This window comes from Megalobrama amblycephala, linkage group LG19, assembly GCF_018812025.1.
Source record: "Megalobrama amblycephala isolate DHTTF-2021 linkage group LG19, ASM1881202v1, whole genome shotgun sequence".
Lineage (NCBI taxonomy): Eukaryota > Metazoa > Chordata > Actinopteri > Cypriniformes > Xenocyprididae > Megalobrama > Megalobrama amblycephala.
The window spans coordinates 11428243-11572421 of NC_063062.1; the positions used below are offsets into that span (position 1 = coordinate 11428243).

The window sequence follows — 144179 nt, forward strand, 5'->3', positions numbered from 1 at the left end:
AAAAATCAGTGTGTAGTTAATGATGCCCCAAAATAGGCAGTTAAAAAAATTAATTAAAAAAAATCTATGGGGTATTTTGAGCTGAAACTTAACAGACACATTCAGAAGACACCTTAGACTTATATTACATCTTGTGAAAAAGCATTCTTGGGCACCTTTAAATTTGTGTTCCGAAGATGAACAAAGGTCTTATGGGTGTAATGTAATAATGTAAATTACATTATTTTCATTTTTGGGTGAACTAACCCTTTAATTAAATTAAATTAGTGTATTTCACTCAAAAAAATAATGAAAGTTCATTGTACTTAATAGAAAAAAGTTGTGTGAACTCAAAATTTCATTGTAGTAAGCTGAACTTGATTGAGTTGAGTCACAGCAGATTTCTAATTCCCAGCATGCTTTGCGTCAGACTGTATCAATAAATGTTGAAATTAAGTGCTATTTTGTGTGTTTTTGCACAAGATTAACATAGGGCAACATAACTTAGTGTTTAATGTTGTGTTATTTTGGGATTTACAGGGGGTTCTGTTATAGGGTTACCATTGTAATGAAGAGTAGATCCTGTGGTTAGGTTGAGGGAGGGCTGCAAAACTTTTAAGACCGTGTATATATACTGCATGTTGTTTGATTATACATGCTAGTATATTATGACATTCTCTTTGATAGTTATAATAACTTGTGATATTTGCTATCTAACATCTAACATTAACCAAGATCTGAATGTGATGTTTATGTAAATGAACTGTATTTAATTAATTAACAGTAAGATGAGTGGGGTGAGGCTTAGTGGGAGCGAAGGGATGCCGGTGACGTGATTGTTAATGAGAGACACCTGTGCACCACACTGGCCTTGCTCCGCTTCCATGCTCTTGGCCTCGCCCCACTTGTCACAAAAAATGTAAGTTCTACTAACTTACTTAAAGTTAGTTTACTTAAATGTTTTGAGGTAATAAGTGTCCTATTTCTCAACTTATTGAGTTTTACACTTAATCTCTCTGTACAACAAACATTCAGACTTTGTCTTGACAATTTTCGCTTTTCTGTTTATATAAATTCATTGTAATTGTACTTCCTTGCGTTGAAAATCAAATTGCAATTCTGCATCCTGTTTGCTACCTCAGTTCAAAATCAAATTGGAATTTAAAATACATACCTTTCCTCTGCTGACACAAAATAAATAGTTTAAAGTGTGACACCGATGTTCACCTTGTCCTTGTGTGTCCCTGCTGGAGTGGACTCAAGCCAAACTATTTTAAAATCATATTATTTAATCGCCTAAAGGACAGAAACTGTATTTCTGATGAGCCACCAACAGGCCGCCAATAACAGACTAATGTGATTTGTCAAATTGCATTTACAACGCTTTACATTCTTGATTGGATTACCACCAGCAAAAAATTGGTTTCAGTCCTCTCCTAATCAAGTTAATCATCACTTGCACCTCAAAATGTGTAAAATGAAAAGGGAACAAGGTTCATTAAATATACAGTGCACCAACCTCAAGTTTTAATATGATTAGTATCAATCTTTCATTTTGGAAAAGGAAACACGCTTGCAGCAATATCAGTTATGCTTCTCAATCCTGTTTGGAATCGAAAACAGTTTAGCTCGGAGGATTATTTGCAGTCAATTGAGTCTGCATTTAGATACCAAACTGCAGAGGCGAGGTACAGAAAAGCTGGCTTTTTTAGTTCTCCATAAACAAACAATAACTAAGGAATGCTTAGAGTTATGGAGTCTCCCAGGGAAAACATGTCATTTGCAAGGTGATAAATATTTTAGTGTGCTAATTACTTTGGTTGTTAACTTCTCCTTTTGAGATCTGAAGTGTTTGCATGCTAATTGTTCTTTAATGACTGTGTTCTGGGTAGTCTTACTCTGCTGGGAGGGATCTATACTTACCTTGATTGTATTTTTTTCATCTTTTGGACAGACAAGAGTTTTGTTATTATGTACTAGAGGTGTTTTCCTGCACTAGCAGCCAGGCATTGAGAGCCAGCTGGCACCAGCACACACACCGTCACGCCTAGCATGTCACTGACACACCTCTCTTTCTCTCTCTCTTTATTTCTTTATTTACACCATTCTCGCTTCATGATGCCGGAAGATGGAAGCACCTTAGGCAACAGAATGATGCAACAAGACCTGCGGGATGTGGAGTGTGACAGGACATTCCTCACAGGGAAGCTGTCACAAGACAACATCTGTCCTGACGCTCCACTAACCTGGCTTTCATTGTTCATCTACAGCATCAGGCAACTGTCATATCTATCTGTCTATCTATCTATCTATCTATCTATCTATCTATCTATCTATCTATCTATCTATCTATCTATCTCCACGGTGTATATTGTATGATCTTTTAATGACATGGGTCAGGAGTTTTCAGAGTTTCTGAATCATTAATTAAATTCAAAGTGTTCAGAAGTGTGCAATGAATGTAAAATTGCATATTTGAACTTTCAACAGTACATTTAAGGCGTTTAAGCCAGCAAATAAACTTCATTTTTCAATTTTAGTGGTTTTTTCTTGTTTTCTTTTTCTTTTTTTAAACAGCGAACCACTGCAGTCTTGTGGGTGGCTGAACTTACTAAAGCTGTGCCTACAGCTCATCATCTCTTCTTTTGAACATTTCTTTTGATAAAGTGAATAGGTGACTTGCTGACTCCAGGCCAGCATGCTGTCTGCTCCTGTTGAGATATAGCGGTGAAATACAGGTGGTGAGATATACTGTTTATTCTCTTTGCTTTCACCATAACAGCAGGTGCCCATTTGTGTCCACACAAAATACCTGCGACTCAGTTATAATGTTTTTTTTTATTATTACTCATCACTTTACCAGTTTCAGGTCTGATGTTACTAACCAAAATAAAACCCCTTCCCCTTCATAGGATAGCATCCAATTTAATGAACTCTTCGGCTCAACTCACGTATTCTCCTACATGCTTTGTTGTCGCTGTTTCTTTCAAATGTCAAGCTCGTCCTCTGTTCTTGTTTAGCTCGCCATGTCTCTTTTCCTGCTAAAACCTGCTCAGTGATCTCATTTATTAAATGTCATGTAGGAACTGCGCTGGCGCAGAATGAGTCCTGTCAGAAAAATGAGAGTCGCGCGGGCCTCAGACGCCACATCCCATCAACATGTTCAAACTCTGAGGTATGTTTTGAGCAACAGCATGCTCCCTAAGTTTCGTGGCGTCAATATCCTAAGCAGAATTCCCCGTGTATTCACGATGCAACATAGGTTTCCTAAAGAAAAAAGGGTAAAGATATTATTATTATAATAATTATTATGAAGAGTTATTACAGATCATGTCAGTATATTACAGTCAGCTGGAACGGTAATATACAAGCCAATTGATTTTGACATCGATTTAAATAACTAGACCAGTTCTATTAGTGTGTTATATTTGTCATCCCGTTAAATTTACGTCAAAAATCAGCGGTTGCCAGAACCTCGTCCTAAAAATAAACTTTTCTATCGCTATGGGAGGCACTATGGTGCCTGTATATTTTAAATTTCATTACTGCAAGCTATATTTGTCATTAACTGATGTTAATATACTAGGCTACTTGGACTATTAAGATCTGATTCGTTGCATCTTAAATATAGTCTAATATTAACTGCCATAATTATAGGCATACAGGTGGATAAACAGAAGGCCAAATCATGACTTGCGTTAATCAAATCTGGCCTTTTCATGAACCACAGCTAAAAATACATGCAGACAGTACACGAAACACCAGGCTTGCAGACATGACACTGAAATAATTCAGTAAACAACCTAAAATGTTACACTTTTATGTAATTAATTACAAAAACATAAAATTATAAATAAAATATAATAGGCCTATTCTTTTTCTTTTTACTATTTTGTTCCAGCAACGCATTTTTACTGTTTTTAAATGGTAAAAAAAACAACAACAACTCAGGCCTACTAGATTTTTTTCCTTACAAACAAGCAAAAATAGTTTCAGACTGTAAACGTAGGCCTACATGTAATTTCTTGTAGAATGTAAATAAAATGTTGATGTAAGTAAATGATTTGGTAATTCATACTTGTAGGTTCAAAACCCATTTTTTTCACAGTGAAATTACATTTATTGTCCATTAAATCTAATACTACATTTTCCCGCTATATTTCATGAGGTAACTGACAGTTAACCAATTAACACGGAGCCATTTACTGTCGCATGTTAAAATGTTTTTCTGTTCAAATTTCTTTTTAACACAGTAGTCCTCCTTGTTTAAAGTTGGCTTGTCCATTTAGAAGAAAGTGTAGCTAAAGCATCATTGCTCTCGTGAAGTGTCCTTTTCTCAGCAATAGGTGTCCGTTAGTGAGCCAAAACAACTATGTGAACTTCTTCCACCCGGCTTTCTTGAAGACAACCTCAGCTGTGTTTCCGCGCGCTCACAATCCATTCATCTTGAGTAACATTTTAACACGGAAGAATAAATCGCGTCCTTGTGTCCGGTAAAACGATGACAATATAACGCGCCCCCATTTTCCGAGGATCGGGGTGTCATCCCCTTCTGTCTGCTGACTAGGGTCCACCTGTAAGATACTTCTTTTGAGGGGTGGGACCCCATCGGCGCTGTCACGAGAGGAGGCGGTCTCGTGCACTGGCTTGGAAAAGGATTGGAAAAGTAAAGACCGTCTCCTTCGCTGATTGGGGGCCCGGAGGGGAGAGTGAGGAGGGCGGGAGGATTGCGCTCACGAGCCTTTGTGTTTCACTTCTAATATCTCACATATCAATAATTGAGCGCGCGAGCAGACGGACCCCACGCGCTATGTATTCTACTGCGCGCGAGCTCGGTAAGGGCCTTGATCCGCTTTCTGTCGGTTCTTCCACTACGGACTGAGAGGGGAACGAGGGGAAAAACTGTTGTAGTCTTGACTTGAACTGTTTGGAAGGACTTCATTTTGCAGTGAGGACAGGTTTTGGAGTGATTTTGGTTTGGGATTTGAGCGAGAAGACTGCTGTTAGGTGCGGAGTGAAGTTGGCATGATGTTGACGTTGGTGCTAGGCGCAGTGTGGTTAGTGTGCCATGCATACGCACAGAACGAGACGGAACCCATCGTACTGGAGGGGAAATGCTTGGTCGTGTGCGACTCAAATCCCACCTCGGACCCCACTGGGACGGCTCTTGGGATATCGGTGCGTTCTGGAAGCGCCAAAGTGGCTTTTTCCGTGGTGAGGAACACGAACCACGAGCCGTCGGAGATGAGCAATCGAACAATGGTGATCTATTTCGATCAGGTAAATTTTCACTATGGAAATAGCCACTTCTATTGTTTAATGTTACTTTTTACGCGTTAGCCGGTTGTGAATTTCGGGAGGAATTTTGTGTCACAGTTACAAATACAAACTAGGTCACAAAATCAAAGAAATATCACAACAATGAAACCTTTAACTGATAGGCTATGTGTAATCTGGGGAGATGTCATATTTCCTTCCACTTCGTTAAAGGGCAATTACAGGCTAATGGCTTTTCAATTATATCTAATAGCTGTGAACTTCTTTTTCGTGTCATAAAACTATCCCCCATCTGCTCTTGTATATATAATGAATGACAAACTGATTTAAACGCTTTGCTACTCTACACCAGCCAGTGTCCATCCTAAAACTTAAAGAGACAGAACTTAGACTAAAAAGCGATATTAGCCTACTTATTATTGCGTGTTTGACTTCCATTTTGATCTCTGCATCATCCCTCAGGTACTTGTGAACGTTGGTAGAAGTTTCGACGAGGAAAGGAGCAATTTCTTCGCCCCGCGCAAAGGGATATACAGTTTTAATTTCCACGTAGTGAAAGTGTATAATCGTCAAACGATCCAGGTAAGTGTTCATAGCTTAATTCTCACCATTCTCTGAAGTGTTCTGTGGTGCGCGTGGGACAGTAAAATGTGTGTGAGAGAAAATGTGAAAATTTCAGTTGTCTAGAGAGGAACGCTTTCTTTTATTCCCTCAATTAGCACGAGACTAACAATCAGCCTGAAATTTGGCGCGTAGACAAAACTGGCGCGTGTTCAGGACCATGGACAGAGAACGCGCGTGACAGATTCGCCTCCTGTCTGCACAGCACAAATATATATATATATATATATATATATATATATATATATATATATATATATATATATATATATATATACATGCTGTTTTTGGCTAATTAGAGCGCAGAATTATTACACTGTCGTCTTGTCTCTCAGAGGATTCACAATTACATCCCGTTATTCCGCTCTGATCGGCGACTAAATTAGAAGCAAGTCAAATCACACATTTCCCTATTCATCTCTGAAATGCACTGAAACATTGACTAAATGAAGACAATAAGTTGGAGCTGTGTATATGACACACAAACAAATATTGAAACCAAAGCTCTCTAATCCAACTATTTAATTAGGACAAATAATACAAGAGAAAACACGTGCATATAGCCTTGCGTTGGAGGGCCTATTTCAATTTGTCTATTTTTTTTTAAGTGCTCGCAGGAATTACAAGAATTATATTTGTACCTTATACATTTATTTTTCCTTTTTTCCCAATCAGATGCAGTGATTTTGCGCAAAATCACGTGAGAAGATTGGAAGAGCTTATTGGCTATATGTTGTGCTGTGCATTAAGTGTGAAAGGCCAGACATTTGAGGGCTGAACAGTGTTTTCAACAGATTGCTTTACAATAAAGATGTCCTAATAAAGCGTAGTTAATTCCTAGTTAATGTGTCTAGAGCAGACAGAAAGCGTATTTGTAATTTTTAAAACATATTAACTTATTAATTTCTATAATTGATTTAATACTGGTTTGAGTAGACCATAATTTCAATCAGTTTGAGTGCCACATTTTAAATGAGCGAAGTTGTGCTCAGATTCTTACATATGTTTGGCTAGAGTAACACAACAGATTATGTGTGAAATCCTTTTTTTTTTCAGCTGATAGAATAAATATTTCCTTTGTTCTTTTATATACACTTCACACTTCAAAGAAAATATGAATTCCACTCTGTTGATCTGAGAGGGAGAAGCAGGCCTCTCTATTACCATGCAGAACATATGATAAACACACACACTCACAAACACACAATGATCTGAAAGGCTCCATAAATAATGCAGCAAAACACAAAGTGTCTGTATGGATCTCAATGAATTGTTTGGATGGAGAACTGCATGCATTGGGTGTAAATGTAACTCTTATCAAATGTTATTGCAGTTTCTTTCAGCTTATTTCATAGCTCATATTCCCACAGTCAATTTTATATTGTGTCACAGAGTACTGTACTTCAATACTCAAAGGACAAGTTCATCTGAGAACATTTGGGATCTGATGGGGAAAACCTTTCCCTCCCTTTTTTAAATTCTGGCCTGGTTTAGGTGTCAATCTAGTAGTCACATTCTGTATTTAAAATTCTAATCAGTTATTTTCATTGTAAGTTAATTTTATCATAAAAATCAGAAACATGATTTAGTTAACACTCGCATTATGTTAGCATTGGGGATATTAACATACACACTGAGTAGTCTAGCACAATGCAATGTCATAGAAAGTTGTCACACAATATTTTTCATAAGACAAAGCAGCAGACAGCCAGGCATTTGAATATTGATTGCAGATATACTGCCCATATTTTGTGAAGCACAATTCTCTTTGAACCCGCAGATGTGACAGACATTAATTAAGAAAATTACTCTCTGACCTAAAATAATGACGCTATGAATGGATATGACAAAGAGGGGAGAAGAACATTTTGTCGTCGCTCGTGTCCAACCATTATGCATGACTGAGACAGGCAAAGGGACTGAGAGAAAGAGGGGGCTGTCCTCCATCACTCCACAGCGTCATTTGGACAGGAAGCTGTCGGTTCCGCTAAATGCAGCATTAAATTGTTGAGAGATCCGTTCACATTATCTCACATCTCATTTTTGGGTTCTTTCATACAATGGTCCATTTGTATGTTCTACATGTATTTGAAGGGCCTCAAAGCTGGAAGTTTGTTTTTTGGAAGGTGAAAAAGGATATAGAGTGCATGATGACATTCTCACTTGTCATCCTGTGAACAAATGCATTTTGAGGGTATGTTAGTTGTGAGTCTTTTTATTTGTGAGAGTGCGTTCTCATTGTGTAACAGTGTTTTTGCATATTGATAGCCTCTGATGTTGTGTATCTGATGGTCACGCACAACATTCAAAGGTGCCTTTCCAATAACCACAAGCTCATTCCTCATTGCAGTATCAAATGTCATTTTTGCTCTTCTTTTGGCTCGGTCTGAGAATGGTTTTGGCATAGAAAAATAGACACAAATAAAGCAATGTGCCATTTTCATTTCTTCTGGCAAAGGCCCATAAATGCTTTGATCAAGTTTATGATTTCACAGGCAGCTGCCTACTGAATTATCAAGGGGCTTGTCAGTCTGCAAAAGAAAGGGTATAGATTACATGTATTATTGTTGGTGAGAAGATTAAAACGGGCTCTGATTGATACCAATAACGTTATAGTTTCCCGTTGTCTCATTGGGATTTTTAATTCAAATTTTATTCAGCTTAGTTTCTACTTTTCAGTTCCTTTAAGCAAAATTTGAAAAGTAACAGAAACAGCAATAGGGCGCTTCTCGCTAATCAAAATGCTTCCATGTTACAGGTGAGCCTGATGCACAATGGCTGGCCAGTGATCTCCGCCTTCGCCGGGGATCAGGACGTCACACGTGAAGCGGCCAGTAATGGTGTCCTGATTCAAATGGAGAAAGGTGACCGCGCATACCTCAAGCTGGAGCGAGGCAACCTGATGGGCGGCTGGAAGTACTCCACCTTCTCCGGCTTCCTGGTCTTCCCTCTGTAGAGGAGGGGCACGCCACGGAAGGACTATTGCTCTTTAGCTCGCCGGCTTGTGGGAGATAGAAGGGGCGGATGAGAGATAGAATGATAGCGAGAATGTAAAGAAAACATATAGGAAGAGAAAATTTAGTGTGGCAGGCTCTCCGTCGCACTCACTTTGCTCTGCTGCTTGACTACAGCTCTGGACAGCCAAAACTTTTTTTTTTATTATCCTTATGATAATTGAAATAAGATGGAAAGAAAGCATACAGAGGATCGTAGCCCTTCCCACCCCCCCTCTTACTCATCCCATCACCAATCCACCCTCAAAAGTCTTCAGCTGCTTTTTAAGGATTGTCCTTCAACCGCCCAGACCCCCATTTCACACAGGTCACATCTTTGTATATTCTCTCCATACGTATACATACTGTGAGTTTCAAAATGCCATTGTCATTCCTCTCAGTCCAGTCGCCCCTTTCTCTGGCTTCCTCCAGCTCCCCCTTTCTTGTCTCTGAGAGGGCGTCTTTGACTGAAGGATCTCTGAATCCCCACAAGAAGACTGCATACTGGATATATAAATACATAAAAAAGTTTCTATATGATTATGATATACTCAATGCCTAAATGAATCTGGTCGACTCTCTGTATTTCTGTATTTCAGTGTTAATACTTAGTGATTGTGTGTGGATTTTCAGGCTGCTGTCCAACTACCAATGCTTCTTGTTTTTGTTTCGGTCAAAAATGTGGCTAAGATGAAACTATATCAGAAATACTATAAAGTACAAAGTTTTATTATCATTGATTGTAAAATATATGTGAATATTTAGCAGACAAAAACCTCCCTTTTAATCAATTAACCATTGTTTTTTTCTTTTTCTTTGATTCAATAAAAATTAAATGGTACTTTTTATTTTTCTTAATCTGATTCTGTGCTTTGAAATTTTAAGATTGTCGCCTACAGGTTTTAGAGAGGAACAAACACTAATCATTTCACTAAAATGAAATCTGACAAAGCTGTGTGTGTGTGTGTGTGTGTGTGTGTGCCATAGAGACACAATGACTCTCGGTGTGTCTCATTGTGCTTTCTCATGATGTAGATATGCTTGGCTGGTCTCTCTCTCCCTATCTCTGTCTCTTTCTCTCTCTGCCGGGTGATTGGGGCCTCTCTCTGCTGCACTCAAGGCTCTAATGAGCTCCTGGGGGGAAATTAGTGCTTGCATAATAAGCAAACCCCACTGTTTACACAAAAATCATGTTGCGTACATCTTTCCTGCTCTTTTTTTTTCTTTCATTTTTACTTTTTTTTGTATTGTCCTTGAGGTATTTCATACCATGAAAGTGATTTAGTCCATGTGATTCTTGGCTACACTTGATGACAGTCTTCATCATGCCATATTTATTTTAGTTGTAAATTGCTCAAGAGCTACAACCAAACTAAAAATATTCATAATTGGACAGAAACGTTGAAATGCAGAATAACAAACACAAAAATGGAACCAAAGATGAACCCTCACTCTACCCTTCCAACAGGAGCTCAGCATTCTGACAGGCGACGCTCACCTCAGCACATTATCTTTTCACAATAGGAAATAATGCTACGTTTGAGGGCCCTCTCAAGAAAACTTGCTGCTTCGGTGCTCACTGTTCTGGATATGAAAAGGGTGAATAGACAAGTGTTGAGCTGTGAAATGTTAACATAGCACCATAAGAGCCGTAGTGTCCCTGCTGGCCTGTGCCCAGACAGTACAGGCCCGTTTAAATCCACTCATTAGTGTCTGCACACTTATCATTTGTCTGAGCAGAACTATGGAATGAGAGCTAAGGGGCATGTGGGAAGTGAAGGGGAAAAGAGAGCGAGAAAAGGAAACATTTAACTTCGTTTGAGTGGAAATTATGGCATGTTGATGTTTAAGTGCAATTTTAATTTGTGAAGTTAGGATTCAAGATCAGTCTTTAGCATTTGTTTGAATATCTCATTAGGCTATATAAACAATTTCTTAACCCTGACAAAGCCTGACATATAAAATAATTGTCAGAAAACAGTGCAATACAATGACGACAGAGACGTACAAATAAATATTCCTCAAAAGCCTGTGGTATCATATTTAATACATTTTTAATTTTTTCTAAAAATAATGTATGGATAATAATAGTAAAGCTAAGTTGCTTCGGTCCTGTAAATGTTCATCTTGAAATATTAAATACAAGTTATTTTTACGTTTACTTATTACTCGTTCAATCATTAAAGATTTCACAGCAAAAAGACACCAAGACACCACATTTTTAGAATTATAGCTACTATAAAAACATTTTACTTTCTAAAATAGTATGATGATAAATTGGAGGGCAGGGGCAAGAAGATTGTGTATACATTTTTCAGCAAGGTTTTGATCATTTAGAGGCCTTAGAAATTAAGATATCAAATATGATACAGTATAAGATGTATATTGGTAAGACAGTTACTTAGTTTGTCAGTGCAAAAACATGTTCTTTATCTGGGTAAGATGCGCTATGCTGAACTTATATTACTGACCAACATTTATTAGACTGTTAAATCAGCCATAAAAGTCATCAGACGGGATGTGAAGTCAATCATCTTGATTTATGTTGGCTTGGTGTTAAAGTGTGGAGTAGCTTAAAGGCCGCGCGAAATGCACACAGAATATGGCACGTGCCAGCCAGGTGGCTCTCTGGGCGCGAGCTTGGTTGACTGGAGTAAGGCGCGTCATCCATCTCTCCTGCTCTGACTAGATTACCGGAGTCTTCGGCCTTCGCTCACTACGGCGATGTGGGAGCGGCCCATAACGACGAAAAACAGCCATATGGTGTCTCTCCTGCAAGTGAGTTTCTGTTTAAGATTGATTTCGGGGAAGATTGAGGTGGTTACACTTACATGAAGAGAGAAAAAAGATGGTGGAGTTTTGTTAAAGTGCAAGGGTGCAAGAATGCACTCAAATACACCGTGCGGCACAACGATGGCATTGGTAACGTTACATATAGCCTAAACAATCAGTTCTATTATTACTAATTGACAAGAAATTAGGTTTGATAAAATGTTTATGTGTTAAACCTTCCCAAACCTGCTTAAAAGCCGTTTGCCACTACTTAAATTATTCGAAAAGAAATGTGATTGTGATTGGCGGCCATTTTGTTTGACTTGTGTTGCAACGTATGACACAATTTTAATTCAAGCCTTGTTTTTTTCTGCTGAAACCCGTACACACACACACACACACACACACACACACACACACACACTGTAAAACCAAACACTGAAATTAATTAAATTAAATGAGTCTGTTTCACTCAAATAATAATGAAAGTTCATTGTACTTAATAGGAAAAAGTTGCATGAACTCAAAATTTCATTGTAGTAAGCCGAACTTAATATGATTCAGTTGAGCTGCAGCAGATTTCTAATTCCCAGTCAGACCATATAAATAACTGTTGAAATTAAGTGTTATTTTGTGTGTTTTACACACAAGATTAACATATGGAGATATAAGTTAATGTTTAATGTTGCGTTATGTTGGGATTCAGGGGGGTTCTGTTACGTTAGTTTTGTAGGGTTACCACTGTGGTGAAGAGCCTGTGGTTAGGTTGAGGATGTGCTGCAAAACATTTAAGACCAAATTTGTTGTTTGATTACATATATGCAAGTATGTAATGACAGTCTCTCTGATAGTTATAATAGCATGTGTTATTTGCAATGTAACATTTATCCAAGATCTGAATGTAATGTTTATGTAAATTAACTGTATGTAATTAACATTATGATGAGTTGGGAAAGGGATGCGGTGATGGGATTGTTAGTGAGAGACACCTGTGCACCACACTGGCCTTGATCCGCTTCCATGGCTCTCAGCCCCACCCCACTTGTCACAAAAATTTTAAGTTCTACCAACTTTAAAAAAATGAGTTAGTTTACTTATAAATAATAAGGTAATTGAGGTAATAAATTTCCTCAAATGTTTTGAGTATTCTGAACTTATTGGGTTTTACAGTGCACACACACAGTGTTTGTGAATTGTGGGCATATTCTATAGGCGTAATAGTTTTTATTCTGTAAAACCTTATTTTCTATTGCCCTACACCAACCCTACACCTAAACCTACCCATCACAGCAAATTGTGCACATTTTTACTTTCTCAAAAAAATTCATATGAGATTCTGTATGATTTATAAGCCTTTTGAAAAATGGGGACATGGGGTAATGTCCTCATAAGTCACCCTCACCTTGTCATACCCATGTCATTATACAAATTTGTGTCCTGATATGTCACAAACACACACACACACACACACACACACACACAAATTAAAAACACAATTTTAGTCAAAGTGGGAAAAGTTATTTTAAAAAGTGTAGCCTATGCATTCCTAAATAATGCTATTAAAACAGTATCCCAGATATTTTACTGTGCTTATGCTTAATGAACACGCATTCTGTTTAAATTTATTGCAGTACTGCCTTAATCGCTTGTAAACATAGTCAAGTTTAAAGTTTCCTTGCACTGTGGTGGCCCATATCATAATTTTTGAAAACAAATTCATATAGCTCACAAGCTAAGTGAAGGCCATGACAATTGAATAAAGGAGCAGAGCGTAATCTGTATCCTTCTCTGTCAGACACAAAATTATTCTTTATCTGCTCTTGGCAAAGAACAACGTCTTCAGGCCCAATGTTTGTAAACCTTGCCAATTTCAGAATATAGCTCCCAATACCATGCCCAGTGACAAGCAATTAGAGGACAACTCAGTGGTAGTTATTTCTTTAAATGCTATGGCAAAAAGAGAGGTGAGAGAGAGCAGCAATTAAAAGGGAAAGCGATGAGACACTGCAGATTGAATTTTAATTGCCATATGAGGAACCATATTAGGAATGTTTACTTTAACTGATGTTTGCTTTAACTGTGATGCTCGAACAGGAGTGGAGTAATTATAACGGCCTCTGAAATTAAATGAACCGCCTGCTGAATTTGATTTGTGTTTTAGGAGCGAGTGACAGAGATATTGACATCATTTTATCTGCTTTATCGGGGTTATGCGCTCACGTCACACCAACGCTCATAATTATGCAGCATCATCAACATCTGCTGCAGGTGGCTCGCTTTATGAGTGCTTGATGCTGTGCAGGGTATTTTGCTTCTAATTTGATGCTACGGTGTTATTTATCCAGACAAGTGGTGTTTGAATATTTCAGACCAATAATCGAGCTTGGTTAAAAAAAGGAGACCCAGTAGGCTTACATCCCATAACAGATAGAGACTGTAGAAATGTACCTTCCTTGTGGGGTGGTAAATCATCCTCAAATCATGAATATATCTCAACGAGTGACAAAAAACTATTTAAAAGAGACATTTTTGCCTTAGAAGTGTTCTCTTGTGAGCTAAATCACCTTTTAGTTTAATCTCAAATCTACATCTCATCTTGACATTTGTCAAGCTATGTATTCCAGGATTTTCTGTTTCTCCCTGCTTTATTTCACTTGTGTGAAAGATTGAAAGTGTGTAGTTGTTGTTGAGTCTATCAGTGTTAATGTTTCTGAACAAAAGTTATTCATGCCTCATGAAGAGAAACACACAAACTGCAAATATATCACTAATCAAACAAAAACAGGTCGGGTCGCTTTCTCACTGATAATTTTGGAGTTAATTACTTAATGCAAATTTACTGTTGTGCAAAAAGCAGAAAACACAAGCTTTTGTGTCAGGTTATGATGTTGTAACGCTAACTATATTGTATTATGTGTCTTACGATCCAGCGAAACCCATTGTGAGATCCACCAATCAACTGAGGTTCCCAAATCTCAGTATTTTTTTTTAATTTTTTTTTTTGGATTCAATTAGCTTTTTTTGTGGTTGATTAAATTAGCTTTGAGACTATAGTGTACACCTAAATATTGATTAAATTCACTTTGGCAGATAAACACATTTAAAATTTGAAAATTTAGTGATGGCTTTTCCTGAACAACACAGTTTTTTGTCCAATTAAATGCTCAGAATAAAAATGTACCACGCCTTAATACCCCCTGTCAACTAGCAAATTGCAAATCATGGTTCATAACTGTGACTAAAAATGGTTCATAATTATATAACATTCGATATTTTTTACTTAAAGCTGCAGTCCGTAAGTTTTGCCTCTTTGTCGCCATCTCTTTTTAAAACCTGAAATTGCAGTTATTTTCAGAACTATTATTTATGTGGGTTGTGCATTGGCACGGCTCCTCGGATGAATTCTCCTTTTGAGGAGAATGTGTGGCTGTCAGTGACCACATCGGTGTGGATATTGTACTTAGAATCACAGATTGTAGTCTTGGAAGTATGACCAAAATAAGAATTTTCACCGGAAAATGTCATCTGAACATGTAAGTAACATGTCTGCCACTTTTGTTCTGACCAACTGAGAAAAAAACAGCATTACAATAAATTGCGCTACCAATGGTGATTAAATCGAATGATTTCTTAGCTCATATCACATCAAACCATGCAAATTATTATTATTGTTATACTTGGTTGTCAAATTGTTAATGTTAACAGCATCAGCATTGCGTGTATTTAGTGTGTTTTAGCATACAAAGTCTTTTGCTTTTGACTACGGGTGAATCTCCATAACTGATAATTGTCAATTGGACCTTTCTGGATTACAATCCGCCATCAAAATGATAAATTCTTTATGTATATAGACATGACGTAATGACGCAAAGGCAAACTCATATTTCCCACGCAAACCTACCAGTACCACTCAAATTAGAAAACATTATTTACAAGCTTACCGTTGTGAATCGGGCTAAGGTAAGGAGATATGTACATTATGTAGTTGCTCGAAATTTATTATGTTGTTATATGTATTGTGAAAAGCGCTATACAAATAAATGTATGTGTTCAGGTGAATTCATGGGGGCTTTTAAAGGTTACATTTAAAAAAAAAAAATGCTAGTGAATAACATTGTGAAATAAATGGATAGCAATATAACTGAGGTTATCTGAAATTTATCTGAAATATTCATTGTCAACAAGCTCTAGCTTATTTCTGCATAGGCTACTGAGATTTTGCTCTTTCGTTTATTGGGCATGAATGATCAAAGGCAATTGAGTCATAAAATATAGACACATTTTCTGGGTTGGATGCATTTGAAATGTTTCATGACAAATTATGTGGTTAATGGCTTGAAGTGAATTTGGAGATTAATTCTTTTCCCACATTTTTCCATGGGGAAATAAGATTGTGAACTGCAGGGATATTGATGATATTGCCAAATGACCAAACACCAAAACACTTTAAATATTTAAAATGTGGGGAACTGATGTTTCAGCAGATTGTCACCTTTTAAAGCCAGACAATATGTCACCACACGTGTTAACTGCTCTCCAATGTCAGTCAGATGATCAGTTGGAGACCTGTGGTAGAAAATGTGCTTGGGTGTTCGCTTATGTCTTTAATTATTTAGAAAATACGTCCTTTTTTGTCTTGCCGCTGCATACTTTTGAACAGACAGCAATTTTAAATGTTATGTCATGTTATGTTATCTCAGGAGGGATTCGGATTTTCATTTTTTCACTAGTCTGAGTGATGTTTAGTTGTTCAGTGTTTCTCAGTGTTTTATTTTTGCCTTCTGCAACTTGTGGGCGAGAAGGCCTATTACGTTAATGGGGAACAATTGAATGTTAGTGTCACAAATTATCTCTGCGAATGATATCATTGTGCAAATTAATCCCCTTCCCATTAACAACGCAGGCGTGCTTAAACTGAGAGAGAGAGAAAGAAAGAGAGAGGTTTTAATCATGCTCATAATTAGTTTATGTGTGCTTCATTTAGCTACAACATGTTTATACAAGTCCTGTTGTACTCACTTCAGCAGGTTAATGTGTTTTCTGTTTACAAACAAAAAATGCAATTATCTCTTTAATCAAATTAAGCGCATTTTGAGTGCCTACACCTAGTCTGTCGTCTACCACATTTAAGAAACAAAAGTGTGTTATCATACATCAGCATTTCAGAAAATACATTGTTATTTGCTCTGTGCTGCATTGTAGGTTTTTTTTTTCTTTTCGAATTGTCTGTCTATAGATGTCAGAATTAGTTTATGAGAATAAGAAAGGGAGTGTGGTTTCAGAGAGCACGATCTGGCTGAGTGGTGCCATAATTGGGAGGAATGACTTGGTTTTGACTGGAGCGAAAACACAATGCATGGAATATTACATTTATTTCCCAACGCTTTTCTAAGAGCTCTTTAGCAGCCCTTAAACTGTCACCAGGCTCAAGTTTGTCATTACTATAAAGGGCTGCAAATCTACAAGTCATCAAATATGGATGCAGGACCATGGAGGGAGGGAAATTTATGTGGAGAGAGGAGAATAATTGTATGACTGCCTAAGTATTTTAGATAAGTCCTAATTATGCCACAGAAAGCAGCGCAGAGGGGCGGATAAGAGGAAAGTGGGGCTCAAACGTAATGTTTCTCGTTGTTTCAAGAGGGTTACGATCTGATGCAGTCATTTGAAGTGAATTTAATTCTCTATTGCTTTAATTGCAGATGAACTGCATTCAAGCAAATTATGCTATTCTGAAAGCTCAATCGTGATGATTAGGGATGCATGGCTATCGACCAATGTGTAGGGATTTGTTTTTTAATTATATTTTGTATTGGAAAATATTTGATTTATTTAAGATATTTAATTTTACACTTTTTTTTCTGATTAAAAAAACAAAGACTGATTTGTTTTTTTAATTTGTAATGTGTTTTATTTTTTTATTAAAGGATTAGTTCACTTTAAAATGAAAATTACCCCAGGCTTTACTCGCCCTCAAGCCATCCTAGGTGTATATGACTTTCTTCTTTCTGATTAACAAAAGATTCGTAAAGCTTTGAAGCAGTGTTTTGAAATCGGCCATCACTAGATATTGTTGAAAAGTTGTTATTCTGTTTTTTTGGTGCACAAAAAGTATTCTTGTCGCTTTATAATATTAAGGTAGAACCACTGTACTCACATAAACTGTTTTAAATATGTTTTTAGTACCTTTTTGGGCACTGAAAGTGGAAATTAACTTGCTGTCTATGGAGGCCTCATTGAGCCATCGGATTTCATCAAAAATATCTCAATTTGTGTTCCGAAGTTGAACAAAGGTCTTGCGGGTGTAGAATGACATGAGGTGGAGTAATAAATGACATTATTTTCATTTTTGAGTGAACTAACCCTTTAACAAGTATTCAACGCCTCTCGCAGTTACACTTTCTTCCTAAGTTGAATACGGAAGACAGTCTGGCGGAAGCTAGATATTTTACTTTATAACTAAATATGGATATTTTTCTTACACAAACTCTAACTTTATTAACCCCCCGGAGCCTGTGTGGAGTATGTTTATAATGGATGGAGGTACTTTCTTGAGCTTTATACTTATTCCCGTTCACCACCATTATGAATCTTGGATGCGTCAGGATATTTATTAATATAACTTCGATTGTGTTAATCAGAAAGAAGAAAGTCATATACACCTAGGATGGCTTGAGGGCGAGTAAAGCTTGGGCTAATTTTCATTTTAAAGTGAACTAATCCTTTAATACAATATTATGGAATTTTATTTTTGGTAATTTATTGGGTATATAATGAAATTTGAACAGCTTAGTAGTTGTAATATTTGTGCATCTGCAATCATAATGGATGTTGTTTGTTTTAGTGTCCCTATACAAAGCTTGTGTGTGGAGGGACCATGTTCCATTATGAGATCCCAGAGCCCTGGATGTGCTCTTCTTCAGCTGTGCACAGTCTGACCCTCAGATAACTGATTTCTTTCCCCCCCTTGTGCCTTTGAACAGAGGGTCCTGGGCATTAGCTGTCTAGTTGCAGTGACACTGACTTCTCCATTCTCACACGTGCCAGTACAATCCGTTCCATCTCTCACATACTTTGGTCCCCGCAGCCATTGAAGATGATGAAAACTTCCTTAGTGACATTTAGTAACCTTTTCCACCAAGAGACAGGGGGATGGAGATCTGAAAGACTGAGAGGGGGAGCGAGGGAGGGGCTGACATCTATACGTGGCATTCTTCTTTGTGTCACCTCGCCACATGTTCTCTCTTCCTTACCTTTTTTTTCAGGCCACCTCAGTCCTTGGCACTGGCCATTATGAGCTGTATTGTGCGGAAGCTCCATCCACAGTAATAGCTTGTGTTTGTGAAGCCAGTGTGACCATGGAAGACGTTTCGGGAGGGGTCTCTTAATATGTCACAGTGCATCAGGAACAACAGGAACATCTTTCATAATAGTCTGTTGACTATTATCAAGTAAGAATTGCTAATAGTTTTGTCAAATAAGGGAGACAACATTGTCCTGGGTCCTGTGATGAGAGAGGTCCCCTATGGTAGAAGTGTTATACCTATTCAAACTTGAAAACTGAAATTAAACTAATTCTTGTCATCATTGACTCATTTAAAACACCCGGTACTGTGTGTTTTTATGGAAATGCGTGTACTCGCTGGACCTCTGCTTCTTGTAAATACTACAGTGCATCGTGCATGTTATTTTTTTGACAGATATCGATGTTGTGATATTCAAATTATGTGGATTTGAAAACCGATGGATCATAAGATAATAATACTTTATTTCTTAGCCGGCAGTATTTAGTGAAGGGATTGATGCCCATGAGTGTGTTATGTCGATGTTTTTAGTTCTAATATTCCAACCGACCGCCAGCCTAAGTTTTTGACGGACATGATAACGTGCACGTTATTAAAAAGGAGTGAACAAAGTTTGATTTTTTTGGTAATTATAGAACATGCTGGAGACGTATGCTTTTTGCATAGTTCATTATACTTATTTTACAGAATGCAGTTTATTTCGTGGCTTAAATAAATTACATGTTACTCAGAGACGGACTTAAGGCATTCAGTTGACCCTTCGCTAAGCCATGCCCGAAAACCACCACAGGCCAATCGTGGTTTAGCAACCGTTACTAGGCGCGGGAGGTCTGTCAAGCTTTCTAGTGAGGGAACATGCCGAAGCGTTGTGCTTATGGATTGTCTTAACCTGATACCCGGTATCCTAAAAGTTTGGACGGGGTGGTGGAATTTTTTTCCCTTCCCGAAACCTAAAACTCAAGGGTAGAAATGCCGGTCTTCTGACAATTTGTGCTACCCTGTCAGATTTTGCTACCTCCCATTGAAACAGTAGGTAACGTTAGCAAAATTAAAAAAAATGCTAACGTTACCTTTCAGATTGTGCTTCCAGTGTGATATTAACGTGGTCTGTGGCTTTATTAACATCTACACCTACCCCAACACTAAACCTACCCTTATAATAATGCATATACAGTAATTTTGTGTTATTTATCATGACAACAATGATGTAATATTGATGTATGCATATGCAGTAAGCCCAGGTAGGACAATCTGATGGGTAGGTTAGCTAGCTAGCTAACTCAGCACATCATTGCTTGGAAATAATGACGGTTCTTTGTTCATAATGCATATATTTGAACGTGAAATAAAATGATTAAAGGCAAGACGGAGTTACGTTAGCCTGGCGTGCTAAAAATATAAGTGGGAGAATGTTATCATTGCAAAGTGGTCTGCAAAGCTTCAATTTTGATCAAATTATTTTCTAATCGGTTGCATATTATGTCGTGAATATATCCCTTGAATGCATACTGCAGTCCCTTTTGTCTTGCTCTCTCAGATATTTCACCTGTTCGCCAAAAATGACTAATTATCTTCTTGAAAATGTCTGACACCGGTGCATACATACTGTAAATGACTTGCCAGACGCGAAAGCTTGACAGGGGTAGCAACAGTACCTAAGGAGGGCGGGGCTTAGCAAAGGGTCCATTGCAGTACTATACAAGTCTTTGTTTCAAAGTCACTTTTTTGCTTCCATTGTGTTATACAGGATTAGAATATTTGAGCAATTGGTCACTTGAAAGTGCAGTTTATTTTGTGGCTTAAATAAATTACATGTTACTCAGAGATGGACATGTTTGGCTTGTCAAAAATATTACATTCAGCTGTCATTGACTTATGAAAATCAACTTAATTTTTTACCAGGAAGGGGTGGTTTTGATGCACAAAGTTTAAAAAAAAAAAAAAAAAAATGCAGATCCTGTTGTAAATAACAGTGCAAAAATCACTTTTACATTATTACCCCTTAGCGTATTTTTACTTTTGGTGACTTTTGACCTTTGGTGGAATTAATACAAAGTGCAAATTGTGGGGCAGTTTGCAGTGTCAAATATTTTGGCACTTAACACTGGTTAAAAGATCTCCAAAATTATTTTTGGCCCTATTCCTACCAGTAAACTCAGAAATGTTGATTTGGAAGGGAATTAAATTACCAATCAGCCACATTTTTTTTTTTTTTATCCAAAAAAAAGAAGAAGAAAGAATCCAATCTGATGACCACAAAATCACTGATTAGCACCCGTAAATGTTGATGATTTTAAATGTTTGTGCAATATCCCCATGTAAAACAATAACCATCCAAATAGACTTGCAGTCTTTTACCCTAACTCAGGAAACGTCACAAATGAGAGTATTACCCATTTTCAACCATTTTTGTCTTTTCTCCTGGGATTTTCTCTCCTCAGGCTGGTGTGAGAGTGAGTGTCCTGTGTTTTCCTTTGTAATATATGGAAAAAGATTCTGTGCTCCTGGGACAGAAAGTGAGTAATGGCACGAAGGGCATTGGATTAAATACACAGAACCACAAACTCAAAGAGATGCTCCTCTGTGCCCTCTTGCTGTCTCTTCCTCTCAAACACACACACACTCACACACACATGATGACTATTAGCAGATTAGTCATCTGTTAGATCTGATAAAGGAACCCTACTGTGGCATGTCAAAGAGAGGAGGAGAGTTGAGCCATGGAGGGAGCCGATTTCTGCCTTTTTCCTCATTCTACTCTAGATCCTTTCTACCTCCTTCCATGGTGGTTTCAGAGCAATGTGATAAGATTTTCCCACTATTCTCCTACCATGTTGCCCTTTTCAGCAATTTTATACAGGTAGTTTGTATAAAGGTTCAAAGTCCCTTTATGGTAGCTCCTGCAGACCTTTCAGCTTTAGCTCAGTGATTTGATTTTTATGTCATAAATTGTATGGACATGTAAATTCGGTGTCCGTTGGTACGCAGCAAGGGATGAAGTGCTGCAACCTAATAAGAGCGCAAAGGACGAACGGGAGATTTTAATGTTAAGACTTAAAGCATTCAAATGCAGTGCTATGTAAGTCTTTGTTTCAAAATGCGTGAAAAAAGTGACAGCATTAGAATATTTGAGCAATTGATCACTTGAAATGCCCTCAATGGCCTAAGATAATGAAATGAGTAAATCAGTGAAAAGTCTTTACAAAATTCCTCTTTAAATTCCAAATATTGTAGCATTGAACAGCCTGGTCTCACTGTTAATACGTAGGTATCAATACATTTTTAGGTGCAAAACGTACATTTTTCTACATTTGGATAGATGCTGAAACGTACAATATGGACATATTGACAACATTTAAATGGAAACATTATTACATATTTAAAGCTAAAAAAACCAAAATATTTACGAAACTTTTATATCGTTAAGATATTTGTATTATTGCTCTTTTACCATTTTATAGATTAACTATAGATCCCTTAACCATATCCCCAAACATAACCATTTTATAGAGGATGTAAAAAGAAAATATAAAACCTAATAGACAGAAATGTGTAGGAAAATTACACTTTTAGTAACAATATAGCATTAAAAAGATATTTTGAGCCGCTAAGCCCACTCCTATCTCTAAACCTACCCATAACCATTTCTTAAAAATATGTTGAGTTACACTGTAAAACTTTTCGCTGTAAATTTACAGTAAAATACTGGCAGCTGGGTTGCCAGCCACTTACTGTATTTTTACAGTACTACTTCTGTAAACAACATTTACAGTATAGTGCTGTAATTATCAAATACAGTATCCTGCTGTAATATTATGTACTTTTACAGCATTATACTGTTTATCTACAGCTATTAACTGCATTTATACAGCTTTTCATACTACACTTATATTTGTCATTAAATAATTAAAAAATATACTTTTGTTATGTTATGGCAAAGGAAATGGAAAGCAAAATACTCTTGAGTTTTAAAACTTTTATTATTTTTTTTATGGAAAAAAGCAGAAAATTGCAATGTTGAAAGGTCAACATTTTAAATGCACTCAGCAGTTATCAATGAACAATACAGCAATCTTATTTACATTTAACATTTTTTCAAATGTGGAGTAAAAACAAATAGTAGGCCTACAAGTTTTTCAGTACTGCTCCTTTTTTGCACAGTGTTGCCAGTCTTGGAAGTCACTTTCCCTTCTTGTTTCTTGAGCCGTGTTCATGGTTGATGTCAAAGTACCTAAAAAAGCAGAAAAGAAAGAGAAAAAAAGGAGAGAGAGAAAACAGTAATGAATATTGTGAATATATGCACCATAGCATTTTTGTGAACATAAGGACTAACAGCCTAAGCATTTGATTGCAGTGAGTTAAAATGTCCAATTAACACTTCAGAAAAGATGCAACTAAAAAAATAGTGCTTATAATTGTATTCAATGAAATTGTTTATTCATTGAATGGACTATATGCACAACTGCTTCCGCGTTGTACGTCGTACTACATCTCGGGAGTTTCTGGTAAAAGCATTCAGCTCCCCTCCATACAGCACTAACCTGCTGCAGTCCAGTGCTCGTCTTCTCATTAACTGTTTTTCTCTTACTGTTTTTCTCATATTTTATACCTGTTGAATTTAGCTTGTGTGTGTTGGTGCTCTTATCCCAGTCTTTTAAAATAGTATAATAAATAAGTGGTACCTGCCTCGAGACATTTAGCAATGTTAAATATTTAAATTCATCTTTAAGGGTTAGTTCACCCAAAAATTAAACTGTTGTTAATTTCTTGTCCTCGTGTTGTTCCACACCCGTAAGACCTTTGTTAATCTTTGGAATACAAATGGAGATATTTTTTGATGAAATCTGAGAGCTTTCTGTTCTTCCATAGGCAGCAGCACAACTTACACATTCAAGGTGAAGAATGGTAGGAAACAGATTGTTAAAGTAATCCATGTGTCTCTGCGACATGTGACAGAAATCTCTCACATCAAAAATATCTTAATTTGTGTTCTGAAGATGAGCGAAGGTCTTACAGGTGTGGAACGACATGAGAGTGAGTAATTAATGACAGAAATTTCATTTTTTGGTCAACTAACCCTTTAAACAGTAACGCACTGATAGCGGACTGACAAATATACTTTGAATATTAAGAATTTGAATACTAAGAATTACACACAGTGAAATGATTGTCAATGAAAAATAGGGATTAAAATATTTAATAAAAATAAATGAAGGTTTGTCCTGAACTTATTCATCAGGTCTCACACACACTGCAGCATCGATCACTAAGCATAAATAGGCAAGTTGTATTATTTAAAAACGTGTGTTACAATCCTCAGTGCAAGTAGTCCATTATTTGCCATAAACCTGATTACATCACGTGAAATTAGGTGCAATACTTACATTAACATAACCATATTTCACAGAAGGTCATTTCCCCCCCATCCTGGTTCTTGAGCCATGTTTAGGGGATATGTCAAAGAGCCTAAAAGCAGAAAAGCAAAGAGAGAGAGAAAGAGAGAGAAGTGAATATTGTGCATTCATTCACCATAGCATTTTTGTGAACACAAGGACTCACAGCTAAGCATATGATCTCAGTAATGTCTCCTGTTACACTTCAGAAAAGATGCATCTTAAAATATTGCTTAAAATAATTGACAAAATAAAATCGTTTATTCACTGAATTCTTTGTCATAAACATGATACACTTGAAAGTAAGCACAACACTTACGTAAACAATGGAGCACATCAGATGATTGAGCCTGAAACGAGAGAAAAATAAATAAATAAATAAACAAAACAGTTTAAAAATCAGGTTGTAAGAATAACATATGCTAAGGTTGTCTATAAGATGAAACATCAGTGTTACTGCATGAAGCGCTGAGAACAGAGTAACGTTAACCGTTTGCTCGTGAGAAGTTTAACATTTCAAGATCAAACCATTCATGACAAAATAGAAACGCGAAGGAAAAGCTCCAGAAAAGACTGACTTACCGTATTCTCAGCCGAAAATTGTTTATCCGTCTTCTCGACACAGGCAAACGTTTTGATTAATCAGGCGGAAAACAACATCTCCGTCTTCTCAGCAGCTGTCCAGTCATCCCGCGTCTCAGGCAAACTGACGCTTCAAAAGCTTAAAAATCCACACTATATTCACTCAAATATCGTTTAATGATAACATTAAACCCTGAAGAGTCGACGTGAAACACTAAAAGCGTTGGGAAAGAAGCTAAAATGTATGCCTGGCCTAGAAATTTGAAATGAGCGCAGTAAAAAAAAAAAAATCAATCCCATAATGCAATGCTTCTACAGTATTATACTGTATTACGAGTGAAACGGGCTGAAAACAGAAAACTACTGTATATTTACAGACATTCTGTAAAATATACAGCATGTTACTGTTTTATGAAAATACAGTATAATACTGTTAGAAATTTCCTGTAAATTTACAGTAAAGTTTTACAGTGAAAGAAAAACATAACAGACAGACAAGTGGAATCACAATAATTTATTTATTGCAAAAATATCAAAAGTGGTACCAAAACTAGTTGTGTTGCAGCCCTCTCTGGCGGTATATAATAGTTTTGTGTGAGGTACAGCACAGAATTTACATTATTAATGGCTGAGAATCTTTTCCCGATCCACTCTGTGAAGGCACACATTTCTCATTCAAGCGTACATCACCCAAAACACGGCATGTCGCAATCTGTGACAAAGCAGGTGAGAGCCAACAAAGTCGCTTTCCAGGAGTTTACTCAGCGGCCATATTTGTAAACGTCCTCTGGGCAGCTATTTTGGGCATCCAAGGCCAAGTCCTACCTGTTTGAATGAGGGAAACCTGAAATCTCAAAAACTGCTTGACGAAATCACCAACAAAATCTTATGAACTGTCCCATAAATTTTATTTCTTATGCTCAAATAGTGTAAAACTTTTCAGGTTAAACAAGCCAATGCAGATTGCTATGACTTTACCAGTTGGCGATGACTCTTCTATTTAGAAGGCGGGATGTATATTTTGTGTTGCAGTTTCTTCCCATTCATAAGAAGTAGGAGTGCACCGTCTTTGTATATTTTTAGACCTGATGAGCATTTGATATCACTGCCATAAAACATGTTGTAAAGCTTCCTGTGGCCACAATTTTTGAATTAGTAAAGAGTGCTGTGTTTGCTGTTTGTGGTTGCTGCTGAGAATGGAGATGAAGATTGCAGAATAAAGATTCTTGAATTTGAATTTAAGTCTGTGGTAACCTAAGCCCATCTGTCCGAAGATGGGTGCCCACACTTCATACCCTCCACGTGATGAGAAAAACACGTATACATCTTTCATGTTTTATCATACATTATCATACCACATACAGGCCCGGTTCCAGAATCAAATAACTGCTTCTTAAATTAGTGAGGGTGCTCTAGAGAAGTGCAGATGTAATGTGTAAGCAATGGCTCCACCTTAACAAGAATAGCAGTGTAGAGTAAGTTATTACTTTTACAAATAATTGGAATAGAATTTCAAAAGTCTGCATTGACATTGCTTACTGTGTATCTGTTTTGACGAGCCATACAGTATCAACTGAGTTGTGCTCTTTCTTTCATTTGAGAACCCCCGTAGAACCGGACCTGAGACGCACAAACTGCAAATAGTACTACATTAAACCAACCAACCAAACAAACACACATATTCTTTCCATTAGTGTTGTCGTGAGTCGCTCTCTCGCTGATATACCTGATGATCTTTTTTCTCCATCTGTGCTTTTTAATTGTTGGACTATTTACACGTGCACAGTAGCTGAACATTTTTGACTGTTTTGTTGCATCTGAACCAGGTTAACTGCATTGAGTTTATTTTATTTCCTTTACAGTTGATCACATTAAATTTAAAGTGTTAAATTGACTGCCCTATATTTAATACATAATTTTATTTGCTACATTTCGTAAATAAAAAATTAAAATGGAAAATAACAAAACAAAATCTGAGCTAACCCTAGCTTAAAAAAAGTGAAGGAAATAAAAATATGGAAAAAGTCCAGAAAAAAAGAAAGATACTTATTCTCTAATTTTGTTTTCTAAAGTATACTTTGTTTGGTTGCTCACGACTAGGGTTCAGTTTACTGTAAAAGTGCAAGCACACATACTTTGAAGGCTCACTTCTAGATAAGCAGTGGAAAATATTAACATTCTTGCCAGTTGAACTGAGAAACATGGCAAAAGCTTAACTACAGCAATACAACTAGACATAGCAACAAGTGTCTTTTATTAGCTGGAATATTAAATGTTAACTGAATTTCACTTGAACAGTGAGAAGTTCTCCATTAGTTGCACCATCTGAAAATGAAAATACTTTGAAGCTTTGGCTTCTCTGTATATTTTAGCTTAATTACAGTTAAGAATCATTTCTGTCACAGAAGGTTTGCCTAATATACACACTATTTCACAGTTAATTTGACTTGCTGTTTATGTGCGTGTCTTTGGACTACCCTGTTCAGTATGTGACTTTTTGCTCCGTATTTAGTGTAAGTTATGTCCTTGTGGTAGAACGGCACAAGCTGTTTCCCCTCTGTCTGAGTGTTTTGGCCATGCTTGAGCACTGCTGCTCTGCTTGTTTCTTTAATAATCATTTTAATGAGCTCTTCCTTATGCTATTCCCCTCTGCAGGCAGCTCAATTAATGCCTCGTTCCATATCTCCACATCTCGAGTGCAGAGAGCCCCCCCAGAGTACACCCCTCCCCACACACACACACACACACACACACACTGATCCACAGCACAGACTTCATGCTTTCCTCTCCCGGGGTCAGATAATATGGTGTTTTCTGAAATTATGCCCAATCTAATGTGAGCTCTCCAGGTGAAAGCAGTGTGGTTTGTTTTTCAAAGGTGTCAGGAACATGCTGTTTAAGTGCAGGGAAAATGGGAGTGAAAATGCCACCAGGTGGGTCACAGTGTTTGCAGTAAACAGTTCAAAAAGAGGATTTGAAATGCACTCTGTGCTGTCAGAGCAGATTTCAAATTCTCTTTAGGACTATATTAACTTTTCCACCCATGACACAAAAAAAAAGGATCTTAGTTCACCTAAAGATGAAAAAATTGAAAAATCATTTACTCACCCCCATGTTGTTCCAAACCATAAGACATATTTTCTGAAGAGACTTGATTGCTTTCTATGATGAACAAATTGAATTTATGCTTTTATTCACATATAAACATTGATCAGTGAACATAAACAGAAGCTTAACCATACTTGTTTGACGCGTGAGAACAAACCTCGCTGGTTCATGCGGAAGCTCAAACGTGCTGCGTAACTCACGAGAATGATCCTCATTGGTTCTCACATGTCAAGCAAGCATGCTTGAGCTTCCATTTACAGTATCTGATGAATTAAAATCTAAATTCAAGCTGTTCATCATATAAAGTTCATCGAGTCTCTTCTGAAAATTTGGACTAAACCGCTCAAGTCATATGGATTAGTTTTACGATCTCTTTATGAACTTTTTGAAGCGTCAAAGTGGAAGTTGCATTGTCTGTTAATGGAGGGACAGAAATGTCTCAGATTTCATTAAAATATCTTAATGTTTTTTCGAATATGAATGAAAGTGTTATGGGTTTGGAACGACATGAGGTTGAGTAAATGATGACAGAATTTTCATTTTTGGGGTGAACTATCCCTTTAAAATCTTAAAAGCCTTTTGTAAAAACTTATTTTACTTTGAAATGCCATTTAATTTGAAAGTGTGTACTTGTTTTGAGATTTTGCAGTCAGAATCTCGATCCAATATCCAGCCTTTTCTGGGTTTTTTAGATTTATGGTAAACTGACAATGTTAAATCATTGACATTGAAATAAAAGTTACATTTTAAGACAGTTCTGTCTTCATTTACTCACCCTCAAGTTGTTCCAAACCTGTATAAATTTCTTTGTTCTGCTGTATACAATGGAAGATATTTGGAAGAATGTTTGTAACCAAGCAGATCTCGCCCTAAATGATGACAGAATCTTCACTTTTGGGTAAACTATCCTTTGAAGTACTAAGTGCAAGACGTTTATTGAAGTGGATTATTTTTTGTTTGTGTGGATTAAATGCATACAAATAAAAGTGTTAGACGTCTAATGAAGTCATTTTGATGGAACTGTCCTTCGAGTTAGAGACTCGGTAATGCTTGTTGCCATGGCATCCTTTACCTTCAATCTGTTTGCTTGCATTTCAATGTCAGTTCTATTGATTGGCGCTCTATTGTCTGTGGCCCTGAAAATGGAGGCTGTGCCGTTCTGAGAAAATCATAGACGGATTAAGAGTTTGTGGGCCCTGGGCACAAAAACTGTTTTGACTTTTCTTTTTTCTTTTTTTTTCACTTTCCTTTTGATTGTCCCACACAGCATGTGTTTATGCCATTTTCAGTTTCTCTGTAGATAATATTAACTAAATCAACAAGCTTCTTTGACATGCTAAAGTTCTCCTTCATTCCCAACTTATTGCACAGGAATATCATTTAGTTTTAATAATAATGTAATGTAATGATGTATTTACTGTATGGTTTGATTTAGTTTTATATATTTATTTATTTTTATTTAATTTATATATATTATTTAGTATTTTATTATTCAGCTACATTTTTTTTAAATATAGTTCTCTTCAGTTTGGGGATACTTTCCCCAGATAGTTAAAGTGTATATATATATATATATATATATATATATATATATATATATATATATATATATATATATATATAAGTGCATTTTTACCTTAAGAAGCAATTTTACTGCTTAAGAAGCAATTCTGACTGTTAAAACTACTTTTTGATTAGATTACTATTAACCTACTTGTTTATCACATTGATTTAAATAGGATAATATTGTACCATATTAATTATAAAATAACATGAAGTGCATTAAATATTACATTCCATCAGGGTTTCCCAAACTGGGGTCCATGAAGGAACTAAGGAACTGCAGGGGGTTTGTGAGCTAATAATTAAATAAATAATAAAAAATTAAAATTAAAATAACAAATAATTTTAAAATAAAAAATAAATAAATAATGAAATGTGTTTGAAAGACAGATGCCTTCCAAAGACATGGGAATGGTTAAATGAACTACTGAGTAATTTAAATAATAATTAATGTGTTCATCATTATTTGAATTGATATGCAATGTTGCAATGTTGAGAAATCACTTCTTAAAAGTGAATTTTCTGTAAATCCAGCGGTCAAATGCTTTGGCCTCTCAATTTTCCATGTAATCACCTGACTAGTGACTAGAAGCCTTTCTGAGTATATAAGCAATATGCTTTTTTTTTTATACAAAGGAAATTTTTAAACATTAAAGAACAATTTTGGTAGAATCAATAAATTATGAATGATTTATGGCCATTGTGTGAATAATGTGTAATCATGTAATAAATAAAGTAACTGTAGTCTAATTATGAGTATTTTCAATGTACTGTAATACAATCTATTTACAAGTACTTATAATATTTGGAATCTGATTACGTAATCCAGATTACATTTACAGTAAACAGCATTGTTAATACACATGTACTTCATATACCCGCGTATACTGTTCTATTCAATGTCAGATTATCGCAGTTGGATAATGTCACAATACTGATAGTAAGTTGTCTCTCTCCAAGGCTGTGGTATTTCTGTGGCCATGAGTCAATGCACTAACCGTTTTAGTGCACTGTCCTTTTCCCTGCAAAACCCTGATCACAATATCTCTCCACAGGCTTGAGATAAGAAACTCAGCAATGGTTTGCTATAGTTTTTCCCTATGAAAGTTTTGCCAATCAATTTCTGAGTATATGCAGCCCTGACAGATCCCACATCATTTCTCTGTTTGACTGACAGCCCTTCTCATTTTCTCACGACGCTTGCAACCTGATCATGGACGGTATGTGTGTGAGAATGCTGGGATGCGTTTGTGTGTGTGTGTTTGAGTATTCATGTTCCTTTGTAGATATAAAAAAAAGAAAATTCAATCTTTGAACAGCATATTCCTGTCTGTCTTTGCTAGGCGCTTTCCTTTAAAGTCTATATATTGGGGGTTGAGCTGTGATATCTTGTCCTCTGTAAATCAGTTCTTATGTCAAGGGGCTGTCAATTTAATTCAATCTAAATATGTTTTCTTTTGTGGGCTGTCACATAGGCGATGCTGCACAGAGCACAACTCTCCTCCCCTTTTTAAGACGGTAATGTAATGAGAGACACAAGGCAGATCTGAGGGTTTGCGTGTATCATCAATGTTTTGGTTCACGTGAGCCAAGACTATTGAAGGCTATTGAAAATTGACTGCTTAAAGCAGTCTCTCTCCCTCTTATTGTCACTTCACCCCATTCTCATCTCAACACACACTCACAAAACTAAATTGGTCCACACACACAAGCGCTGAGCAATGATTATTCCTAATGGAGGGCGATTTACCGTTGCAGGGGTGCTAACATTTTTATAATTGACTTCTGATCAGCCGGATGCCGAGCAGCAGAGACAGATGTTGTGGCTCATTTTGGCTTGTTGCGGGGCTTGCCAACCATAATTTGGAACATTCCCTGCACCTGTGCCCTGTCCTCTCCAGGTTACAGATGGGTAACGTGTAACCCAACCCATTCCCAATCACCAATGTCACCAAACTGTAAGCCAACTGTAAAAGTCTTGTTGGTCGGAGTTTTGTGCCATTCACGAGAGAATGCCTTTTAAATTCCAATTCAGAAATCCATGTAACTGTAATTTTTAACTAGAAAAGCAAGGATTTCTCCAGGCAACCATTGAATAGTGGTTTGACAAATCCTTGTATTTTTATTATTTTTTAAAAGTGTATTTAAAAAAAAATCTTGCAGATGATATAATATTAATGAAATAAAAATGCCAGTAAGTGTACTTAAAGTACACTTTCATTAAAATGTGTACTTTTTTGTAATAATGTCAAATTACAAGTCTTACTTTAAAGTACATTTTAAATCATTGTTTTAAAGACCTTGAAAATCAAGTTTTTAATGTTGTTTGTATGTCTGTGTGGCATGGTGTTTTTAATATGCTTTAAGACAAACTACATGCAAATTCATAAGTCAACACCATTGCTTGAGTATTTTCTCCTTAAAACTGCAGTAAACCAAAGACAGTCTCAAACCCGCAGTTTAAAATCGGTGGTGTTTCTGGCGTTCACAAACATCCTTGTAATTAATCATGCCAACGTGCCGACGGGCTTTAGCATATCATTAACTGACCGTGCAAGGGAGTCTCAAAAGAAGGCTATTCCGTAGGGGTGTCACTATTCTCCAAATCCTCGATTCAATTACATTTTCGATTCTAAGGTCACGGTTCAATTCGATTCTCGATTTGTACATTTATTTTTTTTAAAGCACAGGTTGCTATGCCATTTTTCAGACTAGACTTTTATGCAATATAATATCTGATATCTAATATCCAGCAATCTGTAGTCAAGCCAACTAAATGTGCTTGACTACTTGACTACTTGACTAAATGTGCGGCTCAGACCTTCAATAACTTTCTCTTTTACATTATTGTACATGAAGGGAATCACCGTAGCTGTGAGATGCGTTCTACTTGGGATTTCGTAGCTTGGTTCTAATTAAATGCCTAAAAATGAGTTTTCCACCACCGAATAAGGTCACATGTCCGCGGCTTTGAACACTCCTAATGCACGCGTAATTGCATTTGCACGAGTTGAGTTGCTTGGAAGTTCAAAATTCCAAATGAAGACGCAAGAGTAGTTTGTGTAGTTGTTGGTTTAACAGATAAATCTATGTTTTTGTGGCGCCTGCGGAGATGCCCTGCCATGTTAGTCGTGCTGCCAGTGAGAGAATATGGTACACGCATATAGCATAGCTTGCAACCTGTTGTTTTTTTGTCGACAACGTGAACGTTGTCAACATAACTCACTGGAAATCCAAAATACTTTCACACTAGCGACTTCAGTGAAAGAGGAGGGGGTTCGAGTTACTTGGGTAAAGTTGGTTTTATATTCGCACATTCGGCCATCCGTATTCAATAGCCTTGTTAATCACACTACATTGGACATTCAGTGGACATTCACAAGTAAATATGCCATTAAAACAATACTTGCCTATTTTGATCGACTGTGAAAAATGTTGTAAGTTGACAATATCATGTTGCTGCTTAAAATTCGCAAAAATTAATTTATTGCACATTTATTGGAAAGTCTGAATTTATCAGAAGTCCGAATGTGCGAATATAAAACCAACTTTACCCAAGTGTTCGAGTTCTGTCGATGGGTCTCCTGCATCTGCAGTTGCCATGCTATCTTTTGAGTGGCTGTTAGAGGAGGTTGACTCACAGCACTTCAACACATGTTTTTTTCCGCTTGGCAAGCAACCGGACGCGACATGGGGGCTTGGCAGCATCGACGATTCCATTTTTTAATTAGAAGTTTGAGATTGTGACTTAATTTCGGCCGATTTCGATTTAAAATCGAAATCGTGACACCCTTACTATTCCGGTATATTTTTCTGTTGATATGAAAAATCTGGAAGATTTAGCAATATGGTGGGTGTATGATGCATATTACAATGTTATGATGAACTATATGCCTTTCTCTACTGACGTTCTGAGTTGTTCAAAGCATTTCTAAGGATATTGATTGTCAGAAGGCAGCTGTCTGACTCGTGAATGTGAACATGGTTTGTGTAACATTAGCAACACATTATTAGCTGTTTGATAATGTAGTCAAACAAAACGCTAATCATATTAATGACCGTTTTGTGTCCGACATTGTAAAAAGCGATACCATTGTGCAGTGTTTACCTCAGTAAGTTGAGCTTGTGGATCTCATTTGAGTTAGGGTGAGTGAGTAGAGGTGGGGCTAATTATCATATTCATAGATCTATCATCCATGTATATTAAATGAGGCAAGGGTGTACAGTTACATTCAAGCTATTTTAAGGCTTTTTTTGTAATGCGTTGAAATAAACATTGTGATGTGTTGACTAATATACTAAAGTTAAGTACTTGTTTTTTTTATTATAACTGCTGTGTTTTATGTAATGTTACATTTAAAGTAAATATATTTTAAATGTATTGAATTGCAGCTTCATCATAACAAATAATTACAAATACATTTAAATATGACATACAAATTTCTATAGAAATGACATTAAATTTTAGTTTACCATAAATGCTTGTCAGTACACTAACCATATTTCAAAGGCAGAATTATGATATTAAATATAAAGATTATAAGATAAATATAAATACTTATGTCCTAAAAGCACTTATAACTAATTGCAAGTAATATAAATTTAAACTATAATACATTTTCATTTAATAGCAGTTAGGTGTTCGAAATCATTACATTCAGTTTGCACTTCGGTATATTCTTTTAAAATAAAATAAAAAAATACATGTTACTGAAATAATATAAAGTATGCTAAAATATACATCTTTAAGGGCAGTAAAATAATAAAATTATACATCACAGCTGCTAATATATAAAGCTTCTAAAGATAGACTTTAGTTGTAAAGATTTAAACTTTCAGGCTCTTGCTTCATCTGTTCATTCTGTTCATATTAAAAAATGACAATTCTGCATCAGTTACTCACCCTCATATCATCCCAAACCTGTATGATTGGCTTTCTTCTATGAATAAAAGAAGAAAATATATTTTCTTATATCTTCTTTTCCGCAGAAGAAAGTCATAACAACATAAGGGTCAGTAAATGATGACACAATTTTGGGCTGAAATCCTGTGCAAAACAGCCTTTTGTAGTGGTGTTCTAGGACATAATTCACCCATAGAAGTCTAACTGTCTTCACGTTTGTAAGCTAACATTATAAATGCATTGCATATATCATCTCTGATTGATTGAATCTCATTTATTTAAAAACCAGTCCTCCAGAGAATGGCATTAATGGAAGAGATGGAGGTTTGGAATAGATTGAAAGGTGTAGAGGGATAATCTGTTCAGAGCGGCATGGTCTTGGCCTTGTGTTCACACTCCTTCAGCACTGCATGATGGCTTTAGAGCCGATTCCTCCCTAGAGAGGTTTTCGTCTTTAATAACAGCACGATATCCTGTAGAGACCATTAAACAAGTTCATATCTACTGAACCAAAGGTAGGTAGTGAATTACAATGAATAAAGCTATTTTATAACTTCAGGTGATAATCCCTGATTGGGATAGTAGTTGGTAAATGGGACAGAAATTTGGTTTCAAGACAACAGAGCAGATTTTTTGGTGAGTTTCTTTTTTCTTTTTTTTTCCAATGTATTGTTTTCATTGTTTTATTAATTTCGATGCATTTTGATTCATTTATTTTTATTTAAAAGGAAGTATCATTGAAGTACTCTCAGTGAAAAGCAAAAAAATTAAAAATAGTAGTTTGTAATTGTAGTATTTGTGTTTGTGTAACTGGTTCCTTGGGTGTATAAAAATCCCTTATTTCACCAATTAGGTGACCAAGGCACTGCAGGGAAGTTGGATATAAATAATGTACCCGTGTCATGAAGTCAGCCACTGTAACCTTTTTCTAGCTCTTTAAGACGTCATTTTCAATGAAGCTGCATCTCCATCACTTAGCACAGAGTGAGAGAGAGGCTGGTGGGAGGGATTCGAAAGGAGACAGGCGGAATTGCACAGCCTCTTAGAAGGTCAAACCTGGAGATCAGGTCTATCAACTGCCTGCTTGTCATCTGTTGCCTATGAAGGAATAATGAAGGGAAGAAAAGGGAAAGAGCGGAAAACATTGTAGTCCAACTGAAGCAGATGTTAGAAGGACAAAAGTGACAGATATAAAAGAAGGGAGAGAGGAAAGTTACCAGTGCATTGTTTCTCGACTTGGAGCCATTGAATAATAATAATTATCTTTTTTTTTTTTTTTTTTTACTTCTCCTGATCAATTTTTTTAGACATGCACAGCCTATCTGAACATGTAACCCAAAAATTTAGAACACATGCTTGCCCCTTCAATAGTCAAAAGCTGTGCTTGCAATGGAATGCTTATAGAATAAATCGCAATTTAGACAATCTGTTTTTTAGTTTATATGTATAACCCTGATTTGCACTCACAAATTTTATGCATCTTTGCATGCTCTCTACCAGTTCGGTTACATTGCTGTTGGGTGACTTTATGCCACTCCTGGTGCAAAAATTCATGCAGCATGTCTTTGTTACTCCTGGTGTGTGTATAATAGCCTAATTAACCAGGTTTGTTGTTGATGATGTTATATGCAAGATAAAAGGGCATTCGGCCCACTAGTCTTGCTTTTGGCCCAGGTGAGGAAAAGATTAAAAAACTTAAAAGAGTAGGTCTTATCCAGTGCTGATATCCTTGTTTAGAGTTATTTGAGGTAACCTTTTCGAATGAACCTGATAGTGGTTCTTCTGAAGCTTTTTGGCAAAGTGATTTTCGTGAAACATTTTATTCAGCTTGCTTAATTTAGGTAATCTCGTTTAAGGAAAAGAAACAAATTGTGTCTTGCTCCACCCACACCCTAAACAGACCCATATTAGGTAGAACACACAGTACATAGACGTACACCTCTTTACTTATCTTATTACAAGCTTGAGGCTTTAAACCATCATGCAGTTGTGTGGACTTAGAGTTCAAGCAGATTTGAGAGCCATATGGAAATCATAACAATGTGGATCACAATTTTTATCATCACAGTAAACCATATCTCTGACAGGCTGGAATGACTTTAACAAGAGAGGGAATAGAAAATTACCCTTGAAGGTTTTTTTTTTTTTTTTTTTTTAAAGCATAATAATAGCCTTATACATTTCTTTTGAGCTTTGTGGGCACCAGTAATATTCAATTTTACATATCCCACATGGAAAAAACCTATATAAACATATATGTTTCAATATAGGTTTTGATATAGGTTTTTAATATATGTGACATATATAAAATTGGCCATTTTCCTATATTATATGTACATATATGTACATATATGCACACACATATATATGTACACATATATGTACATATATGTACACACATATATACACATATATGTACACATATGTACACATATATGTACATATATGCACACATATATATGTGCATACATATACCTATATAGGTACATATATGCACGTATATATGCACCTATATGTTCACCTATAAGAATTGACCTTGTAAATGTTTCTGGAAAACGTGTAGATATCATAATTAATATATCATGTTAATATATTGCCATAGTTAAATTCCATAACATGCCAATTACATGTGATACCAATTTCACGTGTTCGCACATACATAAGTTCTTGCATAATTTTTTTCGTTAATTCTTAGTTTTTGCCTTGATAATAGAAAATATGAGCTAGGCATCATGTATGACAGTCAAAAATGAGATATGAGCTACAAAATGACCAGATCCTGCCATTAGCTATATAGAAGACATATCTTGTATGTATAGGGCTTATATGTGGATATGAAGAAGCAATACAGGAGACCTATATTTCCTGTATATGCACATATATGCACCTCAATTTTGCCTATATGTGGCATATATACGCATATATGCAGCATATATGTGCATATACACTGCATATAGGTTTCATATATGCGCATATATCCACATATAGGTTCTTTCCATGTGGGATATTAGAAGCTCTTACTACATACCCAAATGACTTTAGCATCATTGATCTTTAACTCAAAACTGATTCTTAGATCTTTCCACATGGCAAACAAATTAATTGGTAATACAATTTGGCTAAGATGAATGTTCAGAAGTCATTACTACAATCTTCAGTGCCACATGATCCTACAGAAATCATTCTGAAATGTTGATTTATTGTTAAAGTAACACTTCTTAAAGGTCCCGTTTTTCGTGGTTTTTTGAAGCTTTGATTGTGTTTATAGTGTGCAATATAACATGTGTTCATGTTTCGCGTGTAAAAAAACATGGCAGTATTTTCCACATAATTTACTTATCTGTATACCGCTGTTTCCACTGTCATAAAAACGGGCTGATGACTTCCTTGTTCTATGAAGTCCCTCCTTCAGAAATACGTAACGAGTTCTGATTGTGCCAGCGGTTCCTGTGTTGTGATTCGACAGCAGCTTAGCGAACCTTGCCCGGAAAGGTCACGCCTCTTACCATAACGTGGAGATGCACGCGCTCAGTGTTATTACTAAACATGTCTTTAATTTTACCCTATCAATTTGAGCCGGAATCAGACCCGGTGATTGGACTGCGGGATGAAAATAACAGCGTTTCGACGACATGGCGACAAACACACTCTACAAACACAACTCTTGTGTATTCCTGTGGGCGGAGGTTAGTCAAAAAACTGTTTTAGTGACGTCATTAAAGAAGGAAGTAGAGGGATGTAGTCCAAACTGGCCGTTCAATGTAGGCGACTTCTGTTAAATAAAATATCTCGCTTGGCATTGAACTTTGAGCTTTAAAATTTTACAGATTTTATTCATACTCTAACAACAACATTACACACTAACTAAAGTTTGAAACATGGGATCACGAAGAACGGGACCTTTAATATTATCAACATTGAAAAGTTTTTTTAAACTGTTTTTCATGATTATTTGATGAATAGAAAGTTCAAAAGAACAGTATTTATTTGAAATAGAAATCTTCTGTGGCATTATAAATGTCTTTACTGTCTTTTCATCAATTTAGTGCATCTCGTTGAATATAAGTAACCTATACTGTAATTTTGCAGATATAATACAGTCTAACATTGTTTTGCCATTCCAATGAAAACATATAGTTTATTATTATTTAATAGTAATGGGTTTTCTTTTGTGTGAGGCATATGAAATCTGTCATGTACGGTACATGTATTTTCCATTAAAGTATGTGAATGACCAGAGTGCTTTTTCGTTTTGATCTTGATATTAGTATAGGGTTTTTTTTCGCCAGTTAGTTTCACTTTTTCATTTTGCTCTGGGTTGAGCAGGCACTTAGATAGATGGTAAGGTTGACCCAGAAACTGGAGCTACTGAGATCACAGTCATGCTGTAAGAGCAATGCACAGCAGGGTAACCCGTCGAGACAGTCCCTCCAAGTGTACCATCACACGCTTTGAATGAAACACAGCAGCCAAGTCATGTAAGCAATGAGTAACAAATAGCAATCAACTTTTGTGATCCAGTTTCCAATTCTCCAAATTTAACAATGTCAGAAACTGCTCTTTACCTGTTCATAACATCAGTATTTTTCTCCCATAGGTTACTACCTGATGCTGTTGCTGATCAAGAGCATGCTTCTTAAATAAAACTGCAGTAAGCAAAAATGATGGACTGATAATGTTTTAAGCGAATGAGGGAATTGGAACAACATGATAGCTGCATTCGCACCCCTTCAGGCAGGTTCCCTGGGGAACACGCTCTACTACAGTCTTCCCCCATCCACTCCACAGTTCTGAGATTCACAGAGATGATAACACACTCTGGTAAGTGTGGTGGCCTTGATCTTTCTACCTCTACATATCTCTCTATTCTACGAGAGAAGACGAGAAGAAAAAGACCCTCTCATACATTCAGCTGTAATCTGTGATTTGGGCCACACTATCCACCTCCATTATCACCTCCTCTCCCAAAGGAAGAGGGAGAATTGCATTTACCACTGAACTCACCTTGGCTGCTTGCAATATCGCATACACATATTGATAACATGCAGAGGTTTGGGGGGATAATTCATCCTTCAGTCATTTCAAATGGAATAGAGAAGGGAGATGGATATAACTTGAGTAATATTTTATAATACGACGTGGTGTCAAGGGCTTCCCAGAATGCATTGCAGATAGAATAGTTTTGATCTTTAATGTACTAATTATTTGTCTTAAAATGTAATATTTGGTCATTCTGCTGGTTTCTGTAATTAGCCGGACACTAGCATGTGTTTGTTGTTGTTGTTGTGAAATGTTCACTGTTGAGCAGTTTTAAAGGTGCCCAAGAATGCTTTTTCACAAGATGTAATATAAGTCTAAGGTGTCTCCTGAATGTGTCTGTGAAGTTTCAGCTCAAAATACCCCATAGATTTTTTTAAATTAATTTTTTAAACTGCCTATTTTGGGCATCATTAACAATGCACTGATTTACACTTGGCGCCGCCCCCTTAAATCGCGTGCTCCCTGCCACATGAGCTGTCGACTATATTACAGCGCATTTACAAAGTTCACACAGCTAATATAACCCTCAAATGGATCTTTACAAGATGTTCGTCATGCATACTGCATGCATGCGTCAGATTATGTGAGTAAAGTATTTATTTGGATGTTAACATTTTATTCTGAGTGAATTTGAGGCTGTCCTCCGTGGCTAACGGCTAATGCTACACTGTTGGAGAGATTTATAAAGAATGAAGTTGTGTTTATGCATTATACAGACTGCAAGTGTTTAAAAAATGAAAATAGCGACGGCTCTTGTCTCCGTGAATACAGTAAGAAACGATGGTAACTTTAACCTCATTTAACAGTACATTAGCAACATGCTAACGAAACATTTAGAAAGACAATTTACAAATATCAGTAAAAATATCATGTTATCATGGATTATGTCAGTTATTATTGCTCCATCTGCCATTTTTCGCTGTTGTTCTTGCTTGCTTACCTAGTCTGATGATTCGGCTGTGTGCAGCTCCAGATGTTAATACTGGCTTGTGTAATCCCTTGAACATGGGCTGGCATATGCAAATATTGGGGGCGTACACCCCGACTGTTATGTAACAGTCGGTGTTATGTTGAGATTCGCCTGTTCTTCGGAGGTCGTTTAAACAAATGAGATTTATATAAGAAGGAGAAAACAATGGAGTTTGAGACTCACTGTTTGTCTTTTCCATGTACTGAACTCTTGTTATTTAACTATGCCGAGGTAAATTCAATTTTTGAATCTAGGGCATCTTTAAAGCACCAGAAGTGTGGAGGGAAGGGAAGGATTGTTATATTATTTGTGGCCAACATTTTGCTTTTGGGTGATGCCCTCCTAATTCCTGATATGGTGACAGGTTACAATAATGTTAATTTAAAGGTACAATATGTAATTTTCTCCGCTAGAGGTCGCTTACTCAAAACAAAGGTGTAGCTTGATGACGCCTTGATTTTGCAGAATCATGGGAGGTGTTGTCTTCACATCTACAGTCAGTGGAAAAGAATTAAAGTTATTTAATTAAAGTGTATTAAAGATTTATTAACATTACTGTAGTATGAAGTAAAAATTGCTTATTTGTCTGGATTTAATCATTCTTGGAAAGGTGGGATAATGTAAGTACACAAGTCAAGATATTTTAATCCAAAAATCGTACATATTGTGCATTTTAAAGGTTGAATAATAATAACATTATTGCATGGGGCTCCGGAATACTTCATTCTGATTGATCAATTATCTAGCTGTCAGATATTTCCTAATATGTGACCCTGGACCACAAAACCAGTCTTGCACGGGGATATTTGTAGCAATAGCCAACAATACATTTTATGTGTCAAAATTATCGATTTTTCTTTTATGGCAAAAATCATTAGGATTAAGTAAAGATCATGTTCCATGAAGATATTTTGTAAATTTCCAACTGTAAATATATCAAAAATGTATTTTTGTGAGTGGATATGCATTGCTAAGGACTTCATTTGGACAACTTTAAAGGCGATTTTCTCAATATTTTTAATTTCTTTTTTTTTGCACCCTCAGATTCCAGATTTTCAAATAGTTGTATCTCGGCCAAACCATACATCAATGGAAGGCTTATTTATTCAGCTTTCAGATGATGTATAATTCTCATTTTCAAAAACTTGACCCTTATGACTGGTTTTGTGGTCCAGGGTCACATAATTTGCCATGGTCCATGGCAATGCTGCATATCAGTATGCTTCTACCGGTTTCCTAAAACCTGTCTCATGTCACACTGTGGACTTGCTCTCTCTTGTTTCATACAAATTCAACTGCTGCCGTTTTGCATTTTAGATATTTGATTTTGAGAATGTCCTCAGAGAACTTTGAGAACATTACTGTAATACTGTTTCACTGTTCATCTTGCTGTTAGGCAGATTGTTTTGTGTACCTTGTAATAAACTTTTTTTTTTCAGTGGAAGCTTTAAGATAATATACAGGTAACTCAAATCAATATTTCATTTTTTTTTATTTGTTGAGGAACCACCACTCTGAAGTTTATTTTGCTAAAATGACCATCTGCCTTATATTCAAGTGCTATATGCTTTTTTAAGACATGAACTCCTCACTAAGGTGCTTTCTTTAAATGTTTGCTCTGGCTTTGTGCAGTTCAGACTTCAGAGTAATGCAGTATCCCCCAAGTGCAATCTACATGTTTACTTGTAGTTAATGACCCATCATGCTTACACCATAAAACACTCGCACTAAAACATTTATATCATCTAAGAGGTGGTATTGTGGCAGTTTATTTGCTAGGTGAGTATGCGAGTCGATCAGTACTAAAGAGGCAGATATCTACAAAGTGCCTAATGATCTTCAGAGACATAAGTTTTCAAACAATAGGTGTACCATTAAATCTTTACAGATCTATAGACTTCCTTAACTTATGAACTATTGGGTTAAATTCCACTTGATTAGTTCAGCAAACAGCCATTTATTTTCTTTCCCTTTTCATGTCAAGACTCACTTTGGTGAGACAGTGTCAATAAGAAATTTTACAGAATTATTCCGACTGTTAGGGTTATAGTTAATATGCTACAAATAGTGTAAAACAGAATTGTTCTATATCATGTCTTTAGTCATACCAGGTGTGCTGTATACTACAGTATTTCTTCATTTATGATACTGCTCGCAGGTTCTCGCGTGGGTGGTTGATATTATATTCTCCAGCTGTCGCGAGAATCACTCAGTGCTTCTGTTAAAGACAACAATAGAATATACAGTGAGCAATAGACCACAGAGAGCCTGTGGTGTGGAATTAGTGATCTCAGGCAGCTGGTCACATGACTGGATCTCATCCAGTGGTGGTGTTTTCCTGGACTGCTTTCATCAGTTTCATCTAGTGACATTGTGAGGTAACAAGAAAAAAAAGTATTATATTTTATCTTTCACTTTATTTTATGTTTATACTGAAATAACAGTCTGGAGTCAGAAAGCTTTGTTTTGCATTTTTCTAAATTAATACAATTTGCTCCATTACAAATGATATTGTCAGCATAATAATAATAAAAAAAGGAATTGCACCTGCACACGTTTGTGAGAAACTGCATGATTTGAGAAAGACCCAAAGAGCATCTGGTTTGCAACCCAAAGGCTTGCAACAAACCCTTTAACCTAAGAAAACCTTTGATCACAACAAATGATTACTACAATATGGACTTTCAGTCCTCGATGTAATTTCAAGGTTGCTACAACACCACACCTCCATTCATCACGTCCCTTCTTTCTCTTTTAGCAGTGCTGCTGTCTTTTTGTCTTTTAGTGACATTTTCCATATACTAATTGCATTACTGTACAACACCACAGAACACAGATCAGTATTTAGAAATTGGTCAATAGTAAACTAATTTGCCTTTGCACAAAGTAAGACATGTTGATAGGTGAGGTTGACATAACTATATGAGCTAGCCACTACAGTGCATACATCCCTGCCACTGCTACAATCAGTTTAATGTTTATAAGACCAAATATGAGAGCGTTTCATGGTCAGTGTATGACTGTAATACAATACACAGCACATAACAATATCACTGTAATATCAGATGTTTGGATATATGTGGTTTTCCATCTTGTTGCTTTTCACTAAGTTTTCATTTGCAGGTCTTAATGAAAATGTATTGTTTATGAAGTCCAGGCCACAATGAAATCGGTCTGAAATTTCAACCCCAGAATTCATTAGTATTGATTTGGTCCGGACCTCTGTTGTCTAGCTGCAGTTTTGGCCAGCCTGTGAGCGCATTGTATTGCTCTGCATTTAGAAAATTGTTTTGACCAGAGACCTGAACTGCTGCTCCTACTTTCAGCAGTTACTCTGAAAATTTTTCCTTTTACAGTGACAATATTTGAAGTTTGTATTGTTTGTTTGTGTGTCCGTGAAAATTAAACCAGGGCTGGATTTCCCGATAACGTTGTCTCTTGGCACGCTATGAAGACTCTAAAGGTAGACCTGAACTGAAGATAAACCGTTTCTAGGACGTGTTCCCCGAACTATACCTTATGGAGGCTGCTTAATATACACCTTCTTAAGTGCGACGTTAACCGGTGCTCTCCATGCCAGTGGTGCTGAATTGGTTGATATCGATGGCTCGAGAATGGATAATTCACTCTATGCAGGGGCTGCTTCACTTTATAAAAGAAGCACTTCACTTTATAAAAGAAGCACTTCAGAAGTAGAAATAGCATTTATCAGGACTCATGTGATCTTATAAAAATAATCCAAATTGCAAACTAAACCTATGTTGTACTTTATCTATATTCTGAGGGCTCTATATTTTAGCTTGAGTCCCCAGCGTGAGTTTAAGGCAACTGTTATTTTAGAACATTATTTTTGAACGTATTAATTACTTGGAGACGCGTCATGCAGCTGACATGCAGCTGTATCCCATTTATTTAGTTTTTCATTTTTTTATTCAAAATATTCACAAACTTGTTAACATTATCATGAATTTTATGATATATTCCGATTGTAAAATATGTGGAATTTAATGTGTTTTGTCGCACGGTGAGTTTGCATGGCAATTCAGAGCTGTCAGATTTGCGAAATCTTCCCCGAAATACATAAAAGTATGTGGTGGTGAACTGGGAGAAGAATAGAGTAAACTTTATTGTTTCATACACAATGTGTATCTGATATGAATAAAACACTTTGTCAAATTATAATTAAAAGGGTTATTGTTGCAGCTTCCATAGACATCAGTGTATGGAATTTGATTTGAACAAACTATAAATGTCTTTTTTATGCAGTTGCCTACTTAATTCAAATGTGTATTTAAAAGTCTGAAACATAAAATAAACTTGATGAGGTTAAAAACGTTGAATAGTTGTGATATATGACAAGCTCGGAGCGCACGTCTTTCTCTGGATCAGCGCTAAAGCACATTTGAATTTAGCAATGAATCTTTGCATTTTATTCTTTGTCATTATCCTAATTGAACACTGTGTGTATTACAGCTTCAGAATTATATTCGTATTGACTGTCAACAGTGATAAGGTAGCTAAGAGTGGCCCAGACCAACCTTACGAAAGTATGACTTACAGAAGGTATACTTAACTAAGAACATTTCGGGAAACACATATTAATGTTAAGGTACAGCTTAAGGTATAATTTAAGAATGACGTAGAGTTAAGAAGGTTTTGGGAAATCCAGCCCAGAGCTTTCAGATTTTCCTTTGCCTATGTGTTGCTAATGTGTAAATAGTTTTGACTTTCTGTCCTGTTCTCATGGAGGCTCTGTAATATTTTATAAAATTTATATTTAATATATGTAAGGGATTAGAAATAGAAGTTGACATTGGTTGTGGGGGAATGACTGTAGAATTTTCATAGGAATAAGGTAAGAATTTGTTTTGCATATTTTCTTGTATTGATATGATTTGATAGGATGTAACACTCAACACTGATGGCTTTTGCCTTACAATACAATTCTTCTTCCTTCTTCTTTTTCATCTTCATCATCATTATCATCATTAATCATATTAATTAATAATTCTTATATATAATTAATATAAAATTAATTATTATAATTACTAATTCCAGATATTGAGGCAGTTCCAGTCAGTTCCATTTCCATACAGTGATTTTGTTTTTTTAAAAAGACACTTCCACAAAATATCCATAAGTGTTAAATCCAACACAGAGTAAAATTGAGACTTCACATTGAAAAATGGCATGATATGATAAGGACCATAAAATATAGCAAAAACATTTACCGTTACTGACAAAAAGCATTCAGCTACGGAGAAGTCTAAAGGCAGATGTTTAAAAGTAGTTAGGAGACTGATTTCTCCCCAGAGAAAAAGTGAAGAGTCAAACCAACTATCTTCCAGTTTACTGGCAAACATACAGCACACATACACACAAATCCATCACAAAAGTTTAAAGTTTAGCTCAGGAACTTTGGCAAACAAGGTATTGGGAAAAGTAGTTCACATGCTTAGAATGTTGTTATTAATGAGCATAGATTATACATTCACACTTTAGATCAGGGATAATTATACAGGACTGATTAATACTAATGAAGTACATGCCCTACATGTGTAATTATTTTGCAGATCTGCTTATAATCACACGTTGTTGTTGTTGTTAATATATTATAGTACAGTAGGTCTATAGCATAGTGTCAGACAAAACACACATTTAACAGAAATATTCCGTTCATATACATGGAAGACTTTATGAAACTATAAAGCTGGTGTGATAACAAAAGACACACATACACACAAAAACTTATCCTTTGTACTACTGTACTGTAGCTGTTGCTATAAATAATGTCAATAAGCATTTGTGTGTATGTGAGAGAACGAAAGAAAGTTTGCAAACACTGTCATATCAGTCGTATGATTGTTATACTGTTATTTTAATAGCATTGGTATTTTAGTAGTATTTTGTTTTTTAACATTGTGAACCTATAGTGAAGCACAAAGCAATTAAATAAGTGAAATTTATTGCACTCAATTACAAACCCGATTCCAAAAAAGTTGGGACACTGTACAAATAAAAACAATGTGAATATTCAATGTGAATAAAAACAGAATGCAATGATGTGGAAGTTTCAAATTTCAATATTTTATTCAGAATACAACATAGATGACATATCAAATGTTTAAACTGAGAAAATGTATCATTTTAAGGGAAAAATAAGTTGATTTTAAATTTCATGGCATCAACACATCTCAAAAAAGTTGGGACAAGGCCATGTTTACCACTGTGTGGCATCCCCTCTTCTTATTATAACAGTCTGCAAACGTCTGGGGACTGAGGAGACAAGTTGCTCAGGTTAAGGAATAGGAATGTTGTCCCATTCTTGTCTAATACAGGCTTCTAGTTACTCAACTGTGTTAGGTCTTCTTTGTTGCATCTTCCTCTTTATGATGCGGCAAATGTTTTCTATGGGTGAAAGATCTGGACTGCAGGCTGGCCATTTCAGTACCCGGATCCTTCTTCTATGCAGCCATGATGTTGTAATTGATGCAGTATGTGGTCTGGCATTGTCATGTTGGCAAAATGCAAGGTCTTCCCTGAAAGAGACGATGTCTGGATGGGAGCATATGTTGTTGTAGAACTTGGATATACCTTTCAGCATTGATGGTGCCTTTCCAGATGTGTAAGCTGCCCATGCCACACGCACTCATGCAACCCCATACCATCAGAGATGCAGGCTTCTGAACTGGGCGCTGATAACAACTTGGGTTGTCCTTGTCCTCTTTAGTCCGGATGACATGGTGTCCCAGTTTTCCAAAAAGAACTTAAAATTTTGATTGGTGTGACCACAGAACAGTTTTCCACTTTGCCACAGTCCATTTTAAATGAGCCTTGGCCCAGAGAAAACGCCTGCGCTTCTGGATCATGTTTAGATATGGCTTCTTTTTTGACCTATAGAGTTTTAGCCGGCAACGGCGAATGGCACGGTGGATTGTGTTCACCAACAATGTTTTCTGGAAATATTCCTGAGCCCATGTTGTGATTTCCATTACAGTAGCATTCCTGTATGTGATGCAGTGCCGTCTAAGGGCCCTGAAGATCACGGGCATCCAGTATGGTTTTCCGGCCTTGACCCTTACACACAGAGATTGTTCCAGATTCTCTGAATCTTTGGATGATGTTATGCACCTGTAGATGATGATAACTTCAAACTCTTTGCAATTTTTCTCTGAGAAACTCCTTTCCGATATTGCTCCACTATTTTTTGCCTCAGCATTGGGGAATTGGTGATCCTCTGCCCATCTTGACTTCTGAGAGACACTGCCACTCTGAGAGGCTCTTTTTAACCCAATCATGTTGCCAATTGACCTAATAAGTTGCAAATTGGTCTCCAGCTGTTCCTTATAGTACATTTAACTTTTCTGGCCTCTTATTGCTACTGTCAAACTTTTTTGGAATGTGTAGTTCTCATGAAATCCAAAATGAGCCAATATTTGGCATGACATTTCAAAATGTCTCACTTTCAGCATTTGATATGTTATCTATATTCTATTGTGAATAAAATATAAGTTTATGAGATTTGTACATTATTGCATTCCTTTTTTATTCACATACAGGTTTGGATTGACATGAGATTGAATAAATAATTAAACAATTTTATTTTTTGGGTTAACTATCCCTTTAAGTTGGATACCATTTGGCACAGCCTTTATGTCTGAAACATGCCTATATTCCCTTAAACTTCTCCCTCAGTAGGCAGCTCAATAGGTTTTGGAAATGAGAAAGATTCTTCAATAGGCCTGGACTACTGTTTGCCGCCACCTGCTTTTTTCCCTCTTCTACTTTTTCTCTCACTTCTTTAAATTTAAAGAGATTGATGTATTGTCACCCTTCCAAGCAGCTATTCTTTAAAATATGTGACAGACTGCAATTAAATGAAAGTGCTACTTGCTCAGGGTTCAAAGACGCTTTGAGGCTGATAAAGGAAAGTTTTAGTCAGAGAGTGTGTGTGGCACTGTGTGTGTGTGTGTGTGTGTGTGTATACATGTCCAGAAAAAGAGGGAGCACTAATGTTTGTGCATTCTGCCCTGCTCTGTACAGTGCGTGAGATCTTGAATACCAGTCAGCTGTTGTGTGTGAATCCTTGGATGAGTATTCAGCTCTCCGTCTGCCCTTTCCACGCTTGCTGCCTGCCTACCTGTCTACTCGCCGCCTCATCTGTCCACAGCAGAATAGAGCTGTGTCTTTATCTGACAGCAGCATCAAGGCCCTGAGACGGCCAGGAGTGGACACGGCGCGTGTGGGCAACCATACAGCAGCGACTTAGGATCGAAGCCGATCTGTGGAGACTGAGCACCATAGGCTCTTCTTAAACTGAAGATATATTAAACCGTGTGTGTGTGTGTGTGTGTGTGTGCACGATTGCTGGAGCTGTTGGTGCAAGCTGACATACCTTAAATCTGTGTGGTGATGAATGCATGCAATATGTGTTTGTGCCAGAGGGGCTTTATCATCTTTCTTTGAAGGAAAAGTTCTGGATGATTCATTAGAGCAAGAGAGAGAGGGAGGGAGAGAGTTTAGATGAGGGGTGTTTGGAAGCCTTAGCAATAAGGAGGGATGGAGAAGGCAAAAGAGGATATATAAAAAAATCTTACTGTGCTTAACTGAACAAATCATATCGGTTTTGGTGTCTTTCCGGAATTATTTACAGATTAGCTGGTCAGTCAAAACCCGAACTCTGCTGCATAGCACGGGGTAAAAAGATGTTGTATCAAGAGTAATGTTTCTCACATAATATAACAAGCTTCTTAAAGCACTAATTATTTACAGTATTTAGCATGAAAATCAAAGTATGCCTCAACAATATTTCATAATTTCTACTTACCCTGACATTGGGTCTCATTCACAAAAAAATGCATACACTATTCGTATTTATACGCACATTTGAACTTTTTTACGAAAACGTTCCGCCAAAATCACAACGTGTGTGTACGCACATGAACTTGTTCTTAACCTTGTTCTAATTTTGATGAATTTGGAGTTCTAAATGAGCGACTGCTTGCCTGAGGTAAATAATTTACATAAAATGCACCCAGACCATTTCCATATAAGGGCATTCCACTTACCGTTTTCTTTCGTTTTTCTTTCACATGACGCTCTCTAAAGATGCGCTCTCGCCTGAGAGCATGCGCAGAAAGATCCTGTGAGCAATGCCAAGAGTGCCACAAGTTCAAATGCAATAAATACCTTTTATAACAGACATTACAAAACATTGTTTATCCAGCTGTAGACACGCGTATCTGCGTCTTTATGCAGAGCTAACTCGCAGCTTGAGCTACAACGCACCGTTTCCTACTCTTTTTACTGATAGGCTATATGTATATCTGTCTGTCTTTCTCACACTGTTTGTCTATCTGTCTGTCTGTTGTCTTTGCGTGCATTTGGTGCAATAAACATTAGCTATTTACTCCCAGAGGTTGGTAAAATTGGAAAGTACAAGTCCTCGCTTAAGTGAGACACTTGAATTAATGTGGTCTCTTATTTCCCATCACTAATTCTGAGTGAGTCTCGATATAGACTGCATCTGTTTCACAGCGCACACACTGCAGTGCACAAAGGCTAGTGTGAGACAGTCTAGAGTGAGAAGAGATAGGAAGAAAGGAGAAAATGTGTGTGTGGTCAGACAAACCTGTGTGTGTGTGAGAGAAAGAGACATTGGGCAGTATTAATCTGTTCCTGTAAATGATCTGACTGGCACTCCGCTCTCCTGTAAACGGCGGCTGTCAGAGCGATAAGGGCGCAAGCGTCAGTTGAGAACCTCTTTCTTTCTCTCTTTCCCTCTCTGTCCACTTCCCCAGAGAGAGCCAGATAAGCCCAGTGTGCAGAGGGGGCTGCGCACAGCACAGCCCCCCAAAAAGAGCCCCATTATCAGCTTGTCAAAGTCACTCCTGATGCTCTACACACACGCTCAGAGAGGGGCCAAGGACATTAGTTGTCCATTAGAGTGCACATATTTTCATGCTTTCTTTCTAATACAGCATGCACATTTAATTGTTTTTGTCAAAAACAAAAACATTTGCACTTTATAAATCACTCGCACATCAGGCTTTATTTTACTCACACATACTCTCAAGTTGTCACATAAACACAGATGCTTGACAGAACAGCTTGGGACTCTTTTCCATTTGGGCGGAGGTGGTTGTATGGGGAGATTCGAGCCCACAGGTCTGATTGGCTCGCATGGCCTGGACGAGGCCACTGGGTTATCCGGCTCTCTTTGGGTTCCTGGAGGTCTGCTGTGAAGAGTCTCATCTCCAGAAAGCATTACCTTACAATTTCACACACACTGTGTTGAGCACTTGAACTGGAGTGTTGATGTCTGGATTACTAATTCCCTGAATGGCAAAAATGGATATTTTCAGATATATTTTAAGAATATTTTATTTAAAGACATTTGGCAATGTGTTTTCTTGCCACATGAAATTAATTTGTAATATATTTTGAAGGTTTAACAGAAAAAATATCTTAAATTTGAAAAATTCAGTTAAACTGAACAAAAGGGACAGTGAAAACAGCCTTGGTGAGCATAAGAGACTTCTTTCAAAAACATTTTTAAAAAATTACTGACCCTATACTTTTGAACAATAGTGTATATTTGAAATATTTTGGCTAGGAATGCTATTTATTTATTCACTCTAGGGGGCTATAGATAATTTCTCCAGTTCAGATGTAGCAGAAAATTTCTACCACAGTTCTGGTGAGCTATGAATGTGGTCTTGCTTTTAGGGTTTTTGCTCCATTTTTTTGTTTGTCCCTGAATCAAACAGATCTTTTTAATTATACTGTTCTCCACAAATTCAGTTCATATTTTTCTTTTGTTTTCTGTGTTTTGCTGGCACACACATATGCAATACACTCTGGGATTTTGCAACCGCTCCCTAGTCTAAATGGAAAGCAAAACAATGGAAAGAGAGCCACTGTGCCAAGGCAATTAATTCAGTTCTGCAGTCCATGGTACCATAATGGTCACATGAGAAGTAGTGAAATTCTTTCAGTGACACTCAAACGAATGTCACAGTGGTCTCAAAAGCCTGTGGTTGCTTCATTAAGGCCACATAAAAGAAAGTTGGGGTCACAAACTCAAAAAATATAATAACCATTATGCTGCAGAGTTCACACACCTATTTGCATTTAGTAAGCAATTTAAAATGTACACATGCACCTAAGCTGTTGTACAGCCTTTACCTTTTTCATTTCCAAACGTCCTTAATGAAAGAGACGTTATTTTGTAATCCAATGAGAAATACGTGTGATAAATGTGATGGGGCAAAGTAAATGATTCAGGTAATTAAATGCGACAATTACTGTTTGTGTTTTTGTACTTGATTCTTAGAAAACGACGCCGTGTACTCCCTAGTGAAACTGATGCATATTGCCCTGTCTTTTTTCCTCTCCCACAGATGACAATGGTATAATAATTACAGAGTAAAAAATAATCTGTCTCTCTTTTTTCACCCTTCCACATCCAGTTTAGCTTGGGGCTGATAATATACTGTACTGGTTTTGAAAGCTATTTGAATATTTCTTTGGCAGGAAATCACATTACAGGGCTATTAAAAAGTAGTTATTTGTACATAAATTCCTAGGGAGTCAGTGGTGGATCTTGGCAGAAGAAGTGTATGCAGCTCGATACAAAGGCAGTTAGGAGATGATATTTCGCCAGCACCGTGTTTATTAAAAAATCGGCCTGCTCCTTCATCATCCTCTGAGGGAACTGCGTGTCAGCTAGCTCATATTTCATAGCTCATGCTAATGTAATTAGCGCTGCTTTAGCGCTGTCACGCGGGAAGGAAAACGCTCATTACCACTCTTATAAATGTTGATTTCACTGGGTGGCAAAAGACAGCAGCTATCAGCACTGGAGGTCTTGTTTGAAACTGTGTTTGGTGGATCAAGTGTCCTGGGAGGTTTTGTTTTACATGTTTATTTTTTTGGATTGTCTGCTGCTTCTGTCTACCTTCTATTTTATCCTAGCAGATATTGTCAATTTCAACTGGTGGGTCGTGACCCAAAAATGTGTAGCAAGTCTTTAGTTAGGGTCATAAACAGTGAGGGTGAAAAATGAATAAACGTAAATAATGAAATGCGGTACTATTCCTGCTAAGACTGTGATTTTAACAATTTTGCATATTGTTGTTCCTTTTCTTTAACAATGTGTCGTCATCACTTGATGTCCAATATAAATCTGGGTCCTGAAGCAAAACCACTTTAGTTATTCTTCTATGTATCCATGCAAACAGTAGATATACATGCATTTCTTTCTTCTGCGTAACACACACACACAAAAAGACTTTAGATTTTAAAGAACTATTTTGCCCGTACAATAAAAGTCAGTAGGGTTCAAAACGACATTGGACCCCTTTGACTTTCATTATATGGACAATAACCCACTGAGACCTTGTGCAAAATATCTTATTTTGTGTGATATATAAAAAAGAATGAAATACACATAGGTGTGATCCCTGAAGAAAAACCTTGAGTATAATACAGTATAGACCAGCTGATGTCATATATGCTAATATGGACGATGTATCAGGGATTCACCTGATGAAACCATGATGCAGAAAAGCAAACAGATTTGTTGTTCTGGCCTACAGCTCTGCAAGCATCTGATTTGTATGTCTCTTTCTTAAAGTACACAAGCTTTATCCTCATTTTTTTTTTCTGTTCATCTCCGCTCATGAACCTTTTCTCCATGATGTGCAGCAATGTGCTTGGGTCATTACGTTAGTTCAGCCATCTGATTTAGTCTTAATTTGGGTGGAGATGAATACTACTAATAATAGTTAACACGGGGCCTTTGCTTGTGCAAGCGACTTGCTATGGGCTCTCAGGATCTGTTTGGATGAAACCCACACTTCATCCTAATGCACATTGTATTCAAACACACTCTATCATTAGCGATAATGGCTCTGTTTACCAGCTAGGATATGACTGCCGATCCCACACACTGTAGCTTCAATTTCAAAACAATAAGAGTTTTTGTTTTACCCTGTCTGTTATTAAATTTCGAATGATTATGCATACGTTTATAGCGAATCCCAAACAACTAGGAATGATTTTGTGGCACTGTATAAAAAAGGAAAACAAGGCATTTCCTTTCAAAGGAAACGGCGAAACTTTTTAGATGAAGCTGTAGATCACCGTCAGTTGTTTTGCCAAGTATCAAGAGAAGAATTAAAATATTGCGGAATGCATACTGTGTTTTTGGCCGTCGCATAAATGAATAAAGTAATTGGCCCCACCCCAGAAAACAGTCTCTCATCTTCGTTGTCATGGCGAGTGTGTCAAAACGGCCCGTTGTCTAGACCTGTGGTTTTAAATGGTGCTGCTCTGCAGCGCCGGCTGCATTTGATTGGACGCTTCATTAACGAGCAGTTGGAGAACGGTCTGTACATAGCAGGCAGACAGGAGAGAATGGATAATTACCTCACTCTCCTGGAAGGTTTTCCAGCCTGGTCCTTACACACACTGACAGACCAGAGAGAGTGAAAAAAGACGAAATTGTCTCGATGCCTCACTTTGAGGTTTAGCTGACTGTCTGTATTAGTAGAGGTTGTATTGGAGGATAATGATGACAGGACATTTACAGGTCAGTGGAACGGGCATCTGAAACTGATTTGACAAAGGCATATTGTCATGTTTCACTGCTCTCTTCGATTACTTGAGTTACCATCCTGTCAGAATTTTTTTTTAGCATTTTGCAAACTTAAGGCTGCAATCAAGATGTGCAGTCAGGGCTTCCATGCTGTTTTTTTTTTAAAGACCACCATAGTCTCATCCAGACACTTCATGCACCATCATGTATCGAATCATGATTCAGATTGCGTGTCAAACTGCCAAAGGCTGAAATTGGCGCTCCGAACAGCAGATTCGACACACTGATTCATCTGTGCTCCGATGCTTCCTGAAGCATTGTTTTGAAATCGGCCATCACTAAATAAGTCATTATTTTGTTTTTTTGGCTCTCCAAAAATATTCTCGTCACTTTATAATATTAATATTGAACCACTGTACTCACATGAACCGATTTAAATATGTTTTTAGTACCTTTATGGATCTTGAGAGAGGAAGTGTCCATTGCTCCCTATGGAGGCCTCACGGAGCTATCGGATTTCAACTAAAATATCTTAATTTGTGTTCTGAAGATTAACGAAGGTCTCACGGGTGTGGAACGGCATGAGGGTAAATAATAAATGACAGACTTTTCATTTTTGGGTGAACTAACCCTTTAAAATAATGTTTTAGAAGGAAGATAGGTCAAAGTTTGTATGTTTTGGACATCTCTGAAAGATATTCAAGAGTTTTGATTCTCAGTAAATGGGATATTTTATCATATCTCCCTGTTGAGAGGACCAGCATTGCATGCATTGGTATGCTGATGTCCCTACAGGGCCTGCCTTGGTCAGACATCTTGACTGTGCTGAATGTTTGCTGTTGAACAACAATGTCTGTGTTAAATCCACTTTAACAGTCCCTTATCTCCCTTTCTGGTCATTTAAAATGGCTTGGGAGAAATTTGGGGGAAGGATCTTTCAACATGCCTTTACTAAACAGGATTACTGAGTTAGAGTTTATCTTAAATTAAAATGTGTATACAGTATAACATTATAATAATTTTAAGTATTGTTGCTTAAAAAAGGGATGAATTTGGAGGCACAACTTTTAAAAACAACTTGGTACCCCTGCATGCAGTTGCATTTTGTTATGCTTCTATTCAAACAAAAGAATGGAATAAACAGCTGACTAACTGTTTGGACAACCCCTTGTAGTTGATTTTATGTATTTACACATTACACATTGCTACCCTCGTCCATCTAAAGTCTGTTTATTTTCAACATTTCTATCAAATAATAATCAGATGGCTTTAATTAGTTAACTAGTTAAGTATTAGAGGAAACTTAGAGCACAAGTCAAGTCTCATGCTCAAGCCCTGCCATTGCAGACAGCAAGCCAAATCTATTCACTTTTATCACTCTTGTGGATTGAAGATTACCACCAGTCAGTGGCTGGGAATGTGTAACAGACTATTATACAGTAAATAAAGTTTTTTAGAGTCATCTCTGGGCTCTTTCTGTGGTGTTTGTTGTATGTTTAAAAGCTACAATTCATGTCCCTCAGGTCTTGTTGCAGTAGCAGCGAAATCATTACATAGGATACCTGAGCCAGCAGAGCTATGGGAAATTCAAACTACTAACACACAAACACGTGTATACACACCAGACCACCTGCTTCCTTCTCAAGGGTTCTGTCCAGCACAGCATGAGGTTAGAACCAGCCACATCTGCTTTTGGTGTTCAGAGTAGAGCGCAGGAGAGAGACAAAGAAAACCCAGCCTGAGGCCTAGTGAGAACAGTGGGAAAATCATTTAGAGATCCTGTCTCCTTGTGCGAGTACCCGCAGGAATCACAACGGGTTCCTTGTCTCAAACAGGCTAAAGACCCAGGGTGTTATGATTGGGAAGAAATTTCACTATATTTAATGCTGTACATGCCATGGTTTCAGTAAATATGTCTCTCATTTAGGGTGCACAGTCACAATTGCCTGAGCACATTTGATGTCACATATGAGTTTGGTTAGTGTGAAAGCAGTTTTGCAGTAATACACTTGAAAACATGGTCTGGGGTACAAACTACAGTATGATTCACACAGTTGGTATTGGTAAGCAATTTGTCCTAACTTGCACAAGTGAACCATTACTGATGACATATAAATTGATTCTTTGCATGCTCTTATCTCACTATCATTTAAAGGCAAAGTGCAGTAGCTACATTTTATTTTAAAGTCCCCCTGTGGTGAAAATCAAGTTTTTAATATTGTTTATATGTCTATGTGGTGTTTTTAGTATGCTTTAGGACAAACCATGTGAAAATTCATGCTAACACCATTGCTGAGTATTTTCTCTTTAAAACTGCAGTGATCTAAAAACAGTTTCAAAAAATGGTTTTTGAAATCGCTGGTGTTTCTTACATCACCAACTACCTTGTAAGCGATTACGTTAACGTTGCCGGCGGGTTTTAGCATATCATTAACTATGACCGCTCTGAAGCAAGGGAGTCGTGTAACATTAGTAGCACATTATTAGCTAACGTAATCAAGCAAAAGGCTAATCATATTAATTTACCGTTATGTGTCAGACTTTGTAAAGAGCATTATCATTGTGCAGCGTTTACCTCAGTAAGTGGATCTCTGAGCTCTGAGCTGAATTAGCATATTCATAGATCCGTGTATACTAAATGAAGCAAGGGTGTACATTCAAGCTATTTTAAGGCATGAAGGAATTTTTTTCACAGGAAAAAAATGTTTAAATGTCATTTTTGTGATCAAAAATTTGTTTTAAGGGATAAAATTATTGACTACAGAGGGACTTTAAAAAATATAAATTTTATATTTTTTATTAATTTTATAAATTTCATTTTGTTATTAAAGGTCCCGTTTTTCGTGGTTTTTTGAAGCTTTGATTGTGTTTATAGTGTGCAATATAACGTGTTCATAATTTACTTATCTGTATACCGCTGTTTCCACTGTCATAAAAACGGGCTGATGACTTCCTTGTTCTATGAAGTCCCTCCTTCAGAAATACGTAACGAGTTCTGATTGTGCCAGCGGTTCCTGTGTTGTGATTCGACAGCAGCTTAGCGAACCTTGCCCGGAAAGGTCACGCCTCTTACCATAACGTGGAGATGCACGCGCTCAGTGTTATTGTAAACATGTCTTTAATTTTACCCTATCAATTTGAGCCGGAATCAGACCCGGTGATTGGACTGCGGGATGAAAATAACAGCGTTTCGACGACATGGCGACAAACACACTCTACAAACACAACTCTTGTGTATTCCTGTGGGCGGAGGTTAGTCAAAAAACTGTTTTAGTGACGTCATTAAAGAAGGAAGTAGAGGGATGTAGTCCAAACTGGCCGTTCGATGTAGGCGACTTCTGTTAAATAAAATATCCCGCTTGGCATTGAACTTTGAGCTTTAAAATTTTACAGATTTTATTTATACTCTAACAACAACATTACACACTAACTAAAGTTTGAAACATGGGATCACGAAGAACAGGACCTTTAATTATATTCCTTTTATTTTATTATTTTATTTTATTATGCTCTTCTTTCTCTCTCTTTTTCTGAAGTTCTCTGCAGGCCCCCTTGCAGCCCCTGTGAGAATTTATATAAAATCATTCCGAATTCACCCATAATTTTTTTTTCTCACTTTCAGTGTTGTAGTTACTGCCTTTTGCTTTTGTGGCATAGTTTAGTGCATTTCTCATAGTTGTTTGTCTCATAGCTGAGTAAATTGCATTTGGTGATTTTTGCATTCTTTGGCTCTCTTGCAGTGCATTTGGGGCAGACAAACAAGTGTTGTTCTGTGTATGTGAAGTTTTAGTGCTAAATCTAACATGACAGAAACATGAATAAAACAGTGAAGCTGGCATCTTCTCATCCTGAGTTGTTATCCAGATACAGTGATATACAGCTGCTGCTGCTAGTTCTCCTGGTTGTACTCACGTTGATGTACTGCTTTGGGACCCAAAAGTATATAGTGAGCTCTGGTTTTGATCAAAGTGGCAGATGAGGAGATTTTAGCATTCAGGATAGTGTTCTACTTATTGATTTCCTGAACAGTGATGTACTCGCCTGACTATGACAATATTTCCATGTCACATGTTAAATCGTGGTAATTAAAATGTCATCAGGGCTTTGTGATATGATTTAGTTCACTATCAGCCTCAGGTTCTAAATCGCACGCATTAGTACACAGGCAAATCATCTCAAACACTCAAAAATGTTAGTCGTTTAGTGCTTGACCTAGCGTGGGTGCGTTGGCGGGACTGTCTGTCTATTTACGTATAAATGTTGCTTCTGTCCTGTGGCTGGTGTGGTGTACTGACCTTCCCAGAGACCTGAGGGGCAGGGTGTTCAGAATCAGGGCTACTGACCAGTGAGGTCACGCTGGTGGGTAAAGCGTGGTGGAGCTATTCCAAACAAACACTCTGACCCCGCCATTCAGTCCTCTACCCGTTTGCTCTGTCCCTTCCTCACCATTTTGAATCATTCAGCCTTGTTTCCATTTTCAAGGACCGGTGAATCACATTGTAACTACAGGGAGCACTGACATTTAAAGAGACTGGATGAGAAGCAATTAGCATGCTTTGCAAAACAATTAGAGAACACTGACTACACAGATGATCAAACACTGGCCCCGTAGAATGTTTACTGAAACAGCCATCGCCCACAAGCGTAGCTCAACGACCGCGCCTGAAGCAATCGACTGATTCCTCAGCAAAATTCACCTTCTCTCTCTCTTTACATGTTCACCATATAGCAAATGCATATGTTAGTATGAGTAAATAGTTGTGTAGATACACTTTTGTGGTGTTTTTTTTTTTTTTTTTTAAATGAAAGATACAAATAAATAAAGTTAGGTTAAAGGTTAAAGTTAGTTTTTTTTAGGTCGGTAAGAATTTTAAAATGTTTTTAAAGCAAGTATATGTTCACCATTTCCGCATTTATTTGAACAAAAATACAGAAAAAATGGTAATATTGTGAAATATTATTATAATTTTAAATAATGTTTTCTTTTAATATATTTCAAAAAGTATCACATGATCATTCAGAAATCATTCTACTATAGTGATTTGCTGCTCAAGAAATATTGCTTATTATTTTCAATGTTGAAAATGGTTGTGCTGCTTAATATTTCTGTGGAAACCATGAAACTTTTTTTCAGGATTCTTTGATGAATAGAAATTTCAAAAGAACAGCATTTATTTGATTTTTTTTTTTTGTTAGAATTTGAAAGTCTTTACTGTTACTTTTGAACAATTGAATGTGTCTATGCTGAATAAAAGTATTAATTTCTTTAAAAAAATCTTACAGACCCCAAATGGTAGTGGTTTCCATTCCTGAAATACCCCAAGTACTGCACATTTTAGATATCTCCTGAAAGGGGTACTTCACCCAAAAATAAAAAAATTTGTCATCACTTACTCACCCTCAAGTTTTCCCAAACCTGTATGAGTTAATTTCTCCTGTTGAACACAAGAAGAAGATATTTTAAAGATTGTTGGGAACCAAACTGTCAATGGTAACCAAGGACTTTCATAGTAGGAACAAAATGGCTACCGTCAACTGTCTGGTTACCAACATTCTTTAAAATACCATCTTTTGTGTTCCTCCAACAGAAGAAACTCATACAGGTTTGGAACATCATAAGTGTGAGTAAATGACCAAATTTTCATTTTTGGGTGAACTATCCCTTTAATTAGACACACCTGATTCAACTCATCAGCTTGTAAGCAAAGACGCCAAGATCTCAGATGGGTGTGTCAGAAAAAAGCCACAGCTTTTTCTTTGCGGTTTGGCTGTTCGTCCACACGCAAACGCAGTATCTGGGGTCCGTTCTTCGTACCTTGCTTAATCTGAGATGATTTGACAGATGCTAGATCTTCTAATCATGATAACTGAACTCTGGCTAATTTGGTTCTTCAAAAGAATTTGCGGATTGGATTAAAATATCTGGATTAAGTTGTCTAAGATTACTGCGCGTTCTTGTGTTCCCTGAAAAGGGCAGATGTATCGATACTTGAAACCACAATCAGCAATGCAACGATTGGCTGGAGTCAAGACAGCAACATAATCACATCATATATTTTAAAAAGACACCTGACGAAAATCTTGACGAATTTCTAGACATTTATAAGGAAACAGCCATGAGAATAAAATGACAGAGGAACGACATAAATGTTATAATAGATAAATGTTTTTACATGATTACCCAATTATTTAGGCTATATTCACAATGTCTAGTATTTGTACAGGCACTTTTTATTTCAATGTGTTAATTAGAAACTAATTTACCTTTGGAGCAGATTTGACAGCATTAATTAAAGTTTCTTAAGGGATCAAGATCTCAAGATCAAGTTATCTGCATCTCCTGCGCTTCATCAAGCCACTCTCATAATAGCTGTCGCGGTTCAAATTAATGCACACACGGCATAGACTATCTGTACATCATGTGTGTAAGACTCCAATAAAATTATTAGGTATTCTCTCACGAATGAATCTATCAATGAGTAAAACTGCCTGTGTCTATATTATGATATACTACACGACGTTACAATATTATTTGCAAATTTATTTTTAAATCATTATTATTGTCCCTGGTTTACATTAGGGTACTCTTGTGGGAAAGTAACAGTGGCTGGGACAAACTTTGAGCATCACCTCCGCTTAAAAAGATGCCATCTAATCCTGTTTACATGAAATAAGCCTGCTCCCGAGCAGGTTTGAGCTACAATCCAAGATAAATCAAAATCGTCATCAATCTAATCCAGCTAACTGAGTTAGCAAGGTACGAAGAACGGGCTCCAGGTCACTGAATCCGAACTTTTTTGAAAACTCCTGCCAGGGTGAATATTTTCAGAAACTCCCATCGTTGTCGTGTACACTGTAAAAAAAAAAATCCCGTTGTTTCTACGGAAAAATACCGGCAGCTGTGGTTACCAGAACAATACTGTAAAAATGACATCAAACCGTAAACATACTTACGGAGTTACATGTGAATTTTACATTTTAAATCTGTTAAATTTACGGTAAAATAACGTATTTCATTAACTGATATAATGTTAATTTACCAACCTAATGAAGTACTAATATCTGTTTTGTACCTTTATAATACACTGACAGTCACCAATAACAGTGGTGATGAGAGTCACATGATGAATCAAAGTTCATCACAAGCAGATTTTCCACAAGCTGAGAAGCACAACACTAACATATAGAAGGTACACACAGTGTCATTCACACACACGCTAAACACCATCATGGTAACATGCATGAAATTTAAAAAATGCAATAAACATTAATTTAACAACATTAGATGTAACATAAAACCCTAATGTACATAACTGATTAGAAAAAAATGAGAAAAACTAAGAATAAACAGAGTTATTTCAACGAAAATATATCAAATGTGAAGTATCACGCAGGGAATTGTGGGAATGTCAATATACGGTTTTTCACTGTAAATTTTACAATGAATTGTTATTTTTCACTTCCAAAAACTGTGAATTTAACGGTATTTTACCGTAAAATTACATTAAATGTACCATTAGATCTATTACAGTTATTCACCGTATATAGTACGGAAACTTTCTGTAAACCAATCAACAGTTTTTCACCGCAGCATTTTTACAGTCTTTTACTGTTAAAATCACGGTCATTTTTTACAGTGTAGATGGTTGCATGCAGGTACCTGGTGAAACTGATTTCTGACAGACTTCTGAGGCAGCGTGACATGATCTACAACTAAATAGAGAGAACTTTGGTGATAACTAAGCAAATATTTAATTACTACAATAATAGTTTCTCACTAGAAATTACATCAAAAGTGGAAAATGTTGGCCAAAAATGTACATTTACACAAAACTTACCACCAACTGCAACTTTCAGATGCCATCTTTAATTTTTAGCTCAACTGTCACAGATTGGAAAGCACAGGATTGTGGGATATCAAAGGCAGCGAAGGATACATCTATGCTGCCTTCAAAAACCGATCAGATGAAGGTTTCTCAGGAAGTGAACATTGGATTCAGATGTGCCTTGATGCCTTCCTACCTTAAATGCATCCTCTGAAGGCACAATTTTTAAGCTTTTGGACGCAGCCCAAAAATGTGCAGTGTGCAGTGGGGAACCACTGGTGTAAATCATACTTTTGCACCAATAATATTTGTGGATACAAAGTGGGTGGAGCTACCCTCCACAATGTTTGGTTGTTGCTTGTTGTGATCATAGTTAGTTGGAAGAAAGACTGCTTTACAGAAGAAATTTATGCTGCACTTAATACAAAAAAATAAAATAAAAATAATAATAATACTTAACTAATTCTTAACTAATTCTCAACTGTGTCATGCCTTGTTAGTTATTTTAAGGGTCATGTAAAACTGTTGTTAAAAACTACTGTTTTTGTAAGTGTACATCATAACATTATAAGTAAGCCTCAGGGAAATAAAGCTGAAAATGATTTTAAAAATTACATGACTCCTGTTAAAAATGATAAGTTCCTATCCTCTTTGTTCACAGTGCTGGAATACGGTGTGTAGCTGCAGCGGTTAGGAAGAATGAATCATGGAGTTGCTGGAAGGACTGGAGGAAGCTACTGGGATAAGGTACTGGATCAGTAGAGTCATGAGACGCAGACAAAGAATAATAGAATCTGCATAATGTTCCTTCCCCTGTCTCCCTTAGTGCCACACTCCCCCGCCCCATAGGGCATTGTGGGTAATATATAGAGGTGCTCAAGATGCGCTGGGCTCATGCAGTTGTTTATGGTGGAAATAAAGTGCAACATAAACTGCAAACAAAGCAGCCGGAGAGACGCTTAATGGCCTCCTCCTCCATCTCCTCTATACTGTCTGTATTTCTCACTCTCTCGCTTTCCTTGCTCACTTACATCCTTTCTCTCTCTCTCTCTCTCTCTCTCTTTTTCCTCTTTCAAACAAGAAGCTGGACCACTGAGATCATTTGCTATTTTCTGCCAGTCTCTTGACAACCTGACAGCAAATTACAGAAGCATTTTTTGTCGTTGGGTAAAATGTCTCTCAGTGGTCATTTCATTAAAACTCTTTCTATACTGTAAGCAATCCCCACCTGTCTTTGTTTGTGTGAGTGTGCGTGCAGGTTTATTGTCATATCTAGAGCCTCATTTGGATCTCATAGTCCCAGACTCATAACCTCACTCACATCTATGAAAGGGCACACTTAATGGCACTTTTCGCAAGTCTTTCTGCTCTCTGTTCTGTACAGTTAGTCAAAGGACTTCATTATAGGTGATGTGTGTAATTTCTTTCAATAGTGAAATACCATATTCTTGTCCAGTTTAATGTGTAGAGAAAACTCTAAGTAAGCCATTTGTAGATTGATTTCCCCGAAAAGTGCAAAATTGTGGCTCTATGGCATTCGTAAACATTGCTTTATTCATTTGAGTCAAGGAGGTCTGTAATATCTCCAGAAAGTTAACCACTAGCATTCCTAGACTTCTCAGTGACAGTTTTCCTGCTGGTGCAGAACCCTCTGCAAGTACATGTCTTCTTTGCTAATTCTGTTATCTTTGCTAATAGAATTTAGCAAAGATAGCAGAAAATTACATCATGCAGGAAATTACATCATGATGTCATCAGTCCTACGCTCATCTGTCAAAGGCAGCTGACAGGGAAAGTCCATTTCATGCTTTTAAGAGCCCTCCAAAAACTGGTAAAACACACATTATAATACAATACAATTTAATAATTTAAACATAAATATTTCCTGTAACAAAATCAGAATGCACATTGTCTTTTGCAAGGCCACCAATGGAGAATAAAGCTTTTCGCAGCCAGGTGGTGTAGTTACGACTATCTACCAGCAGGGGCGAACCGGGCCATGATAACCAGCCAAACCATGAGCCCATAAAGGGATAGTTCAAGCAAAAAAATGAAATTTGTCATTGTTTACTCACCCTCATGTTGTTACAAACTCATAAGACTTTGGTTAATCTTCCAAACACAAATTAAGATATTTTTATGCGGTGTGTCCTATGTATATGTGTTAATAATAATTATATAACTATATAATAATACCACTATTAATTTATATGATATATGAGCAATATCACACTCGTAGATGTGCAATATGGCTGTAAATCAGTATGCTTTAATAACCTACGGCCGAATCACAGCCTGTGCTGATATACAGCCATATTGCATGGCTACAAGTGTGATATTGGGTTTATACAACAGTTCGACGGCACGTGTGTGTAAATAAATGAGTGAACAATGGAGAGTCTTTAAAACCCCCTTTAGTGCAGAACTACTTCCTTCCACCACGGATTCAAATCTCAAGTTGACAGTTTGACCAAGGCTCCGTTACTAATTCTAAAATGTCACTTTAGGGCTAGTAACAAAGAAATGTTGAGTCCCTCCATTGAAACTCATTGTATTTTGTACAGTATTATTGAGAGCATAATGGCGTATTAATGCACGTTTCACTCAATCCATATTAAGCACTAATGGACCCTTTCTCAATAGCAAATACAACATATTATTTATATAAAATATAATATTTATTGAACAACAGTATTTAAATTAACCACAATAGCCATTATAAATGACAATAGGAAATTAAAGCTGCAAGCAGTGATGAAAGGGCCCTCGCACCCAGGGAAACACCACCACCCGGTGGCCTTAGGAAATCAGTTAATAGTGGGTGACATGCATGTAAGCGAGTAAATACAGTTGAAATATGCCAAAGTCATTTCGACTTGCCACACTTCCTGCTGCCAACAGGTGGCACTTTTACTATTACTGAATATTGCCATGTAGATGTCTTCAGGCTAAGACTATTATCAATCATGTGAAGTTTCAAGCAGATCGGACATTGTTTGCCTGAGTTACAACAATGTCCTGGCGCAAACATTAGCACTTAGCCAAGTGTTTCTAGCATGTTTGGTACTTCATGGCATATTAGAATGTGTTTCTGGGAGTGAATTATTGTGCAAAGCATGCCATTTCCTGTTGCCAGCAGGTGGCGCTATGACTAACTAAATATCTGCATATAGATGTCTTTATGCCAGGACTCTTATCAACATGTGAAGTTTGGGGCAGATCGGACACTGTATGCCTGAGTTACAACAACTTCCTCTTTCATGGCAAAACATCCGACTTTGTCAGGCTGCCACAGACACACCCTTCAAGTGAAAACTCAAGACCTTAGCAACGTAACATTGCTATATATTATATCATATAACGTAACGTTATATCATATAACGTAAATTTTCACCACTTCTGACATGTGTGCAAAGTTTCATGAGTTTTCAAGCATGTTTAGGCCCTCAAAAATGCAATTCATTTCGGAGAAGAAGAATTGACAGCAATTATAATAGGGTAAACACAATTGTACAATTCAGTCAAACGTACAAAAGCAGTGCTCTACAGGATGTAAGTTAAATACAGCCTTTATTAAATTATTAAATTTAATATAGCTAAATTCGATTTGCCAAGGAACAGGGAATAGATTAAGACCAAAGATTGCCCGTTTTATGCACCCAAAATGAATTTCCCCCAAAGCACTGGCCGAGATGAAGCTGTTCTCGGCGGGTACACAAGCAATGAATGGCCGCTGATGGCTTGGAGCTCGCATCTCCAAAAACGTCTAAACTAATAATAAAATAGGCGCTATGATTAAATATGAGTCACATATTTCAGGTCTAAACAACTACATTCTCACCTAAAAAACGCAAAGGAAGATATTTGGAATAATGTCAGTAACCAGACAGATCTCACCCCCCATTGACTACCATAGTATTTATTTTCCTACTATGGTAGTAAATGGGGGGTGAGATCTGTCTGGTTACTGACATTCTTCCAAATATCTTCCTTTGTGCTCAGCAGAACAAAGAAATTCATACAGGTTTGGAACTACTTGAGGGTGAGTAAAATAAATGATGACAGATTTTTCATTTTTGGGTGAACTATCCCTTAAGGAGCTGAAATTAATAAGGTCTTTGATCTTGGCCTGTTTCTGGTCTGTAGTTATTCCTTGTCATTACAGTAGATTATCACCAGCCTTGTTCCAATATATTTGTGTGTGGTTGTTGTCTCACTTAGATTAATAATGATAACTCAATATGAGCTCCCATATTAAGATATAAGTCCATAATGACAAACCAATTACAGAACCTTAATGCTCTTGGAACTTCCATCCACAAGCATCCAGTCATCTGCCCCATCATCAATGGTTCAGTCAGTGACCCTCAACCTTAAATATACATTGTCAGTCATTAGTTTGAGTTTTAGTTTGGTACAGCTTTGGTGCAGTGCTGGCATGGACATAGCGGCTAAACATTTGTTGGATCTAAGTATGTAATGAGTTAATCGATCAGAACTGAGCTCAAGGACTATGCAAGTCTCATAACAGGGCTTCCACAGCACAGCTCTCCTTGCTGAGGGAGTTCAGCCCTGATTATCAGAGGGGCTTGGCACTGAAATACTAGAGCTTACCCGTTCTCTGGATGTAATATTAGGAGCAAGCCACCAGAATGATTTCACATAGCACGGCCTAAATCCCTCATAATTGACTGCAAATCTGAGCACACTATTCTTGAGCCTAATCCAGTTTACTCCTCTATCTTTCCCTCTTTCTTTTTATAAATGCATGTAAGTATGTGTGTGTGTGCATATAAGCATGTTTAGATGATAAATGTGTTGATAAACCCAACTTTTTTAGTTCCCATTTATGTTAAGGCTGCATAAGTGTACAGCACGTTGATTCATTTTTAACCATGGAAATGAAATTAGACTCTATTAGTCCTGTTCGAATTAGAAACATCAGTGCCTTACCTTCATATTCTCCAAAGCTAATATTGTCAGCAAAAAAATAACTCTGTTCCATTCCATTCAGTCTTCCTCTCCATTGTCCTCCTCCTATAGTGTGTTTTTGTAATATCACACAAGCAAGACTGCCTATTTAACATCATCTGCCTTTCAGCAAATGAGGTAGAACTGCTGGCCCCTAAATTAATATTAATGATCCAAACTGTTCAGCTTTGTCCCTCCCATTTTTTTAGATTAACAAGTTTGGAATGCAGTTTGTCCAATCAGATTAGAGGATCCAGAACAAATTATTGTTTAGGATATGTTATATGATGAACGATAATCAGCTCTTTAGCAGCGAGAGGTCACTCATCATTTCCTGCCGGTCTTTCTTCCTCTTTTGGCCGTCTGGTTCACAGCTGGATAAGACAAGAGGGCAAAGTCTTTGTGGGATGCAATAAAGATCCCTCCAAGTTATCTAGTCTATTTATCACCGGATCTCTCTACACTTTCTGATTTTGATTCTAGTCTTTAAATGTCCATTGGGTTGCTAGTGGTGCCGATGGTGTCTGCAGAGTGGTTTTGTGGTATTTTTGTTTGTTTTCACTCCGGCAGTGCCCTTTCCAGCTGAGCTGATTGAATGAAGGGCGTTCTTTGAAATTAATGATTGTCTTGTTTGAGTGAAAAGCACTAAATATTCATGAAGCGAGCAAGAGAGAAACAGAGAGATAAAAAAACAGAGAGTGAGAGGCAGAGAGATTACTGAGATAACTGAGCCAATGTTTGGTCAGTACGTGAATCAAAGTTACTTTCACCATATGCTACGTGACCAAAAGGAATGTGGACACCCGAACACCACACTAATATTTGCTTTTTGAACATTTTATTTTTTAATCCATGAACATTAAAGGTACAATTTGTAAGATATTCGCAGTAAAATATCCAAAAACCACTAGGCTAGTGTTATATATTTTGTCCAGCTGATTACTAACAATATCTCTAATGTTTTCAACTACTTGTAAATCATGAGAAAATTCCCATTCTAAACAGTGACACGGGGCAGTGCAGTCGCCCTGTCAATGACGTCAGTTACCCTTTGTTACCGCCTTTACTGACGTAGAAACCACATGACAACAGTGTCGCGGACAAATGCGGAAGTAGTGTCTAGCGTCCAGCAAACCACTAGCTTGCTTCAAGCAGTTCCTTATTTACTTCTTGCACGTTTTATGGTGGATTGTGTTACTTATTTATGGAAAATAATTACTGTTTACCATCTGCCGCTGGTTCTGTCGACAAGGACAGCTCCCGTAAACGTAAGCGTACGGGCCAACCAAACGACCCAAGAAGAGTTTGGGACAAGAGGAGAGAAAGAGCGAGGATCAATATTGGTGTTGCATTTTCTAGATTGAGAAAGCTTTCGCGACAAACTTCACCTAGAAAGAGATGCCGATCTCGCTTGTGTTTTACTCGACAGGTGAGTTGTTTTGATTCGTATCTTTACAGAAAACGTATATAACAATCAACACGATTAGTATTATGGGGCATACACAGCAAACGCGGGGCATCGCGTCTCTAGACCCGCGCAAGGACGCGTCTGAACCATAGTTTATACATTTATAAAACTTTACCTCATCTGTTAAATCCATGATTTATCTTTCCATCTGATTGATGGCCGTCAGCGGTTGGGTAGAAGACAATCAAATCCCATCATTCCACGCACCTTCTTAGCGTCATCAAACCACGCGATTGCTATTGTTTTGGTAGTGCGCCCTCTAGTGGCAGGTCCTACAACCTGTACCTTTAATTGGAAGTTTGCGGGGTTGTGCACCATTCAGAATTGAATTGAGAAGTTCTATTCAATTCCAAAGTTGTAGCAAACAGGATGCAGAATTAAATTTAGATGCAGTTTTAATTTAAATGTAAAGAAGCAGAATTCAAATGAATTGAAATTCAAAGAGTCTCACTTCATTTTCCTGTGGGGCATGGCCAATTAAATTCAAAGTCACACTCATGAACTGAAAGGAAGACAATTTAGTTGTTGGTCCCAAACGACAGTAAGTGTAGCTGCAGTGTAAGTATTCTGACTGATTATGTTGAGCTGGTCTGTGATTGGACAGTACTAACTGAACTGTTTCTACCTGTTTCCGGTCTCATATGGACTGAAGACATAAGAGCCTCATTTGCTGGACAAATGGATTATTTTTGTTGTGTGTGTGTGTGTATGTCGCTTGGGCTTAATGAGGCAGCAGGACACACAGAGGAGAGAGCTGCTATACCTGCACAGCATGGACAGTCAGCAGGGGTGGACGAGAGTTTAGCAGTACACACACTGTGCAGAGCAGCTGTCATCACATCCGCGTACACACACATGCACACAAACACACACTTTCATAGGTGTGGCTGCTGAAGTTTAGAGAAAAGAGAGGCAGATGCTGTTGGAAGCAGCACAGTATGGAGCCCGTTGTTTTTCACACCAGACACACACACTCACACACACATACAGCTGGCTGGGTTGGAAGAAGTACAGGTTGAGCGTGACTTATTATCTATGCAATGCAATTTGTAATCTTCCTCTTTCTGTACCTTGGGTGTGCTTAGTAAGAAATCTGGCACAAAATTTCATACATAAGTAAAATCCCACATAGAACCTGAAAGAACAGTCATTTTCTCAAAGAAACTTGTGCTTTATTAATAGTCTGTCATTTTTTTTTTTTTTTAAGTTCTTTTGATGTTTGGATGCATTTTAAATGTGTGTGTGTGTAATTTATAATGTGTATTTATAGACCCCTTAAAAGTTTGTAAACATTGCAACGTTTCCTGGTGGGCAGGGCTTAGCTGGAGGCAAAAAGAGGCGCTGGACTCAATGTTGACAAGTGTAAGCTAGCATGCTTTAGGAGGGATTTATTAAACATAGATGCAGAAGAAGGTACAGAACTGTCCGAATATGTACTGTCACTGACTCTGCGGGACCGTGACAGCTATTTTTGTAAATTAACTTAAAGGGATAGTTCACCCAAAAATGAAAATTTGATGTTTATCTGCTTACCCCCAGCGCATCCAAGATGTAGGTGTCTTTGTTTCTTCAGTAGAACACAAATGATGATTTTTAACTCCAACCGCTGCCGTCTGTCAGTGGTATAATGCAAGTCAGCGGGAACTTGGACTATAAGAGTAAATAAAACACAACAGACAAATCCAAATTAAACCCTGCGGCTCGTGACGACACATTGATGTCCTTAGACACGAAACGATCGGTTTGTGCGAGAAACCGAACAGTATTTATATAATTTTTTACCTCTAATACACCACTATGTCCAACGGCATTCATCACTCGATTCGTGAGGTCTGATCGCGCTCTGACAACGGCAGTGATGTCTTGCGCATATACTTCAATGAGTGCTAGACATCACTGCCGCTGTCAGAGCGCGATCAGACCTCACGAATCGAGTGATGAATGCCGTTGGACATAGTGGTGTATTAGAGGTAAAAAATGATATAAATACTGTTAGGTTTCTCGCACAAACTGATCGTTTCGTGTCTTAAGACATCAATGTGTCGTCACGAGCCGCAGGGTTTAATTTGGATTTGTCTATCGTGTTTTATTTACTCTTATAGTCCAAGTTCCCGCTGACTTGCATTATACGACTGACAGACGGCAGCGGTTGCAGTTAAAAATCATCATTTGTGTTCTACTGAAGAAACAAAGACACCTACATCTTGGATGCGCTGGGGGTAAGCAGATAAACATCAAATTTTCATTTTTGGGTGAACTATCCCTTTAAGTTTTCGATATTTCCTAGACAACATATGAATTACTTTCAGGTGGTTCAGGGAATTTTTTCAAGGCTTATTGTCTAATGTAACCTAACGCTGGGCTAACTATGATTATGGCTAGCAATGTGGATTATTTTAAGAGACCATTCAAAAGATGCCAACACACATCTATCGCTGTATGTTTGTTAAACATTTAAGCTAGCTAGTGCACTGAAAGTTGGCGACTTTTCACCTATAAAACAGAAACTTGCAGATTTTCACTAGATAAAACCAACACACCATTACATATGCATCGATTATTTTACCTGATGTGAAGTGTGCACTGCAAACACGAGTATTATTTATGATCGTCTCCGTCCAATCTGTATGCCGTATTGCATTCAACCACAGTTTGTCTTCTTGATTTCTATGAAGGAATGTCTGCCGGGATCCAGTAAAACTTTAGTTTTGAACCAAAAGTCCTGTTCCTTCTATTCTGGCAGCCAAAAACACAACAAGACGACATTTTAAAGTCAAAACCCTCAAACTTTTAGCGTGCCTGCTATGAGTTCTTATTTATGTTTTGCCTCCAGCTAGAGCGGTGACGTCACTGTGACGTAGGACGATTAAGGGGTCTATTTATTTTTTATTTATTTTTATTAAAAAAATATCATTTAAACCTAATGTTAACCTGATTTAAACCAGAAATGTAATTTCTGTCATTAATTAGCTACTCACCCTCATGTCATTCTAAACCCGCAAGACCTTTGCTCATCTTAGAAACACAAATTAAGATATTTTTGATGAAATCTGGGAGGTTTTGTATCTCCCATAGAAAGCGACGAAATTATCACATTCAAGGTCCAGAGAATTAGTAAAGACATCGTTAAAATAGTCAACGTGACTACAGTGATTAGAAAGCGACGAGAATACTTTTTGTATTTTTGTTAATTATTATTATTATTAACATCTATAATTACCACTTTTTACTAGCCGTCTACTTCTTTTCAGTCCCCCCCTCCCCCGTCTCGCTCTTCCTCTCTTTTGCCATTTAGAATGCCTGATGTGCATGTGTGGCTGACAGTGAGTTTTCACATTCTGCTGTCAGAAGTGATAGGAGAGATGACAGACAGACAGACAGATTTCCACTGATTAGCTCTCTTTTGGCATACAGAGCATCCACACCACAGCCAACCGTTCAGACAGCAACAAACTCAAACTGTGGCTCTCTCTTGATTGAGGTGATACCTTAAGTCTCAGCATCTCATATTTATGTCCTTCTGGATTTTCCCTCTAGTCATCCATCCCTTCTCCATCCTTTTCTCCTGAGTGACAGTCCGATGTTAATCCTCAGGGTCACGGGGTGGCTCACCCCTCCTTGCTGTCGTTGTCCTTGGCCCTGTTTCTTAATTCATCCAGCACTCATTACACATGCCGCTGTGTGTCTGAGACAAGTGGCCATTTGAAACACGCTGCGGTGAGCACGCCTCAGTGACCAGCGATAATTAACATCAGCTGGGGCAACACACATCTACTCCTCCTTTTGAGAGATGAGAGATAATGGACTTGACACAAGGAGAGATGATTGAACAGAAACAGGAAGAGGTTAAAGGGTGGAGATGAAAAATAAATAAGAATATATGGAGTTGATTGACCATGGAGGGTGGACATTATTCCACAACATCTTTATGGCCTTGTATGTGTGTTCCTTGCTCCTACCATCACCATAGAATAAGGATTAATCTGGTACAGCTTCCATAGACTACCTACATAGTCTGAATTCTTCCCAATATACTGTGTGAATGTGTTAGCCAGAGGTCACTGGTTGCCAGCACACTCAACACTTAACTATTGCTTCCGTTTTCACAGTCAGGGCAGGTCATCTCTGTCTGCCCACCCATTTTTTTTCCAGGCTGTGAAAGATCGGAAACCTTTTTGTCTTTCAGTTGCACTGTCCACATTCCAGGTCAGCCTGTCGACTTTGCTATTTGAGAAGAGGCGGAATTTTAATTTCTGCTTTCATGCCGTAAATGAATCACTGTGTTTTTTTTTTTGTGTTTTTTTGCTGTTAAGTATTCTAGCAAAGGCTTCCTGTCCAGCAGGCCATGTCGGTCAGACATTAACTATGCAGCTCAATGAAATGAGGAATGAATCTAGTGCATTTAGGTGGAGGCATGTCACTTCTGGGCAGGAAAAATTATGGATGCAGCATATTTTGCTGTGTAAAAATATGCATAAATGCTGGCATGTGATTGGCAGGGCTGGTTGGGAGGGACGTACTTGGCTAGGACGTATGTAACATGGACATGCATAAACATCTCACGTACAGTATGTAATGTTGCACAAGGGTTTAAATCAGGAGTTTATCAGAGCAAAAGAGGGTTTGCATCAAATCTGCCACATCAAAGAGTTTTTATTTTATTTTCTGCGATCATCTAAAATGATGATTGCATTGAGCAACTGAAAAACCCGTTATCATTTATACTCTCCCTCATTGTAATTTTCGAACGATTCCTTTAATACAAAATTTTCTTGATTCAAATTCTTGAATCTCTTAATATGACCAAAATAGCCTGTATCTACTTAATTTATTCCAAACTTCCATTTCTTCTAACGTCTCTCACTCCCTCGCTTCTTCCTTTGATATCTTTTTAGTTTTGAGTTCTTTTGTCTTTATCATTTGCGTTTCTGTGGTGGATCTTTTCACAGCAGGAATGATAACAGACGAACAGGATCTGGAGGCAGCACTCAATCCCGAGTCCAGAGGGTGGAGGAGACGCTGTGATGTGTCCGTGGTTGTGGTGGGTTCACGCTGAGCAGGGAGATTGAAGAGGGATACTCCAGAGCACACTCTCCATGAGCAAGGGAGGAAAGAGGAAAAAGAGATCTGTGATGTGGTGAGATGAAGGAGAAGGAGGGATAGATGATGTGGTGCAGCGGGTGGGGACACTCTCGTAAGCTGGATGATCACAGTCAAACTGCCCCCCCTCCCTGTCTGCAGCCTCACTCCAAAACATCCCTAACAGATCAATCCATTACTTACTGAAACACACCATGGCCTGTCTGTGATTTTTGTCTGGTGGTCACGCTGAGAGAATACGAGTTTCTCTACAGTTCTCAAAGCAATAAATGTGAGCAGAAAATGAGAGGTAATATTATATCAACATGACATGGAAAGGTAATGTTTTGTCTTTTGGTTTTGTCTTAAGTAAATAAGTCAAATTTAGCTCTTGTCCGGTTTGTTTTGCTCAGTCATGGCACCAGAAAATCAGAAGCATACAAAACAAACAAATGAAACTAAGAAAAACATACACAGTAAGCAAACTTCTGACCTTGTTGACCACTTGTGTCCATAGCAACTGCCGAATGAACCACAATTTATAACACATGATATTGTGGGAAAACTTTAATTTTAGCTTTTTGACTTCTTTCTTTTTGTTAAAGAGTGTTTCTTCAACTTTAGGCACATTTAAGCCCAAGGGGTTGGTTTTTTTTTTTGAGATTGATTTTTACTTTTTACTTATATGTGTACAGTATATATATATATATATATATATAATTATATATATATATGTATGTATATATATGAAAACTTCCTGGAATCTTTTTACATTCTTGCATTTTGGGAGACACTTTTATTTTACATTGCATTCAATGTACACATTTTATCAGTACCTTGACGTTGTTAGTGCCATGCTCTATTGTTTGAGCTCAAAGGCTTTTTACCATGCCTTCATCATTTATACAGTCAAACCAAAAATTATTCAGACATTTTTTATATTTTTGATATATTTTTACTAATGGGTTCAGGACACTATAGTTCATTTCACGAGTTCACACTTACAAATAAGTCAGGTAAATAAATTGGTAAACGCATTTGGCGTGCTGTCCGGGGAGAGGGCTCCGAGCTCGGTAATCGGCCCGAACACAGAGTACCCCCCCCCCTTTTAGATTATATGAAGTAACCCAGAGAGTGTGAGGAGACGGGGTGGTGGAGGGATTCTGGAAACTGTCGAGGATCCTTGGGTGAGTTTTGACTGTGATTATATACAGGCCTGAACTCATGCTGATTGGGTAGATACGTTGATTACAGATTGTTGACAGCTGGTTGAGATGATGTAATCATTAAGATGACGTAATGATTGGGTAGGTTATTTGACTTGTTCCTCCTGAACTACGTTAATGAAACATAATTTATAGTGAGTGAGGATAGCAAAATAAAACAAACTGGCATATTATACCCAAAAATTCTTAATACAGTGGACTAAAAATTTGGAACCAAAAATTATTCAGACACTTTGACCTGACCATGTTTTGCTTAAGTGTTATCTGATATAATTAAGATTAATTTTTTCTTATACAGTTTAACTGTGAGATCTTATCATATTTTATTACCATTTTTTAAACTATAGTGAATAAACTGTAATAATGCATGAAATGTTCAAGGTGTCTGAATAAATTTTGGTTTGACTGTATTTGCTACTTTTCAGATGGCCTTTATGTAGCCTATAGATTTTGTTTACCCTTGTACTAGACCTTGAATTCCTAAAATATGAAAATACATCATAAAAAATTAATTAATGCAAAGTGTGAAACTAGTGTTATAGTTGTGACATAATTTCCATCCACCACAGAATACTGTTAAATGCATAATTAGAGATGTATTGGAAATTACATGTGGTGGATGACTTTTCGAAGAAAAAAAATAAACAAGGGGGGAGAAAAACAGAATTATTAATAATAATAATAATATGTTTTATTTATTTAGCGCCTTTCAGGAACCCAAGGACGCTTTACAGTAAGTTGCTATATAATATGAATACATATAAGTATACAGTCAGTATACAACATGTAATCAACCAGATAGAACAGACAAAGAAAGTTAATCTACATTAGACTTACAAAAAACAAGCACAGTGCTGGAAAATTGAGACAGACAATCAATTAACAAAACATAAAGTGAATAAGTGTGTTTTGAGGGCAGTTTTATAGGTCTGAAGAGAAGAGATATCACGAAGGTCTTGTGGTAGCTTGTTCCAGAGCTTAGAAGCTGATATGCTGAAGCCCTACCACCCACACTGGATAGACGGTACTTGGGTACTGCAAGCAAGTTTTCAGTGCTCGATCTCAGAGTACGGGCAGGGACATAGGGGATAATCATTTCGCAAAGGTAGGAAGGTGCTAAACCATGACAAGCCTTAAAAACTAGAGTAAGAATCTTAAACTGGATGCGGTAACTAACAGGGAGCCAATGTAGTTGCTGTAAGACAGGGGTGATGTGAGCTTATTTTTTGGTAAAAGTGAGGACCCGAGCAGCTGAATTCTGAATGAACTGCAAGCGATTTATGACTTTTTTGGGTAGACCATAAAGTAAGGAGTTACAATAATCAAGACGTGAAGTTATAAAAGCGTGAACAACAGTTTCTGCATCTTTGAGATTTAGTGAGGGCCTTAAACGGACAATGTTGCGAAGATGGAAGAAACAGGACTTGACAAGCTGATTGATGTGGGGTTCAAAACTTAGCCTAGAATCGAACAACACACCAAGTTTTCGAATAGTGGAAGAGGGTTGAACCAGGACACCGTCAATGTTAACAGAAAAATCATGTTGGGTGAGATCAAGGGATTTAGGGGCTACCAGCAGAATTTCAGTTTTTTCCATATTCAACATTAAGTAGTTTTGAACCATCCATATTTTGAGATCGTGTAAGCAAGATGTTAAGGAAGGGGAGGAAAAACAGAGTTAGGTTGTACAGTGAAATAGATTTGTGTGTCGTCAGCATAACTGTGAAAATTAAAGCCATGGCGCCGGATGATCTGACCTAGGGGAAGTGTGTAGATTAAGAATAAAAGTGGACCAAGGACAGATCCTTGAGGCACTCCACGGGAGAAGGTGACAGAATGAGAATTGAATTCGTCAATGCTAATGAACTGTTGCCTGTCTGTGAGATACGAATTTAGCCATTGTAAAGCCGTTTGTGAAATGCCGATTGCAGACAATCGGGACAAAAGTACAGAGTGGCAGACGGTATCAAAAGCTGAACTCAGGTCCAAAAGGACCAGAATGCTGAGGACACCAGAATCAGAGGCGAGGAGGAGGTCATTCACCACTTTGAGAAGAGCAGTCTCTGTACTGTGGAGGGGGCGAAAACCAGACTGAAAGGGTTCCTGCAGATTATTTTTGTCCAATTGAGTCTGCAGTTGTGTGGCAACCACTTTTTCTAGGACTTTAGACAAAAAAGGGAGATTGGAAATTGGTCTAAAGTTAGTCAGTACTGTGTCATCAAGGCCAGGTTTTTTAAGTATAGGGGTGATCATGGCTATTTTCAGTCCAGGTGGTACATAACCAGTCATAAGGGAACTATTTATCATGTGGGTGATAGGTATAATGAGGGAAGGGAGAAGGTTTTTGAGTAGATGTGTTGGTAAAGGATCTAACTGGCAGGTGGAGGAGTTAGAGCTCATAAGCTGTTCAACCACATATGTATTGGTGAGAGTAAAGTTAGAGATTGGGTAGGGTATCTGGAAAGTAGAAGTTTCTGAAGGAGTTGAAGAGGAGAAAGATTGATAGATATTGTCAATTTTGTGTGTAAAGAATGTCAGAAAATTTTCACAAAGGTCAGAAGAACCATTAAGCAGTGGAGATGGTGGTTTAACAAGTTTGTTGATCTCAGAAAAAAGGGTCCTGGGTTTACACTTTGCTCTGTTTATAATATTAGATAAGTAAGTAGCGCGTGCAGTGTTAAGGGCTTTTTTATATTGTGATATGAATTCAGTGTAGAGGGTAGCATGAGCAGGAAGACAGGTCTTCTTATAGAGACGTTCAAGACGCCTAGCCTTCGCTTTCATTAATCTGAGCTCTGGGGTGAACCAGGGGAAGAATAAGCTGAAGGGACAGTTCTTGTCTTTAATGGGGCCAGAGCTTCCAAGACATTAGATGTAGCTTCATTATATGATGAGAGAATCTCACCAGGACAACAGAGATTAACAGAGAGAGGCAGGGAGGAAGCAGCAATAGCAGTAGAGAAGTTGTCAGCGTCTATATTTTTCAGGTTTCGATAAGATATTGAAGATTTGATTTTAGATTTGGCAAGGGGGAGAGAGAAACTAAAGTCAATGAGTTTATGGTCAGATATGCCAACTTCGAGACCCTGGACACAAACATTGTTAATTCCAACAGAGCAGATTAAATCAAGGGTATGAGAATGGGAGTGTGTAGGAAAATCAATGTGCTGTGTTAAATCAAAGCAGTCCAATACAGTCATAAAATCCTTAGCAGAAGTACAGTCAGAATCCACATGAATATTGAAATCACCAAGCATAATAATGTTATTATATTGACACATGCAATAGTAAGTATCTCAGAGATATCAGAGAGAAAGTTAGCATGATGTTTAGGCGGTCTGTAGATCAGCAAAATCAAGAGTGGTGTGGGTCCAGCAATTCTAAACAACAGATATTCAAAGCTAACAACAGCATGGAAGTCGATATTGATAGTTTTATATTTGTTCTTAATCACAGCTGCCAGGCCACCGCCTCTGCCAGTGAGACGTGGTTTAGAAAGATGGTAGTATCCAGGAGGCGTCAGCAGGTTAAGCTCCATAAAGTCATTAGGTGATTGCCAGGTTTCAGTCACCCTCATTTATATAGCGCTTTTTACAATGCAGATTGTGTCAAAGCAGCTTTACATTGATAATTGGTATATAATTTTTCCTTTTAAAGAATAGTGTCAGTGCAGGCAGATCAAAAGCACTGTTGAATAAATGTCAAGGATACTGTTGAATATCAAATGTCAAGTCAAATTAAATTAAATTAGGGCTGCATGATTAATCATAATTTATCACGATAACGATATCTGCTTCTCTCGATTGATTTTAAATAATCGACACGATATTGGCCCGCTCTATGAAAATGAACATAATTTGGAAATATTGGAAGTAATATTAGGAATTTCGCTGTTTTATCTTTTGAAGTTCCTAAAGGTTTTACCAGTTTTCATAATGTTGATCAGCTAGAAATGATTTTTCTTTGCTTTACGAATTTGCCGGGCAATTTGAATCTGGTTTGTCTTATTGCAAACGAATTGTGTTGCTTTAAAATCTAATGTGAATACATATTACAAAGCGCTCACCAAAACCATGTTTTGTATTGATTTACCATCTAACGAAGTTATCATAGTTGGTTAAATTTAAGTCTTTGTGCCACCTACAGGCCTTTTGGGTGAAGTGTAGGTTGGTAAAGAACTTGCAAAATAGCCATAGTTACATTACTCTTTTGATAGAATAAACATGATTAATAATCGTGATTATAATTTTGAGGAAACTGTGGCACTGGCTGTCGTGTTGATGATGTCTTCACAATGGATGATCTAGTCGACTCGATCTCTGCTGATACAGGGCTGCGTTGTGGTCGTGTCAAGGCACCGGTCCTCGGCCTCATCTGGAAACGGCCCCGAATCCGGTTGACTACGGTAAACCTTGGGATAAACAGAAAGACTAATATTAGCGTAGATGCCATTCTTTTTCTGATGTAACGAGTACATCTGGTGTTATAGGAAGTGTTCCCGGTTCCGGCTGAACTAATTTATGCAGCCTAATAATCCTTTAACGGATTTGAAAATATAAATATATAATGTGTTATGTGTATGCCAGGTTAAAGAGATGCGTTTTTAGTCTAGATTTAAACTGATAGAGTGTGTCTGCATCCCGAACAATGCTAGGAAGGTTGTTCCACAGTTTAGGTGCCAAATAAGAGAAGGATCTACCACCTGCGGTTGATTTCGATATTCTAGGTATTATCAGCTGGCCTGAATTCTGAGATCGCAATAAACGTGAAGGACTATAATGCATTAAGAGCTCGCTTAGGTACTGGGGGGCTAAACCATTTAGTGCTTTGTAAGTAATTAACAAGATTTTAAAATCTATACGATGTTTAACAGGAAGCCAATGCAGTGACGACAGAACTGGGCTAATATGGTCATACTTCCTAGTTCTAGTAAGGACTCTAGCTGCTGCATTTTGTACGAGCTGTAGTTTATTTATCAAGCGGGAGGAACAACCACCCAGTAGAGCGTTACAGTAGTCTAACCTTGAGGTCATGAACGCATGAACTAAATGATCTGCATTCTTCATTGAGAGCATATGTCGTAGTTTAGATATATTTTTAAGATGGAAGAAAGCGGTTTTACAGATGCTAGTAACATGGCCTTCAAATGAAGGCCATGTTAAGTTGTGATTTTTTCAGTGAGTAGTAGTATGTAGAATTCTTCTGTAATTAATGTATATTTACTGTCAAACATTGTTAGTGAAGAAACATATTTTAAGATTATTTTCTAAAAGTCACTGGTCTAAAAGTGCCCATAATCAAAGAAATGCCCTACTAACAACAACAAACATATTTTATTAATTATGTACTTGAAAATCTGGGTCCTTTGTATTTTACTTTCACAGGCTCAAATCCCTACTGTTCCTGAAACCTAAGGAGAGAATGGTGCAATCATTTCCTGACAAATGTTTTTAGCTACAGAAACATATTTGTCTGTCCTCCTCAATGACCTTCTCTCATCAAAAACATGGCAAGAGAGGAAGGGATTGAGAAAAAAAGCACATGTAAAAAAGCGGTACATTTCTCTCTCTTCTCTACGCTGGCCTTGGGCTGTCTCTTCTGTTTGCAGAAGGTCTTGAGCTCGATGAAAAGACCCATTGGCAAATACATCGGCATGCTCCCAGAAGTGCTTGCGTGTCTCTTTTGTGTGTTTGTCTTTGTATGTTTGAGTGCATGTTTGCATCTCTGGTTGTTTGTGTGTGTGTGTGTGTGTGTGTGCGCACTGCGCCACACGCTGCTGCAGCCTTGTAGCCTCCGCATCAGCCTTCAGGAATGGGATCCTACATGCATTCGCAATACTTTCTCTTTTGTTCCTTTCAAACAAGTGGCAGGCTGATTTGAATAAAAAAAATGTGAATCTGCTCTGAACAAAGATCTGGCTTCTCAGTATTACAAAATTGAAACAGCCCAGAACTGTTTCTTGCCCTGCTGAAACAAACTGCTTAAACCAACGGATGGTTTCCTAGTCTAGCAAAAGTGGTCTTGTTTGATGGCTTTATAGTGTTTTTTGGGTGGGAAACAGCTAAAGACTAGCTTAGCCAGACTGGGAGCTGAATTTTGCACTACAAATAATAACTACAAATCTGTTATCCGTCAACTAAGTTGTGATTTTTCTGTCATGCTTTATTTTTATTCTTTAGTAAAATAATGTAACATTTTATATTTTTTGCATTTTTTCCATTAACTATTCCACTGGACTATACTTGGAATAATTCTGTTCTTTTATATTCTCCAATTTTCTTCATTTCTGATCTCAACTAGCATTAGAATATTTCTAAAGTTGGGAGACACAGTAGGCCAGATTACATTTTTTTTCTGTTAAATGACAGAAATTGTTGTTTAAAGGGGTAGTTTACCCAAAAATGAAAATTATCCCATGATTTACTTGCCCTCAAGCCATCCTAGGTGTATATGACTATCTTCTTTCAGACAAACACAATCAGAGATATATTATATAAATATATATATATATATATAAATATCCTGGCTCTCCTAAGTAGTATAATGGTAGTAAACAGGGGCCGTGGTTTGAAGCCCAAAATAAAAGCATCCGTCCATCATAAATATAATCCATACGGCTCCAGGGGGTTAATAATGGCCTTCTGAAGTGAAACGATGGGTTTTTGTGAGAAAAATATCCATATTTAAAACTTTATGAAGTAAAATAACTTAAACCAGCAAAAAAAACAGCAAACCATATAAGGCTGGTTTAAGATATTTTTAAGCAGAATGTGTCTCTAATTCAGAGATTTGTCTTCCAAAATATAGCTTGTTTATATATCTATTCCCTTTTCTGTCATTTTCCATCTTTCTAAACCTGATTTCGCCTTGTGTCACTCTCCATCTCTCTGCCTGCACCTCTGTACTCGGGTTCAGATTTGTCTTTATATGTTACAAAAGAGCACACAGAATGCCTGTCATTTGAAAGGTTACCTGGCTAATAGAATTGCCCCGTATACAGGGATTGGTATACCAGGACAGATTGAGCCTGTCTGCTCCAAAGTGTGGCAAGAATATTTCTAGTCCATCTGTTTAAACATTTCAATTTAATGTGTGGTTTTCAAGCAGCAAGGTACAGAGAGAACAGATCTAAGACAAGCAACATTGTGAGTATTTGCCCAGCCTTTTTAAAAAGTCATGAAGTATCCATTATTGAAGCACTGGTCCAAATGGCTTCTTGTCCCTATGTGCAGATTTCCTCCTCCTTTATCACAGGCTTTTTTTTTTAATCTAATACCATTGGTGCACAGCAGTCTAGTGGGAAATGACCTGTGTCATATGTCTCCTATAGCCTGTCAATACAAGAGCATTGTGATTATAGTCCCTGAGTTGCCTGTGAGAAGTGTTTTTCATTTATGTGGTTGGGATATTGATTGTGGAAAATTAGGTTGATGATGTTGGTGAAATTGGTTATGAGAGAATAAGAGAGAGAAATGCAGAATATATTATGAAATAAAATATGGCCATTATTGCTAAGCAGCAGCTGTTTGGTAACCAATTCATTAAATCAGTAGTAAATATTTTAGTTAATAAATTGTAAATTATTTCCAGCTGTTTTCAGCATGAGAGCCACAGGGAGAAAGTTTGATGGGTTATCAAAAAATGACATGATGTTATTGGAAATATGGGCAATTTAGTTGACTCAAAAGAGTTCAATCTTAATTAAAAATAAAATATAGTACACAGTGTATTTTCTTTGTACATTCATGCTGCTTGAAGTATCAGGTTGTTAGCATAGCAACATGCTGACACCAAACTCTATTGCTGTGTGAGGAGTGCGATTTGTATACAGAATTGCTGCACTGTCTTTAGACTTTCACCCACCGATTATTTCCTGTTATGTTTCTCTTTTCAAGGCCAAAAAATATAATAAAATCAAAATGCAATAGGTTCCTGGAAAAATTTCTACTAGGAAAAGAGAGCTTAAAATATTGCACCCTATATAGACACTATACATACTATGTTCTATTTCCTGTCACAAATGATAAAGTTTTCTGATATGTAACCGTTGAAAAAAAAATCAGATTCTTTTAGTATTTTAATAGGCACACAATGTCGCATCGTTTAAACACGTTCGCCCACTTCCATTCCGTCTCTTCGTCAGTACAAACACACTTTTACACCTGCCGAGCAACACACACAGAAGTGGGACTCGCGTATGCAGTCTCATACTTTCACATAAGAGAGTGCGAGAAGCGTCACCATCCGTTTTTCGCACCCTTGTCCTCACACCCCTGCTCAAGGTGTGTTGCAAGTATTCCGGTGCATATCTGATTTTAGAGCTGAAAGGGGGACATTCACGACAATCTCATAAAAATGTGACTTTTTATTGTTTTTACTTCGAATTCTATCGCAAAAACCGCTGTGCATGATGCATTATGAACGATAAATTTTTCGATATCATGGTATCAGGTTTCCGTAAACCTGTGGAAAAAGCTCAGTGTTTGTATTAGCTAGTCTTATACGCTATGTTTTATTGTTTTTAAGCATATAAAGTCAATCCGACTCCCAAAACAAAATCATTTTATTCTATGAAACATTTACATTATCAAATGTCAATTATGATTACTTTTTAAAGCATAAGTAGCATTAGTGTGATTTTTGAGAGATTTGTGAAGATTAGAGAAAAAGTGAGGGGTAAACTGTGGGCTGTATTTTACAGCTTTAAAATAACGTGTGAATGCAGTCACCATCCTTCCCTCCGAATCGCACACTGAAGCTTCCAGGAACACGGAATCATGTAACACAAAAGACTTTAATTTTTTTTTTCTTTTAATTCACCGCTCTTCGTGTTTACCTCCACTTCCTGTGGTTCAAGGTGAGAACGAGTTGCTATGGTTGCATTGCTGAGATCACTCCACCTCTTTCAATATTTCAATAATGTTCTTTTCTCCCCGTTTCAAGGGCATTTCTGTAAGAGAGGTATGAGGAAGCAAAGGCATCTTGATCATACAGTTTGAACAGAAAAAACACTTTAGACATTCTACTAACTTTGCAATTACATGCCAACTAACTCTAGTGTTAGTAGACTGTCTGCTTAATATCTGTTAATACTTTATTTTGATGGTTAACATCTAACCGTAACCTAACGGTCTACTAACAGTCTACTAATATTCTAATGCGAGTTAGTTTGACCTATAGTTCCAAAGATACTTATAGTTAATAGAATGTCTAAAGTGAACCATTGAAATAAAATGTAACTGGAGGTAATGGGGGTGTCATTTTTTTTTGTCTTTGTCTGTCCAGAGAGTTCATGTTTGTTGTAGTTAATGTGCATGAAAAGGTGTGTGCATATCCTTTCAAACTAAATCACAATCTTTAGCCTTTGCACTTTCCTTTCCTTGACCTAAATCTTAAATACATCAGGATATCAATGTCAGTTGTCTTTCGAGAGCTTTGACAGTTGGCATTTAACTGACCCTGCTTATAAAGAGACTTTGTGTTTTTTAAAAGGATAGTTACCCCTAAAAATGAACTCACCCTTATGTAATTTCAAACCTTTATGACCTCTCTTGAACAAAACAGTTGATCTTCATGCAGGCTTAAGGACAGTTCATAGTGACCACAGCTGCTAAAACACCAATAAGTAACATAAAAGTAGCCCATGTTTTTTGTCAGCTATTTCAAGTCTTCTATAGTTAAAGAAGACTTGAATGCATTGCATTGTGTGAGGAACACAACAAAATTTAAGTTGGTGCTCCCTGGTAAGTTTCCCCTTCAGTGAGCTGTAAATTTAAGAACAGCTGCCATCAGCTCTCTGACAACTTTTTTTGATTTCTGAACTAATCATCCCAGTTTATGAACAGTTTTAAAATTCACGAGTTCAGCACAACAGCCCGACAGATCCAGATGCAGTGGTTGTGAATTATCAGCTCACTGGAGAGGAAAATTATTAGTGAATAATGAATTAAATTTCATTTCCTCACACAAACCTGAAAAATGATGGTAGGTTGTATTTTGCAGGTTTAAGATCAAACTAGCATAATGGCTACCCTTCAAATCGCACACTGAAGCCTCTGAAAACTTCTCATGTGGCTTTAGAAAACTTTCAATATAGAGCGCAAATTGTATGGACCTTTTTTATAGAGATGTTTTTATTTATTTTTTTAGCTTTATGTGGAGAGCGGCATGAAAAGATCTTTAAAGATCCAAATGGAAATGCATGAAAGTTTTGGAACAACATGATGGTGAGTAAGTTCAAACTTTAGATGAACTGTTCCTTTAATTATCTATCAGTAGCTGCAATGCCTTTGGCTCTGAACTTGCTTGAGGTAGAATATGCTGTAATTGAGCTTGGCTACAGCAGATATTTGGCAAAATGAAGCATACATTCTACTCCAACCAGTTTAGATGACTGTCTGGGCATGAACTGAACTGATGGACCGAGTCTCTGCTGGCATTGAATAGACTGTTGGTCAGTGTGGGCTGTTCTGAGGTCAGTTGTGTGGGCACTAGTGTGTAGACTCCCACTAGGCCAGAGATTAATGCTGCTCGTTTTCTCTCCAGAGGAGATTAATGAGGAAACCTCAAACTGTTTGAATCAGAGAGCCAAGGCTCCACTGAGATGTACACACTAGACACACATCTGCTATCTGACATTTGCCCTTTCTCCTTCCTGCTTGCTCTCTAAAAGTTTCTTTGTAGGTACAGGTTGTAGTCTGAATGTCAATTCTTTAAAATAGTGTTTCGACAGAGTTCATTTCTTGGTGCCATCCTTTAGTTTTCAGTCTCACACAATACGCAGTGTTATTGGTGTTGCTTTTATAATGAATTTGACGCTTCATGTTGGTCTAACTTTTCATGTTCTGTTTGCTATTAATTTGGTTCTAATGGAACTGTGCTGCCAATGCACATTGTGTATTTAGAGGTAATTTCAATGGTTCACTGTCTGATATTTTTCAATTATGATTCGGTGTTTACTTCCCTGTTACACTCTATCTAGGTTTATAGAAGCTCCTCTCTGAACACTTCAGGAAAATTAATGTAGTGTGCACAGAACTGATTTAATATAATATGGGACTATTATGTGACCGAAGTCATAAGGTCCCTGGGTATGTTTTCATTGGTTTGGGAGGCATATCTGACTGTGATAGTGTGGTATGTGTGAATCACAGAGTTTTCAGCATTTTAATAGACTAATGACTGGGTGCATCAGGTGTGTGTGTGTGTCCAGTCAGCCTGACCTGAGCAATGCTGAGCAGCTGAGACTCAACCTCTCGCCTCCTGCTGATTCAGCTCATTCCTGGAGGAACTGCCTGTGTAGTCATGACCTTAAGCAATGCTCCGGAGTAGCACCTTCATTCTGTGTTTGGACAGCTAAACTTCAGGATATTTGGCAGCATTGTTGTCGTTTGGCTGCTAGATCTGTGTTATGAGTCATGTTATGAGTTTCAGGCTCATCTTCAGGGTTTGCTCTCGCTCTCTCACTTTCTCTCAGCTGATTTCTCTCATTTGACCTCTAGATCACCTATATCATGGAAGGGTATGAGGGAATTTAGTGAGCTGAACTAAAGTTTTAAGAAGCCAGTACAGAGTTCAGAGACACTAAATCAATTATTTGTACCAGTTAGTTGTGCGCCTCAGAACTGAAGAATGCCTTTTTAATTCCAATTTAATTCCTGAATCTGAATTGAATCTGAATTGAGGTAGCAAACAGGATGCAAAGCTGTATTTTAAAAAAGAATAATTAAAATGGAAAAAAGACAAAAATTATATTATTATTATTAATATATTTGCAATTGCAATAATATATTATTTAATTCTGTTTTAAACAATATGCTTTCATTTCATGGACCAAGTTGTAAGAACACTTTATTTCCCAGAATTCTCTAATTTTCCCCAAAGTGGAGCCAAATAACATGAAGCAGTCAATAAGTATGTTTCCATCCAAAGTTGCGAATTTAACCCTTTGACGCGTACGATCACACCGGTGTGATTAGAACGTTCAGTGCAACTGCCAAATTCAAATGTGCGTGCGTGCTTTAACTGGCGCTAAACCAGAGACGGACGCACGTAGCGCTTTTCATATATCACATATATGCAGTGTTTTCAACCAAATAATGTTCATTTCAGGTTTCAGACATTTAAATACACATGAGTACTAACAAAACAATATATTTAGAGTTTGTAAAATACACAATGATGTCTATAGAAGCGGAAATAACAACCCTTTCCATTATAACTTGACAACACGTTTAATTTATATCATATACACGTTGTGAAAGTAACTTAAAAGCTTACTCTATTCTTCCCCAGTTCCCCGGCACACTTACTTTCATGTATTTCGGGAGAAGTGGATAAATTCACGGGTTGTAAATCCAACAGATCCGATTCTCTGCGCGGTGCAAACTAACATGGCGGCGCCCATCGCTCATATGGCTCAACTAACAGGATCGTTATGAAGGTGTTTAAAGAGCAAAACACATCCACTTGCACATATTTGGCAATCGGAATATTAGATATTTCATGCTATAGTTAACAAATTTGTGAATATTTTGAATAAAAAAGGAAAAATTAAATGAAAGCAGATCATCATTCATACAGCGCTGCGGTGTGTCACATAACAAGCAATGACGCGTCACCATGGAAACCATAAAGTGATACGTTCTAAATAACGGTCACCTTAAAAAAACTCACGCTGGGGGTCAGCCAGAATATTTGAAACTTACGTGCGAAAGGGTTAACTTGTGTGCAAATTTGGAATTTTGCATAAAACATTTGTGATTGAAGCACAGTGAGTTGAAGAGAACAAAATCATCACTTCATGATAAATTGGCGCTAAAAAATGGAAGTTCCTGCAATAAAGCCACTGTATATAATAATTTTCATACACAATAAATTAATTGCGCCTCAGAGCACGCAGACGAAATGCAATAAATGCTGCCATGTTATCTTGCATTCAGATGCCTGTTGTTTGTGAGTGTAATCATGTGAGGCGTTTTTGGGAGCATTTCAGATGCTGTGCAACGATATCGGTCTGCTGGTTGGTCCAATTATGCCGTCTCATCACAAAGTCACGTGTCTTTTTTGATGTAAATGTACAGGTAAAAGTAGCTATGTTTCCATCCACCTATTTTTTATGCGCATTTTCGGGATATTGCATAAAAAACGCTGGGTGGAAAGGCCAAGATGCGCATAAATTCTAAAAATGCGCGTACAAAACTTTGCACTCAACTGAGTCGGGTGCATTTTTTATGCAATACAAAAACATGCGCATAAACTACGATGAAAACACTTTTACTGAATAAATTCCTTGATGCGCATCAAAAAAAACTAAAAATGTTCTATGCGATATTCCAAATTTAAATTCGAAAACTTTGGATGGAAACATAGTGTTTCCATCGTAGTTTATGTGCATGTTTTCGTGTCGCGTAAAAAATTTATCTGACTTATTTGAGTATTTTTTATGCACATTTTTAGAATTTATGCGCATTTTGGCGTTCCCGTTCAGTGTTTTTTTTAATGCGATATCCCAAAATGTGCATAAAATAGGTGGATTGAAACATAGCTAGTAAAGTCAGTTCCTTTATTTCCTCTATTGTGTGACTATGTTAATTACTGCAATTACAATTCAGTAATTTCCTCTTTCTGTCATTCCAATTCAAATCAAATTTCAATGTCAGCAATGACAGCTTTCTCTTGGGACATGACCATTTTAAGCCCATGAACTGAAAGACAGACAGACAATAAATTTCAAAATTGTGCCCAACCCTGATTTTGACAGAAAAGCACAAGCTGTTTTTGGCCATTTACAAGTCGTTCTCTATTATCAGCGTGTTCGCCATAGGTACAGCAAACTTCTATGAAGAGATCGACAGCGCTGCTTGGAGCAGGAGTGGAGTGTGGTGGAGAGGACTCTGAATTCCCCAAGCTGACGATGTAATAATCCAGCTAACAGGTAGAGGCTGGAGTCTGAGACAGTGTCACACTTACACACAGACACACACACACTCACACACGATTTCATGTTATTAAAGGTGTCACCACGCTCCCACAGAATTAGGTTGTCAATCATAGTGGCCGTCGTCCATGGAGAGAAAAAGATAGAGATGAGTCCATCCTCTACCCTCCATCCACTCTGCCTTTGTCTTCCCACCGTTCAACGTCAGTCTCAATCTATCTGCCGCCTTTACATTTCTCTCTTTAAATAGAAAAGAGACAGCACACACCCCAACCCCTGCCTCCTTTTCTCTCCTCCTCTGCTGCCGCCTCATCTCTCTTCACTTTCTTTTCTTCCCATCATCCCTTTCTAACCTGACAAAATATCACAATGCATTTTTATCCTTTTTTGTTTTACTTGCTGTGTCATTGATCAATGCGGCCAAAATGCCAGGCCTCCATCACCGCAACAGAGTGTGATAGTGGAGCTTTGCTGCGGCCCACTGGAGCTGATCTGTTTTATCTCAGCCTCTTGGGCAAAATGTCACTCCAGGAGAGAGCGGCTAAACCAACATATGTCAGCCGCCCTGTCATCCCTGGTCGGGCTGCGGACGAAGGGGGAGGAGGGCTCGGTTTTGACGAGCTGCTTGGTCACGGCTGAGCGCTATCTGATGGAGCCGCGGGGCAGAATCGGGGTGAATGGAGGTGGTAGTTAGAGAGTACGGGGATGGATGGGGGCTTGTGTGGAGTCGCTGTGTTTGGTGGTCCGTCTACTCAGCGGAAGGCTCTTTGACATTACAGTGTCGATTAAGCACGACCTGTCGGGGTGTAGGGGCAAAGATGAGCAAAAGATGGTGACATACTTTTGTGTTTGTGTAACCTTGACCAGATGATCAGCTGTCCCAGGTGAAAAAAAAGTTCTATAATATACTTAAAGTGCTCTATTTTCGCACACTAATTTTATACTTAATATACTAAAAATTCTTCTTTAGTACTACTTAAAGGTGCCCAAGAATGCTTTTTCACAAGATGTAATATAAGTCTAAGGTCCCCCCTGAATGTGTCTGTGAAGTTTCAGCTCAAAATACCCCATAGATTTTTTTTTATTTATTTTTTTAACTGCCTATTTTGGGGCATCAGCACTGATTTTTTCAGCGCGCCGCCCCTTTAATTCACGTGCTCCCTGCCACACGAGCTCTCGATTATATTACAGCACATTTACAAAGTTCACACAGCTAATATAACCCTCAAATGGATCTTTACAAGATGTTCGTCATGCATGCTGCATGCATGCTTCGAATTATGTGAGTAAAGTATTTATTTTGATGTTTATATTTGATTCTCTATGAGTTTGAGGCTATATACTCTGTGGCTAACGGCTAATGCTACACTGTTGGAGAGATTTATAAAGAATGAAGATGTGTTTATGAATTATACAAGACTGCAAGTGTTTAAAAATAAAAATAGCGACGGCTCTTGTCTCCGTGAATACAGTAAGAAACGATGGTAACTTTAACCACATTTAACAGTACATTAGCAACATGCTAACGAAACATTTAGAAAGACAATACAAATATCACTAAAAATATCATGCTATCATGGATCATGTCAGTTATTATTGCTCTATCTGCCATTTTTCGCTATTGTTCTTGCTTGCTTACCTAGTCTGTTGATTCACCTGTGCAGATCCAGACGTTACTGGCTGCCCTTGTCTAATGCCTTTCATGATTTTGGGAACATGGGCTGGCATATGCAAATATTGGGGTGTACACCCCGACTGTTACGTAACAGTCTGTGTTATGTTGAGATCCGTGTGTTTTCCGGAAGTCTTTTAAACAAATGAGATTTACATAAGAAAGAGAAAGCAATGGAGTTTGAAACTAAATGTATGTCTTTTCCATGTACTGAACTCTTGTTATTTAACTATGCCAAGGTAAATTCAAATTTTGAATCTAGGGCACCTTTAAGATAATTTTAAGAACATCTAAGTGTGCTCAATGTGCTATTCTGAGACACTACTATGGGTACTACACACTATGGGTACTACAAGTGATATCTAAATACACTATTTAAATATAGAGATAGTATATTAAAAGCACAATTTAGTTCATATTTCATGGTGTCTCAAAATAGCACAGTTGAGTACACTTAGATGTTCTTAAGATTTTCTCAAGAAGTACTAAAGAAGAATATTTAGTATATTAAGTACAAAATTAGTGTGCGAAAATAGGCGCTTTAAGTACATTATAGAAGTGTACTTTTTTTCACCTGGGGTGTGATCTGTTCATTTAACATGCATGTTTAATAGCTTCATTAATGATACAGACTATATTATAAAATTCTATTATCATTTATTTTGATTTAGTTTCAAATAGTTCCAAATGAAACAGTTGTGCCATATTGGTTATTATTGGCTGATATTAAAGATTTTTTTTTACTTATCAAATTGGTTGAAATTGGATATATATCAGCATATATTGGATATTTAATTAGGCTTGCTTATTTTCTATATTTCTATATTTTGATTACCTAAAGGGTTAGTTCACCTAAAAAAGAAAATTCTGTCATTAATTACTTACCCTCATGTTGTTCTACACCCGTAAGACCGTCGTTCATCTTTGGAACAAAAATTAAGATATTTTTGATAAAATCCAATGGCTCAGCAAGGCCTCCATTGACAGCAAGATAATTAACACTTTCAAATGGCCAGAAAGGTACTAAAGACATATTTAAAACGGTTCATGTGGCTACAGTGGTTCAACCTTAATGTTATAAAGTGACGAGAATACTTTTTGTGCACCCAAAAAAACACAAAATAACAACAAATCTTTTGTTTCAAATCAGTGGTTCGGAGCATGTATCAAACTGCCAAAGTCACGTGATTTAAGTAATGAGGCTTCGTTACTTTAGTGTTTCAACACGTTTAAAAATTTCAATGTTCATGTGACTTACAGTTTGATACACGCTCCGAACCACTGATTCGAAACAAAAGATTCATAAAGCTTCGAAGGTTCATGAAGCCGTGTTTTGAAATCGCCCATCACTAGATATTAAAGTCGTTATTTTGGCTTTGTAGCACACAAAAACTATTCTCGTCGCTTCATAATGTTACCGTTGAACCACTGTAGTCACATGTTTTTAACATGTTTTAAACTGTTTTAAATATATCTTCAGTAGCTTTCTGGGCATCTGAAAGAGTTATTTATCTTGCTGTCAATGGAGGCCTCACTGAGCCATCGGATTTTATCAAAAATATCTTAATTTGTGTTCCGAAGATGAACGAAGGTCTTATGGGTGTGGAACGACATGAGGGTAAGTAATTAATGACAGAATTTTCACGGCTCTTGTTTCTTTTTGGTAACTTTAACCACATTTAACAGTGAACTAACCCTTTAAAAATAACACTGTTATTTTTTGCTATTGTCCTTGCTTGCTTATGTAATCAAAATGAACTGGCTGCCCTTGTGTATCTTGTTTACAAACTGTACATCGTGAGGTTGTGATGCCTAAATCCACCTGTACCATTTTAAATGACTGATTTTAATATTGTCCAGTTATCAGTTATGGATAAATATTAATGATATGACAGTTAATGTCAATATTAATGGATTAATAGATAAAAATGCTTTGGCTATTGCATGTGTTGTAAGTGATCCCAGCACCTCTGTTCGAATATGCATATGTGCAAATGTGATAACAAGTAACGACTGACTTAAATTTAGTCTCTCACCTTTTTTCTCTCACTATTTCAACAATTTTTCCAGCATTCCTCCTCAATCCAAACTTTCACTTTTCTCACTGTGGAATTATGAGCTTAAGCCAAGACTCACGGTTAAGCCTCTCTATTACGGACAGCAAGTCCAACCTGTCTACCAATTTCCACATGGCTCTTAAACATTAGCTGAACCTGGCAACTTATTAAAAAGTGTATTTAATGTCAAATATAATCATTTCACACATGTTAGTGCAAGTAAGCTGTCATCTTATGCAATACTTTGGGTGTTTTTGACATTGTAATATTGTAATTGGCTTTACACAGGTGTTATGTGAGATGTGTGTTGAGCTGAACACATGCTTTGGCATCATTTCCCCCATCAGCCCAACCTCAGATGCTGCCTGTTCTCTTACAATACAGTGCAAAGCAAATAATTCAGAGCCAGATTAGAATTGAATTTCAATTTGCTGGGAAAACTCTCCAGTCTCCTTTATGTCAATACAGGGCAGGTTTCTGTTCTCTGTGAAATAGACATTCTGCCAGCCTCCCTTGTCTGAGCTGTGGAGCACAACAATACAGCATACTCCCCTCCTCCTCATCTCTTCGTTTTATTGGTGTGTGCAGATGTTCCTCTGTTAATGGAGTCATTCACATTCTTCATTCTAGGGATCATGTGCTGCTTGGTGCTATTAAGGGTTCTGAGCTGCGTCTGATCTGTTCTACTCTGTTATCTATAAATGAGAATATCGTGGATGAGAGGATAACTCACTATTAAGATATATCTCACTTGATAAGTAGGCTTTTGATTTGTTTTATGCTAGCTATTGTGCAAAGTAATTATATCGACCTGATAGCTATACTAGTAAATGCATTTACCATGTTTACATATGCAGTAGCTCATCAAAATAATTTTGATAGTTTTAAAGTGTTTTTATACTAGATTGAAATAGCATATATCAGTACATTCAATTATAAAAAATATTTTTTATTAAAATAATCAGTAGCACAGATATTAGTGTCATCTACACAAATGTATAAAACCTGCACACATTACACTTTTTTTTTTTCTTTTCACAAAAAAAGGAACTGAAAATTGGTTGTTTTATGATTTGTTATTGCATTATACTTGTTATATATATTTTTTTTAAAAGTCAGCAATGATATGACTATTTCTCCTTTCTCTCTCTCTCTTTCTCTCTCCCTCCTTCTTTGTCTCTGTCTAAGTAGAAAAAGGTGTTCTGATGGATTAGGGGTATTTTCCTCTTTATTTTGCAGTATGTTGTGACCCTGGCTGTGTGACAGGCCTCCTATATCTCTAGTCCTAGGGGGATTTTTTTTCTCTACACGGCCCACTGCTCCCCGATGAAGATGTATCACAGGTGACCCATTAACTGATGGGCACATTCTACAAATGCAAGTGTAACTCCTTAATGCTTTACCACTGTCACCACTGAATGAGGTGTGTGTGTGTGTGTGTGTGTGTGTGTGTGTGTGTGTGTGTGTGTGTGTGTGTGTGTGTGTGTGTGTGTGTACTGTTCCTTTCTTTCTATGAGTCTGAATGTAGTGAAGTATTTATTATGACTGAATCAATATGACTATATTATTTTAAACCAATGAAAGTAATTAATATTATGTCATCATTTACTCAACCTCATGTTGTTTAAAACTCATATGACTTACTTTCTTATGTGGAACACAAAGAAAATTTGAAGAATTGTAGTTGTGAGGGAATCATTTAGATCAGGTTTGCGATTCATTTACAAGATTACTCATTTACATGACAAAAAACATTTCAAATTTCTCATACTTCTCTCTGCTCTCTACTTCTCTTATAAACTCGTATGACCACGTCATGAAGCTCTAGAGCAGATATCAAACATTTTCAGTCAAAGTCACTATGAAATAAAAATTATTTCTTGTGTTTTTATAGAATATTCCATTATTTATTGTAATGATTTATTGATGATTTGTCCATGCACATCCTTTTTTTTATTAATGTGCCTTTATAATCTTTAATCAAAATAACTTCCCCTCCCACTTGCAGTGTGGGATCGCTGCAATAGCATACCACAACAATCCAACAATCCAGTTAATTCCCGACAGAAAAAAAATCAAGTCCCACCTTACATTTTTTTCTTGTTCGAGAAGTTGTTTCGCTCGGATATACTGTACGTCACAATAAAGACGATTCTCTCACATCTTCTGTGTCATGCCGACTTTAAAAACTTACATTTCAGTCTGTTCCACACAAAGCTATAATACTGTATGACTTTAGTAGACTTAAATTATAAGCAATATAGAGCATGTATGACCACTTGCTTTTGTGAAGCTTAAAAGCTTTAATCCCCATTCATTTGTAGTTGTATGCAAAAGAGCCATTTTTTTTTTATTTCTCCTTTTTATGTTCCACATCAGAAAGAAAGTCATACAGATTTGAAAAAACATTAGGGGGGAGTAAATGATGACAGAATTTTAATTTTCAGGGGGAGTCCCTTTAAGTATATGGGGGAAAAAAACTGCCTTTAAAGGAAGATATTTTCTCAGTGTTTTTTGTCTTATATTATTCTTCAAAATATTTTTTTAATGTCTTCTTCTGAATAAAGAAAGTCACAGGTTTGGAATGACATGAGGATAAGTAAATGACAGAATTTTCATTTTTGGATGAACTATCCCTTTAAGTGCACATTTTCACTTTTTGCAGCGTGTGTGTATAAAGTTTGGTGTGTGTAAAGGAGAGTTTACCTTGGTGAGCACATTTCTTCTCACTAACTAAAGCAGCATGTTTTGTCATTGTGTTTGGACACCTGATAAGCATTCGCTGAGAGAGCGAGAGCTACAGGCTGGGACACAGAGACAGCCTCATGTTGTTTGCCCAATTAAGCTGCTGGTGGTGGTGGAGGGGAGAGGCCAGTGAATCAGGCAAGCCCTGTCTACACATGGCCCCAGTGGAGTCATGGATGAGCCAGCTCGTGCCATGCTCTACACTGACATTTAGGTGAGATATGGAGTCTAATTTGTGCCTTGTGTTGCTCCTCAAGTGTGCTCTGTACTAGCCTAATCTACACATCTCACCCCCTCAGACTGGCAAAGAAGGAACACCAAAGTGATTTGGGTGCAGCGGAGGTATGTGTGCAGGAGAAACGTTATGTGCACTAAGAGAGGTCCACTTTTCTGGCATTAACATTCATTTTGGGAAATCTGTTTGAGGTGTAATGAAGCTAGATACAGATGTAAACATGTCTAAAATGTTTTGAGCTCTTTTCCAGATTTTGAGATGTCGAAAATGCATGTGGACACACTGTATTTGTAGCATAAATGCTAATCTGCCCTAATGCATCCTGATGCATCCACTTGTAGTCTAATTCCTGAACTAATGACTTTAATGAGTTGGTTCTTTGGTCCCACTTTATATTATGTGGCCTTAACTACTATGTACTTACATTTAAATTAATGATTTGATACAATGCACTTATTGTGTACATACATGTTTTTACATTGTACTTATATTTGAAAAACACCTGCATGTAATTACATCTGTAATTAATTTCTGTAATTAGGGCCCAAGCGAAAATTCGCGCAGGGCCCTCTTGTTCTTCTAAGGATTATTATTTTTTTTTTTTTTATTTTTTTTTTTCCGTCTTCCGGGGCTTTTTGGGGGCCTTAACATGCTCAAAAACTCTTGAAAATTGGCACACACATTGGAATCCGCGGCCATTAGGACGCCGAAGAGGCTGGTACCCGGGCGTGGCAGGGGGGCTCGACAGCGCCCCCTTGAAAAAAGTCTGAAAATTTGGTCCATATATTAAACACGCTTGCACGTATTAGTATGAAACTCGGTACACATATAGACCTCATCGGGCCGAACAACTTTCGTGCTCTAAGTTAAACGGCACGCAAACAGGAAGTCAGCTATTAAGGGTTGTTTGAAAAACGCATGCTCTGGAATTTGATATACTCCTCCTAGGCGATTAATCCGATCGCCACCAAACTCGGTCAGCATGAAGTCAAGACACTGATGATGAAAAATTGCCAGCGGATTTTTGATATCTCGAACGGTTTGGCCGTGGCGAGGCAACGAATTTATGGCGAGAAAAAGGAAACAGGAAATGTGTTATAACGTCTGCATACATATATTGATCTTTATGAAACTTCACGAGTGTGTTGGTTGTAGTAGTCTGATCACATGGATGTGACTATTGTGAGTCAAAGTTATAGCGCCACCAACTGGCAGCAGGAAGTGTATCACTTTTTGAAATGCTTTGAGATCACCCTCTTATTTTTACCTGATTTGCTTCAAACTTCATCAGTGTAATGTCAATACACAGCAGATGTAGACCTATGACAGGATTTTTGATATTTGAAATATTGTTGCCATGGCAACAGGTCAAACTGTAATAATATTCTTGAGTGTTTTTGAGGCTCTTAACATGCTTCAAATTGCATGAAACTCGACACACACATCAATATTGTCAACCAGTAGACATGGACAAAGCCATAGAAATGGGCGTGGTGGAGGGGCTCAGTAGCGCCACCTTTTGACAAAAGTGGGGGGGTTAGTTTTTCCTACAGTCACCAAACTCGGTACACATATTGTTCTCATCAAGCCGGACAATTTTCTAATTTATATTCATTAGCTCCGACCAACAGGAAGTCAGCTATTTTGGTTTGAATGTAAATTTTTTGAAAAAACAGGCCTTGAATTTAATACTACTACTCCAACAGGATTTATACAATTTACACCAAACTTTTTTAACTTGGTGCTAATACACTGAAGTTGTTTAATTGCAAACGGATTTTGGATATCTCAAATGGTTTGGCTGTGGCGAGGCAACGAATTTATAGCAAGAAAAGGGAAACAAAGTGTTATAACTTCTGCATACATTAATTGATTTTGATGAATCTTCTGCTGAGTGTTCGTTGTACAAGGCTGATTACATAGATGTGACTATTGTGAGTCAAAGTTATAGCGCCACCAACTGGCAGCAGGAAATGTGTCACTTTCAGCATACATTGAGATCACCCTCTTATTTTTACCTGATTTGCTTCAAAATTCATCAGAATAATGTTAAAACTTGGCACATGTAATACTTTGAAAATGGGCAGGGAGGAGGGGCTCTATAGCGGCACCTTGTAGTGCAGTAAATGTGGAGTGAATTTGACATAGCCCTTTGATGTTTAACCGTTTTAAATGCCTATTGCCCGCTGTGCACAGTTGCCCTGAAGCCACCGGGGTGGCGGTGCCACCGGGCTTGGGCCCGCCATCGCTGCTCGCAGCTATATTTACATTTATAATTACACTGTTGACCCATCCCTTACACCTAACCCTTACCCTTAAACCTACCCATACCACCAAAGCTTTCCCTAACCTTACCCGTATCCCAATTCCATAGCAGAAAAAGTGTTTTGCAATTCAATATGAACCCAATAAGCACATTGTACTTATTTTTTGATGTAAGTACATAGTAGTTAAGGCCACTTAATATAAAGTGCGACCGGTTCTTTTAGTGAATCAATCACACATCACACACAACCAGTGTGATCTGAATCCTGAACAAATGACACTTACTGTATGAGTAAGTTATTTTTAGTGAATTGCTAATGTGTTCAAGTCATGTCGGAAAGATCGTATTTAAGAGTTGACTGCATGTAAAAGCCACCACAATGACGTTAATTCGAGTGGGAAGCTCGAGATTTTCTTTAAAGGATTATATATAACTTTTCTTTTTTTTAGAAAATGACTGATCGTTTTGCTGGATTAGACCCTTATTCCTCAGCTGGGATCATGTAGATCCCTTTGAAGCTGCATTGAAACTGCAATTTGGACCTTCAATCCATTAAATCCTGGAATGTTTTCTTCAAAAACCTTAATTTCTTTTGCACCTGAAGAAAGAAAGACATAAACACCTTGGATGACATGGGGGTGAGTAAATTATCAGGAAATTTTAATTGTGAAGTGAACTAATCCTTTAAGCCCTGATGTTTACAAGTTGCAGGGGCATGTCAGTGAGATACATGGCAGAATACCACATATTTAGCAGTGATATTGTCAAGCTTTTCTATTTACAATGAAGTAAGCTAATTACCTGCATAAAATATGATAGCATTGTAATATAACAATATAATATGTAACAGTTTACAGTGGCTTCATAAATTAATTAAAAAGATAAAAAAGCAAAACACACCTAATGCACATTCTTTGTTAATTTTTTAGAAGTATAGAGTTAAAAACCTATATTAGAATACAAGAATTAAAAGAAGGTAGAGCGCCATCTTACTCTGACAAAAAATGACTTGAAACCTGATGTCGTAAACACGATTTCCCACCTTGTAAATATGAACTTCTCAGGAGGACTTGAATGCACCTTAACATACAGCTTACTTTGAATGTTAGTGATTGGTTAATCATAAGACAGTGTGTAGCTAAAGATATACATTGTTTTGTCAGTAGTATTTTGTAAAAAAAAAAAAAAAAAAAAAAATGTTATCACATTTTGTTTTCATATATTTTTTTAATGTATAGTTAAGGCCAATTATTGGATAGCATTTATGTCGCCTCTAAAAAGACAAACCTTTTGCAAGAATTGTTTAAAAAAAAAAAAAAAAAATCTTAAATTATTCCATCATTTGACACTAAAATTGCATATTCTCTTCTTGTTGTTAATTTATTTACTAATTTATTTTTAAAGGGGTCATATAATGCCAATTTTACAAGATGTAAAATAAGTCTCTGATGTCCCCAGAGTGTGTATGTGAAGTTTTAGCTCAAAATAACCGACAGATCATTTTTTATAGCATGTTAAATGTCACTTTTTGAGCATGAGCCAAAACACTCAGTATTTGTGTGTGTCCCTTTAAATGCAAATGAGCTCTCAAGAAGAGGGCGGAGTTTCAAGAGCTTGCGTTAGCAGCGCTGATTACCTCACACAGACTCACTGAAAATGTTAGAAACTGTTCAGCCTTTAATGTTCAAAACGGAGTTGGATAATGATAGAGAGACTCAAGAAAATGTGACATGTAGAATGCAACAGGACATTTCTGAATGGTTAGTTGATGAATTTATGTAGCTGATGTGGAGTTAACTTTCTTAAAGTCATTGATTAGCATATTCTGTCATGATAATCTATAAATCGCGCGTGTGGGACCTGATGCCTACAGTCCCAGAGAATATATGCTGCAGGAAGATAGAACAGGTATAGTTTAGTTTAATTACAGTTATAACTTGTCATGTTGTTATGTTGCTTTTATGACATGCTATTGCATTGTGTTACATACTGTATTACAATAACATGGCCTCACTCCTTTTTTGCATGTTCACTTAAAATGAAACTGCTCAAATGTTTTGGTTTGGATGCCCCAAATCCAGAATCAAATGCTCCTAAGGAACTAGGTATAAAAAAAACAACCTATAATCAAGTAACAGAGCAAACATGCCCAAAAACATGTTTGACCCAGCATGGTTTTCAAGATGGAGAATTGCATGGTGCAATTTTCCACTTTGCGGGTCAGTTCTAGTGCTAAGCTCTGCTGAAATATAGTGCGCAAAAGTGGCACAGCTGTTTTTTTTTTAATTCACCCCTGAGGGTCTTTGATTTTACAAATTACCCTAGTATGTCAGCTTTGAGCTGTGTCATTTCTTTGTATTTTTGTATCATCTACCTACACATACACACACGTATCAGCACACGTACCTCAAGCTAAAATCTCTGTCTCCGTCATTCGCAGCTCTTTGTTCTTTACACATGCTTTTGTCTGTTCTCATTAAAAGTGATGGCTTCACATCACGCTCTACTGTCATATTAGTAAAATATTAATGATGCGGATCTGTCTGTTGTTCCCTTGGCTGTTTCTGCATGTTTGCGGCTCCTCTGTTGTCAGATACAGGAGACGCTGTTGTTATTGCGCAGTAAGCGTTAGTTTGGCATCTAAACCTGAAGAAAAGTGTGAAGTAATGGGGTCGAATCAGAAGAAGAGAAGCAGCCTGGCCCCTTAGAAGATTCCAGCAGGTGTAAGGAGAATGTGTGGGTTTTTGTTAGGTTTGGGTGGACTCGATAGAAGAAATGCTGGCAGACATTTAAAGAGAGAAGTGTGTTTGGAAAGTGTGGGAAGCTTTTTTTAAGGAACAAAAAGTTAAAAAGACAAAATCTTTGGGAAAGAAAGGAAGCCATTAAAGTGTGAAATGTGTCTATTGGATATGACGTGAAGGAAGAGGTGTCTCTTTTGTTGTTTTGTATGCTTTTGTGGGAGATTTTGATCCAACGTAGAATTTGATCTCTTAATTGTTTTTGTTCATATTCACTGCATTTTTTTCATTTTGTGTAACAAATATTGTAATATTTCTGCCAATCTCATATTAATCTTGAGTACCTATAGAGTAGTAGTGCATCCTTCATATCTCCAAGTTTTATCATATTTACAAAAGATTCATACACTGGACCGAGTCTTTCCGAAAACAGCCGAGCTTCTGGAGGCGTGCCGTGTGAGCGGAGCTAAAGAGTCACAAGCACGCGCAGCTTTTGTGTAGAGATCATCTGCAAGCTATCAATGGTCAGCTAAACAAATGTATTTAAACACACACAATACACCATCGCATTATCCCTGAATAACTTTTGAATCACTGTAATGAATATAGCATATATTGAATGATGAACAATGAATTTATGAATTCACTACGTTCGTGTTCTTTACATTATATGCACTTAGGTTGCAGTTTTACTCACCGCCTGCGGTTCCAACTCATGACCGGGATCATTACCGCTGTGACCGCTTTCAGTTTCAAATGATCTGTAAATCCAGCGTAGAACTGGGCCTTGTTTATAAAACCATAAGCGCCAATCCTGAGGGCTTGAGCAGCCACGGAAAAACACGAGATATTCTCCATTCATTTTAACCAATAAAAAAATGATTGCAACTATCAGTTTCTATGGTTATTTTAATAACAAATATAGAGAGCACCTCTTTACATTCATTTTATACACGACTGGTATCTAATATCTGTTTCATTAATCCCCTCCTAAAACGATTCTGTTGGTGATCGTTTTGCTATGCGTATGGTTCTGCCATCCTAAAATTAGGGCTCATTATGCGATCCCCTCCTAAGCCGGTTCCCTGAACGCTAAATCGCCATCACCTGCTTTCAAATGGTGCATTTAATAGCCAGAGCCGTAGTCACTGACAAGCCACGCAATATCGAGTTCATATCGCAGATGAATCGCAATAACGCGATATTACGTGGCTTATCAGTGATCTAAGGCTTTGGCTATTAAATGGCGCTCCATTTGAAAGCAGGTGATGGCCCAGCTCTACCTAAAATTATTTAGCCTATATAATTAACGTTTATGATTATTTCGCCAGACCACCTTCCGTATGCAAGTTACGAAGAAAGTGTAAACTGGCGTCACGTCAATTACACTTTTTTCGTAAGTTGAATAGAGAAGGTGCATGACGTAGCGTAAGCTTTGTGAACTGCAAGAGGTTTACACTTTCTGCATATGTTGAAAATGGAAGGTGGTCTGGCGGAAGCTCGATATTCGACTTCATAACTTCTTTAAATATGGATATTTTTTTACATAAATGCGTCGTTTCGCTTCAGAAGGCCTTTATTAACACTCCTGAGCTATGTGGAGCACATATTTATGATGGATGGATGTGGAATGTGGATAGAAGCACTTTGTTCAGCTCATACTCATTGGACCCTATCACTGCCATTATAAAGCTCGGATGCATCAGGATGTTTGTTAATATTTCTCTGATTGTCTTCGTCAGAAACAAGAAAGTCATATACACCTAGGATGGCTTGATTAATGCCTATATGAGCAATCTCTAAAAGTTTCACATCACCTGCATGACTTCTCAGAGTTTTAAGAAACCTTGTAGCTCGCAATAGTTTAAAAAAAAATCTACAGCTACAGGTATGTTATACACTAAAACACTACCGTTTGTTCAGGTTTTACCACGTCAAACTTTCATTTTTGTACATCAGAGAACCTGCAATCAAACAGAAATGTCAATGGAAAGTTTATATAAAAGGTTTTCTTTATATGTCCTTGGAGTGCCTGCAGTTTTGTATAGTCAGGCCTTTTCACACCCAGACCAGTAGAATAGCACACACCCACACACAGCCCACTCTCTCACACACAACGTGAAAAGAGCTCTGACCTTGTCCACCCTGCCCTCAATACACGTCTGTATTTCAGAGTGAAATTTCAGTTCAAACTTCATCTGCATAAGATGTGCATGGCAATGGACAATAAGGTAAAATATCCACATTGAGTTATTTCAAAATCCTCTGTGTATCTGTCTATTTTTTTATTTATTTTTTTTATTAAAGGAGACATGAATATTTTTCCATGTGTCATTCAATGCTACAGGCACAGGTGTGTGTGTCTGTGCGCTTGTGAGATCTAAGTTATTGCATTATTGCACAGTGTTGCCTACATACCCAGGGAATAGAATGATCAAAGAAAACAAGGCCTTTCTTTATGGCTCACTCTGTCTTTATTGTGGTTATTGTTTGTGCTCCAGTGGGGCTGAAACACTTCAGCCTTGTCAATTAAAACTCCCTGTCACCCCAACACAGATAAAACACTGCCACCTCTGAAGGCCATGCATTGCATTCGCTTATACAGGCATTTGTAAAGTGGATTTGATATATGTCAGTGTTTGACAAAGAGTCTGCTATGGTATGCACAACAAGGTCTAGTTTAATTTAGGATTTCTATTATATGACATTAATATTGAATGGCAATATTGCAGTTTTATTTGCATATGCATTTACATTTACATCCTTCCAGTAACTTACAAAAACTTGCCCCAGAAGAATTTTTAATGCTCATACAAAAGTGTTTCATCTAAGTCTCAGATGTTTCTCCTGAAAGGGTTAGTTCTGTCATGTTGTTCGACACCTGTAAGACCTTCGTTCATCTTCGGAACACAAATTAAGAAATGAAATCTGAGAGGTATGACTCCTACATAGAGAGCAATTTAACCACCACTTTTAAGGTCCAGAAAGGTACTAAAGACATAGTTAAAATAGTCCACATGACTAACCTTAACCCTAACCCTGCGTCAGTATCATACGCATACCTCGTGGTGCTCACATGAACAGCGTTGGCCAATAATGAGTCGGCGTAGAACCTGGAAGCACTGAGCGTAAACAGTGTAAGAGAATGATACAGAAGAGAGGGTATTGAGTAAAGTCGTTCTTTTTGTTTTGTTTTTGCGCACAAAAAGTATTCTCGTCGCTTCATAAAATTAATCCAAAACCACTGCAGTGACGTGGACTATTTTAACGATGTCTTTAGTACCTTTCTGGACCTTAAATGTGGTGGTTAAATTGCTGTCTATGGAGGAGTCAGATACCTCTTGAATTTCATCAAAAATATCTTAATTTGTCTTGGTCTTACGGGTGTGGAACGACATGAGGGTGAGTAATAAATAACAGAATTTTCATTTTTGGGTGAATTAACCTTTTAATATTCCCTTAAAGGTGCCCTTGATTCAAAAATTGAATTTACCTTGGCATAGTTAAATAACAAGAGTTCAGTACATGGAAAAGACATACAGTGAGTCTCAAACTCCATTGTTTCCTCCTTCTTATATAATTCTCATTTGTTTAAAAGACCTCCGAAGAACACGTGAATCTCAACATAACACTGACTGTTACGTAACAGTCGGGGTGTATGCCCCCAATATTTGCATATGCCAGCCCATGTTCCCAACATTATGAAAGGCATTAGACAAGGGCAGCCAGTAACATCTGGATGTGCACAGCCGAATCAACAGACTAGGTAAGCAAGCAATAACAACAGCGAAAAATGGCAGATGGAGCATTAATAACTGACATGATTCATGATAACATGATATTTTTAGTGATATTTGTAAATTGTCTTTCGTTAGCATGTTGCTAATATACTGTTAAATGTGGTTAAAACTACCATCGTTTCTTACTGTATTCACGGAGACAAGAGCCGTTGCTATTTTCATTTTTAAACACTTGCAGTCTGTATAATTCATAAACACAACTTCATTCTCTATAAATCTCTCCAACAGTGTGTAATGTTAGCAGTTAGCCACGGAGCACTATCAAACGCATTCATAACCAAATGTAAACATTCAAATAAACACTGTACTTACGCGATTAGACATGCTGCATGACGAACACTTTGTAAAGATCCATTTTGAGGGTTATATTAGCTGTTTGAACTTTTTTTTAATGTTGTTTAAGGCAAGCGCGAGCTCCGTGGGCAGAGAGCACGAGCAATTAAAGGGCCAGCAGCCCTGAATCGGCTCATTTATAATGATGCCCCAAAATAGGCAGTTAAAAAAATGAATTAAAAAAAATCTATGGGGTATTTTGAGCTGAAACTTCACAGACACATTCAGGGGACACCTTAGACTTATATTACATCTTTTTAAAAAAAGTTCTAGGGCACCTTTAACAAATGAGTAGTTGGTATACAGTAACATTGAATGCATGTGGATAAGATTGCTCAGAAATGTTAATCTTGGAAGAATTTAATTAGAAATGTTTGAGTTCTAAAATCTCTGACTTTTGATTTTTGTATCTTGTTAAATCTAACCACAATTTGAGACACTAGTTGAGACACATGCATGATATGCTCTATTTCAGGGCTCTTCAGCTCCAGTCCTGGAGGGCCAGTGTTTTTAAATCTGAGTTTAACTGTATGTGGCCATTCACACAACACCGTTTTAAACTAAAATGGAAAACTTTTTTTTATAGTTTTGGCCATTCATTTACTTAACAACAGTGTTTTGGGGGCCTCAAAACGGGTTTCAAATTGCAAGTTTTTGAAAACAATACTGTTATAGTCTCTGTGTAAACGACAAAAATGTGAATTTGTGAAAATTATGACGCCATGTGTGTCACGAGTTCAGTCTATAGGCATGTGTGAATACTTGACAACCAAAACAACAATGGCGGACTACAGGACTGTGTTTGTGCTGCTCAATATACTGAGTTTATTAATGCTTCTCCAGCAAGGTGTAGATTTACTGTAGATAATGTAACTTTTTGCTGATCCGTGTGAACTAGAATCGTTGTCTGTATGTGAAACCTTTCAAAAACACAAAGGAAAAACCTTTCAGTTTTTAAAGGAGTAGTCCACTTTTAAATACACTTTTCCTGATAAATTTACTCACCCCCATGTCATCCAAGATGTTCATGTCTTTCTTTTGTCAGTCGAAAAGAAATGAAGGTTTTTGAGGAAAACATTCCAGGATTATTCTCCTTACAGTGGATTTCAATGGTTACCAACAGATTGAAGGTCACAATTACAGTTTCAGTGCAGCTTCAAGGGCTTTAAACGATACCAGATGAGTAATAAGGGTCTTCGATCGGTCATTTTCGAAAAAAATACAACCGTTTATGCTTTATAAACAAAATATCGCATTGAAAGTACTTTCCGCTTCCGCATTCTTCATAACGCTTACGCTGAATGTCCTACGCCTTCCCTATTGAAGTTATGGAAAAAAACGAAACTGGCGCCGCATTCGTTCCGTAAGTAGAATAGGGAAGGCGTAGGAGATTCAGCGTAAGCGTTATGAAGAATGCGGAAGCGGAAAGTACGTTCAAGGCGATATTTTGTTTATAAAGCATAAATGGTTGTATTTTTTTTTCGAAAATGACCGATCGATTCGCTAGATAAGACCCTTATTCCCCGTCTGGTATCGTTTAAAGCCCTTGAAGCTGCACTGAAACTGTAATTTTGACCTTCAATCTGTTGGTAGCCATTGAAATCCACTGTAAGGAGAATAATCCTGGAATGTTTTCCTCAAAAACCTTAATTTCTTTTCGACTGACGAAAGAAAGACATGAACATCTTGGATGACATGGGGGTGAGTAAATTTATCAGGAAAAGTGTATTTAAAAGTGGACTAATCCTTTAAGTGCTTTGTTGTTGTGTAAACGTACCCTACCTGTAACCAAACACACCTGAACAAGCTAATCAAGGTGTTAAAAATTACTGTACAGGTGGGTTAAATTGGGATTGACATTAAAGTCTACAGGACACTGGCCCTTCAGGACTGGAGTTAGAGCTCTATTTAATCCCATTGCTGTCTATGAGAAACTACACAGAAACAGGAGTATTTCTTTCCAGTATATTCTTTCCAGTACATATGTTATTATATGTTTGTGGTTATAATTTAAGTGGGTTTAAGGATAAAACTGTGGTGCTATGACAAAACATTGTTGAGACAACCATAGTGCATTGTACAGTTATCATGACTTGCCATCAAAGCAATCCATTGTGCATTTTCAACCAATCATATATATTTTATACATATTTATTGTTTTTACAGTCTGTTAAAAGTGTTTTGTGGAATTAATTGGATGAGTCTTGTGACGTTGTTGTTTTTTTCAGATTTATCAATATGGTATTGTGAATAGTTTTAAGTCATACAATATAATTTTGCAAACATATAGCAGCAGTTTTATAGTGTGGAACGACATTCGTTTTCTTATGTATGTGTATAAAAGTATTTGAGCGATGATGGAAGTGCATTGATTCCTCAACAGAGCATCTTAAAGAGTGATAAAGGATATAAAGAAAGTGAGCTATAGACTGATGCGCACACACACACACCTCAAGGTCTCTGCTTTAAATTAAAGCCATTTATTAAAGACCATGATAGCCACTGGAAAAGAACATATTGAGAAGAAAGACGAGGTTTGGTGTGGTGGGCCATAGCATGGGGGGAAGGTGTCAATATATCACCCTCATTGTTCAGTTGATGTCAATATATCACTGTTTTGGCTGGATAAAATGAGTTATGAGAATAAAGGGATAGATAAGGATGGAAAAGCTATGCATATCATTAATTTTTATGATGTTTTTTTTGAAATGACACATTTTATTAATAAAAAACTGTACAGATTTCTCATGAATATTGAACATATTATCCAATCTTAGACTAAAAAACAAAATGTTAGACATTCGAAAAGGAATTCATATTTTCAACATAAAAATTCTCTCATCATTTACTCACCTTCATGTCGTTCCAAAACTCTATGACGTTCTTTCTTCTGCAGAACACAATGATATTTTGCTTGTTGTTTTAGATCTCAATTTGTTGTAACATCTTCAAAATATGTTCTTTGTGTTCCACAGAAAAAAGACAGGTTTGGAACAGCATGACGGTTAGTAAATGATGACAGAATTTAAATTTTTGGGTAAACTTTGCTTTTAATGTTGGTGCGGTGATACTGTCTGTTAGAGTTTCCGGGATCTGATCTGGCTCGGTCCTGATGAATGCATCATGTCAAACGCTAGACAGACTCTTCCGAGCTCCGGAAAACTCCATCCCTCTCTCGGCCCCCCACTCACATAAACAGGTGCGCTGGACTGCGGCACTGGATCTATCACGTACACCGTGACAGACCTCTCCCCAGTGCCCTCTTCTGCCCACCATCTCAAGATAGCTAACTTCATAATGTAGCTTTAATAAACAGACAGTCTGTTGTTCACGAATGATGCCATTAACTATTAGCAGAATAAGCGTGTGATTGTCGTATGCAGTTATTTTGGTGCTCCTGTTCACCACATTAAGAAAGATGCAGTGAATAGTGGCAGACGCCATATGGCCCAGAGGATGCTTTTATTATCTTATCAGGTTGTGTGTATGTGTGTAAGCTAGCGTGTTATTGTGATTGAGTGAGATGAGTTGGGATTCTGTGTATAAATACTTTAAAATTAATGCATCCTCGGAAGATCATTTTAAAGTAGTGAGTCCAGTGTTCAAGCACATTCATTCTCTGCTCTTTGCCATTTCAGTATATATCTTATCTCCAGACTGGCAATACAGTGGCCTTTGTAGGGTATTCAGATAGATATTGCTGCTGAAAGGGACATAAACGTCATTTTGCTGTTTGTTTTATGTACTTCTGGGTTTTAGCTCGCCTGAGGATATTATCTCCTACAAATAGCTGTCATTCATGGCACATGAGCGCAAGAACGCAACTGCTTCAGGCTTTTTATTGCTCTCTCACACGCTTGTTCCTTCTTTCATTTTTCTTTCATTTATCTTCAAATTCTCCATTCTCTCTCTCTCTTTCTCTCTTCGTAATGTGGTACAGTTTTTATCTGTAACTGAGATGTTTGGTTAGGGCTCTATTTCATTTCTTTAGATCGACGGAACTTACAAGAGTACAGAAAGAACAGATAGAGAAAAAGGACAATAGGTTGGTTAAAGGTATAGTTCCTCTAAAGATGAAAATGAATTTATTCACCTTCATGTCATCTCAAACTTGAATAACTTTCTCTCTATTGTGGAGCACAAATAGAGAAATTTTGCAGAACTGTGCTGTTGCTCTTTTTCAAGCAGTTACTATGTATATGGACTGAGACATTGAAGTTTCAAAAACAATGCAAAAGCACCACAAAAATGACTTAAATGTGTCCATACGACTTGTGCAATATTCCATATCTTCTGAGGCCATATGATATTTTTGTGTGAGAGACTCAAATTTAGGTTATTCACAGATAATCTGTTCTCTTCTGTAACTGGATCATTGATTCAGTGAGACAGAAATGAACAGATACCGAAATCGTAGTAACTTGTCGCACATGCATTCTCGTTGGTTCATGCAGGTGGTGGAGTAATAACTTCTGCCAATTAATCAGTTTGAGATCGAATTAATGTCTTGAATTAATAATATGTTCTCTATTGTTTTACTTTTATTTACAGAGTTTGATTCAATCACAGGTTTTGTTTTACATCATAGAGTACTAGAGAACATTCGTTCGTGCTCTCATTCTTTTGACAGTGTAAAAGATGTAGAATGAAATTTATATACACTGACAATCCAAAATATTGACCACTCAGAGGTGAAGCAAATTTTGATTGATTATCTCCTAACAAGGGCACATGTGACAAAGGTCTGGATAGATGGTAAGCGAACAATCATTTCTTGTAGAAAACATGTTGGATGCATGAGAAATGGGCAGGAATAAAGACCTAAGCAGCTTTGACAAGGGACTAATTTTTACGTTCAGACAACTGGGTCAGAGTATCTCTGAAATGGTAAGGCTTGTGGGTCGCTCCAGGTCAGCAATGGTAAGAATTTACTAAGAGTGGTCCAAGAAGGAAAAAAACACAAACCAGTGACAGGGCGTTGGGCTCCTGTCTGGACCAAACTGATGGAAGACCTTCTGTGGCACAAGTCATACAAAATTGTAATGATGGTTAAGGGAGGAATGTGTCATAGCACACAGTGCATTGCTCCCTGATGCATATGGGGCTGTGTAGCCACAGACCAATCAGAGTACCTTTGATGACCCTTGTCCACCAGGAACGTGCCTACAATTTGCACATGAGCATCAGAACTGGACCTTGGAGCAGTGGAAGAAGATCATCTTGTCCAGTGAGTTATGTTTTCTTTTACATCACGTGGATGGCTGTGTATGTGTGCACAGTTTACCTAGGGAAGTGATGGCACCAGGATGCACTGTGGGACAACAACAAGCCGGAGGAGGGAGTGTGACGCTCTGGACAATGTTCTGCTGAGAAACACTGGGTCCAGCCATTCATGTGGACGTAAATTGTGGCCTCTTTCAGCAGGATGTTGTGCCCTGCCACACTGCACACATTGTTCAGGAATGGTTTGAAGAACATGATGAAGAGTTCAAGGTGTCTCCCTGGCCTCCAAATTCCTCAGATCTCAATCTGATTGAACGTGTGGCATGTACTGGACGAGCAAGTCTAATCCATTGTGGCTCCACCTTGGACATGAAGGATCTTGCTGCTAATGTTTTGGTGCCAGATACCACAGGACGCCTTCAGGGGTCTTGTAGAGTCCATGCCTTAGGCAGATCAGTGCTGTTTGGCAAGACGCGGAGGACCAACAACATATTTGGCAGGTGGTCATAATGTTTTGGCTCATCTGTGAAGTACAGCACACAACATCACTTTTTTGGTGCTTTTGCATTCTTTTAAAAGCTTTAAAAAGCTCCTCAGTGCCTAAAAAATACATTTAATTACTGAGCAATTCCACAGGGTCCTCGTACCATCGGTGCTCAGGCTCTGAAAAAACAATTTTAGAAGAAGGAAGTAAAAAGTAAAATAGTTCAAAGAACGTTCAAAGTGTGAATAAACAATGACAATGTTCATTTTTTGGCTGAACTATTCCTTTAAGTGAATTTGTGAGAAACACTCCCACTTTTTCATTGAGCATCCCTCAATTCAGTGCTCCGGCTGTTGTCAGACACACACTTGAGTGGAATGCAAATGATTCCCCATCCACACCATCCATTCTGACCTCCACGACATCTCTAGATGAAGATCACATAGTGTGTGAGCTGCTATAGCCTCAGGCTAATTAGCAAAATGGATGCAGGAGAGTGACTAAGATTCATTCAGCCTGTAAACATCTGAGGGATCTGTGCTTCCAGAGCCACTCAACACCTTGACCCTCTTCTCAACAGAATGCCCTTTAGTTTATAATTCTGATTCTTGCATGGCCTTCTCTATGTGTGTTTAATGTATCTATATTCTTGCTCACTTCGCTGTGTCTATATTTATACCCCAGGTTTCTCTTGGCCCTTCGAACATCAAACTGTTGTATCCCATAAATCAGAAACACAGGTGTTGATCCACTCAGAGCTCAACATCATGTTCCTCCTCCTCTACTAAGCAGCTGTGTGTGCACAGGTGGACTGCACATCAAAGATGGCTATCGAGGTGAGCTCTGAGTCCATCCCCTCCACTTATTCTGACACTGGATTTCTAAAAGCCTTTCCTTCATGTAGTGATCAGAGAGACAGGAACTTAAGAGGGCACACCCTACCCCTTTTCCTCGGTGAGGGTGCTGATGCAGGAACTGGTGCCCTGGATCCATTTCTCATATTTCCAAAACAAAAAGGGTGTAAATATACTCTCCATCACCCCCTTAAATTTGCTAGTGTTGAACCATTGATGTTTGATGAGGTTCTCGCACTTTTACATTCCAAAACAAAAACTCACTGGGGAGTCAAAATGCTAAATAAAAATAGATTGCTCCCATTATAGTCAACAAATTTATCTACACTTCCAGTGCCTGATGCAGCACGATATTCAAGCCATATTTTCTCACAGCAAATGTTGCTGTTTACTATGAATTTTATCATTTTATACACTACCATTCAAAAGTTTGGGGTCAGTAATGTATTTTTAACATTGATAATAATAAGAAATGTTACCTGAGCACCAAATCAGAGAATTAAAATGATTTCTGAAGGGTCATGTGACACTGAAGACTGGAGTAAAACACCAGACAAGTTTAATTGCTGAAATATTGCAGTGGAAATGTAACATTGTAGTTATTGTCAATTCTGCGGACTGGTTATTTTATTCAATTCAATTCAATTCAATTCACATTTATTTGTATAGCGCTTTTCACGATACATATTGTTTCAAAGCAGCTTTACAGAGAATCCATGTCAACATTACAATTTAGAGAAACTGGTATCAGAGGTGACTGTCCAATGTATGTAGTTTCAGAAATGTATATATAATCATGCAATTAGCTAACAATGTAATAATTTTATCATATATGCATGCTCACTGGTACCACTTTAATATACAAAGTTTAATCGGAGGAACTATGCCATAGTGTTATAAGTGCTGAATCACAGTAATGTAGAGAGCACTTATAAAAAGCTTTAAAGAGTGAAGAGCGGAAGATGTGGAGTGGGGGGTGTTCGCCTGCCGCACCATAGGATGTCCTCTATTTCTACTTGTATTTATTTTGGACATTCAGTTTTTCATGCACAAACACATGCACATGTAAGAATAGTTGAGATGGGCTCTCAAACAGGACAGGGGGACCCCTGCAGATGGAAGTGGGCGTTACATCCGCCCAGTGAGTCATAAGTGCTAAATTTACCAAAATCACTCACACTTGTTCACACGTGAACACACACTCATAATTGTTATTATTATCATTATCTTTATCATTATCACCATCACAGGCTTCTACAGGCTATCAGCCTTCCCACATGGTCAAACACATGGGAAGATGAGAGGTCAAAACCTGTAACCTTTCAGATACGTCTATCTTGCAACCTCCTCTTAGTCAATGTTAGATTCGAGTTTAGATGACTTTCTTTCCTTCACGTATCTGTTTGTTTTTCTTTGGTTAACTTAATGATTACTTCATGGGAGGTCAAACATCTGGGTGATGTGATTTAAAATTTAACTGACTTCAGCTTCAGACTCCATTCAATTAAAGGTGGACTCAGTATTATTTCAAATACACTGTTTGGAAGTTAGTCGGGCCGACACCAACAACAAACATCTAACCAATCAGCATTAGGGGGCATATGATGGTCGAGGAGAGAGAACTGGATAAGCACTTTACGACTCGCGTTTATATTAGAAAAGCTTTCCAACGCTGGAGAGAGCTAAGTGGGAAGGCCTGAAAACAGACGCGGAGGCTGCTTTAATCCCACTTTTCATGTGAGTAACACAGTTTTGATTGTCTGGAGCTGCTGTTTGCAACTAACAACGAACGCTTTGTATTTACTCTTGACGTTCATTTTTTTGTGCTTCCTTTGTTGTTCGTTCATCAACTGCGCTTTATTTTTCATGAAGCATTTTGTTGCGCGTCAGCTGTGATAAACAGACATTCACATTGCGTGTGTAACAGTGGCCAGATTGTGAGAGTTTTGCAGTTAAACTACTGCACACTGATGACCTGCTAGAAAATGCAGTGTTTAGTGTCATCAAAGTCCTTTTAAGACAAGTCATTTCACTTGGCGGCCATCTTTGAAACGCCTCTCGGGCATCCTGGGCATCATGCAGCTCCAAAGCTGTTTGCCAAGCTTTCGATTAAATTTCATATTTGAAATCACCAATGAAATCTGACAACAACTGTCTCATAATTTTTTTTCCAAACGCTCGAATCATGACACAAAAACTTGTATTTTTATGCTGGATCAAGCTAATGCGCAAACGCAGACCTAAATGCGCACCTCTTGCGGCTCATTTTGGAGGCACGCGTCTGACTGTTTCTATAGAAACCGGTGATTCTAACGGCCGCTGCAGTGACGCGATGACTTTACCAGTCGGCGATTGGCTCTTATTTTGAAGGCGGGACTTATTCCGCCATATTGCGCGTTACACTTTCTCCCATTCAAAACAATACATGTCTTGTGTTATTCTATAGTCTTTGGTGTCATTGATAGTGCATTCGCCTCGCATTCCAGCAGCGATCGGGCCGGGGTTCGAGACCAACTTGGAGCAGGCCAGGGTGGTTGGGATTGGATTGTGAGTTTTGGAGGCGGAGCAATGAAGAGAGGGCTGGGTTTGTTTGGGTATATCAACAGTGTCCAACAACATTGTTCAAAATCTACTTACCACACCTTTAAAAGATTAGTCCACTTTTAAATACACTTTTCCTGATAAATTTACTCACCCCCATGTCATCCAAGATGTTCATGTCTTTCTTTCGTCAGTCGAAAAGAAATGAAGGTTTTTGAGGAAAACATTCCAGGATTATAACCTTACAGTGGATTTCAATGGCTACCAACAGATTGAAGGTCAAAATTACAGTTTCAGTGCAGCTTCAATGGCTTTAAACGATACCAGATGAGTAATAAGGGTCTTATCTAGCGAATCGATCGGTCATTTTCGAAAAAAATACAACCGTTTATGCTTTATAAAAGAAATATCGCCTTGAACGTACTTTCCGCTTCCGCATTCTTCATAACGCTTACACTGAATGTCCTACGCCTTCCCTATTCAAGTTACGAAAAAAACGATACTGGTGCCGCGTTCGTTCCGTAAGTAGAATAAGGAAGGCGTAGGACATTCAGCGTAAGCGTTATGAAGAATGCGGAAGCGGAAAGTACGTTCAAGGCGATATTTCGTTTATATATTTCGTTTTTTTTCTATTTGCATGTGTTTTATTCAGTTGCAGCGCGTTGAGTTCTCTCGGCCACCGTAGAACAGATCATTGCTTAAATTACATTCAATCTATGAGATTCTCATAGATTGAATTTATTGACACTCAGCTATGTTAATTGAAATACCTTTTGGCAATGTTACCATAAATAATAAATAATCAGTTCATGTTCATTCATTTTAATTAGTGTGCAAACCCATCTCATTTATTTTAGGTATACAACAAATATAATAATTTGTACCATTTACCAATTTTTTTTTTTTTTTTTAGTAAACAACCTAAGCACTAAAACCCTTGGCTAAATGATTTTAGATTTTTTTTTTTTTTTTAAACTACTCTTTTATTATTGTTCAATTATAGTGTTTGTTGTTGTTTTTTCATATATATTCACAGATATAAAAGTCTCCAATTTGTGTCCATTGCGCTCTAAATAGCCATTTTGTTTATTGCAGGGTCTGTTTGTTGATACAAAGACACAGAGCAAGAGCAGGATCAATATTAATATACACCCAGAATGTTTTCATATGATAACGTTGTCCTAAATGTTTTATTGTTTAAATATGTGCTTTTCTGCATAGATTTTCACTTAAAGTCTTGCTCATAAATAGCAAGAGTGACACCAGTGAGGCCCTGTTTGCTCCCTCACCTGCTTCCCCTGGTCATCCAGAGCACTTCTGCTCTTTAGACCTGCTGACACAGGTTATTAATGTGGCTCATTTAGCTTAACCCCCCTCCACCCCCAGTCCAACACACACACACACTCACATGAGCCTCTGCAGCAATCAAACGCCCCATCCAGATGCTCATTAGCTCACTCACACAGCCATACACATATTATTAAGCCATCTGCAAGTGAGTGATTTTAGGGACAAATTCCATTTCCAAACTCACAAATATTCACATATTTGTAATCAAATGCAGATGCACTCTGGCACAAAGACTGTATGGAGGTCTCCATCCTGTAGTTGGCTGGCAGAGGCTGCAGCGCTCCGCCCATCTTTGAGCCTCTGGATGCTGCTACAGTCGCTCCATCTGTTCTGCCTTGAGCTCTAGGCACCTCTCATTCCCCACCACACATATCTGCAGCCACTGCTGCTAAACTAGCGTATACATGACCAACATGCCCCACATAAGCAAATTTTTGTGTGTATTTGGTCTGATTGTGTGTTCGAAAATAGTTGCCAATGAACAATTAAGTAAAATATAGGCTGAAATCTATGTAAACACGCACATACACATTCACAGACGTGTCTCTCTGCATGTGGCTTTGTTTGTTTATCTCAGCCTTAACCGCAACGCTTCTGCGCAGCAAGAGCAAAGTCTCGCCCTAGTCCTCTCCAGATTGCAGCTCCCCCCCTCAACCCCCTACCATTTCAGCAACTGCTCCAAGCTAAGCTGAGTCACTCCCTAACGTCGTACCCTCTTCCGGCCGTTCGGCTCTCTGGGAGAACAGAGCGGAGAGCGGCGGCAGTAATTAAGCCGTGCAGCGGGGGGGCTGGGTTTGGACGGGGTGAAGTGCTGGGTTTTCGGGGGAGAGAGAAGGCCACTCCTGTAGGGCAGAGCCGCGATGCCATCTGTTGATCGGGCTCTCGAAGGGAACAGGGCGGCTGGGTCTGACGGAGCTGAACCCGGCACACCTGCAGAGAGATTCTCACACACCTAGACACGCCGAGACCGCTGCGCTGGGGTGCCACGGCTGTGTCTGCTATAACAGAGCCTGTGGCAGTCTGTTATGCTACAATGATCACAAAATATTTGAGGCTCTGTTTTAGATAGAACAGCATAGTGATCCTTTTAAACCGTTTGTGTGTAATACTAAATTAGCATAGCAGCAATTTTATGCAAGCCCTAATGCTCAAAGTAATTAATTTAATGTTTGAGTAGGACAAACTTAAATTAAACAAATTAATTCAGTCAAATTAACTGAGTATTTAGCACTTTCTTTTTCTTTCGAGTTCACAGAACTGATATATTTTAAGTAAACTGAACTGTTTCATTGCTTGAAGTTTTATGAGTTCTTTTAATTAAGACGAACTAAAGTTTAACTGAAACTAGGCTGGGATTTCTGTTTCCCAGCATGCTTTGGCCATGGCACTCGAAAGGGAGAGTAAATGCTAAAATTGAGTGTTATATGTTTTTGTGCAAGATTAATGTTAAGTGGTAGATTTAGTAGTTATAAATGTTTTGTCATTCTAATTTAGAAGAGTTTCTGTTAATATTGGTTTTTGGAGAGTTACCATCGTGACAATTGGTGCATGTGGCTTCGTTTGAGAGCAAGCATGTTAAATGTTTTATATTGCTGCACTCATTCAGCAAATGCTATACCATTGCTAACATGTTAGCATATTAACAAGTAAGTTATTTTCTGAATTATCTTGTTATAAGTTTCCACTAATAAAAATGTTTATATTGAACAATTAAAATGTTTCGGTACAAAATAAAAATCTACCAATTCTGCTTACTTAAACTTTGAATTTATAACTTAAAAATTTTGATGTAACCGATTGACTCAATTATTTATTTTTTTATTTTTTTTATTTTTTGCCAACTTGTTCGGGTTTACAGTGTATGTAGATATTTACGTACCCTCCTGAAAAATATTTTTTATATATTTTATTTTATTATTTTATTTTATTTATTTGATTGCATTATATGCTTGCTATTACTCAGCTTAGTCATAATTAATTATGATAATTAGTTAAAACTACAAAATATCCCAAATTAAGGTCATTCATAGACATTAAATTATTTTTGGCAGACAAGTAAACCCTTGAATAGACAATAAGCTACAAAAAAATCGCTTTAGAAGTCAGTGTATTGAAGTCTTTTTTTTAAATTGTTGGTCTATATATTTTTTGTTTTTGTTTTTGTTTTTTAAGCACATTTTTATTTGATATAATTTTCATATTTTATGTAATTATATAATTTTATATAATGTAATAATTATATTAATTATATTTATATTTTTCAAACTATAGAACAATTGACCCATATAAAGATCAGCGCACAAGTATTATCAAATATGCACGTCTGTCACATTCATATGTGGATGTGTGTGTTTGTGCATTTTTGATTCTGCTATTGGCCGTCCCTCTAGTGTTGTGTGTGTTGTGCAATGACGGGCTCTGAGTAATACTCTGGTGTCTGTCAGCATGCATTAGTGACATTTGTTAACGTCATGCCCTACTTCCACTGCTCCGCAAAGCTGTAGAGGTGCACATTTCACTGGAGAAAAGCCTGCCTACTTAACGATGATCACCGTTAATGAGCACCACCAACAACATCAGTTATGCTCAAATTTCAGAGCGTCGTAAAGCTGCAAAGCCACAGGGACTGTTAAATACATGTTGAACAAAGTCATTAATGGTGGGATGTTGAAGCATTGTTTCAAGCTATAAAAAGTTGATGAACATTTTACTGGTACAATGGATACCAGATATCTCAGTTAGGCGAGCAAGTCCAATTTCTAAAAATGCATTTATTCACAGTTCAGATTCTACTTTTTGTTGTCAGGCCGCCAAAAAGGGTACTTGACGGGGAGTTATTACTAAAGAACTGAATGTTTTCTCTCTCTTTCTTCCTCTTGCTTCAGTCCTGTCTGACGCTTAGACGCACACACACACCAGGGTGGCAGGTGTGAGAGGCTGGGTTTGATGTCACATCGGGGGCCAGTCCCTTCCCTATTAGGCTGAGCAGACCACCTGTCTGGCTCTTGGATGAAGAGCTGTGCTTCAGGCCCGCCGGACTCATTAAGGCCCCGCGAGCAATTACTGCATCCTCCTGCCGAGAAATCGACCCCATGCCCCACTGTAGCTCAGCTGAAATCCCTCAATCCTCTCCTCACCACCTCACCATCTTGTGTTTTACCAATTCCCCCCCCCCAAAAAAACTACCTAAAACGACCCAACTTTACAACACACCTTCACATGCTATTCATAGATCTCTTCCAGTAACACCTCTGCAGTCCCGATGACCCACTGCCCTGTCTCTCAAACACATTGTTGATTCATGGAAATCTGGACTTGTGTTACCAGTGATTCTTATTATCATACTGACAAGTTTACAAGGTATTAAGAATATTTTACCATCTCAATTTCTTTGAGCTTTGCTTTAAGGGCAAATTTTATGTGCTGAACATTTAGACCATATTGATGTTTCCCAAATCGTGTTGCTTCACCACAAATGAAGAGAGCATGCAAAACTACTGCAATCATTAGCATCAGCTACAAATTTCACGGTGCAAGTGTTTTTGTTAACTTTAACTGTAGAGACAATAGAGCTGCTAGAAATTGTTGTTCCTGTGGGCAAATTATCAGGGGGCCTACATCATTTATAAATGACACAAAGCAGACACAATTGCTTTTCACCTTTAAGAAGTCATATGGGTCTGTTTTAATCCAAGTCTTATTTTCTGTAGTGTGAAATAATTATTTGGTTACTGTGACATATAGCTTCACAACTAAGATATTTGTCAACTTTGGGGCATTATTTACTTTTTTTACCTACAATATTCTAAGATTAAAGTAAACTTTATAGTTAAGCTACCTATGCAATGTGTATATAGGATATCAATAAAGCACGGTCAAATTACAGTATAGGCCTATTTGAAAGGATTATTGCTGCTTCCATATATCAATGTATATATTACAAACTATGAATGTTTTTTGCTAGTTACTTATCTGTATTTAAATGTCAGAAACATAAAAAAACATTATATAGTCGAAAACACTGAACAGTTGTGATATTTGATGAGCGATGAGAGCGTCCTTCTCTGGCAAAGCGCAAATACAGATTTGAATTTAGCAGTTAAAATTGTGATGCACACAGGTTTGATCGTACACTTCAAAGGGTTAATTATCAAATGTTAAAAAAAAAAAAAAATTTCTTTTGGAAGCTACATTGAAATCTCAAAAATCTTGTGCCCCCTTGGTTTGAATTGGCATGACATCTCTGGGTTTAGGGCTGTTTCAGAATTTGCATTGATTTCTTATTGTTGTAAAGGGATTAGTTCACTTTAAAATGAAAATTACCCCAAGCTTTACTCACCCTCAAGCCATCCTAGGGTGTATATGACTTTCTTCTTTCTGATACCAACGAGTATGAAGCTGAAGAAAGTGCATCCATCAATCATAAACGTACTCCACACGGCTCCGGGGGGTTAATAAAGGCCTTCTGAAGCAAAGCGAAGCGTCCATTCTTTTAGTATGGTGGATTTTTGCCCACATTTTGAGACACAGGATATGATTACTTGGGAATGTCGTTGTTGTATAGCCAGACGGAATCATGCCATACCCAAGGATTTTGTGAAAAAAACGCCACTGTTACCAAGACAACAATCAGAAGCAATGTTAGCTTTTTTTGAAGGTCCAAGTTCATATTTTGACTTTTTTAATAATAATTCAAAGTTTTGGAATGTTTTTACATTTAAATTTGTATCACATAAATGACGCACGTCCTGATTTTGCTGAGTTAGATGTGTTCCTGGGTCAACATATTTTGATCCTGGAACAACATTCTAGTCTGAAAATTTAGTCTTAACCCTATTCCTACCTCTAAACCTAACCCTACCCATACGTTATCCCAAAAATCAGAGAGAAATGATAGTTGAATAACACTGATGTAGAAGCACCAAATGATTTTAAGCCTAAACTTGACATAATCTGTAAACTTGTCCCTCAAATCTGATTGGTTAATTTGAATGTTGTTCAAAAATGTTGACCCAGGAACATGTTGAACTCAGCAATATCAGGTTATGCATAAATGACAGTGAATTATGATTGCCAGTGTATAAAAAACAAAATTTTTATGACTGCTTTTTTAAAATTAAAATTTAATTGTAATTAAATCCAAAATTATTATCAGATAGGTACACACTATCACAAAAGCACTACCAGAAAGGTAAGTTTTAGTGTATATCTGTGGTCAATAGAGCATTAAAACAGGTTTTAGTTGAGCAACATTTCAGCACAACTTTAAAAAGAACTTGAAATTCTTCAGCAGCTGCTGTGGGGGAATAACAATTTGGGTGCTATCATGTCCTACAGGTGACCCGCTGTGAGGAAAAAAACAAAGAGAAAATGCTGTTAAACCTTTTTTTATTTATTCAGTATTGACTTGCTAGCAGAACTACTAAAAGACTGTCACAACAGCTCAATGCGTACAGAGGAGAGGGATGAGAGATCACTGACATTTATTTTCCATATTCTTCAGCAAACACAAAGAGTGTTTGTGTGTGTGATAAGAGAAAGAAGAGCGAAAGACAGAGAGAGGGCCAAAGAGATTGGTGAGGTGTGTGTTTGAGAATGTATAAATGGGGGTGTGGTTCTACTGGAACAACAAATTCTCTTTCAAGGGAGCTGCGTCAGCACAAAATGCTTTTGCTCTTTGTCAGAGGTCATATTATGTAGATGCACAAAAACACACACACAGTTGTCTGAACATCTGTTTGGGTTAAATGGAAGCCTCTAACAGACTGGCTTCCCTGCAGCTTGAAAGTCTCCTAAGCCATTTTTCCTATTATGCCACGTACAAGCAAGCACAGTCCTATATAGTCAGGTTTTGCCCTTGACATTCAGACTTACCACACTGCTTCTTTATCAAGCAGATTGGACTGAACTATCTGTCTGTCTGTCTGCTTCATACACCTGAAGTTCTTTATTATTCCTTTGGCTGTGAACTATTAAATAATTTACACCTAATCAATATCTTCTCTAATCTGTCCCCTTAAGGTGATGATCCCAAGGTGAGACTGACTGTTTGATTGGTTGATTAACAGATGCGTGAACTGACTGATTTCCCTCAGTGAATGTGTCTACCCTCACCTGTTTCAGTGCATGTCCTCCTCACCAAGACCCTCTGTTCCCATAGAAACAGAGAGCAGCTGGACTGTCAGACCAGGTGTGTTTGATTGACGGGGTCACACTAAGCTGTCCCAGGAGTGGACTTGAGGTAGAACCCCACAGTCTTTTGATTTTTAGCTGATGTTCAGTCGTGTGTCATTTACCTTCATTAAATATGCACAATTACTCTAAACGCCACTGGCTATGGAACAGCAGATATGTTAAATTTCGTGGTTGACATTGATAGTCCAAATGAAAATGCTCACCTTTGAATATGATATATTTTATTACAAATGTTGTTTGTCACGATGCACTGGAACATTTTCCTGATCCATGAGTTTATATCTCTGTTAGCATGCAATGTCCAAAGTTAATTTTTTATGTAATTTAATTTATAAAGTAGTGATTTTTAACATTTAATTTATTTAGTTCATGAGTGTAGCAAAGTTCATTGATAAGGAAAGGTGGAGGCGAGAACCTCAATTTTAATCACAAAATAAACACTGCTACATAAACTAAAACAAAACAACAACATAAAGTCCAGGCCTGGTCCTCTATCGTCTTCCACTGTCGTCTCTCCACCTTTTATCCTTCTGGAGCTCCTCCGTGGGACTCGCTCCATTCCCAAGGCTCTCGGACACACCCTGCTTGCCACGATGAGAATTATCTATTTAATTAATTAATCTATTTTAAAATAACATACTTGTTTATGATATTCAATGTCTTTTTCATGGTGAATAAATGATTGTTTTACAGCAAGTGCCAAATAAGTGAAAAAACAAAAAAAACAACAACAAAAAAAAAACATCTGGGACTAAGGTCAATCCATTGAAAAGCCACCAAAACAGAGTTAGGTTGGTAGAGAGGGACAATACTGAATGCTTGTTCTGCATTTAGAGTAATTACAGTGGAGATTTTGAAATGAGATTGTACTAGAATAATTCCAAGATGCATACCGTTTATTTACTAACAGAATAATAATATAGAAAAATACTTGCAACATTATAAAAAAATGCTGATTGAAATGTGATTAGCCACTATAGGAAAGGTCAAGGATTTCCGTATACCCACTTAAAAAAACGCGAGGATCCGTAGCCATCCAATAAATCATAGTATTATTTGTGGTTTGTTGCTTATGGCATGAAACAAAGTCTCAAGTTTCATATTTTGCCCATTTTACTTAGGAATAAAAAAACATAAATACCGTTTTGGCGCTCTTTATTGTGACGTGACAGATCTGCCTCAGTTCAAGAGAAGCGGCAGCCTGACGCACACGTGAACTGATCCTCTCCTCCGCTTTAATACCAGTTACAGCGCGAAATAAACATGAATGAACATGTCAAGGTATGATAAAAGATACAGTACAACTGTATCATGTCTCGTATAATCGCTTAATCAGTGTTTCAACCGCGGAAAGACGTTAATAACAGCTTGTAAACAATGTCACGTAACGTCACATTTACCTCAGAAAAAACATTCAGTGACCATAAACTCGTTATTCAGCTAGAAAAATTAACTCTATAGAGGAGCATTTATCTAAATATATGCACCATATTACCTATTAATTAAAATTTTTAATGTTCTTCAATAGCCCATATTATGCATGTTTGAATAAATAGCCTGTCAAGTTGACAGCCACCATTTAAATGTTTATATTTCAAAAAACGAATTGGAGTAGAAATAATTTTAAAGTTAGTAGGCCTATTATAACTTTATTATAAAAATTTCCTTAAGTGTAGGCCTAATTTAAGTTTGTACAAATCAGTTCATTTTACCCTTCAGTATTAATGTGGACTAGTACCAACTGATTGCCATGTATTGTATGTAATGTAGTCCTATTTTACAGCATTAGTTGAGAGATTTTTTTTTTCTTGAGAAAATTTGCCATGTACTGTACCTGAGTATATCCAAAATAACTGATATTGAATCAAATTGCAAGTTAGTGAATTGAAATGCATAACTATGATGGCAGGAAATGGTGCAAAACAGAAACAGGGTGATAAGCCTCATCTTTCCATTACTGTTACACTCTAAAAATTGCTGGGTTAAAAACAACCCAAGTTGGGTTGAAAATGAACAAAGCTAGTGATTTGGTTGTTTTAACCCAGCGGTTGGGTTAAATTTCCCAACCTGCTGGATAGTTTTATTTAACCCAACTATTGTTTAAAAATGACTTTGAAAATGGCTGACTTAAAATGAACCCAAAATAGGTTGGAAATTTAAAATCAGACACAATTACTAGAGGCAACAATAATAATCAATTTATTAATAAACAATTTAATAAATGTTTATTGTTTAATTATTATATTTAATATTAATAAATGTTAATTTACAACATATTTTGGGTTCATTTTAAGCAAGCAATACAGCAGTTTTTACATAATAGTTGGGTTAAATAAAATTACCCAGCAGGTTAGGCAAACATTTAACCCAACCACTGGGTTAAAACAACCCAATTGCTGGGTTTGTCCATTTTCAACCCAACTTGGGTTGTTTTTAACCAAACATTTTTTAGAGAGTACTAATAGTTGCAACTTGCACTCTTAAATGTGCATTGAAACTTGCCAACTGAAAAAACCTATGATCCAGGGACCATATTCATAACATCTAAGGCTATCTTAACTAGCTGAGTTAGATGGTGATTGATACTAAACAGTAGAAAATCAGTCTAGTTTCTTCAGCTGTAAATGTCATTAACTGTTAAAGTCTTTTGTTGATTATAATAAATTGACATTTTGATAAAACACACATAAGCTGTCTTTCAGAATGCTCTCAATAACATGTAGCCTAGATCAGATGCATACTATATGCATTAGTGAGTGTGGCGGTGCTGATGGGGTGTTGCTCTGGGACAGATGAGTATGAGGCTGGGAGGGAAAAATCACAGTATACTCACTACAAAAAACTAGACTACACCACTGGTTTCTGCCACTAAATAAAAAATAAAAAAGGTAATTGTGACCTTTTTATCTCACAATTCTGACTTTTTTCCCCACAAAATTACGAGAAATAAAGTCAGAATTGCGAGTTATAAACAATTGCGAGAAATGGTCAGAATTGCGAGATATAAACTTCCAATTCTGACTTTTTCTCGCAATTGCAAGTTTATATCTCGCAATTGACTTCCTTTTTCAGAAGTGAGATATAAAATTGAGTTTATATCTCACAATTTTGACTTTATAACATGTAATTGCGACTTTATATGATGCAATTCTGACTTTATAACTGGAAATTGCAAGCTTATATCACGCAATTATGAGAAAAAAGTCAGAATTGCGAAATGTAAATGTGCAATCGCGAGAAAAGAATTGTAACATAAAAAGTCGCAATTATCTTTTTTATTTTTCATTCAGTGGCGAAAACAAGCTTCCATAAAAAAGAAACATGTATTTGAACACAAGTTTTCACAAGTTTGAACACTTTTTCTCTGTGTTTTTCTAGTTCATCAAGTGAAGGTCAATGAGGTCCAATATTGTTTTAGACCACACTGACTTTCACTGAATTAAAAAACAGTAGAAACTTTCTTCAAAATATCTTCTTTTGTGTTCCATAGAAAAAAAAGAAAGTTATAAGGGTTTGACTGACATAAGAGTGAGTAAATGAGAACTGAATTTTCATTTTTGGTTAAATTATCCATCTATAGTGCCTTTAATCTACGGTACGCTATATACACCTCAAATGCTAATTCACAAGTTCGCACTTACAGTATATATAATCGGATATAGTTAATAGTATGCATATTTGGCATGCTGTATAAATATAAATAAATTCAGTATCTTCATGATTACAAAGAGCACATATGTGCATGTAAATTAAGACAGACTATGCTTCATGGAATTAGCCCTATTTTATTCAAGAGCCATTTAAAGACAGACAGAGGTTCGTGTGACTTGCCTCCATGATGACTAACACAGTCACATTCGGCTCTTGATATATACATTCGCCAACCGAGGAGAGACCATATACTTTGGCGTGTGTACACTGCTCCCTGTATATTCAAAGCAAACACAAGCCTCATGCATTGTGGAGATGGGAAAGCACACGCCGCTGGTTCTGGGATGAGGAGGGGTTGATTGAGTTTGCTTTAACAGAGGCTGGGACAGGAGGAGTGAAATATGGGAGTGACAATATTACAGAACACCAGGACACCTGGAGACCAGCCAACTCCTGCAACTAATGTCATCATCTGTTCCAGGGAGTGTGTGCGCTTGCTGAGGGAATAGAGGGGGAATGTGAGAGAAAAAGCAGTGCATGATTGAATGATATGTGTAATGGGTGTATGGTTTGTGTAAAGGTGTAAATATACAGACAATTACATATAAACCGTTGTGCAAGTATTGCATGCGACTAAAAAGTCTCATTTGCAGTCTATAACTGGGAATATAAAGAAATAGTTAAGGCGTGTGTGTATGTGTGTCACGGGGCGAGATGTTCATAATGGAGCCCTTCTGTGGAAGGTAATTGCAGCTTTCAGGTCATTTGCAAGAAAGCCCCCAATTAATGGAATCATAACGCTGCATCCTGCTCCACCTCCGCCCTCACCATGCATTTGATCAGGAACGCCTTCCTGCTCTCATCTCTCTCTTACTCCTCCATCACTCGTGCTTTCTTTACCCGTCTCCCTTAGAACTGTGAAATAATGATAGTTTTGAATTTGTAGACGATATTGCATTAACACATCAGTTTGAAGAGCACAGGGCGCACGTGGCGACGATCAAGGGTTTTTTTTCTATGGAGAGCTTTGCCTACGGGGAGCATTTTCTCCATGCTGCGTGCTAGTAATGAGCGCGTGTGTATGAGGAAAGACTGTGCTTGACCCCGATGGTTGTGTGTGGTTTGTAAAAGTTCAATATTTGTATCATACTTCCCTAAAAATATCTCATCACTCATAAATATTTGATCAGCTATTTCTGTAATTTACAGAACAAAGATGTTTGTTTTAAACCCCTTAGTCTCTGAGTCAAATTTACCAATCATATTCAAAGAATGGAAATGACAAGTTTTTTTAAGGTAAATTTATTTTAGGGTAGTTTATTTTTTTAAGTTAAGATTTTACTTTTAAGTTGTTTTATGATTTTACAATGTACTTTAATATGTCTTTACATTTTCATTGCGTTATTAAAGGGGTCCTTGATTATGATTTCACTTTTTTAACTTTAGTTAGTGTGTAATGTTGCTGTTAGAGCATAAACAACATATGCAAAGTTATGACGCTCAAATTTCAATGCAAAGGGAAATATTTTCTTTTAAAGAATTTGCTGTTTAAAGACTACAACAAACAGTAGGTAGGGACTACAATGAGCTTCTTCCCGTGTTGGTTACATCACAAACACCAAAATTTACATAAACCCAGCCCCTGAGAACACGCATTAAAGGGGGCGTGGCCATGTTGGGCTGCTTTAGAGAAGAGGAAGAGTTGTTGTAGTAGAGTGTTGTTGCCATGCCGTCATTTTACGCCGGACTGCTTCACAAACGAGGGTCAATTCAATGCTGGATTTGCACAAATGATTAACATGACGGCACATGCTAGTCGATGAGTTGAATCAACTCCACAGCAACTACATAAATTTATCCACTAACCATTGTAACAGTTGTAACTTCTTCCTGAGTCTCTCCATCAGTGTTCGACTCCTGTTTGAACAATGTAAGGCTGAACACCTTTACTGACAATCGTCATTTTGGCTGCGTGAGTTTCTCCAGCTTTGTTGTTGTTGAGCAACTGAAGCGCGAGCTGTTAAAGCTCCGCTCACTTTTGAAAAGCAGGCCGGGAGCAGCAGCTCATTTGCATTTAAATGGACACACAAAAATGCAGTGTTTTTGCTAACTGCCAAATAGGGGCAAATTTGACAAGCTATAATAATGATCTGTGGGGTATTTTGAGCTGAATCTTCACAGACACATTCTGGGGACACCGGAGACGTATATTACATCTTGTAAAAGGGGAATTATAGGTCCCTTTTAAGCCTGTGTAAGCATTTTATATTATTAAATTCAATTCAGTAATTCAAAGTGCTTTATGCTGTAGGCCTGATAATGAAAATGAAAAATTAAGACACATAAAAGTCCATTTAAAATTAAATAAATGAATAAATAAATAAAATAAAATAAAAAAATTAAAATAAAATTAAATAAAAATAAAAGTAAAAATATACATGAAAAATATGAATTAAAATAAAATAATGCAGTCCAGTCAGTTAAGTGCAGCACAGTGCTTAGTCAGAGAATGCTCTGGTAAACAAATGTGTTTTTTGTTTGAACATGGCTGCCGTCGGGGCACATCTGACATTTTCTGGATGCTGATTCCATCTGTGAATAGCGTAATAGCTACAGCAAATTCTGTCTCACCATGTTGAGAATGAACCCAAGAATTTTTAGCTCAACTATTTTGCTGTTGTTGTATTGTACTTTTATTTTATTCTGGCCTAACACTATAACTACACAAAAGAGAGAAGCAAAAGCTATATGTGTCCACTTTTTCACTAAACTTGCAGTGTTTTGGGGTACAGTGTGTATAGTAAGTAGAGCATAAGGAATTTCCAATCTCTCCCTCGCTTTCTCTCTGTAGAAAGTGGATGGAGCGGTCATCAAGGGGCAGTGGAGAGACTCACCACAGAAGAGGAGAGGAAATTAAATCAGCAGGATACACATATTTAGGGCAGATGCAATGAGAGCCAAGTGCAAACTAATTTAATTGTGTGTGTGCTGCTATCCCATGATGCCCGGCCCAGACCAACCACCCCACGACCTTCACGACCCTACAGCCTGCCATAGGGAGTCAACAGTCTGCTGCAGGGGGCGGCTGCGAACACGCTTGGTAAGTGGTCTGCACCTAATTTGTCAGAGTGTCTTTCCATGTGTGTATATACAGTACAACACTAAATGTGTTTCATGTGCTCGTATGGTTAATAGTCTTAGCATTTGAGAAAAGAATAAGAGAAAGATCAGGAAGGAAAAATGGAGTATCTCATAGATGGATCAGATGGAAAAGGAGACAGAGACTGAATAGGGATGAAGGGGGAAAGAGATCAGGGTGTGATGGAGAGAGGTAGGAAATGCCACAAGTTCGTCTGTGACGTGGCATGCTGTTGTGTAAGCCAAATAAACAACAGGTGTTGGGCTTCTGTAAAAACCCTCTTGCTCCTGACTGTGAGGAAATTGGAGTTGGCAGACCTGTGAAGTTCAAAGGAGGAGAAAAAACATTAAACAGGAGAAGAATCACTCTCAGCGTGGATGGGAAATCAAATACCATGCTAACACACAGATATCAAGTATACACCCATGGGAATAGACAAAGCCACATGCACACCTAATAATAAATTAGAGGACTTTAGACTGAGACCAGTCTTTAGTGTCACATGATCCTTCAGAAATCATTCATGCTGATTTGCTGCTCAAGAAACATTTCAATGTTGAAAATAGTTGTGCTGCTAAATAATTTTTTTGAAAGAATTCTTTAAAGAATGGCAATTTTTTTTATATCTTTTGTAACAATGCAAATGTTTTACTTCCACTTTTGATCAGTTTAATGCATGCTTGCTAAATAAATGTATTAATTTCCTTCAAAAACATGTAAGTAACCTAGAATGAAAAGTAGTTTCAAATATATCAAACATGCATTACATCTTGCAATTCTGACTTCTTTTCTCAGAATTGCGAGATATGGATCATGCAATTGCGAGATGTGAAACTCACAATTGTGAGTTATAAAGTCAGAATTGCAAGTTATAAACTCACAGTTGCAGGATATAAATTTGCAATTCGGACTTTTTTCTCACAATTCGGACTTTTTTTTTGCAAGTGCAAGTTTATATCTCACAATTCTGACTTTATAACTCAAAATTGTGTTTATATCTCGCAATTCTGACTTTATAACTCACAATTGCGAGTTTATATCATGTTATTCTGAGAAAAAAGGCACAATTACATGATGAAAAAGCCAAAATTGTGAGATTAAAAAGTCACGATTACCTTTTTATTTTTTATTCAGTGGCAGAAACAAGCTTCCATAGTATTCTTCAGTTAAGATGGCATTTGTTGTAGTAAAAACATAAAAATATGTGTTTTTTAATTTATGAGAAATGATCATTATAAATCAACATATGTTCCCAAACAGCTTAATGAATGATTATTTAAAGTGATAAATCTGAAAACATTGTATATTTAGAGGTTTAACTGTCGATTATTGCTACACAAGTTAGTTTTACACTATTCTTTACACTCCATCCTTAAAAGGGTTTATTTAAAATGAATATGAATTAAAACACATTTAGTTTGACTCCGAGGCTGACAAACATTTTCTGAAGGTTAGGCATTTCAGTGACCATTTGTTAAAAAGAAACAAGCTTCATGTTTTTTTTTTAAGAGTTTCAGGCTCTATTTTTTACCCAATTTGCAGAATGTGCCACTTGTTCTTATTTGCGCCTGACTTCCTGATGAGTTATGTAATGAAGGGGAAAACACATATTCATTCATTTGCACAATGGCCATTATAACACAGAACTTAATAACATTTATTTTCCATTTATCATGAATATAAAAGGCTTCCATGGTGAATTCAAATGTTCGTTTGCCATTAAAGCTTAGCTCAGCGGTTCTTCCACTCATTTGCATTCTCTTTCGCTCTCCCACCCTTTTCTTCTGTCTTTTTCTCTTTACTTCCTCGTGTGTGAGTTTAAGTTGAAGTGAAGTTGATCATCCTGTGCCGCATGTGCTGTCATCAGGGCATTCTCTCTCACCGATTCTATTTGAATTTTCAATCAGTTCATGCTGTGTAAATGTTTCTGTTTTTCTGTCACAATTAACCGGTTGGATTTCAATTAATCTTTTGCACATTTATAATGCCTTCTTAAATATGATTGCATTAAAATGTGCTATTGATCACTTAACACAGAAGGTGTGCATGACATTAAACATCAATAAATAATATCATGTCTTTACACAAGCATTTCATTTACATTTTGACACTTTTAATTAAAGTGACTTATGGAGCATTCAGTGTTGTGCTATGTGTGAATATAAAATTCTCATATTTATCTCCTACAGATTACTTTTACTTAAATGGTGTAATTGATACCATTTCTCAGAGCTTAATATGATCAGATTGTAATGTTCCATGATGCTGAAATTCACTTCCAAAAACATTTTAATATGCATTAGATGTTTTGATTAAATATGGCTTATAATGCTGTGTGACCTTTAAAAAGCTTAATGCGAAGTCAGGTATATTGAATGCTGTCTGTGAGTGAAGTGGTTTGTGTGTGTGAGCGTGTTTGGATCACACTGGGCACAATGGGGCACCGTCAAACAGAGGGCACTCCACGTGGGGGCATTTGAGCCAGAAATATGATGGAGAGTCCTTTCATTTGATGTCTTCTTTAAAGGGCTCTCCAGTTTGGCTTGAGGTGGGTGGTCTTCTCTAATGAGGAGACCAACCTTAGACCAGGTCAGCTTTTTCTCTCTCTCTATCTCTATCTCTATCTCTATCTCTATCTGATGCTTTCTCACTCTTCAGTTTGTCACCATTCTGTATGGGATCATGCTGTTCTTAAGTATTGGCTCAGGATGGTAAACTTGCAATCCTCGCTTCCTACTCAATCATGGATGTAGCTCAAATAATCAAGACGAGAAAATACACAGTCTTAAAAACATAAATAAGGCTTTTTAAACAACACATGACCACCCTTATAGGAATTTATCAAATTGAATTCAGTAACTTTGTTATTACTATTCATTAGTTTCTAGGCTGCTATTTTTTATAGAAACTACAATAGATGTTTTAAAAATTATATACATTTGCATATAAGCGTGGTAATGAGGAGCCATTAATGGTCTTACATGTAATTATGGCTTTAACAAAAGCCACAATTACAAGAATTGATACCTTTTATAAGGGCAAGTACAAAGTAGAATCAAGAGCTTTAAAATCTGGACCATTATGAATTATGGACCAAGAGCATTTTCAGTGAAAGAAAATGTTAAGTGAAGTTAGATTTTACATGTCACTTTGAAGTAGAAAATTCTGTCAAATTGAAAAGGTTCCTCATGCTTAAAGTGTTAGCTCACCCAAAAATAAAAATGATGATTTTTATGATTTACTCACCCTCAAGCCATCCTAGGTGTATATAGCTATCTTCTTTCAGGTGAACACAATCGGATATATAAAAAAGTGCATCCATCCATCATAAAAATACTTCACACTGCTCTGCCCTTAAAAAAGGAGCCTTCTGAAGCAAAGCAATGCTATCGAAGGTATTCATTAGCATCTGGAAGTATGGGAACCACACATGTTTTTGAGCTGCTTTTGTTAGTCAATTAGGAAAATATGTTTTTAGAGCCAGGCGGTGTAGTTATGGTATCTACCAGTGTGGCGAATTAGCCAAATCTTGACCCCTTAATCCAGTGGTTCAATCCAACTCTGTTCCTGGTCCTGTTTTTTTTTAAAGCAAAAATCATTCTACTACCTCTTGAAATCATCACAGGGTGCATAATCAAGCAAATCAAGTCAAGCACAACATCACTTCATCACTGATTTGTGAGTAACCAGCATCCAACAAAACAGGACATTTATATCAACAATAATGTTTAATGATTGTTCAAATTGGCTGATTCTGGTCTTTACACACTTTAATTTCCTTCCACACTCTTTCTCCAGGGCCATGCAGCTCTTTTTTTGAGCAAAACGAGAGCTTTTTTTTTTAGGTTGTGAAGATCAGGAAAGACATTGTGGCCTTTTGTGACCAGCAAGGTTTTCATTCAACCCACTGATTGAGCTTTCAGCCCTTCATTCATAATTGAAGGCCATTAACTCCCATGGTAAGTGCCTGTAGTTTAATTAGCTGTTCTGATGGCCTGGGTGCTTCACTAGTGAGCACTGAGCTTTAATTGAGTCTTCGGTCAGCGGGCAGACAGGTACAGTGATGTAGATCACCTTCAGCACAAATAGCAGTAAAGGTGGACATTTTAAAACTGCCTTTGAAACATTCATTTTAAGTTTCACTGCTCTTTGTTCTACCTATAGGAGCATCTATGAATACGTCATCCTTATCCTTGCATGTCCTTGAAAGCTGTATAAAAAGATGTATTAGAGTTTGAACTGGCTAGTTGATCAGCTCTGCCACTAGTCAATAGGTGTGTTCACGTTTAGACTTATTTAACTTGTTAAATATGGATTTATTTTTTTTTTTTACACAAACACATCACTTCACTTCAGAAGGCCTTTATTAACACTGTGTGGAGCACATTTATGATGGATGAATGTGGATGGAAGCACTTTCTTCAGCTCATACTCATTGATCCCGCTCACTGCCATTATAAAGCTTGGATGCGTCAGGATATTTATTAATATTTCTCTGACTGTGTTCATCAGAAAGAAGAAAGTCATATACACCTAGGATGACTTGAGGGTGAGTAAAGCTTGGGCTAATTTTCATTTCAAAGTGAACTAATCCTTTGAGTCAAATTCCGCTATTGTGATGGGTCTGTGTTTACTAGTTGTGGATCACATAACTTAATTTGCTCTTGCTCTATACTGTACATCCAAGATGCATTTGGAGTGTCAAAAGTCTTGTAAAACACACTCTAATCAAGTGTCACCAAGGCTGCGTTTACACTGGCACAAAAATCACACACACAGAGAAACATTCATGAGCATAGAAACGTGTTTTCAACCTCTGCCCTGTGAACCATAAATGAAACAGCTTTGCTACTGAAAACTATGTCATATTTCTCAGCAACGAGGTGATAACTTCACTGTTTTTGTAATTATATTTTATATATCACATGCAAATATTCTGTCTGTGTATACACTATTGTTCAAAAGTTTGGGGTTGGAAGAAGGTTTTTTTGTCATTATCAAAGTTGAAAACAGTTGTGCTGTTTAATATTTTTCTGGAAACATCCATATTTTAGGATTCTTAGATGAACAGAAGTTCAAAAGAACAGCATTTTATATATATATATATATATATATATATATATATATATATATAGTCAGACCAAAATTTATTCAGACACCTTGAACATTTCATTCATTATTACAGTTTATTCACTATAGTTTAAAAAAATTTATCTTAATTATTGTCAGATAACACTTAAGCAAAACATGGTCAGGTCAAAGTGTCTGAATAATTTTTGGTCCCAAATTTTTATCAATTTTACTGGTAGTCCACTGTTTGAAGACTATTTGGGTATAATATGTCACAGTTTACTTTACATAAATGAACTATAGTGTCCTGCACACACTAGTAAAAAAAAATATAAAAAAATTATATTTAGTGTCTGAATAATTTTTGATTTGACTGTGTGTGTGTGTGTGTATATACAGCAGTATAAAGGACTCCCTTTCACACACGCTCATTGTCCAGTCTTGTTAGCATCTTACCTGTATGCTTACCTCAAGGACTCCATTGAATTACTTACTTGTACAGTCTTCTGTTCTCCTCCTGTTTGCTTCGTCTTCGTGTGTGAAGTCCAGCTCCATTGTTGTGTCTGGAAACCTGCATTCAACCATCCTCCTTCACCTATAAAACAAAGGACAGTATTACAACTCCATTTATCACCATTCACCTGAAGATTTGCCATTCACTCACCTGCTTAAGTGTTGTTCATCTGGTTGTGAAAATAAACACCTTACTTTTATACATCCAGTGTCTTTGCCCTTCTGTGATTGTAACAGAAGACTGGACCTTAACCGACTCACTCCAGTATGAGCAACCCAGCACCTCTCCTTCGCCGCCAGCATACACCAGTCCCATGGCCAAACCGGTGCCCTTCTCAGGATTGGCGGAGGACTGCAATGGATTCCTGCTACAGTGCTCACTGGTCCTGGAGATGCAACCACACCTGTACCTGGATGATCATTCAAAAGTGGCGTTCATCATTTCACAGTTAAGCGGCAAAGTGCTCCAATGGGCTGAAACGCTCTGGACACAGAAGAATGCGGTAACCCAGTCACTCACCAGTTTCATCTCCCATTCTAAGGAGGTTGTCGGAAAACCTGCATGTGATTCATCAATTGGTGATCAACTTTATCATTTAAAACAAGGATCTATGACTGTGAACGAATATGCTCTTCAGTTTAGGACACTTGCAGCTGCCAGTGGATGGAACGAACAATCTCTACTCACTACCTATCGTCAAGGATTGAATCCACGCGTGCGGTTGCATCTCGCTGCATATGCGGACACCATCGGGCTCGAACGCTTCATCCAGCTATCTATACGCTTCGCCACTCATATGCAGTCGTGTCTCGAAGAGCACCAGGGCCAGCTTGAGTTTCCAACATCCCTCCGCCAACCTGAATCCATCAGCCCTCCAGAACCAGCCAACGAACCCATGCAACTTGATAATCGGCTGACACCAACTGAGCGGCAGAGGCGGCTGTCCCTGAGACTATGTTTATATTGTGGAGCTTCTGGGCATTTACTCTCAGCATGCCCCATCCCTCCTCCTCATCCCATGGTGAGTGCCATTCTTCCTCCTATGAAATCCATGAAGCCACTCACCATTGTTGTAAACCTTACTTACCTGCTGATGTTTCTATTCCAGTCAGTGCCCTCCTCGACTCAGGGTCAGCTGGCAATTTCATCTCCGGCGCCCTCTGCCGCCAGCTCAAGCTCAAGACAGCTAACACGCCGTCCACCTACCAGATCCACTCAATAACTGGAAGGCCCCTCAATTAAAGAAAAGTCAATTATATTGTCGGACCCATTCAACTTCAAGTTGGTATCCTTCACATTGAACAACTCCATCTGCTGGTTCTGGAGGAGTCCACCGCTGACGTGATCCTAGGGCGGCCATGGTTGGAACAGCACAATCCTGTTATTTCTTGGAAAACCGGTCAGATCCTGAAGTGGGGCGACAGCTGCTTCTCGACCCTACCTCAACCATCTTCTCCACGCTCCAGGCATCTCTCCCTCTGTGCCACCTCCATCGAGAGCCTTGTCGAGAAGCGGCCTGTGGACATTCCACCGTGCTACGCCCACTTCAGTGACGTTTTCTGCCCGAAAAGAGCCTCTAAGCTGCCTCTACACCGGCCATCGATCTGCTTCCAGGTGAGGAAAGATCTACCCTCTGTCACTACCGGAAGAGAAGGCCATGGAGGAATACATCAAGGAGGCTTTGGAGCAAGGTTACATCCGCCCGTCTACTTCCCCTGCTGCTTCGAGATTTTTCTTTGTGGCTAAGAAGGACGGAGGCTTGCAGCCTTGCATCGATTACCTCAACAAGATTACTGTCAAGTTTGGTTATCCCCTTCCTCTCGTCCCAGCTGCTCTGGAACATATCTGTGGTGCCACTGTTTTCTCCAAGTTGGACCTCCGCAGCGCTTACAACCTCATCCGGATACGTGAGGGGGACGAGTGGAAGACTGCCTTTGTGACCCCTACTGGCCACTACGAATATCTCGTCATGCCGTATGGATTAGTCAACGCCCCCTCCGTATTCCAGGATTTCATCCACGAGGTGCTCGGGGAGTTCCAGCACAAGTCAGTCCTGCAACGCCTGAGGGAGTACCACCTGTTCCTCAAGGCAGAGAAATGCTCTTTCCACCAACCCTCAGTGCAGTTCTTTGGCTATAACATCGATAGCAGTGGCATCCGGATGGACGAGGGGAAGGTGGAAGCCATCAAGAACTGGCCAGCACCATCCACAGTTGAAGAACTTCAACGCTTTCTAGGATTTGCCAGTTTCTATCGTCGTTTTATTCAGAACTACAGTATCATCTCCAGTCCACTCACCAACCTCCTCCGCAATAGGCCCAAGTCTCTGTCCTGGAACCCAGCTGCCACCAACGCCTTAGAGACCTTGAAGAAAGCCTTCACCACTGCTCCTCTCCTCGTTCACCCCGATCCAGACAAACCTTTTGTTGTGGAAGTGGACGCCTCTACCACCGGTTGGAGCAGTTCTGTCTCAGCAGCAGGGGAACCCAAGTAGACTCCATCCATGTGCCTTCTTCTCCCGCAAACTCAACCCGGCGGAAGTTAATTATGACATTAGCAACAGGGAACTTCTCGTCATCAAGTTGGCCCTGGAAGAGTGGAGGCATTGGTTGGAGGGTGCTCAACATCCATTCCTCGTGTTGACTGATCATAAGAATCTAGAATATCTCCGTGATGCAAAAAGACTCAACCCAAGACAAGCGCGGTGGGCGCTTTTCTTCACTAGGTTCAACTTCACTATCTCCTATCGTCCCGGTCCAAAGAATGTCAAGGCTGATGCTCTGTCCCATCTGTACAGTCCTGAAGAAAACACTGAAGAACATGAACCCATCCTACCCGAGAAACTCTTAGTAAGTCCCATCATCTGGACTGAAGAGACCTTACCCTCCTCCAATGCCTCTGCCAACACCTCCGCCTACACTCCGCCGGGTTGCCCACCAGGTTTGCAGTACATCACTCAGACACGGCGCACTCCCTTCATCCACTCCACCCACACATCACTGGGCACTGGCCACCCTGGGGTCAATGAAACCCTCTCGCTGCTAAAAGAGCGCTTCTGGTGGCCGAATATGGCATCTGACATCAGAAGGTATGTGCAGGGATGTAAGGAATGCGCCATCTCCAAAAGCCCTCGTCATCTTCCCTCCGGAAAACTCCATCTTCTGCCCGTTCCCAACAGACCCTGGTCACACCTAGAAGTGGATTTTATCACTGACTTACCTGTTTCCAATGACTGTACCTGTGTGTTTGTGGTTGTTGACAGATTCTCTAAATCTGAGCATCTGATTCCTTTAAAGGGACTACCCACTGCCATGGAGACTGCTGAGCTCATGTTCAACCATATCTTCAGGTACTACGGAATCCCGGAGGACATCATGTCAGATAGAGGGCCCCAAGGGGGTATTGTCACAGAAATGCAAGGCTCCACCTTCACCCAATCACAACGCACCCCATCACCAGAATACTAATCACGCACACCTGTACGTCATCAGCACACTCATCACCAGCAGTATAAAGGACTCCCTTTCACACACGCTCATTGTCCAGTCTCGTTAGCATCTTACCTGTATGCTTACCTCAAGGACTCCGTTGGATTACTTACCTGTCTCCGGTCTGTTTCCTGTTCTCCTCCTGTGTGCTTCGTCTTCGTGTGTGAAGTCCAGCTCCATTGTTGTGTCTGGAAATCTGCATTCAAACATCCTCCTTCACCTACAAAACAAAGGACAGTATTACCACTCCATTTATCACCATTCACCTGAAGATTTGCCATTCACTCACCTGCTTAAGTGTTGTTCATCTGGTTGTGAAAATAAACACCTTACTTTTTTACATCCAGTGTCTCAGCCCTTCTGTGATTGTAACATACAGTATACAGTTATATGTAGTTAAAAGTTACATGTGCACATAGTTTATTTGGTTATTTGACCTCTCTTACTTATCATCTTCCTCACCATTGTCTTTCACTTTTTCTCCATTTTTCATTTACTCTCCTCACCTTATCTGAGCTTCCGCTCTCAATTGCTTTATTCTCTTATATATCTCCCACTTCCTTCATACATCTGTTGGCATCTGTGTGTGTGCGTTTATGATTGTGTAGGAGTAGCAGGGAGGGGAAGCTCAGCTGTTCATAAGATGTGATGGGTAGAGGTGAGATTTTCTTACACTTTTCTCATTGCAGCGGAGCCAGGGGGCAACTAATGTGAACAGAACAATAGACGTAGCATCTCCACAAGGCCAGGCCTTATTGCAAACAAGGAACACAATGCTGTTTCATAAAGCTTTTATTCATTTTGTGACCAACTGTGAAGAAGTTTGCCTGTTACCATGTTCATTCATGAGAACATTATTTTTTTTTTGAAGTGCCTTTTGAAAGCATGTAGTATTTAGGCCATAAAAACTGTACTAATACGACCATAACATAAATGCATCAAAGGTCAGTCATTTTCAAATTTTCCTTATCAGATCAGTCAATAATTTTATTTTATTTTTCTCCTTTAAAATACAATTTTCTAATGCAACAGCATTCTTGAATAAGTGATTATTATTCCATGCTGTCCACCTAAATTTGCAAAATGAGGGGGGGAGGGGGGGTGTATTTTTGTCCCATTGGTATTTTTGTCTTGACCTGTACGAAAAGCTTTCTGCGGCCTATGTAACAGTGTATGCTATGGGCACAGTGAAAATGCACCTCCTGTAGGTAGCTTGTGGTATTGCACGACAATAAAGAAAGCTACAGAAGACACGCTAAATATCATCACCTTCATCTTTGGGTATGTATAAATGATTCTCACTGATATCTCAAAGCTTTTGCCTTAAGATGTATGAAGATAAACTCCTAGAAACGTTGAACCAGACTGCCCGTCCATCTGTCTCACCTCGAAGTGATGGTGCATGTGTGTAGTGTGCAAGTGTGTGTCGATAGACTCATTTGCAGAGCTCTTTAACAGGCTGTTTTTCAGGATGCTTTGGCATTGACAATTGCCCTCTATTTCACATGTCTGAAAATGTGTGATTCTGTCTATCTCTCTTGCTGAGAGTGATTCATTTGGGGATCTGCAGTAGCTACCTGTACTCCAATGCCTATAGGATACAAGGCAAGATGTGTTATACTGGTGTGTATGTGTAATTATGCTTATGTTATGTTATGTTTGGACTATAACATAATGAAATCCTTTCCTGCTGGATTTTTGTTCATTATGTACATCACAGATTTCCTCTTAGGTAAAGTTTCAGTTAAAGGTCCATTTTTCAAGCTCTGTATAAATTCTGACTTTGTGTTTGTTCACTTTTTGCTCCTGAGTAAATTATCAAGCCCGGACAGAATATACAGACAATGTATGGAATTCTGTGGAATGGATATAAAATATATTAAACAGAGCTGAGGATAATATAGTCTTATTGGTAGCCAAAATAGTTGGTCAATGACATATAAGAGTGTACAAATCCTAATCTTTTTTTTGTTGTTTGTTTGTTTACATTTTTTAAAATAGTTTTTTCCAGGTTAAAGTGTATTTATTTATTTATTATTTATTTATTTTTTTGCAGGTGAATTATTATTTTTTGGGGAGTCACTCTACATTACATTTTAAAACATTTTACAACTTTGTCATAAAAAGGACTAATTATATTGTATTTTAGGAGACTTAAAATACGGTTTTCTTTTCAAGAATTTAATTTCCTTAAAAAACATCAAAATTAATTTAATCAGAATTTAAAACATGCACATCACAGAGGATGTGTATTTAAGTTCGCAAACTGCAAATGAATAGTGAAAAAATGAAGAGGCAGGGAATGCGTAGAGCTGAAGAACGACAGATTTTCCTTGTCTGTGAATAGACAGAGCTTTCATCCGATGTCTCCAGGTGCAGGTTCTTTATGAGCAATAATACAACGATAATACTACTTTGATTTGATTGGTCGAACATAAAACTGTTTGAACCAATGGGTCCTATTAGATTGGCTTCAATAAAACCGCACTTTGACTCGATGACATTACTGATCTGCTTTTGACCTCAAGTAGCTAAGTTTACCTTTGAAACACCGATCCCTGTTCAAGGTGAAAAGAAAAGACAAGATCTGACAGCTACTGCACCAAGGGAGCCGCCAAAACTACAAGCACTGACACCCTGAGATTGATTGATTATGTCTGTCTTGGCTCAAACATAAGGCTGTAGTCACACAAACTCGGCACTTTGGTTGTCCCTGCCTTCTTCAGTATCCCTCTGCATCTACCTCGCACACTTACAGACACACGTCTAGTTTATTACATTAATGCCGAGCGTTTCACCTCCTGTCAGCGGCAGAACGACAGCAGTGACGAGTGTGACAAGGTCGGAGCAGGGCTCACAGTCTAACCAGATTACACGGAAATTAGGCAAGCGTGCGCGTTTCTGATGCCTGGGAAATGTGCTTTCAGTTCAGTGGAGTGTGTGTTAAACCACAGGATGATGAGACTGTCTGCTCATATAGGTCTTTGTGAGCTTGGTTACACAGCGTGTTTTCAATATGTTTATGTAGTACCACATACTGTACTGTATAGTAAGAAAACCTGAGAACCAGTTCTTATTCATAACCCGTTCCATTTTCAAAAAGGATAGCTGATCCAAATGACATTAACAGTTCTCACATATGCATTGTTCCATCACTGCAGACAAAACATGCTGTGCTTCGGCTTCACTGAATAAATAGTGCGAGAAGCTCAGACGTGGCGAACAGTGTAGTCCAATTACAGAACGAATGACTCTATTGTTCTTTTTGGTGAATAAAAAGCATACCATGCAATCACTGTAGTTTTATTCAAGAATAAATGTCTCTAATGAGACTTTTTTTTTAGTGAATCAAAAACATATAACACAACCAATATAACTATGTTAATGTGTTTGGTTTCTATTACCATCAAAGCCAGTCCTCTGCTCCATGTCTCTATCGCCTAAGGTGTCCTTGCCCTGAAAAACCTTGAAGACCCCTACTTTAAAACAATATATTGTATGAAGTGGAGTGCCGAATTGCAGAACTCGTGCAAACATCGCTGTGATCAAATGCTTTCTTTGCTGTTTTCTCATCGCTGTCATTTTTGTTGTGTCTTTATTTTATTGAAACGAAAGCATGCAGCAAATATTATCTTATTCATCTAAATGCCGCTCGCAGGATATTGGCTAACAGTATACCGCTGCTCACAATATTTCAAACTTCTTTTTACTCAAAGCGAAGGGCAAAAAAGAACTTCACCGTGAGTATATCGGGGCCTTAAAGGGTTAGTTCACCCAAAAATGAAATTTCTGTCATTAATTACTCACCCTCATGTCGTTCCACACCTGTAAGACCTTCGTTCATCTTCGGAACACAAAATTAAGATATTTTTGATGAAATCCGAGGGTATCTGATCCACATAGGCAGCAACGTCCTTGCACCTGTTGATGTCCAGAAAGGTAGTTGAAAACATGGTTTAAATAGTCCACGTGACTACAGTGGTTCAACATTAATGTTATGAAGCGACATGGATACTTTTTGTGCGCAAAAACAAAAGCAAAAATAATGACTTCATTCAACAATTTGAATCGTTGTCATACATAGTGAACTCAGTGTAGGTTTCCTTGTTTACGTCCAAATACCAACTCCGTATTGGCCGAAGATAAATAATAACAGAAATTTCATTTTTGGGTGAACTAACCCTTTAAAGGTGCCATAGAACGCGTTTTCAAAAGATGTAATATAAGTCTAAGGTGTCCCCTGAATGTGTCTGTGAAGTTTCAGCTCAAAATACCTCCATAGATTTTTTTAATTCATTTTTTGAACTGCCTATTTTGGGGCATTATTAAATATACGCCGATTCAGTGCGCTGCCACTTTAAATTCTAGTGCTCCCCACCCCCGAGCTCACGACTGCCTTAAACAGCATAAACAAAGTTCACACAGCTAATATAACCCTCAAAATGGATCTTTACAAAGTGTTCGTCATGCAACATGTCTAATTGCGTAAGTATGGTATTTATTTGGATGTTTACATTTGATTATGAATGAATTTGATGGTGCTCCGTGGCTAAAGCTAACATTACACACTGTTGGAGAGATTTATAAAGAATGAAGATGTGTTTATGAATTATACAGACTGCAAGTGTTTAATGAAAATAGTGACAGCTCTCGTCTCTGTGAATACAGTAAGAAACGATGGCAACTTTAGCCACATTTAACAGTACATTAGCAACATGCTAACGAAACATTTATAAAGACAATTTACAAATATCACAAAAAATATCATGGATCATGTCAGTTATTATTGCTCCATCTGCCATTTTTTGCTATTGTTCTTGCTTGCTTACCTAGTCTGATGATTCTGCTGTGCACAGATCCAGACGTTAATACTGGCTGCCCTTGTCTAATGCCTTGAACATGGGCTGGTATATGCAAATATTGGGGGTGTACATATTAATGATCCCGGCTGTTACGTAACAGTCGGTGTTATGTTGAGATTCGCCTGTTCTTCTGAGGTCTTTTAAACAAATGAGAGTTACATAAGAAGGAGGAAACAATGGAGTTTGAGACTCACTGTATGTCATTTCCATGTACTGAACTCTTGTTATTCAACTATGCCAAGATAAATTCAATTTTCAATTCTAGGGCACCTTTAAGTGGTTTGATTGCTGTCATACAACTTGAAACATATTATTATTATAAACTTTTAATTAATTTCTGTAGGCTTTACAACAAAGGAATTGTAATTGGAAGCTTTTTCTGCAGAAATCTGATCTCTAGTGATGTGTGCAATTTTTTATTGGTCATTTGTTGGTAAAGGGTGAGAGACCTGGCGACATGATTTTTGTCAAAGATTTTGTGTTATATATGCACATAATATATTTAAGCTGTGTTTCCATGGTTTCTACAAAATACAACTGGAAATCGAGGGTAACATGGGTATGATGACATTGATAGGCGACGCACAAACACGGTCCGTATCCTGGTTAAAATGGTTTATTTCTCTGGATTTAAACATTCTTGGAAACATTTGGGGATAATGTAAGTACACAAGTCAACAAAATATATAACATTGTTCTAGTGTATTTTGGATATTTTAATCCAAAAATCTTACATATTGTTCACTGAACTGGAATAGGAATTGTTTTGTTCTTAATGATTCCCATCCCTACTGAATAGGGACAGTTTTTGATGGATTGTTCCTGTACTGGGTAAGTGTAAAATGCAGTGTTTCTGTTGGCTTTCAGGTGTCACTGATGTCCTCGTAGTGCTGGACAGAGAGGGGTCAGCGCCTCCCTGTGTCCCCTACGTCCTGTCTGTTTGCTGACAGGGAGGGCATGGCCCATTCTGACCCCTGGCTCTCGCTCCCCTGAGGTGGCTAACTTCATTTCTGCACAATTGAGTTAGAGCCCAGATTATCTCTGCATATTCAGCAGCCCTCCCTGTTTCATCTTCCACCTACACAAAACAAAAGTGAACACACACACTATTTCAGATACATATTCATGTTTACCAACCTTGAAACAATGCCGTATACGCTGTTTTTTTTTTTTATGTAGACAATATTTGGGACAGAGCTTATATTTATACTGCGTACTTGACATGACAGCTGTCATATGTACAGATTCTCCATGTGTTTTTAATAAATCAGCTTTACCAGAGTTGTGCAATGCACCATAAATCACTTATTGTCTTGATGCAGACAATTTCACAGGATCTCTCCCATCTTTCGCCCTCCGTTGCCATTTTGTGTGTGCGCAGGGAGCGCAATGCCTCGTCTTGCCTTGACTCTTATGAAAGCTTTATTGGATTCCACCATCCCCGAAGGGAAAACGCTTTAAATGTCTTTGCAATTATACCTCTAATAACAGCGCTGTGCACTTGGGCCAAGCCAACGATAAGGAACTGCAAGTTAGTCAGTCAATAGAGGGGCTATTAATCTCTGTCACCTGCCTGTCAAGATGAGTCGGCAACAACAGAGGCGTCTCTTGACCTATGTATGCGTCCCGGCACCATTGAGGAACTCAGTCAGAGCGTCAGTCTTTATCAGAGAGGGTGGCGTATGTCTAAGGATCGGAGGAAAGAATTTTACATGCTCTCGTGGGACTTGCTTTAGGCTGAAGCCTTCAGACAGTGAGATGAGGAGAAGATGGTCGTGAATGCAGACGATTATTAGTTGCCACCGTTTGTAATTTGCTTTGGCCTTATACGCTCACAGGCGTGACATCTTTTCTCAACATCACTCCCATATTGTTAAAACGTGCCCTGAAGCAGTTATTCACCATATAATATGCAAATTAGGATAGATATCCATTTTCTATGATGATTTTAAAGAATTAAAATTATAATTGTCATTTACTCAATATAATGTCATTTTAAACCTGTATGACTTTATTTCTTCTGTGCAACACAAAAGATGTAATAAATAATATTTTTATTTTATTTCTTTTTATTTATTTATTTGTGGTTAACAGACCTAAATTTATTGTTAGACTATGGCAATCTGGGCTCTCTATCACCATCTGTGGTTGAAATACAAAAGTTCAGATTACTTGTGAAGTAACATTTGCATTAAAAGGTTAGTTCACCCAAAAATGAAAATTCTGTTATTAATTACTACTTAATTACCCGTAAGACCTTCGTTCATCTTCGGAACACAAATCGAGATGTTTTTTTTATGAAATCCGAGAGCTCTCTGACCCCTCCATAGACAGCCATTTAATTATCA

General features: G+C 37.6%; 1 protein-coding gene and 2 long non-coding RNA genes across 3 annotated transcripts; 2 read left to right on the forward strand and 1 right to left on the reverse strand.

The window, feature by feature from the left end:
* The first annotated feature begins 4092 nt into the window (after positions 1–4092).
* On the forward strand, positions 4093–9718 carry cbln1 (cerebellin 1 precursor). Its single transcript, XM_048169309.1, has 3 exons — positions 4093–5259; positions 5719–5838; positions 8636–9718. The coding sequence occupies exons 1-3, from the start codon at positions 5005–5007 to the stop codon at positions 8831–8833; spliced, it is 573 nt and encodes a 190-aa protein (XP_048025266.1). The 5' UTR covers positions 4093–5004; the 3' UTR covers positions 8834–9718.
* A 1467-nt stretch (positions 9719–11185) lies between these two features.
* Positions 11186–73869, forward strand: LOC125254407. Its single transcript, XR_007181656.1, has 4 exons — positions 11186–11648; positions 39093–39316; positions 62593–62678; positions 73320–73869. It is a non-coding gene; the product is annotated as an uncharacterized LOC125254407 (long non-coding RNA).
* LOC125254406 lies at positions 22908–25362 on the reverse strand. Its single transcript, XR_007181655.1, has 4 exons — positions 24922–25362; positions 24659–24689; positions 24331–24412; positions 22908–23177 (listed from the first exon to the last, which is right to left on the reverse strand). It is a non-coding gene; the product is annotated as an uncharacterized LOC125254406 (long non-coding RNA).
* Positions 73870–144179: the final 70310 nt, after the last annotated feature.

Bases quoted from the DNA above. Each gene is read 5' to 3' on its own strand.
- cbln1 (XM_048169309.1), top strand. From the start codon at position 5,005: ATGATGTTGACGTTGGTGCTAGGCGCAGTGTGGTTAGTGTGCCATGCA. The intron at 5,260-5,718 runs GTAAATTTTCAC...ATCATCCCTCAG, and splicing joins TGGTGATCTATTTCGATCAG to GTACTTGTGAACGTTGGTAG. The intron at 5,839-8,635 runs GTAAGTGTTCAT...TCCATGTTACAG, and splicing joins ATAATCGTCAAACGATCCAG to GTGAGCCTGATGCACAATGG.